Source organism: Arvicola amphibius, chromosome X (genome assembly GCF_903992535.2).
Source record: "Arvicola amphibius chromosome X, mArvAmp1.2, whole genome shotgun sequence".
In the NCBI taxonomy this organism is placed as follows: domain Eukaryota; kingdom Metazoa; phylum Chordata; class Mammalia; order Rodentia; family Cricetidae; genus Arvicola; species Arvicola amphibius.
In genome coordinates, this window is record NC_052065.1 from 81,282,067 (window position 1) to 81,426,245 (window position 144,179).

Genomic DNA, 144,179 nt, shown 5'->3' on the forward strand with positions numbered 1-144,179 from the left:
AATCCAAATTATATGTTGGTTTTAATCTTTAGCATATAGCACAGCATGTTAATAATGAAATGTTCAACACAGTTTTAATACATAAATGCCTTAACAGATCCAAAATAACTACTAAGGAAAGGAAAATTTTACTAAAGTGTGGGCTGTATATGTGTTTATTTATCATTGATTATTTGTCACTGAATCAGATGTATATTGATGAAGTAATTGATTGAATTGGTCAGGAAACCAATTACATCAGCACCCTAAAAACAGTCACAAAAGAATGGCTTCAAGTACACTGTTAACTTGATGCAGACAGTATGTAGCAGGATTAATGTGAAACTGAGGTGAATCACTTTCATTGTAGGTATAGTAGTTCACTACTATTGTGTCCTGGCACTGAAAGATATGGGAAAACTATTCATTAACTATCCTACTGCTAAGTATCAAAGATGCTTACTCAGAACAGGTAAAACCATGGGCTGAATGGAGTGACCTATATTCTTGCTGTACACTAATACTTCCTTTTTTGGTTTTTGTGTTTAGTAACTCAAAAAAGGCAGGAATTTTTAAGAAAAGTGGGACAAAGTGTATTCACTATGGGTGTGGATACCGCCAATAAAAAGGAACAATGATTTTTTTCTTAGAATTTATAATTTTTGTATTCTCAGCATTCAAAGCATTGCTTCACTAGCAAGACATAAAAACTGAATATATAATTCATGCTTTCAATTTTCAATTAAGTACTCATTAAATGTATATATGCTTGACAGTGAAGCTCAATATACATTTATCATAGGCCATCCTAAAAATTTTTTTTGGTTTCAGGAAAAGATCATTTAATGAGATCTCTTAGAATTCTATCAGAGAGCCAAAGATCATAGAAACCGAAAGGAACCTAAAAGTTACTTGCCTTTGGACAAGTAATATATTACTATGAATATTTTATAAGGCAAGGAAACTGAAGTACAAAGCATTTGATACTTATTCCATATATTATCATTTTTAGTGTCCCTCTGCCTAATACCTCATTAATGAGAAAATGTGTGAGGACAAGCTGAACCAATTCATGAGAAAATACTAACCCATCACAAAAATAGCTTCTTTCAGTTAAAGTAGCCTGGTTTATTTTATACCCATATATAGTAAAGTTTTAGATGATCAGAAGTTGAATTCTAACTCTCATTTCTAGCCATAAATAAATACCTTAATTGGTAAATAGTTAACAATCAGAGATAGCTTCTGGATTAAGGAAGGGGCATGTGTCTAGCTCTCCTTTCAACTCTAGTACCTCATCTGGCAGTTACCTCAGTCTCTCTGAGTTCATATGTCTACCAGCCCTTTTGTTTCTAGAAGGTCTTGATTTCTTGGTGGCCTCATTCCTGTTTTATACTTATACTCATTCCACCTCGGACTGATTCCACAGATTTCCCTGCGTTCTTAGGGGAGGAATTTTATGAACACGCTCCCTTTAGGATTGAGTGTTCCAAGGGCTCTCACTTTGCATATTGTTTGGCTGTGGGTCTCTATATTTATTCCCATTGAGAATAGGAGAAAGCTTCTCTTTTTTTAATTATACATTACATTTTTATTTTTTATTAAAAATTTCCAACTCCTCTCCTCCTCCCATGTCCCTCCCCCTTCACCCACTCCCCCTCGCTCTCCCCCTCCAGTCCAAAGAGCAGTCAGGGTTCCCTGCCCTGTGGAATGTCCAAGTTTCTCCCCCCTACATCCAGGTCTAGGAAGGTGAGCATCCAAACAGACTAGGCTCCCACAATAAAGGACATTGAGCCTACTATTACTGATCCTAGAGAAGCTAAATTAGAAGGTGAACCCAAAGAAAAACATATAGTTATCCTCCTGGATATTGGAAGTAGACAAGATTGCCAGGCAAAAATTGGGAGCTTTGGGGTGAGGGTGAGGTGGGAATAAGGGGAGATGGGGGAGAGAAGGAAGAAGGGGAGGATGGGGAGAACTTGGGGGAATCAGATGGTTAGGATGGAGGAAGGGTGGTTATGGGAGCAGGGCAGAAGATATCTTAATTAAGGGAGCCATTTTAGGGTTGGCAAGAGACTGGACTCCAGAGGGCTTCCCAGGTGTCCAAGGAGATGTCCTCAGCTTGTTCCTTGGGCTGCTGAGATGGCACCTGAGGAGAGGGCACCTGAACTGGCCCTATCCTATAGCCATACTGATGAATATCTTGCATATCACCATAGAACCTTCATCTGGCCATGGATGGAGATAGAGACAGAGACCCACATTGGAGCACTGGACTGAGCTCCCAAGGTCCAAATGAGGAGCAGAAGGAGGGAGAACATGAACAAGGAAGTCAGGACTGCGAGGGATGCACCCACCCACTGAGAAAGTTTCTCTTATGGTGGATGAGCGAGGCATGGGTATCTATAAGTATAGCAGAATGTCATTAGGAGTCATTTTATTGCTACATTTACTTAGTAGAACAATAGTAGTTTCCCCTATATCCCTTGGTCTATATAGTCTCAGGTTTTCACCCACTCACTCTGTTGCATATGAGTTCCATCCCATGGAGTGGGCCTTATCTCAAACCAGATATTGGTTGGTTAGTCCTATAAGCTTTGTGAGTCTATTACAGTATATTTTGTAGATAAGACAGTCTTGTAGGTAACAGTTTGTAGCTGTGTTGATGTTTACCTTTCTCCTTTGGTAGCCAGCAGAGCACCTTCCAGTACTATGAATACTAGTCCACGGGGCTGAAGGCTTTAAGTAGGCAAAAATTAAATTTCTTATGTTCAATAGTTTGTGTAGGTGCTATCTTTACTGATAGGGGTCTTGATGTCAGTTTATGGAAAGCAACCAATAGCCTTGGAAATAGCCTGGGTTATTTAGGTTCCTATGGAACTGTTTGACCAACAACTCCATTAGATGTAATGCATTTCTGTACTGGAAGAATCTTTTGGTAAAGGGAGATGTCAGGGTAGGGCTCTTTCTTCCCCAATATTTGCCAGTTTCACTTACGTCATCTTTATACATTTGTATTTATCAGGAAGATTCTACTGTATTAGGTTTCCATATGACCCCTCAAATGAATCTTAGTTCTAACTATCTCTCCCCATATTCCATACTTCGTTCCCCTCTTCCCTCTTCTTCCTTGTTTTATTGTCCAATCCCAGTTTCCCCTAGTCCATATATAACAATATACTTTATTTTCCCTTCTTATGGAGATCCATTCCATGCCTCTAGTCTCTTAATCTTTATCTCACCTCTGTAGTTATATGAATTGTAGCTTACTTAACAGTGACTTATGAGTTAACCTCCAAATATAAACAAATACATACCATATTGGATTTTTCTGGGTCTGAGTTACCTTGCTCAGGATTATTTCTCTCTAGCAATACTCACTCACCTGTGAATATTATAATTTCATTTTTAAGCATTCACGTAATAGTTCATTGTGTAATTGTACCACATTTCCTTTATCTGTTCATTCATTAACAAGGACATCTAGGTTGTTTCCAATTTCTTGAGGTTATGAAAAGCAAAGCAATAAACATAGTTAGGCAAGTGTCTCTGTAATAGGATAAAGCATTCTTTTGATATATATTCAAGAATAGTACAGCTGGATCTTGAGGTAGATCAATTCCTTCTTTCTGATGAGCTTCCACACTGATTTCCAAAGTGACTATAAACATTTCATTCCCACCAACAATTGGTGAGTGATCCCCTTACTCCAAGGCATCCTTGCTAGCAGGAGCTATCATTTGATCTATTGAGCTCAGCCATTAAGAAATCTCAGAACAGTTTTTATTTTTCATTTCCTCAATTGCTAAGAATGTTAAACATTTCTTTGTGTGTTTCTCAACCATTTGAGTTTGCTCTTTTGAGAATTCTTTGTTTAGATCTGTATCTCACTTTTAATTGGGTCATTTCCCTGATGTTAAGGTTATTTTAGTACTTTATATATTTTTAATATTAAACTTTTATTAGATGTGTAGTTGACAAAAAAAACTTTTTCTATTCTATTGCTTTGTCCAAATGATGATCTCCTTTGCTGTATAGAAGTTTCTTGATTTAATCAAGTACCATTTGTTAATTTTTTTGTCTTAGTGCCCATGCTATCTGTATTCTGTTCAGAAAGTCTTCTCCTCTGCCAATGAGTTCAAAACTATCACCCAACTTCTCTTATCAGATTCAAGATATATGCTTTCATGATGAAATATTCAATCCACTTGAAGTTTAGGTTGTACAGGAAGATAAGTGTGAATCTATTATGGTATAATTGACCAACACCATTTTGTTGTCTTTTTTTCAAGTGTGCTTTTCTAGTTTCTTTATAAAAAAATCAGACATAAATAGGTATGTGGACTTTTTTGAAGGTCTTTGATTCTATTGATAACCATATCTGTTTTTGTACCAATACCACGCTACTCATTACTAAGCTCTGTAGTACAATTTCACTTTAGCGATGGTGATACCTAGAGCAGTTCTTTTATCATTCAGGAGTGTTTTTTGGTATTCTGTTTTTGTGGTTGTTGTTGTTGTTGTGTATGTGTGTGTGTATCCATACGGTGCTAAAAATTGACTTTTCAATATCTGTGTTGAATTATGCAGAAATTTTGATGGGGATTGAATTCAATCTGGTAGAATGGACACTTTTACTATATTAATCATACTGATCCATGAAAATGGGAGATCTTTCCATCTTCTGATATCTTCTTCAGTTTCATTTTGAAATGTCCTAAAATTTATAACATACATGTCTTTCATTGGCTTGGATAGAGTTACTCCAAGATACTTTATATTTTTGAGGGTACTGTGAAAGGTATCATTTCCCTGATTTTATTCCTCAGTTCATTTTTCTTTTGTATATGAGAAGGCTACTGACTTTTATGGTTAATTTTGTATCCTGCCACATTGCTAAAAGTGTCAGCTATAGAAGTTTACTCATGGAATTTTTTTTCTTTTTTTTAATTTTTATTAAAAATTTCTGCCTCCTTCCTGCCTCCCATTTACCACCCCGGCCCCACTCCACTCCCCCTCCCTCTCCAGTCCAAAGAGCAGTAAGGGTTCCCTACCCTGTGGGAAGTCCAATGTCCTCCCCCCTCAATCCAGGTCTAAGAAGGTGAGCATCCAAACAGGCTAGGCCCCCCCAAAAGCCAGTATGTATAGTAGGATCCAAATCAAGTGCCATTGTCATTGGCTTCTCAGCAGCCCTCATTGTCCTCAATGTTCAGGGAGTCCAGTTTCACCCCGTGCTTTTTCAGTCCCAGTCCAGCTGGCCTTGGTGAGCTCCAATTAGATCAGCCCCACCATCTCGGTGGGTGGGGGCACCCCTCGCAGTCCTGACTTCCTTGCTCATGTTCTCCCTCCTTCTGCTCCTCATTTGGACCTTGGGAGCTCAGTCCAGTATACCAATATGTGGCTCTGTCTCTATCTCCATCCATCGCCAGATGAAGCTTCTATGGTGATATGCAAAATATTCATCGGTATGGCTATAGGATCTGGCCTTTTCCGGCTCCCTCTCCTCAGCTGCCCAAGGAACTAGCTGGGGGCATCTCCTTGGATACCTGAGAACCCCTTGAGGGTCAAGTCTCTTGCCAACCCTAAAATGGCTCCCTTAATTAAGATATATACTTCCCTGCTCCCATATCTACCCTTCCTTTATCCTAACCATCCCATTCCCCCAAGCTCTCCTCATCTTCCCCTTCACACTTTTCTCTTCCCATCTCCCCTTATCCACATCCCACCCTGCCCCCAAGTTCCCAATTTTGCCCAGCAATCTTGACTACTTCCAATATGCAGGAGGATAACTATCTGTTTTGCTTTGGGTTCACCTTCTTATTTATCTTCTCTAAGATCACTAATTATAGGCTTGATGTCCTTTATTTATGGCTAGAAACCAATTATGAGTGAGTACATCCCATGTTCATCTTTTTGGGTCTGGGTTACCTCACTCAGAATAGTGTTCTCTATTTTCATTCATTTGCATGCAAAATTCAAGATGTCATTGGTTTTTACTGCTTAGTAGTACTCTAATATGTATAAATTCCACAGTTTCTTCATCGACTCTTGCACTGAAAAGCATTTAGGTTGTTTCCAGGTTCTGGCTATTACAAATAATGCTGCTATGAACATAGTTGAACAAATGCTTTTGTAATATGATAGGGCATCTCTAGGGTATATTTTAAAAAGTGGAATTGCTGGGTCCTGGGGTAGGTTGATACCGAATTTCCTGAGTAACCGCCACACTGATTTCCAAATTGGTTGCACAAGTATGCATTCCCACCACCAATGGATCAGTGTACCCCTTAGTCCCCAACCTCTTCAGCAAAGGCTATCATTGGTGTTTTTGATTTTAGCCAATCTGACAGGTGTAAGATGGTATCTCAAAGTTGTTTTGATGTGCATTTCCCTGATCTCTAAGGAGGTTGAGCATGACCTTAAGTGTCTTTTGGCCATTCGAACTTCTGTTGAGAATTCTCTGTTCAGTTCAGAGCCACATTTTTCAATTGGGTAAATTAGCATTTTAAAGGCTAGTCTCTTAAGTTCCTTATATATTTTAGAGATCAGACCTTTGTCAGTTGTGGGGTTGGTGAAGATCTTTTCCTAGTCAGTAGGCTGCCTTTTTGTCTTATTGACAGTGTCCTTTGCTTTACAGAAGCTGCTCAGCTTCAGGAGGTCCCATTTATTCAATGTTGCCCTTAATGCCTGTGCTGATGGGGTTATATATATGAAGTGTTCTCCTGTAACCATATGTTGTAGAGTACTTCCCATTTTCTCCTCTGTCAGGCTCAGTGTGTTCAGATTAATATTGAGGTCTTTAATCCATTTGGACTTGAGTTTTGTGCATGGTCTTAGATACGGATCTATGTTCATTCTTCTACAGGTTAACATCAAGTTCTGCCAGCACCATTTGTTGATGATGCTTTCTTTCATCCATTGTGTACTTATAGCTCCTTTATCAAAAATCAGGTGTTCGTAGGTTTGTGGGTTAAGATCTGGGTATTCTATTGAATTCAATTGGTCGACTTCTCTGTTTTTATGCCAATACCAAACTGTTTTCAATACTGTAGCTCTGTAATAGAGTTTGAAGTCAGGGATGGTAATGCCTCCAGAAGTTCCTTTATTGTATAAGATTGTTTTGGCTCTCCTGGGTTTCTTGTTTTTCCATATAAAGTTGATCATTGTCCTCTCAAGATCTGTGAAGAATTTTGTTGGGACCTTGATGGGGATTGCATTGAATCTATAGATTGCCTTTGGTAGAATTGTCACTTTTACTATGTTGATCCTCCCAATCCAAGAGCAAAGGAGATCCTTCCATTTTATGATATCCTCATCAATTTCTTTCTTCAAAGACTTAAAGTTCTTGTCAAATAGATCTTTCACTTCCTTGGTTAGGATTACCCCAAGACAATTGATGCTATTTGTGGCTATCTTGAAAGGTGATACTTCTCTGATTGCCCTCTTTGCTTCCTTATCCTTTGTGTATAGGAGGGCAACTGATTTTTTTTGGAGTTGATCTTGTATCCTGCCATGTTACTGAAGGAGTTTATCAGCTGTAGGAGCTCTTTGGTGGAGTTTTTGGGGTCGCTTATGTACACTATCATATCATCTGCAAATAACGAAAGTTTAAATTCTTTCTTTCCAATTAAAATTCCTTTGATCCCCTTATGTTGTTTTATTGCTATTGCTAGAACTTCAAGCACTATATTGAAGAGATATGGGGAGAGTGGACAGCCTTGTCGTATTCCTGAATTTAGTGGGATGGCCTTGAGTTTCTTTCCATTTATTTTGATGTTAGCTGTCGGCTTGCTGTAAATAGCTTTTATTATATTTATGTATGACCCTTGTATCTCTTATGTCTCTAAAACCTTTATCATAAAAGGGGTGTTGAATTTTGTCAAATGCTTTTTCAGAATCTAACAAGATGATCATATGGTTTTTTTCCTTCAGTTTATTTATATGATGGATTACATTGATAGATTTTCGTATGTTGAACCAGCCCTGCATCTCTGGGATGAAGCCTACTTGATCGTAGTGAATAATTTTTCTAATGTTTTCTTGGATTTGGTTTGCCAGTATTTTATTGAGAATTTTTACATCAATGTTCATGAGTGAGATTGGCCTGTAATTCTCTTTCTTGGTTGAGTCTTTGTGTGGTTTAGGTATCGGGGTAAATGTAGATTCATAAAAGAATTTGGCAATGACACTTCTGTTTCTATATTATGAAATACCTTAAGGAGTACAGGTATTAGCTCTTCTTGGAAGTTCTGGTAGAATTCTGCATTGAATCCATCTGGTCCTGGGCTTTTTTTGGGAGGGAGGTTTTTTGATAACAATTTCTAATTCTTCGCGACTAAAAGGACTATTTAGATTGTTCACTTGGTCCTGGTTTAACTTTGGTATATGGTACTTATCTAAAAAAGTCCATTTCCTTTACATTTTCAAATTTTGTGGCATACAGGTTTTTGTAGTAAGATCTAATGATTCTCTGAATTTCCTCTGTGTCTGTGGTTATGTTCCCCTTTTCATTTCTGATCTTATTAATTTGATTGTTCTCTCTCTGCCGTTTGATTAGTTTGGATAGCGGTTTGTCAATCTTGTTGATTTTCTCCAAGAACCAGCTTTTTGTTTCATTGATTCTTTGGATTGTTTTCTGTGTTTCTATTTTGTTGATTTCCATCCTCAGTTTGATTATTTCCAGTTTTCTACTCCTCCTAGGTGAGTCTGCTTCTTTTTTTTCTAGAGCTTTCAGGTATGCTGTTAAGTCTCCAATGTGTGCTTTCTCCATTTTCTTTAAGTGGGCACTTAGTGCTATGAACTTTCCTCTTAGCACTGCTTTCATTGTGTCCCATAGGTTTGAGGATGTTGTGCCTTTATTTTCATTAAATTCAAGGAAGACTTTAATTTCTTTCTTTATTTCTTCCTTGACCCAGGTGTGGTTCAGTAGTTGACTGTTCAGTTTCCATGACTTTGTAGGCTTTCTGGGGGTAACATTGTTGTTGAATTCTAATTTTAATCAATGGTGATCTGAATAAGACACAGGTGGTTACTAATATTTTTTTGTAACTGTGGAAGTTTGCTTTGTTACCGAGTATGTGGTCTATTTTTGATAAGGTTCCATGAGCCACAGAGAAGAAGGTATATTCTTTCCTATTTGGGTGGAATGTTCTATAGATATCTATTAAGTCCTTTCGTTTCATTACCTCCATTAAGTCTTTTAATTTTCTGTTAGGTTTCTGTCTGATTGACCTGTCCATTGGTGAGAGAGGAGTGTTGAAGTTTCCTACTATTAGTGTGTGGTTTGATTGCTGCCTTGAATTTTAATAATGTTTCTTTTACATAAGTGGGTGCTTTTATATTAGGGGCAGAGATATTTAGGATTGAGACTTCATTCTGATGGATTTTTCCTGTAATGAGTATAAAGTGTCCCTTTCCATCTCTTCTGATTGATTTTAGTTTTAAGTCAACTTTGTTAGAAATTAGTATGGCCACACCCGCTTTTTTCTTAGGTCCATTTGCTTTATAAACCTTTTCCCCACCCTTTTCTCTGAGTAGATGTCTGTCTTTGTGGTTGAGGTGTATTTCTTATAAACATCAGAATGTTGGATCCTTTTTTCGTATCCAATCTCTTAGCCTGTGCCTTTTTATAGGTGAATTGAGTCCATTGATATTAAGTGATATTAATGATCAGTGGTTGTTAACTCCGGTCATCATTTTTTTTGGTAGTAGTGATTGTGTGTTTCCCTTCATTGAGATGTGCTATGGAAGGGTTGCTAGATGTCTGAGTTATTGTGGGCATTGTTGGACTCCTTGGTTTCTGATTTTCCTTCTATTACTTTCTGTAAGGCTGGATTTGTGGCTACATATTTTTTAAATTTGTTTTTATCCTGGAAAATTTTGTTTTCTCCATTTATAGTGAACAAAAGCTTGGCTGGGTATAGTAGTCTGGGCTTGCATCCATGCTCTCTTAGGTTCTGCAGTACATCTATCCAGGACCTTCTGGCTTTCCTGGTTTCCATAGAGAAGTCGGGTGTAAGTCTGATAGGTTTACCTTTATAAGTTATTTGATCTTTTTCCTTTGCAGCTCTTAATATCCTTTCTTTATTCTGTATGTTTTGTGTTTTGATTATTATATGATAAGGGGATTTTTTTGATCCAGTCTATTTGGTGTTCTGTATGCTTCTTGAACCTTCATAGGAATATCTTGCTTTAGATTGGGAAAGTTTTCTTCTATAAATTCATTAAATATATTTTCTGGACCATTGAGCTGTACTTCTTCTCCTTCTTCTATGCCTATTATTCTTAGGTTTGGTCTTTTTATTGTATCCCAGATTTCCTGAATGTTTTGTGATAAGAATTTGTTTGATTTGCTGTTTTCTTTAATCGGTGCATTTATTTTCTCTATGGTATCTTCAGAATCTGTGATTCTTTCTTCTCTCTCTCTTGTATTCTGTTGTTTATGCTTGTTACTATAGTCTTTATTCATTTACCTAGATTTTTTACATATCCAGCCAGCCCTCGGATTGTGTTTTCTTCCTTGCCTCCATATCAGTTTATAAGTTTTACACTGTTTCCATTATCTGTTTGATTGTTTTTCCTTGGTTTCCTAGGATATCATTTACGGATTACTCTATTCTTCAAACTTTTTGTTGTTCTTTTCATCCATTTCTTTAAGGGAGTTTTTCACCTCCTGTTTAAGGGCCTCTACCACTTTCATAAAGTCATTTTTTTCTACTTCTTTTTATTGAGGTGTTCAAATCCTCCTGTTGTAAGATTGCTGGGTTCTGGTGATTTCATGTTGTTTTTCAGATTGTTGGAGGATTTCTTGCATTGGTGCCTGCCCATCTCTTCTCCCAAATGCTCCTCTATGGATCTTTTTACAGGATCAGGTGTCCTTGCTTGCCAAGGAGCTCACAGTCAAAGGGCCTACCTTGCTTCAGGCAGGCTATTGAAACAGAGAAACTGCTGCCCACCTGGTTGCACTCCCTATCCAGTCCCAGCGCCCCAATCGGGCTGAGCTGGAGATGTTATGAACCCGAAGAGGGGAGGAAGAAAGGAGAGTTTTTCTGGATACAAGCTGGGTGGGGTAAGAAGAGAGAGGCAGTAGCCAGGGAGAATAGCCCCAGCAGGAAGACCAGGAAGTGTAGGGGGTTAGGGAGTGGCTGTGCTCCGTTTCCTGGCTGCTGCAGAGAGGTTAGGAACTCCCTCACCTCCTGGATGTATCTTCCAGTATTAAGATCAGGTGTCGTTGATGGCCAGGGAGTTTGCAAAGAGCCTACCTTGCTGCAGGCAGGCTGTTGAAACAAAGAAACTCCCACCCGCCTGGTTGCACTCCCTACCCAGTCCCAGACAACTCATGGAATTTTTAGGGTAATTTATGTATACTACCTTGTCATCTGCAAATAGATATAATTTGACTTCTTCATTTCCTATTTGTATCCCCCTACTATAATCCCCTTCAGTTATCTTATTGCTCTAAGACTTCAAGAACTGAATCAAATATATAAGGAGAGATGCAGGGAGCCGATTTGCCGGCCACCATCACAAGATGGCGCTGAGCCCCTGCAGGGCCGAGTAAACAACTCCATATTAGGCAAGGCTCTAGACAGAACCTCCCTCAGGCATGACCCGTGTCCACTCTCCCTATATAAGCAGCTGCCGTTTAGTGCTCGGGGCCCTTCGCTTCCTGCTCTCCCTTAACCAAGAGGCTCCAATAAAGCGTGATAGGAGAAGAATCCTTGACTCGGTGGTCGTTCTTCCCTGCTGGCCAGGGGGGTTCGCCGCAACTGGTGCCGAAACCCGGGACGCCGGGACATCTTTCGGTCACCGGGCGAGGGGCCAAAAAGGATCCAGAACTCCACACGCGGGGCGGCGACGTCGGTAAGCAAGTCTCCAAAAAAAAAAAATGATGATTGCTGGAGTTGATCCTGAAGTGTTCTGCCTAGCTTTTGTGGTAATTGTGATCTGTGTGTTCCTGTGTTGTTTTTGATTGAGCTGCCAAAAGCCTGGTCAAGAGAGTGCCTTTGTTATTGCGACAGCGCCTAGTCAAAATCGAAAGTAAGTCCGTTGTAGATAAAACGGCTTTTCTCTAAGAAGACTGCCATAAATTAAGCGGCTCCCCGGTAGGGCGCCCGTGCATAAGTGCACATTAAGGAAGATTGATAACGGTCGTAAAGGACATTGACCAGAACGCACCGTGGTTCGCGGTCTCTGGGGATTTCACCTTGCCTTCATGGGAAAAATTAGGACAGGACTTGGAAAGAGCTAAATATGAGGAAAGAATAGGCAACTGCTTACGGGAGGGTGATAATGCAGATCTTGTTAGAAAAGGTAGAGAGGCATTAATGACACACCAGGACAACTTATCAGAATCGGAATCAAAAGGGGGAGACTTGGATAGGCCTAAAAGAAAAAAAAGAAGAGGAAAAAGAAAAAGAAAAGGAAAAAGAAAAAGGATCCAAAAGTTAAGTCCAGGAAAATGGGCCAAAGAGAGCCCTTGGACAGAGAAAAATAAAATATAATAAAATATAATAAAATAAAATAAAATATATAATATAATATAATAAAATATAAAATATAATATAATATAAAATATAATAATATAATATAATAAAATATATAAAATGAATATAATATAATATATATAATATAAAAAATATAATCCCCAAGGCCAGGGGATTATTAAAAGGGCTAACAGAAGCCTCAAAGATATTCTAACAAAACAAAAAGGGGGAATAGCAGAAACAGCATCCCCCAGGGATAGAATTGCCTTGGCATTTTTTACATTTAATTTTTTAATTTTTGATGGTCAAGGCCGAACAGCGGCTGATAGACATGCTAACATGACCCCCGAAGATAAGGGAGTATCTGTTATATGGAAAGATGTGTTGGATAATAAATGGTATGGACCGGATCCAGTCATTGCGGGATCCGGGGGAGCTGTTTGTGTTTTCCCACAGAGTCAAGAAGTCCCTCATTGGGTACCGACACGGCTGACAAGGAGCCTGAGACCAACAGCTGAAGATGCGGGCTGCAACAACATGGATGCTGATCCTGGCAATGGAGACAGCCCTGCTGAACACGAGTCCAATGACATTATGGGTGGTAACGAAGGCCTGGCCCATGCCAATGCCTGTTCATGCTAATTCCTCCATATTGCCCACACTGTTTTCCACCTCCTGCGATCTGGAGGCATCCTGTCTGCCTAACTCAGACGCTAAACAGGAGTTGTTTAATGCTACAAAGATAGCCCTAAATGGGACTATGTGCTTCTCCCTTGAGGGGAAGGGATCCTGCATAAGGTTTTAACGCAAGAACTTGACCAATTAGATGGATCCCCTGATGCAGAGTAAAGTTAGGATAGGGTCCCTGGGCGCAGCATTAGCCCAGGTGACTCAGGGTGCCACCTCAGGGTGAGGAGGGCCCAGTAATGCTACATCTAGTAATGCTACCACCTTGGCCATGAGAGTAGAGTCCATGGTACCGTTGGGAGGTGCATCCACTCCTAAAAATGCCACTCGTTTTAGGGCGTCACCAATACCTTTATAATCAGTCTAATCAAAATTCTACTATTGGATCAGGATGGTCCTGGTATCAATGGTTGCTCTCTAATGAAGTAGGAGCCACGATGGACATCTCAGCCCTGGCGATGCTACAGTTAACTAAGACTTGGCTCCTTAATGTTTCTGGTAGCACATCAGAGTCACGGGGCTGGAGAGATGGCTCAGCCGTTAAAGGCTAGGCTCACAACCAAAAATATAAGAGTTCATAGCCATGGTTAATCAGGTGCAAACGGCGACCACAATTAACGATGTGGTTTCAAGAACAGCTGATGCATTAGAAACCCAGAATAAAATCAACAATCGTATCCTTTCTGGCATAATAGCTGCCAATCAGAGCATAGATTATGTGCAGACTCAGGTGGATAAATTGACCCGTCTGGTCCAGATCGAATGTGTCTCCTATCAGAAACATGTGTGCATTACTTCTCTTATCTTTAACAATTCCAGGAATGAGTCATGAAGAATTGGGGAACTGGTCGCGGGAAGCAGAGCTGTTTCTCCAGAATCAATTGTTCCAGATCACTATCCTAAATAATACTCGTGTCCAGACCATCACCCTTGAACAGTTTTCTGATTGGCTATATTCTGCTTTCTCCTTTTTTAAAGAATGGGTGGGAGTTGGGATATTTCTGGCATGCTGTCTGGGAGGATGCATGGTCTGCTTGTGGCTGATTTGCCGTCTTCGAGCCCAAACGAATAGAGATAAGGTTGCTGTCCTACAGGCCTTAGCCGCCTTGGAGTGTGGTGACTCTCCCCAAATATGGTTATCGGTTCTTAAGAACCAGTAGGCATTTGTCCTGCATAGCCTTTGCACCCCTGTAGGGCTTGTTCCCATTGCACCAGGGAAGGTATGCTGAGACAACGCTTGAGGTACTGCCTTTGCACCTCCTAGGGGTTTGTCCCATTGCACAGGAGAAGGAGTACCACGAGCCTGGGCCTCCCTTGATCGGCCCCCACATCATGAGGTGGGAGCCAGAACGGGAATAAGACCCCTTGTTGCCTACTTTGCTATAAAAACTAAAAGGGGGAACTGCAGGGAGCCGATTTGCCGGCCACCATCACAAGATGGCGCTGAGCCCCTGCAGGGCCGAGTAAACAACTCCATATTAGGCAAGGCTCTAGACAGAACCTCCCTCAGGCATGACCCGTGTCCACTCTCCCTATATAAGCAGCTGCCGTTTAGTGCTCGGGGCCCTTCGCTTCCTGCTCTCCCTTAACCAAGAGGCTCCAATAAAGCGTGATAGGAGAAGAATCCTTGACTCGGTGGTCGTTCTTCCCTGCTGGCCAGGGGGGTTCGCCGCAGAGAGAGAAGACAGCCTTCTCTTGCTCCTTGTCTTGTTCCTGATTTGAGAGAAATTACTTTGAGTTTCTCTCTATTTAAGTTGATATTGGCTATGGGCTTGCTCTAAACTACCTTTATTATGTAGAGGTATATCTCTTATATCTTTAATCTCTGTAGGATTTTTAATCATGAATAGCAGGTGGATTTTGCCAAAGGATTTTTCTGTATCTGATGAGATGATTGTGTGAGTTTGTCTTTCAGTCTATTTATGTAATGGTTTACATTTATCAATTTATTTATGTGGAACCACCCCTGAGTCTCTGGGATGAAACTTACTTGATTATAATAGGTTATCTTTTTATGTGATCTTGGATTCAGTTTGAAAGTATTTTATTGAGAAATTTTGCACTTATGTTCATAGGTGAAATTTTTCCTTAATTCTTAATTTATTGGGTCTTTGTGGGGTTTAGGTATCAGAATAACTTTAGCCTTGTAAAAGTAACTGGGCAAATTTCCTTCTCTTTGTGAAATAGTTTGAGGAGTATTCGGGTTATTGCTTCTTTGAAACTATGTTAGAATTCTGCATTAAAGCCGTCTGTCCAAGGGAGTCTTTCAAGCAAAAGAATCCACTCAAGTGTTATCCCCATGTCTAGCAGTAGATGACCAGTACAAAGTGAACTTAACATCACCTTTGAAGAGTCTTTGTCCCGGGACATATTTTTTTAATATCTTACAGAATCTTTGCATATATATTAAGAAATTTGGTTTATTGTTTTTTATGTGATTCCTATGTATGCAAACATGTGTGTCTTTATGTTTGATTGTTTTTTATTATGTTCTGATTTGTTTATTTTATTTTATTTTATTATTATTCCCCAGATGCCTGTTAGTTTTCTAATGAAAAAAAAAAAGAATGGGTACAGATCAGGGAATGTGGGGAGTCTTTGGGAGGGGCTGGGGGAGGGAAAACTGCAATGAGAATATATTGTATGAAATTAAACCTATTTTCAGTAAAAGTAAAAGAACTTGATGCAAACCATATTTTTCTTTGGAAATATGTAGAACTCTCTAATTCCTATCAATCATATGGACATAAGTCATACTTTATTTCTGATGGTTCTATCTCTATTATATCATATATTTCTAATACAGATTTCTTGAGTTATCTAATAGTTTTTATTTTTTCTTAACATCTTCAAAACTAAATATCAAAATGAAGTCATAGAATTATTCTAAATCTTTTAAATTTTATACTAAAAAGTCATTGTAGAAAAGCTAATTCTTGGCCTTAATAATTTTATATAATACAAATCTGATTAAGCTTTGAACTCTATAACAAAATAAACATTGGTTTTAATCAGGATTAGTAGACACAAGAGAATAGAGTTCTACAATGGATGTTGAATTCTCATTGTATCTGAGAATACTAGCAACTTCTGATATATATTTTGAAATATATAGATATGTATATTAAATAAGCAATCGCACAAAATCCATATTCCTTGCTTTCAGCCTTTCAGGTCATTATGATCCAACTTTTTTTTTTACTTAGTCTATATGACATAACTACATGCTGACACAAACTTTGTAATTCCATGATAACTTTAATCTGCATATAGAAACTGAAACTTGATTACTTTAACTAAAACGTAAGTGTGATTAGTCTTCTACAAAGTTTTCACAATTACTTGTAAGTATAATCAGGGATCCCATGTTGAGGCAGAGTATAGAGAGACTTTGGATTTATGATGCTGAGAAACCATATTCCTTCTGTGAAATATCTGTCTTTGTCAGCCTAGAAAAATAAATATAGTATTATAAGATATATGTAAATATACTCATTGTTTATTATAGCACACAGCCAATGAAAGAATTGCTATGTTTATGTAATATAAAAACTTCTTATTAAATACCTGAATATATATATATATATATATATATATATATTGACTTAAGAAATAGAAAATATTGCCAAGATTTATAATACTGTCTTGATATTGCAAAGGAGATTTAAAATAAATTATCAGACGAAAATTAAAACTAAAGGTCTTTATGACAGGATTTCCATTATCTGAAAAGAGTTTTAGGGTTGTGAGTTACAGTTTCTCTAGGTATTCTGGATGGAAGGTTTTCTAATGTAAAAGCTAAACTTTAAGTCTAAACCAATTAGCAATAATAATACTAAATAACACTTCACAATGGTTAATTGAGACTAAATCTTCCCCCATTAAACATTTTTCTTCAGTGGCCTCTAAAACTGTCTATAAATGTTTTATAATTCAAAAATATAATTTTGCCATTTACTACATATAGAAAAACATTTGTGGTAAAGCCTAGAGACTATATAGTCCTATTTTGAATATTTTGGTCATATATTGTGCTAGCATTCTGCTTTGTCCTTATCTTCCAAATTGTTATTTAAAACTTAAACTTTATTCCAATACTCAAATAATCATACATATCAGTAATGATATGACTTCTTTGAAGCATTCACCTTTAACTATAACTACACATACTTCTGAATATTTAAGTAAAATAGTAGGAAAACTTATCCAAAGTATATTGTTTTCTGATTTTTTTACATAATAAGATAGAATAGGTAACAGAGAGGAAAAGATAGCATTCTTATAGAGAACATTATGTATCTAAGTTTATTGCATATTCAAGTTAACATGTTAGAGGTTGTGTCAATAACCCCATTAGTGAAAAGTCAGTTCCTTTATGTCAGTATATACTTAAAAGCAGGGATCTTAAGATTAAAAATGTGTATTTCCACTTTTAAACTTCTCAGCTGCTCTAACATGTCATTTGAATCATCATTGCCTCCATTCTACTTCAGTATCCACTCCATAGTCCCACATCTTAGAATATGCTGTTTCCTAAATGTCCCTATCTTCCTATATTGATTTGAAACAACAGATTTCTGTGTCCATTCAGTCTTATTCCTCTAACTTGCCCTGTAATATACCATAGTTCTTCTTGGATGTGTGTGTAGGTCCATGTCTTTCAATTTGGGAAATCTGCAAACATTACTTCTTGAAATTAGCTTTGTGCCTATTCCTTAAAGCATATGTTAGTTCAGGGTATTCAGTAGGTCTCTTTTTCCATAATTTCTGTTCACTCCTCAGATTGGATATCTCAATAGCCCTTTTTGAAAGGATGTTAATTCAATTCTCTCCTCTGACTTCCCAAATCTTCTGTAGATCCCCTCCAGTTTGTTTTATTACAGTTATTTTATTTTTAGCTCCAAATTTTTATAGAATTCATTTTTATACTTTTTGTTACTTGTTTATGGACAGTTCTTTTTGTATTAAGGGTTCTTTTGATATATGATTCCCTCTGTATGCTGTCAATATGTTTTACTACCATTGACTAATAAAGAAAATGCTTCAGACTGTAGCAGGGCAGCATATAGCCAGGCTGGAATAGATACAGAGAGAGTAGGTAGAGTCAAAGAGATGCCATGTAGCTGCCAAAGGAGAAATACACCAGCCACCCATCAGACCCTTACCGGTAGGCCACAATCTCATGGTAATTCACAAATTAATAAAGATGGGTTAATTTTAGATGTAAGAGTTAACTAAAAATATGTATAAGCTATTGGCAAAACAGTGTTGTAATTAATATATAGTTTCTGTGTAATTATTTAGGGTCTGGACAGCTGGAAACAATTTCCTACTACAGAATGGCACACAAAGAATGTTTGTTTAGGGCTGATACCTGCCACCCACTTTGGGTCTGAATGCTTGTATGCCCACTCAGGGTTGGGAGGAAAGTAGCTGTAACCATGCCCTCAGCTCGGCACCCCCCCCCTCCACCTAGGCAGGCTGCAGGATTGGGTCTGCTAGGAGTTTACAGGCAGGACAGCATGGTGAATTTCTGTCACCATACACAGAGATATTCCCAGGCTGCAAAGTGCACTGCATGGCAGATTTAGGTTTTACTCAGAAAAAAACGGTTTATATGCAGCACAGTGCTACCCAGAGTTGAGGTAGTAAGGACAGCTCCCACTTGGCAGTCCTAGAGCTGACTGTCAACTAACTCTGCCATATTGAAAGGCTGAGAGAGGTGGAGCCATCATCCAGGGCCATGGCGACCAAGCTGCTTACCATTTTAAAAGGACTCCTGGCAAGAAAATAATTACAGATATGCAATAAAGAGAGACTCAGACATATATAAACTTCTAAAAGAATCACAGTGTGTTAAAAATGTATGTAGACTCGAGAGAAAAGAAACAGAATATAGAAAAAGTAAAGCAAAGTCTTTAAAGAGACAGAGTACACACAGTCATAGATTAAAGAAATAAAGAATAAGCCAGGAATTGAGTGCACCCAGGCCAGTGGGAGGTCCCGTTTCAATAGCCTGCCTGCAGCAAGATAGGCCCTTTGTCACCAAGCCACTTGGCCAGCAAGGAGACCTGATTGTCTACCAGAAGATCCATCATTCATTGGGGTGAGTGAGTGCCTGAACCTTGGCAGCCACCTGGAGAGGGACCACCGACATTCCCCAACACCCCCCACACACTTCCTACTCTTCCTGCAGGGGTTATTCTCCCTGGATACTGCCTCTCTCTTCCTGTCCCTTCCCAGCTTGCACCCAGAACCCCCCACCCCCGCTTCATCCTCCTGTCTTTGGGGCCACAAAATCCCACAGCTCAGCCTGTTTGGGCGCCAGGACCGGGAATTGAGTGCACCCAGGCCAGTGGGAGGTCCCCTGCTTCAATAGCCTGCCTGCAGCAAGGTAAGCCCTTTGTCAGCAAGCTGCTTGGCCAGCAAGGAGACCTGACTATCTACCAGAAGATCCATCATTCATAGGGGTGAGTGAATCGAATTCATTGGGGTGAATTGAACTTCTAAGAGAAGACCTAAAGGGGATTATTCAGAGGAAGAAATGGGCAGGCGCCAATGAAGGAATTCCTCCAACAATATGAAAAACAACATGAACACCAGAACCCAGCGAACTGACAACAGGAGGACTTGAACACACTAATCAAGAAGAAGAAGAAGAAATTGACTTTATGGAAGTAATAGAGTCCCTTAAACAGGAGGTGAAAAACTCCCTTAAAGAAATGGACGAGAAGAATAACAAAAAGTTTAAAGAATTCAGTAAATCCGTAAACGATATCCTAGGAAACCAAGAAAAAACAATCAAACAGATAATGGAAACAGTGCAAGACTTGAAAACTGAAATGGAGGCAAGGAAGAAAACGTGAACCGAGGGCCAGCTGGATATGGAAAATCTATGTAAACGAATAGAGACTACAGAAACAAGCATAACCAACAGAATACAAGAGATAGAAGAAAGAATTTCAGATTCTGAAGATATCATAGAGAAAATAAATGCAATGATCAAAGAAAACAGCAAATCCAACAAATTCTCATCACAAGACATTCAGGAAATCTGGAATACAATAAAAAGACCAAACCTAAGAATAATAGGCGTAGAAGAAGGAGAAGAAGTACAGCTCAATGGTCCAGAAAATACATTTAATAAAATGATAGAAGAAACTTCCCAAACATAAAGCAAGATATTCCTATTAAGGTTCAAGAAGCTTACAGAACACCAAATAGACTGGATCAAAAAAAAATTATCCCCTCGCCATATTATAATCAAAACACAAAACATACAGAATAAAAAAAGAATATTAAGAGCTGCAAAGGAAAAAGATCAAGTAACTTATAAAGGTAAACCTATCAGACTTACACCTGACTTCTCTATGGAAACCATGAAAGCCAGAAGTTCCTGGATAGATGTTTTGCAGAAACTAAGAGACCATGGATGCAAGCCCAGATTACTATACCCAGCCAAGCTTTCGTTCACTATAAATGGAGAAAACAAAATATTCCAAGATAAAAACAAATTTAAACAATACGTAGCCACAAATCCAGCCTTACAGAAAGTAATAGAAGGAAATTCACAAACAAAGAGTCCAGCATTGCCCAAAATAACTCAGACATCTAGCGACCCTTCACCAGCACATCTCAAAGAAAGGAAACACACAATTTCTACTACCAAATAAAAAATGACAACGGGAGTTAACAACCACTGGTCATTAATATCACTTAATATCAATGGACTCAATTCACCTATAAAAAGGCACAGGCTAAGAGATTGGATACGAAAACAGGATCCAACATTCTGCTGTTTACACGAGACACACCTCAACCACAAAGACAGACATCTACTCAGAGTAAAGGGTTGGGAAAAGGTTTATCAAGCAAATGGTCCTAAGAAACAAGCCAGTGTGGACATACTAATTTCTAACAAAGTTGTCTTAAAACTAAAATCAATCAGAAGAGATGGAAAGGGACATTTTATACTCATTACAGGAAAAATCCATCAGAATGAAGTCTCAATCCTGAATATCTCTGCCCCTAATATAAAAGCACCCACTTATGTAAAAGAAACATTATAAAAACTCAAGGCAGCAATGAAACCGAACACACTGATAGTGGGAGACTTCAACACTCCTCTCTCACCAATGGACAGGTCAATCTGACGGAAACCTAACATAGAATTAAGAGACTTAATGGAGGTAATGAAACAAAAGGACTTAACAGACATCTATAGAACATTCCACCCAAATAGGAAAGAATATACCTTCTTCTCTGAGGCTCATGGAACCTTTTCAAAAATTGACCACATACTCGATAACAAAGCAAACTTCCACAGTTACAAAAACATATTAATAAGCACCTGCATCCTATCGGATCACCATGGATTAAAATTAGAATTCAACAACAATGCTACCCCCAGAAAGCCTACAAACTCATGGAAACTGAACAGTCAACTACTGAACCACACCTGGGTCAAGGAAGAAATAATGAAAGAAATTAAAGTCTTCCTTGAATTTAATGAAAATAAAGACACAACATACTCCAACCTATGGGACACTATGAAAGCAGTGCTAAGAGGAAAATTCATAGCACTAAGTGCCCACCTAAAAAAAAAATGGAGAAAGCACACATTGGAGACTTAACAGCACATCTGAAAGCTCTAGAAAAGAAAGAAGCAGACTCACCTAGAAGTAGAAAACTGGAAATTATCAAAATAAGGGTGGAAATCAACAAAATAGAAATACAGAAAACAATCCAAAGAATCAATGAAACAAAAAGCTGGTTCTTGGAGAAAATCAACAAGATTGACAAACCCCTAGCCAAACTAATCAAACGGCAGAGAGAGAACAAACAAATTAATAAGATTAGAAATGAAAAGGGGGACATAACCACAGACACAGAGGAAATTCAGAGAATCATTAGATCTAACTACAAAAGCCTGTATGCCACAAAAATTGGAAAATGTAAAAGAAATGGACACTTTTTTAGATAAGTACCATATACCAAAGTTAAACCAGTACCAGGTGAACAATCTAAATAGTCCTGTTAGTCGCGAAGAATTAGAAACTGTTATCAGAAACCTCGCTCCCAAAAAAAGCCCAGGACCAGATGGACTCAATGCAGAATTATACCAGAACTTCCAAGAAGACCTAATACCTATAATCCTTAAGATATTTCATAATATAAAAACAGAAGAGTCATTGCCAAATTCCTTTTATGAAGCTACAATAACCCTGATACCTAAACCACACAAAGACGCAACCAAGAAAGAGAATTACAGGCCAATCTCACTCATGAACATTGATGTAAAAATTCTCAATAAAATACTGGCAAACAGAATCCAAGAACACATTAGAAAAATTATCCACTATGATCAATTAAGTTTCATCCCAGAGATGCAGTGCTGATTCAACATACGAAAATCTATCAATGTAATCCATCATATAAATTACCTGAAGGATAAATACCATATGATCGCTTCATTAGATGCTGAAAAATCATTTGACAAAATTCAACACCCCTCTTTGATGAAGGTCCTGGAAAGATTTAGGATACAAGGGTCATTCCTAAATATAATAAAGGCTATTTACAGCAAGCCGACAGCTAACATCAAATTAAATGGAGAGAAACTCAAGGCCATCCCACTAAATTCAGGAACACGACAAGGCTGTCCACTCTCTCCTTATCTCTTCAATATAGTGCTTTAAGTTCTAGCAATAGTAATAAGACAACACAAGGGCATCAAGGGGATTCGAATAGGAAAGGAAGAAATTAAACTTACATTATTTGCAGATGATATGATAGTGTACATAAGCGACCCCAAAAACTCCACCGAAGAACTCCTACAGCCTATAAACTCCTATAGTAATGTGGCCAGATACAATATCAACTCCAAAAATTCAGTTGCCCACCTATATAAAAAGGATAATGAAGCAGAGAAGGAAATCAGAGAAGTGTCACCTTTCACTATAGCCACAAATAGCATAAAATATCTTGGGGTAACTCTAACCAAGGAAGTGATAGATCTATTTGACAAGAACTTTAAGTCTTTGAGGAAAGAAATTGAAGGATACTAGAAAATGGAAGGATCTCCTTTGCTCTTGGATTGGGAGGATCAACATAGTAAAAATGGCAATTCTACCAAAGGCAATCTATAAATTCAATGCAATCCCTTTAAAGGTCCCATCAAAATTCTTCACAGATCTTGAGAGGACAATAATCAACTTTATATGGAAGAACAAGAAACTAGGGATAGCCAAAACAATCTTATACAATAAAGGAACTTCTGGAGGCATTACCATCCCTGACTTCAAACACTATTACAGAGCTACAGTATTGAAAACAGCTTGGTACTGGCATAAAAACAGAGAAGTCGACCAATGGAATTGAATAGAAGACCCGGAACTTAACCCACAAACCTATGAACACCTAATTTTTGATAAAGGATCTAAAAGTACACAATGGAAGAAAGAAAGCATCATCAACAAATTGTGCTGGCATAACTGGATGTCAACCTGTAGAAGAATGAAAGTAGATCCATATCTATCACCATGCACAAAACTCAAGTCCAAATGGATTAAAGATTTCAATATCAATCTGAACACACTGAACCTGTTAGAGGAGAAAGTGGGAAGTACTCTCCAACATTTGGGCACAGGAAACCACTTCCTACGTATAGCCCCAGCAGCACAGGCATTAAGGGCAACATTGAATAAATGGGACCTCCTGAAGCTGAATAGCTTCTGTAAAGCAAAGGACACTGTTACTAAGACAAAAAGGCAGCCTACTGACTGGGAAAAGATCTTCACCAACCCCGCAACAGACAAAGGTCTGATCTCCAAAATATATAAGGAACTCAAGAGACTAGCCTTTAAAATGCTAATTAACCCAATTAAAGAATGTGGCTCTGAACTGAACAGAGAATTCTCAACAGAAGTTCGAATGGCCAAAAGACACTTAAGGGCATGCTCAACCTCCTTAGCAATCAGGGAAATGCAAATCAAAACAACTTTGAGATACCATCTTACTCCTGTCAGATTGGCTAAAATCAAAAAGACCAATGATAGCCTTTGCTGGAGAGGTTGTGGAGTAAGGGGTATGCTCCTCCATTGTTGGTGGGAATGCAAACTTGTGCAACCACTTTGGAAAGCAGTGTGGTGGTTTCTCAGGAAATTCGGGATCAACCTACCCCAGGACCCAGCAATCCCACTCTTGGGAATTTACCCAAGAGATACCCAATCATATTACAAAAGCATTTGTTCAACTATGTTTATAGCAGCATTATTTGTAATAGCCAGAACCTGGAAACAACCTAGATGCCCTTCAGTGGAAGAATGAATGAAGAAAGTGTGGAATATATACATATTAGAGTACTACTCATCAGTACAAATCAATGACATCTTGAATTTTGCATGCAAATGGATGGAAATAGAAAACACCATCCTGAGTGAGGTAACCCAGGCCCAAAAAGATGAACATGGGATGTACTCACTCATAATTGGTTTCTAGCCATAAATAAAGGACATCGAGCCTATAATTCGTGATCCTAGAGAAACTAAATAAGAAGGTTAATCCAAAGAGAAACATATAGTTATCCTCCTGGATATTGGAAGTAGAAAAGATTGCAGGACAAAAAATGGGAACTTGGGGGTGGGGTGGGATTGGGGGATGGGGGGATGGGGAGAGAAAAGTGTGAAGTGGAGGATGGGGAGAGCTTTGGGGAATAGGATGGTTGGGATATAGGAAGGGTAGATATGGGAACAAGGAATTATATATCTTAATTAAAGGAGCCATTCTACGGTTGGCAGAGACTTGACTCTAGAGGGGTTCCCAGGTATCCAGGAAGATGCCCCCAGCTAGTTCCTTGGGCAGCTGAGGAGAGGGAGCCATAAATGTCCAGATCCTATTGCCATACTCATGAATATCTTATATATCACCATAGAACCTTCACCTGGCGTTGGATGGAGAAAATGACAGAACCCCACATTGGAGCACCGGACTAAGCTCCCAAGGACCTGATGAGGAGCAGAAGGAGGGAGATCATGAGCAAGGAAGTCAGGACCATAAAAGGTGCGTTCACCCATTGAGACAGTGGGACGGAACTAATGGGAGACCACCAAGTCCAGTTGGAATGGGACTGATGGAACAAGCGACCAAACCAGACTCTCTGAATGTGGCTGACGGTGGCGGAGGACTGAGAAACCAACGACAAAGGCAATGGGCTTGGACTCTTCAGCATGGACGGGCTCACTGTGAGCCTTGTCAGCTTGGTTGCTCATCTTCCTGGACTTAGGGGGAGTTGGGAGGACCTTGGACTTAACATAGTGAAGGGAACCCTGATGGCTCTTTGACCTGGAGAGGGAGGGAGTGGAGGTATGGGTGGAAGGGAGGGGAAGGAAGGGGTAGGATTATGGGAGGAGATGGAAATCTTTAATGAAAAAAATGAGAAAAAATATGTTAAAAAAAGAATAAGCCACATAAAGATGTAATATATATAGACAGTGTGAATTATGTATATTAATGTGTTTTCTTTGAATTTTTTGACTGTGAATGAACTAAATACTGAGATATTTGATTCTGGGGCTACTAAACTAAACCGACTTTTAACATATATATATATATATGTTATATATATATATATATATATATATCTTTATAAACAATACCATTCAAAATTTCCACTACCTCCTGTCCTCCCATTTCCCTCAGGCTCCCCCATTCACCCTTACCCTCCAGTCATAATTGAGGGCAAGGTACCCTGCCCTGTGGGAAGTCCAAGGCCCTCCCCCCTCTATCCAGACCTAGGAAGGTGTGCATCTAAACAGAGTAGGATCCCAAAAAGCCAGCACATGCAATAGAGACAAATCCCAGTGCCATTATCATTGGCTTCTTAGTCAGCCACCATTAGCAGCCACACTCAGAGAGTCCAGTTTGATCACATACTCATTCAGTCCCAGTCCAGCTGGCTTTGGTGATCTCCCATTAGATCAGAAACATTGTCTCAGTTGTGGACCAGCCCCTTGCAGTCCAGACTTCCTTGCTCATCGTCTCCCACATTATGCTCTTCAACAGGGCCTTGGGAGTTCAGTTCAGTGGTCCCATGTGGGTCTCTGTCTCTATCTCCATCCATTTCCAGATAAAGGTTTTATGGTGATATTCAAGATATTCATCAGTGTGACTATGGGGCAAGGCCAGTTCAGTCACCCTCTCCTCTAATGCCCATGATACCATCTTGCACCTGTCAGAATGGCTAAAATCAAAAACACCAATGATAACCTATGCTGGAGAGGATTTAGAGTAAGGGGAACACTCATCCATTGCTGGTGGGAATGCAAATTTGTGCAACCACTTTGGAAATCAGTGTGACAGTTTCTTAGAAAATTTGGGAGTTAGCCTACCTCAAGATCCAGCAATACCACTCTTGGGAAAATACCTAAGAGATGCCCAATCATACTACAAAAGCATTTGTTCAATTATGTTCATAGCAGCTTTATTTGTAATAGCCAGAACCTATAAACAACCTAGATGCCCCTCAGTGGAAGAATGGATAAAAAAGTGTGGCACATATACACATTAGAGTACTACTCAGTCATAAAAAACAATGACATCTTGAATTTTGCATGCAAATGGATAGAAATAAAAAAAACATTATCCTGAGTGAGATAACCCAGACCAAAAAATATTAATATGGTATGTACTCACACTTTAGTGGATTCTAGCCATAAACAAAGGACATTGAGCCTATAGTTTATGATCCTAGAGAAGCTAAATAATGTGAACCCAAAGAAAAACATATATAGATCCTCCTGGAAATTAGAAGCAGACAAGATCACCAGGCAAAAGTTGGGAGCATGGGGGTGGGGTGAGGTTGAAGAAGAGGAGAGAGGGAGAGAGAAGGCAGAAGGGGAAGATTGGGGAAAGCTTGGGGGAGTGGGATGGCTGAAATAGAGGAAGGGCAAATATGGGAACAGGTAAGAAGATCTCTTAATTAAGGGAGCCATTTTAAGGTTGGCAAGAGACTTGCCTCTAGAGTGGTTCCCAGGTGTCCATGGGGATGTCCACAACTACCTCATATATATATATATTTTAAAGATGTCTTTTTTTGGTTTTTCGAGACAGAGTTTCTCTGTGGCTTTGGAGCCTGTCCTGGAACTAGCTCTTGTAGACCAGGCTGGCCTCGAACTCACAGAGATCCATCTGCCTCTGCCTCCCGAGTGCTGGGATTAAAGGCGTGCACCATCACCGCCCGGCTTAAATGTGTCTTGACTTTAAAATTTGGGTCTAAGGATAAATTTGCTTTGGAAAAGAGGTTCTGTTTTTGTTTCCACAGGGAATGAGAACCTGTGGATTCCTCCTAGACTAATGTTGTTTGGTTAGAACAAGACCTCCAAAAGGTCTCCATGAACCCAAAAAGTTACCTTACCCAACAAAAAGCAACAAGCACTTAGAAGAGAACTATGCCAAAATTCCCAAGTATTATCTATAAAAGTTTATTTTTATTTAAAGGAGGATATGATATAGAGATTAGAGATGAATACTTTGTATTTATATGGATCTTGGATTATTGATAAAAGTTTAAAGTCAAATTTTATATGTATATTTCTGCTCTTGTTTAAGGTATTGTGTTTGTGCAGCGCATTTAAAAATGTAATATGTAATCAAAAATATAGGTTACTAGACAGTTGTCTATAATAGTCATTCTTATAGTCATGTTAGTTGGGTTTTCTAGATGTACAGAGATATATTTCAGATGAATAGGTATTCTTCAAACCTTTCAAAGACTTACAGAATATGGCATTTAAATGTGTTAAAAACTTAGCACTTTTTATGACAATGAGATACGTTTCCTGCTGCCAGCACCAATTTAGTTCAAGAGGATGATAAGCATCAAAGAGACTCCTTATAGAATTTGTTAGCAATTTGGGCAAGAAACTGCTCATGCCTGGACTTCTTGATGTTATGCTGTATTTCTGTATGGACTGGACATATAAGACCCACAGATAAATGACTGTTGAACTTGCTTAAAGATGAGACTGTCCTTCGGGGTTCCTGCTTCATGAAAGAGTCTGCCAGATATTCTGCAGGATATAGAAGAAATTGACTGACAAACTGCCAATATAGGTGGAACTGTCTTTGAAATTTCTTGCTTCATGGAAAAATCTGCCAGATACTATGGGCCTGTAGGCTGAAGATGGGTGCCCCAATGTTACAGAACTTTGGGTGACTATCCAGGCAGCGAGATATCTATCAATTCTAGAGTTTTGGAAGTTGCTTACAATGTACTTCCTGTTTACTTAGGTAATACTTCTGTATTCTTAGATCGAGTTGAAGAATAGACAGAGTTTTCCTTAGTTATGCCAAAAAGATATAGTAAATATAAATATTGTAATTGTAATCCTTGCTTGATACCTGTTTAGTTATATATAATTTTACTATATTAAAATTAATACTTTCCTTTTTATGTAGACAGAAAAGGAGAGATGATGTATTATTCCCAGAGGGGAATATGCTGTAAATAAGTTTTGCTACCATTGGTTAATAAAAAACTGCTTTGGCCTATAGCAGGGCAGAATACTGCCATGCTGGAAAAGATACAGAGAGAGTAGGTAGATTCAAAGAGCTGCCATGTAACTGCCAAAGGAGAAAGACAACAGCCACCAGCCAGAACCTTTCCAGCAGGCCACAGCCACACGGTGTTTCACAGATTACTAGAAAGGTTTTAATAAGATATAAGAGTCAACTAAAAATATGCATAAGATATTGACCAAACAGTGTTATAATTAATATGGTTTCTGTGTAATTATTTCAGGTCTGGTTGGCCAGCAACAAACAAGCAATCTCCTACTACATTCTTTTTTCTCATCACTTTCTTTAGCTTCCCAAGCATACTTAAGGAATTTAAACTGTCATCCATCAAATTCCATATATGATTATTTCAATGGAAAATTTTGGTTAATATATTTTTCCCAGCAAGAAAGCCCAATTTTCAGCTTATGTTCTAACAATTTTTGTTGATGTTATGAACAACTGTTTTAAAATTGTCATGTTAACAAATCTGAAAATTGATTTTCTCCCCTTAGCATTGTTGCTTTTTTTCTATTGGGGAATACACTTGTACAACTTTCATGAAAACTAAAAAACTTAATTTTTTTTCAAAAGACAGGGAGTAAGACAACAATGCCTGTTTTCACCACTCTTGTTTAACATTCTAGTAGTTGTGTCCAGAGTAACTAAATAAGAAATAAATGGCATCTACTTTGAAGATAAATAAAATTACTTCTATATAAAATGATATGAGTTTATATATAGGGTAGCTTAAATTATTTACTCATTTCACTCATAAAATTAATAGTGACCTCTGCAAGGGTGAGGAGTACAAGAGCTACATGATACTAAGATATGTAAATGGGTTTAGGAAATTTAATTTAAAAAGTATCTGATAGAATAAAAATCCTAGAAATCTAAAGACTTATCTCAGCACATTTTATATTGCTCTTACAGAGAAAATAACAAAACAAAAGGTATATTTTTCAGATTTCTGTAGGTTCCAAAGTCAAATATCAAGGTACCAACATATATTGAGGACCTTCTCATGACATTAAAGGTATGAAAGCATTGCTTGAATAAAGACAAAGAGGATAGGAGCAAGGGAAGAGGAAGGATAAAGAGAGAGAGAGAGGGACAGATTAAAATATAAATTTACTTTTATAAAAGAGTCACTTACATTATAATACATTATAAGTAATGTAACTAACTAGGCTCCATTCATAAGAATTGAGCCCTCATGACCTAACCAATTCTTAAATGCCCTACTTCTCAATACCATAGCAGTGATAACAAAAATGAGTTTAAGAAAGAATATCCAAACCACAGCATTTGTATGCTGAAAACTATGAAATACTGTTGGAAGATATTAAAGATGGTAACACTAGCTGGAAAAACAAACCATTGCTATGGAATGGAGGATTTTATGTTAGTATCATAGAAACATTACACAAACTGGTCTACTAAATGGATGCAAACCCTACCAAAATTCCAATAACCTTTCTAAATTACCAAAGAAGCCAATTTTTAACTTCATATGAAAATGAATCAAGCCACAAATAGCCTAATTTTTTACTTAAAGTGGAACAAGGGGCAATATATAAATAATGTCAAATATCTATAACCTATAATTTTGATTCTTTAATGAGAAAAACAAGATTTTTAATAATTAATCCTTGTGTAACCACTTCCAAACCAATGAAACTAGACTCCCACCTTACCCTTTTCATAAAGTTTATCTCAACATAAATCCACATCCTAATATTAGAACAAATTTGAAAAATTACCCTAAGGCAATTTTATAACCTTGTAGCATGAGAGCTTGGTTGTTGTCAGGGTTTCTGTCCTGCTCGTTTCCTGCAGTCATTATGTCCCAGAGAAAATCACACACAGGTCTAAATAAGTTATAAACTGATTGGCCCATTAGCTCAGGCTTCTTATTAACTCTTATAACTTATATTAGTCCATTATTCTAGTATATGTTAGCCACATGGCTTGCTACCTTTTTCAGTGAGGCAGGTCATATCTTCCTTCTTTGGTGTCTGGACAGGACAGTGGAGGAATGAGCTTCCCCCTTCCCAGAATTCTCCTGTTCTCATTGACCCACCTCTTGTCTGGTTGTCCCGGCCTATAGTTCCTACCTGGATACTGGCCAAACAGCATTTATTTAAAACATAATTGACAGAATACAGAATTTTCCTGCATCATTTCCCCTTCTTTTTTTGTTGTTTTAAAACAAGAGCACCCACAGTCCATTTTTTGGGAATGTGGGCATAGTTTTTCAGGCTACTTCCTGCTGTTTGGGGGCCCTGACAATCTTATGGGAACCTAAAGAAAATTTAAAATTATTATCAAGTCCTGACTAGAGTGTCCTGTGAGTCTTGATCATCTCAGGCAGCTGGTGTTGAATTTGTTCTGGATGTAGACCTCTGTCATCTGGGCCTTCTGTTCCTACCGGAGATTCTCACTTGGTCTTTCTTGATCAAACCTGATTTTTCTAAAGTCAGAATGAATTCACAGCCTCTCACTTCCTGTTGAAACAAAAGCAAAACCTCTTCTCCAAAGTAGCATACCTTTTGACTTCAACTTTGAAGTCAAGGTATTTTCAAAATACCTATTGTAGACTAATTCAGCAGCATTTATAAGCAAATATCTTTAAGCAGCTGTTGCTCCTTCCCCAGCATTCAAACAATTCAAAGAGAGCATAATAACGAACAGTATCCAGACTCTCTGCATATTTTTCATCTTTACATGGCTTTTTTTAAACCTCTGTTTCTTTTATTTTTACTTCCACTTTTTGAGACAGGTTCTCTATGTATATCTTTGGCCTGGAACTCACTCTATAGACCAGTCTGTCCTTGAACTCACAGAGATCTTCCTGTCTCTGCCTCCCAAGTGCTGGGACTAAAGGTGTACACTACTACACCTTGAGCTCACAGAGATCTGTCTGCCTCTGCTTCCCAGGCATTGAGAAAAAAGAACAGTTTTTTAATAATTAATCTTTATATAACCACCTCCAAACCAATGAAACTAAACTCCCTCCTTATGCTTTTCATAAAGTTTGTCTTAACATAAATTCACATCTTAAATATTCAAGTAAATTTTGAAATATTACCCTAAGACATAGATGTAATTTTATGACCTTTCATGTTCAATTCTATTTTGGACACTTAAAGCACAACCAAAAATAGAAAAAAAATAGAGACAAATTTACTTCTTAAAAATTTCAATATCTTCTTGCTCAAGACAGCAAATCAAGAAAGTGAAAAAATATTTTAAAATAAGAGAAAATATTTATAAAGTGTAAATTTCATAAAGATCTAATATCCAAAGTATACAAATAGCTTTTATATTTCAACAACAAAGAGACAAACAGCCCAATTTTAAAATGGGGCAATGACACTAGCTGCAAAAGTAGGGAGAGCATGCCCTTCACTTCTCTTGAGCACAATAGAACCAACCACATTGGCAGAGGCATGGATGAGCCAGCTCAAAAGTTGTGAGCATGGGAGAGCTGTCCCCGTTACTCCTCTGTCATGTGGTGGCATGGGCAGAAGACAGCTACACTCGCTCCTGTCCATCAATGCCTGAGGCTGGTGGGGGAGAGCTGGCCCTGAGGTCATAAAAGCAGGAGAGTTATCTCTGTCCCTCATCAGTTGCAGCACTTGGGAGGGTGGCTGCTACACCAGATCTGAGCAACGTAATAGAGCTGGTCCTGAAGGTGTAAATGTAGAAGAATTGCCTCTGAGGATGTGAAAGCAGGAGAACTGGCCTTGCTGCTAGCTCATTGCTGCAAGTGATGAACTAGCTGGGGCAATACTAGAGAGCACACACTGGTGGTGAGGACAAGGAAGAGTTGCCAAGACTGACCAACCCTGTAACTACTCAGGCCTAAAACCAAGAAAAAGTTGGCCTACCCCAACATCAGTCCCATATGTGATCTTCTAGAGCATGTAAATGTGTCAGTCCAGCAGACCCAAAGCTGCAGGATCTCCAAAACACAGGACAACAACAAGATCACCAAGAGGAGTCCCAGTGAGGGCTCAGCATTGATAGTTTAGCAAAAGCCAGAGACCTCTAACCAGACCAATGACTCCTTGTAATAAAAACTTGCAAGTAAAGATATGCATAAATGAGTTTGTGCATGACTTACTGTGCCACACAACAGCTTCCATAAGATTGATTTTTTCCTTATATTTCTGCTTTTATTTCTTCTCTTAATTTGCTTAAATTTGATTTTATTTCACTGGGCAGGACAGTTCCAAGGGCAAAGAGTATATACAAAGGGATGGGGAAGTGAATGAGACAGAGAAACATTAAAAAAAGAAATGACAAATGAAAAAATGGGACAATGGTCTTAAAGGCCTATTTCTCTAAAAGAGATGTATAAGCACTAAATAAAAGTAGTTGAACTGAGCTTAAATAAATTAAATAATAGCAGCTTCCCTCATCTATAAGGAACATATTAAAAGAACCTTGGTAAGCACAGGTGTGATTAGTAAAACATACATATTTTGTGCGTTTTTCATATATGTTGTAAAGGAAATTTGAATAGTAATTTCCACTGTTTTGAAAAACTTCATCTTGGAAAGAGGCGCATCAAGATTCAAGAAAGGAACAAACTTCCAAAATTCAGATAAACAACTCACAAGTCACAGGAAGCTCCTGAAACTAACAAGATTCACAATACCTTTCCCCAAAGTTATATAAAAAATAAGGATTTCCATGGGGAAATAATCTCAAAATTGTGCTGTTTTTATTCAAATTCACACAGAAAGCTGCAGTAATGCAGTTTTATGTGCTGTGTCTTCTGTTTACATGGGCTTTTGAACAAGGAAGCTGTCTTTAATTCACAAATTCTCTTATAAATAACTCCTCACCCATACTTCTGTAAGTAACTTTAGGTGAATTAGGTGGTTCACTAAGCTAGACTTGAGTGGCATCCTTTTTCTTTCTGCCATCAGAATACTACCTGGGATGAATAGAAGATTGTTCACACATTTCCCCATGAAGAAAAAAAACTACAGAACAGGGAGAAAAGGGGTTCTGTGGAATAATCCTTCTATATACTGTGTGACTATATGTTACTATAATTGGTTTAATAAACAAGCTGATTGGTAACTAGCTGACTTTAAGTCTGCCCACATTTCCCAAAAAAATGGGTTATGAATATTTATTATCATTTAAGTGTGGTTGGTTGCGTTTTGCTCTTCGTAACTGTGAGGAAAAAAGTTGAACAAAGGAGTTTAGATTCAGGGAACACATTCTGAAAAGAAAAGGATGGTTATATAAATGATAGGATAAAAGTTTTGATTGTTGAATCTACTTTAATCCAAAAAACACCTATTAATATTAAATATACACTGGTATGAATTTTGGTTTATTGATATAAATTTAAAGATAATTTTGTTATACTGTATGAATATTTCTACTCTTGTTTAAAGTATTTAATGCAGCTCATCTAAAAATGCAATGCATAATTAAGAAATACAGATTTATTAATAGTTGTCTTAATAGTCAAACTTATTGTCATGTTAGAAATGCTTTCAAGGTCATATGCAGATATATGTAGATAGATGGTTTTCAAACACTTCAAAGACCTACATAATATGGCATTTAATATATTTAATAACCTAAGGCTTTTTATGTCAGTGAGACACATCTATTCCTAGCAACACTAATCTACTTCAAAAAAGATGATGGGCATTGAAAAACCTTATTAAGTTTGTTTTATTTATCGGAAAAGCAGTCGTTTGTGCAAAGAAACTTCCCTTGCCTATATTGCTCACAACATAGTGTCTAAACTGGACCAGCAGTGTGCAAGAAAGCCAACTGCCAAACTTTGCCAAAACAAGGTAAGACAGTTATTCAAAATTCCCTCCTTCAAAGGAATGTCTGTCAGATATGCTTGACCTGTATTCCAGAGTTGGATGCCCCAATGTTACAGAGGAATTTTGGGAGACTGTCCAGGCAGCCTGATGTCCCTATCATTAAGTAACATTTTATCCCTTCTGGGATCTTTGATGGAGTTAAAGAACAGTTAAACTTACAGTTTTCCTTAGTTATGATAGAAAGCAAATTAGGTGTAAAACTTAAGACTCACTATGATAAGAAAGATAATAGAGTATTTTCTCTAATTTTGTAACTGTAGTTCTTTTGATATAACTGTTTCTGTAGCACATAATTTTACTATGTTAAAGTTAAAACCTTTCATTTTTTACTTATACAAAAAGAGGGAATGCTGTGGAATACTCCTTCTGTACATTGTCACTATGATTGTTTTAATAAGCAAGCTGACTGGCCAATAGCTGAACAGGATAAAGTTAGATAAGAAAGCCAAACTGAGAATGATGGAATGAGTAAAGATGGAGTAAAGAGTCACTAGTGAGATGGAGAATGAGTTGGACATACAAAATGAGATAAAGGTAAATTCTACAAACCTCAGGCCAGCATATGGTTTAATAGAAATAGATTAAGTTTTAAGAACCAGTGAGTAACAAGCCTGAGCCTTTGGCAGAGAATTTATAATTAACATTAAGACTCCATGTGGTTGTTATGAAGTAGCTGCTGGGACACAGAGAAACTCTGTCAACAAAGGAGGATCTATTTTCTGCCCATCACAAGCTGTTATGACCAACACCTTAAAGAGGGAGGTTAGCAGGGTAAAAGCAGAACAGATTTATCTAGTAAAATCTGATATGCATCCAGATCTTCATCATGATGACCGAGGTCAATGAACAATTTATTTCCTGATTTGAAATATTCAGCCATATACACCTGCATGCACCCCAGGATAGCTATGAATTCATCCCAACACAAAATCATAAACTTTGTTAAAACATGAGGATTATTTTGAGATTTTATTTTTGCAACTTGATTACATGGTTCTCAAACATAAACTTTGCAGATGACAATATCAAGTAGCAATGTAAAAATGTTAGGCAAGCAAGAGCCTTGGCAATAGCATGTAACAATTGGTAGGGTTTTGAATGATTCCACTGACCAATACCTCATAAAGAAGCAACCCATACCTTGCACTGAATATTTTTATTTGATAGTTTATGGTGTGTGGCAGAGACATTGCTCCTCCACCTTTTTAGGGTAATTCCATCTAAACCCCTTTTATGTATTTATTCGAGGAAGCTTCTATGATAGTGAACTTCCATATAGCATGTTCAAAGGACTTTACTGTTAATTATCTCTTCCCACATTCCCTCCTTGACACTGCCCTCTCATCTGACACCACATTTAATCCTTCCTATTCCATTATGTCCTTTTCCTACTTTCATATCATATGTGTTTTTTATCCCTTCCCTTTACATTTCCTGTCACCATATATATCAATCCTTGATGGTTTTCTGATTTCTCTTGATACTCCAATTTAAACACACATATCTAAAGAATCAAAATTAACATATAAGTATAAGAGAGACTGTGGTGGTTTGAATGAAAACAGCTCCCATAGGCTCAAAGGGAGAGGTATTATTATGAGGTATGGCCTTGTTGAAGGAAATGTGTAACTAGGATAGTGCTTAGAAATTTCAGAAACTCAAGCCAGACCCAGTGGCTTATTCTTTCTTCCTTCTGCCTGCTGATCCAGATATAAAACTCTAGCTCCTCCAGGAACATATCTGTCTGTGCACCTCCATGCATCGCAAGAGGAAGTTATTGAACTATACCTCTGAACCTGAAAGTCAGACCCAATTAAATGTTTTCCTTATAAGAGATCCTGTGGTCATGATGTCTTTTCACAACAATATAAACCCTAACGAAGACAAAGACATGTCTCACGTATTCTATGTCTGGGTAACCTTATTCAGAATGATTAAACACATTTTCACCCATTTTACTATGAATTTCATAATTATACTTAATAGCTGAATAATTTTCCATTGTGTAAATGAGCCACATTTACATTATCCATTTATAGTTTATGGACAATTAGGCTGCTTCCATTTCCAGACTACCGTGAATAGATTATTAACATTAGGCATATATAAGTACATTTCTCTGGGATAAGTTATAGAACCCATTGGTAATATGTCCAGGAACACAATAACTATATCTTGTGGTATATCTATTTCTATTTTTTGAAGAACATCCCCATGGATTTGCATAGTGGCTGTACAAGTTTTAAATAACATCAACAGCAAGTCAATGTTTCCCTTTCTTCACATCAACACCTACATTTTTTGCCATTTGTTATTGTGGATCATATATTATCCATAACAGGGAGAGGTGGAATATCAAAAGAGTTTTAATTTGGGCTCCCCTATGACTTAGAGGGATTGATTCTTTTTTCACTTTTTTATTAAATTATATAATTTTACAAATTTTCACCTCCTCCCCTTCTCCTATTTCCCCTCCCCTCTGCCATTCCCCCCTCCCTCTCCACACCAAGGAGCAGTCAGGGTTCCCTGCCCTGTGGGAAGTCCAAGTTCCTCCACCATCCATCCAGGTCTAGGAAGGTGAGGATCCAAACAGACTAGGTTCCTACAAAGCCAGTACATACAGTAGAATCAAAACCCAGTGCCATAGTCCTTGGCTTCTCAATCAGCATTCCTTGTCAGCCACGTTCAGAGAGTCTGGTTTGATCACATGCTCCATCAATCCCAGTCCAGTTGGACTTGGTGAGCTCCCATTAGATCAGTCCCATTGTCTCGGTGAATGGGTGCATCCCTCACAGTCCTGAATTTCTTGCTCATGTTCTCCCTCCTTCTGCTCCTCATTTGGACCTTGGGAGCTCAGTCCAGTGCTCCAATTTGGGTCTCTGTCTCTATCTCCATCCATCGCCAGATGAAGGTTCTATGGTGATATGCAAGACAATCATCAGTGTGGCTATAGTAAAGGGCCAGTTCAGGCCCCCTCTCCTCAGCTCCTCAAGGAGGAATCTGGGGACATCTCATTGGACACCTGGGAACCCCTCTAGAGTCCAATCTCTTAACTATCTTCAAATGGCTTCCTTAATTAAGATATATACTTCCTTGATTCCATATCCACTTGTCCTCCATCCTAACTATCCCATTCCCCCAAGCTCTCCCCATCCTCCCCTTCTCACTTTTCAATCTCCATATCCCCTACTGCCATCCTACCCCCACCCCCAAGCTCTCAATTTTTGCCTGGCAATCTTGTTTACTTCCAATATCCAGGAAGATAACTATATGTTTTCCTTTGGGTTCACCTTCCTATCTAGCTTCTCTAGGATCCTGAAATATAGGCTCAATTCTATGGCTAGGATCCACTTATGAGTGAGTACATACCATATTCATCGTTTTGCATCTGGGATACCTCACTCAGAATGGTGTTTTCTATTTCCATCCATTTGCATGCAAAATTCAAGATGTCATTGTTTTTTACCGCTGAGTAGTACTCTAATGCATATATATTCCACACTTTCTTTATCCATTCTTCCATTGAAGGGCATCTAGGTTATTTCCAGGATCTGGCTATTAGAAATAATGCTGCTATGAACATAGTTGAACAAACGCTTTTGTAGTATGATAGGGCATCTCTTGGGTATATTCCCAGGAGTGGTATTGCTGGATCCTGGGGTAGGTTGATCCCAAATTTCCTGAGAAACTGCCACACTGATTTCCAAAAGTGGTTGCACAAGTGTGCATTCCCACCAGCAATGGATGAGTGTTCCCCTTACTCCACATCCTCTCCAGCATAGGCTATCATTGGTGTTTTTGATTTTAGCCATTCGGACAGGTATAAGATGGTATCTCAAAGTTGTTTTGATTTGCATTTCCCAGATCGTGAAGGAGTTTGAGCATGACCTTAAGAGTCTTTTGGCCATTTGAAATTCTTCAGTTGAGAATTCTCTGTTCAGTTCAGAGCCACATTTTTTAACTGGGTTAATTAGCATTTTAAAGTCTAGTTTCTTGAGTTCTTTATTTATTTTGGAGATCAGACCTTTGTCTGTTGTGGGGTTGGAGAAGATCCTCTCCTAATCAGTAGGTTGCCTTTTTGTCTTATTGACAGTGTCCTTTGCTTTACAGAAGCTACTCAGTTCCAGGAGGTCCCATTTATTAAATGTTGCCCTTAATGCCTGTGCTGCTGGGGTTGTACATAGGAAATGGTCTCCTGTGCCTATATGTTGTAGACTGTTTCCCACTTTCTCTTCTATCAGGTTCAAAGTGTTCAGATTGATATTGAGATCTTTAATCCATCTGGACTTGAGTTTTGTGCATGGTGATAGATATGGATATATTTTCATTCTTCTACAGGTTGACATCCAGTTATGCCAGCACCATTTGTTGAAGATGCTTTCTTTCTTCGATTGTGTACTTTTAGCTCCTTTATCGAAAATCAGGTGTTCATAGGTTTGTGGGTTAATATCTGGGTCTTCCATTCAATTCCATTGGTCAACTTCTCTGTTTTTATGCCAGGCTGTTTTCATTACTGTAGATTTGTAATAGAGTTTGAGGTGAGGGATGGTAATGCCTCCAGAAGTTCCTTTATTGTATAGGATTGTTTTGGCTATCCTGGATTTTTGTTTTTCCATGTAAAGTTGATTATTGTTCTCTCAAGGTCTGTGAAGAATTTTGTTGGGATTTTAATGGGGATTGCATTGAATTTATAGATTGCCTTTGGTAGAATTGCCATTTTTACTATGTTGATCCTACCCATCCAAGAGCATGGGAGGTTTTTCCATTATCTGGTGTCCTCTTCAATTTCTTTCTTCAAAGACTTAAAGTTCTTGTCAAATAGATCGTCACTTCCTTGGTTAGAGTAACGCCAAGATATTTTATGCTGTTTGTATCATAAAAGGTGAAGTTACTCTGAATTCCCTCTCTGCTTCTCTGTCCTTTGTGAGTGATTAATTCTTTTTTTGAAAAAATTTAACATTTTATTTATTTGTTTATTTTATGTGTATAGTACGCGTACATGATGCCCTTGCATATGTGAGGAGGTCAGAAGATGACTCTCTGAAGCCAGCTCTCTTTTTCCGTTGGTATCATGGGGAGTGAACTCAGCGCTTCAGGTTTGGTACAAGCTCCTTCACTCATTGAGCTGTGTTTCTTGCCCTCACATCAGTATTTGAACCTTTCAGTCCATTCTAGAATATTCTTTTTATAAGAAAAACTAGAACCACATTGCTAGACAAATAAAAGTTTAAAAAAAATCCAACAACATTGACAGATAAGCTTTGGTTTTGAATTATTTGATTAAAAACTCTACCAAGTTGCTATAGAAGTTTAAGACAAACTGATTTCTGAAGTAACCTCTGTGTGGATTGGAAACAGTCCTCTACCCAGCAGGTTGGTTCCTGGACCCTACTGTGAGTCTCTACCCCAGGAAAAGGGTGCAGGCTGGAGAAAGAGTCATTAATTCTTTAACAAACATTTATGCCACTCATTTTATTTTTTAAGAACACTCTATTCCATTTCATAGCCCATTTCTTTTTTCACTTTTTGGTATGTTTTGTTAAAGAAAACAAACTATCTTATTTCATTTTACATACCAATCACAGTTTCAACTCCCTCTCCTCCTCCCATTCCTCTACCTACTCCCCCAACGCACCCCCTATCCACTCCTTAGAGAGGGCAGGGCACATTGCTTTGGGGAAGAAGGTCCAAGACCCTCCCTATTATATCTAGGCTGAGCAAAGTATCCATCAAAAGAAAACAGGCTCAAAAAAAGCCAGTACAAACAGTAAGAATAAATCCTGGTGCCACTGCCATTAGTCCTGCAGTCTGCCTCAGCCATACATCTGTCACCCTCATTCAGAGGGACTAGTTATGGACCTCTGCTGTTTTCTTCCCTGTCTGGCTGGAGCTGGTGAGCTCCCGTTAGCTCAGGTAAACTGTTTCAATGGGTGTACCCATCATGGCCTTGAACTCTTTGCTCATATTCTCACTCTTCCCACTCTTCAACTGGACTTGGGAGCTCAGTCCAGTGCTCCAATACAAGTCTCTGCCTCTGTTTTAATCAGTTGCTGAACAAAGGTTTTATGGTGACTACAGGGCAAAGCTAGTTCAGGTACCCACTCCACTATTTTTTAGCATCTTAGCTGGGGTCATCCTTGTGGATTCCTAGGAATTTCTCTAGTGCCAGGTTTCTTGTTAGCCTCATAATGGCTCCCTCAATTACAATATCTCTTTCCTTGCTCTCATCTCTGTTTTTCCTCCATTTCGACTATCCTATTCCCTCAAGTTTTCCACCCCTCTTCCCTTCTTTCCTCATTTCCCCTTCCACCCACCCTACTCCCCCCACAGTCCCAATTTTGCTATGCAATCTTGTCTATTTCCCCTTTTCAGGTAGATCCATGCATGTTTTTCTTGCTACTTAGCTTCTCTAGGATCGTGAACTATAGGCTCAATATCCTTTACTTTCCAGATACTATCCACTTATGAGTGAGTAAATACCATGTCTATCTTTCTGGGTCTGGGTTACCCCACTCAGGATAGTTATTTCTAGTTCCATCCATTTGCATGTAAATTTCAAGTTATCATTGGTTTTTACTGCTGAGTGGTACACTAATATGTAAATGTGCCACGTTTGCTTTATCCATTCTTTGGTTGAGGGGAATCTAGGTTGTTTCCAGGTCCTGACAATTATAAATAATTCTGTTATGAATATAGTTGAAAAAATGTCAATGTAGTATGATTGAGCATCTTTAGGATATATGCCCAAGAATGGTGTTGCTGGTTCCTGAGGTAGGTTGTTTCCAAATTTTCTGAGAAACCACCATACTTATTTCCAGAGTGGTTGTACAAGTTTGCATTCCCACCATCAATAGATGAGTGTTCCCCTTACTCCACATCCTCTCCAGCATAAGTTGTCTTCAGTGTTTTTGATCTTGTTCATTCTTACCAGTATAAGATGGAATCTCAGACTTGTTTTGATTTTTATTTCTCTGATGACTAAGGATGTTGAGCATTTCCTTAAATGTCTTTCAACCATTTTAGACTCATCTGTTGAGAGTTTTCTGTTAGGCCTGTAATTCACTTTTTATTGGATTATTTGTTCTTTTGATGGCTGATTTCTTGAGTTCTTTGTATATTTTGGAGATCAGTCCTCTGTCTAATGTGGGGTTGGTAAAGATCTTTTCCCATTTTGTAGACTGCCATTTTGTCTTGTTGACTGTGTCCTTTGCTTTACAGAAGCATTTCAGTTTTAGGAGGTACAATTTATTAATTGTTTCCCTCAGTGTCTGTGCTACTGGGGTTATATTTAGGAAATGGTCTCCTGTGCCAATATGTTCAAGTGTACTTCCTAGTTTCTCTTCAATGAGGTTCGATATGGTTGGCTATATGTTGAGGTCTTTGATGCATTTGTACTTGAGTTTTGTGCATGGTGACAGATATGGATCTATTTTCATTCTCCTACATTTTTATATCCAGTATATATTGTTAGTATTATAATGTCACATTTGTCATCTATTGGTTTTAAGCTCTGTGTCATCATGGTCATGTTCAGAAAGTCTTTTCTTTTATCTTTAAGGTGAAGTGTTTGCAGTAATTTCTCCTCTATCAGATTCAGAGTATCAGCTCTTAAGTTGAGTTTCTTGAATTTTGCTTCAGGTGAGAGATTGGTATATGTATTCATTGTTCCACCTGTAATTATCCTGTTTTACCAGCATGATTTTCTTGGTTATGCCCACCCCAAATTCAACAATAAGACCATATTGCTAAAGATTCCACTTACTTGGGTCATAGAACATGAAAAAAAGCAACCTTGGTGTGGGACAGTTGTATTCTGTAAATTATGTTTTAAATAAATGTGACTGGCCAGCAACCAGACAGGAAGTAGAGGCAGGGCAATGAGAAGAGGAGTATTCTGGGAAGAAGGAAGCTCTTTCCCCAGTCCTGCCCAGACACAGAAGAAGGAAGGTGTAACCTGCCTTGCTGAAAAAGGTATGGAGCCATGTGGCTGGTATATACTAGAATAATGGGCTAATATATGTTACAAGAGTTAATGAGAAGTCTGAGCTAATGGGCCAATCAGTTTATCATTAATGTAGACTTTCTGTGTGATTTTCTTTGGTACCTAAAGACTGTGGGAACTGGACAGGATAGAAACCCCAACTAGCAGACCCTCAGTTTACACAACCTCATTCTGATGTGGAAACTTCATCCTTAAAGCCAGTTTTCATAGTGATGAAAGGTGTTTGTATGCTAGATAATAAAGTAAAAATAAACAGTGAACACTGTGAACAATAATAAATACCAGTCTGCAAAAATAAGCCCAGGTACTAAAGTGACAAGAGTATCAGGAAGTAACCAAACTCTTCCTGAATTGGTTAAAGTTTACTCCACAAAACAGATTCCATGCCTGTTACTGTTAACTGAGTCAAAAATTATAACTTGTTAAGTCTTAAACCACAGGGGAAAACTTAATGCTATGATTATACTAAATGGATGTAGTAATAAATTGCCCCTAAGTTTCTTTTTTATCCATAAATTAGTGCATCTCTCAATTTGATCAGAGAAGTTTCATTTTTCAGTAAATGGTGTCTGATGCATAGAAATGAACATGTGGCAAAGAATTCAAGACTATGGCATGTTCAACATTAAATGGGGCATCTGTCTCACAATTTCTTTCCCCAAGGCTCAGAGATCATCACAGAAGGGTTAGAAGATTTAAGAAAGAGAATCAGTAAAAGTCTGCACCAAAACATTATTTTCTTGGCACGACAGGGTCATTGAACACATGCACTTCCAGTGACTAAGACTGCATGCACAAAACCTCAACAAGATCAAGCCAATCACATTCCCAGAAAGCAAAGGGGAGGATTCATAAAACACAAGCACTAGCTGAAGAGCTATTGGCAACTAGGGCTTCAGGGAGGGTAAAGTACTTACTTCTTCAAGGATATGGTCCATAAAAGGCTATCCATGCTACAACAGGCAACCCTACATCCAAGCAGAGACAGTCAGAACTAAGCATAGTTAATAAGGTTTATTAGAGGGGTGAGGAGAACACAGAAAACCAGTAGAGAAAAGTAGTAGAAAAATTGCGGAGGAATTAGAAGCAAGGGAATGGTGGAGGAGTTGATAAAAATACATATATATGTGAAATTCTCAAATAATAAAAATAGTAAAATAATTTTAAGATAAGGCACTCCCTGCAAGATTTGATTGGACAGCAAGAGTATAATATATTGCTTATATGACTGAGTGAGGAAAGCAGTGTATCTGGTCAGATCTTGGCTCCTCTGTTTAGCCTTGCTTCCACCTGCCTACAAAGCATAGTTATTATAAACCAACTTGAGAAAAAATTGTAGTTTGCATGACTTGCCTGCAACAGGAAGCACGAGACAATAAAAGACAGGATCAAAGAATAATGGAGGCATTGCTCCTGAGGATATTCTAAAGTTTCCTACTTATTTGTATTCCTTTTGTCCTCTCCAGGTACTTTAGGGTTTATTTAAAAATTTATATCCTCTCATTTTCTAGCTAATATTGCATTGTTTTGTTATCATGTAATTTATCATTGATGTTGTTTTTATGAGGTATTAACAAAAGGTAAATCCTTGTGCTGAGGAAGGTAACTCAACCAGTCATATTTAGGACAAATACCCTTCTAATCCAGGTTATGGTCTCATAACAATGGTTAATTTTGTAAGAATCACTTTTCTCTAGCTCTAAAAGTTCTTTTAACCCTTCATTCCTATTAATGCAATAAGTTGCATTTTTTAACTTCCCTGTAGTAAAGGTAAAGCGACCTTGCACTTTTCAGATAGAAATAACATTGTTGTGATAAACTCCTCCTTAGACCTGCAGCTGATTTTATTAATTAATATTTTTTTCTTACATTCTTTGTTCTGATTTCTCAGTTGAAAATGGTCAGTGATTTTTAACTTTTTCATATCATTCTTGTTAGTAGGACCCTTCCATCCAGAACCTTGCTTCTGAGTAATCCAATAGCTTGAATTCAGTTATCCATCCATATCCAGAGTAAAGAGTAAATGACAGTAAACAGTGACTTCAAGAAAAATGAATTTAGGTGCACCTTTCTCAAAACTGGGAAGGCACCTAATCTTACTTTCCTGGACCAACAGAATTGTTAGGGTCAAATGGGACAAGAACAAAATTAGAGAGTGCAAAGATATGCATGTATATCAGGCTGTGAGATTGCACATTTTTTGCCAGTGTCATTAGCAATTTTCTTGTACTGGAGGCCAGGAATTTCATTTGCCACCTCTACTTGGGATCTAGACATAACATGAAATGATTGTTTGTAGGAATCTGAATGTTCAAAACAGGGATATGTAAGGGTTAATATGGATGTCTAACATCAGACAGCTAAAATATAACTGATGCCATACATGGGGGATTTGAGTTAGCAGAAGTGACTGACAACTGAGTTCTGGAGACCCTAAAGTGAACAGTAGCATCATCTGTTATTGTAGCATGAGGGCCTGCTTGTTGGAGTTTCTGTCCTGCCTAGTTTCTGTCCTCCAACCAGGTCCCAAAGAAAATCACATAGAAGTCTATATTAATGACAAACTGATTGACCCATTAGCTCAGGCTTTGTATTATCTCCTATAACTTGTATTAACCCATTATTCTTATCTGTTAGCCACATGGCTCGGTACCTTTTAAGGTGGGGTAGGTAACATCTTCCTTCTTTGGTGTCTGGACAGGACTGGGGAGGAATGGGCTTCCTTCATAATGGCTGAATCTTCTTTAAATTTTCCAATTTGAAAGGGACAGCTGTCACATCTTCTGCCAAGTTTTTGAATTATGGTCATTCCAGCCTCATAAAATAAGTTTGTGAGTAATTCTCTTTTGATCTCTCCTACCACCTCCAAGAAAAAAAAAAGAGTTTCTTGTGAACTGAATCTTCTTGGTGAGAGAAAAATGTATATTAATTAGTTTTCTTCTCTCTCTCTCTCTCTCTCTCTCTCTCTCTCTCTCTCTCTCTCTCTCCCTCCCTCCCTCCCTCCCTCCCTCCCTCCCTCCCTTCCTTCCTTCCTTCCTTCCTTCCTTCCTTTCTTGGTGTGTGTGTGTGTGTGTGTGTGTGTGTGTGTGTGCGCGCGCGCGCACGCAAGTAACTGCAAAAAGTCATTGCTTTGTGATGTCTGTTGCATAGGGTGATTTTTATGACATTCCTTGTCTCCCATTGCTGAGATACATTTTTGCCACAAAACCCTTTCTGTTGCAGCTGAAAATAGTAGGTTATTTTACCACAGTTCTGTAGTGAGAAATGAGGTAGGCAGGACAAATTGTTGCTCTTTGATTTTCATAGATAGAAAGCCTTGTCAGCAAGGCTACTCCCTTCAGAAGCCTCTAGGGGAGAAGCCATTTTGAGGGTCATCAAGTCATAGACAGAAGTTGGTACCATGCAGATGCAGATGCAGAAAGAAGTTTCCTTTTTTTCTTGAATAAGCTAATTAGCAACATTAATTACAACTGCAAATTCTTTGACATTTGACATAGTAAATTCACAGTTATAACATCAAGGGCAAGATTCTACGCCTAAAATCCTACCAAACTAAAATCAATCAGTAAAATCATTTGTACCTACTGGATTCTCTGTGATAAGCAATGAACATTTCAGCTAAATTCAAAGAAATAGGAAATATATTGTTATAAGTATAAATTTTCCTATCAATTTATCTATTTCACTTACATTGTAAATTTTAGTAGAAATTTCAGTACTGCATGGTTCTATTTGTAGTAAATGCAGCCATGATATGATTTTTATTTCTATTGTAATTTTTTGTCCCAGTTTTTACTTTGTTAATAAATTTTGTTAGAGTAATTTTGTTATTTTTTCAAAGTAGCAAGTTTAGCATTATTAATAAATTGTATTTGTGATCAATTTCATTCATTTCTGTTCTTATTTACATTATTTGTCCCTTTGCAATAGGAAATACCAACATGACTTATTTTATAAGCTCATAATTGAGTTATGGGTATGAAAATGTTCTATTGCTTATCTTAGTTTCTGAAAAGATCTGAAGTTAATCAATAGTTTTGATTTTAATGACTATAGTAATATCTATTCAATTACAGATGCACTGAAGTAAAAAGATTTCTGTTATATATGGGACAAAAGATAATTGCATAATGTATAAAAGACAGTCACAGTGGCAGAAAAACAAACTTTGAAACCACACATATTTGTATTGTGGCTGTGCCACTATCTATGTGATTTTAGGCAAGATTTTGTTCTCTCTGAGCTTGAATTTCTTCAAGTGGAAGTCAGTAGTGGGTTTGTCCAGTGTCATATTTTCCTTTCTTTTTTATTCCAGATGCATAGTATGTATGCATTTCTTGAACTCTTCTGTTTGAATGATTCTGACCAATGAGGAAGTGTTCTTTTACTTTTCGGCTATCATGAATAATTGCTGGCTTTTCTTTACTTGGAGAAAGAAAGTGGGAACAAAAGTGGTTCATGCTTTTTTCATAGGCAGAAACCAGTGCAATTTCAAGGAAGAAATCTAAGAGATAATTGGTTATAAAATTACTAAGAAAACCAGGAAAGATTGGTGTTTGCCTAAACTAATTGAATTCATTGGCAATTATTCTATCCTCACCCTCACATGTACTTTGTATAAATACTGAGCTTGAAAGTAAATAGACAAAAGACATCTTGAATCTTCACAGGAGGTATGTCTTGACACATCTGTTGAAATATCAACGTTTTGCAGCATTATTAAAGTATAAATAACAAAACATATGTTTATGGTGTATAAAGTGGTTTTGGTATATGTATGCATATACATGAATATATATGGGGAAACATATATAAACATGAAATGATTAATAAAATTTAAACAGGAAGTCTATTGTTCAAGATACTTAGAATTTTATGGTAATATTCCTTAATATCTACTGTATTAGCAATTTTAGGTACAAAGCACACTACTATAATGCATTATTGTTAAATGTCTTTTCTGCATAACAGAGCTCCACTGCTTGCCTTGTCTCACTGAACATACTGATGGACACTTTGACCAAAATGTTCCCATTTCCAATCGCTCCCTCACCTCTACTTCCTGGCTACCACTACAAGTTCTACTGCTTAGATCACACACACAGGTGAGTTTTTGTACTGCTCTCTTTCTGTGGCTGGCTTACTTCACTTAATATGATGTCCTCTAGGTTTATACCTATTGTTTTTCATGAGAATAATTCCTTTCCCTATAAATGTGACTAGGATTCCATTGTTTATTTATGTGTGTATGTGTGTTGAACCCTTTATAAAATGTGTTCACTCACTGATGATCACATGGGTTACTGTGAATAATGCAATAATAAGGATAAGGTACATCTATATTTTAATATCTCCATTTAAATAATTTCATACACATATACATCTCCATAAGTTTAACTGCTCGGTGATATAACAGTGACACATCTAATTTTTTGAAAAATCACTATAGTGTTTTTTTTATAAAGTTTGAACTAATTTGCATTCCCACAAAAAATGTGCAAGAGTTAACTTTTCTCTTAATTGCTTGTTATCTTTTTTGTGTTTTTGATGAAAATTATTCTAACTTGTATGAGACAATAATTCCTTTATAATTAATTTTTTTTTCAGCCTGAACCTTTACTTTCCTTTTTTATGTGAGAGTACATATTTATAATGATGATTTGAAGAAGTAACTCAAAGCAATAGAAATAGAAGCTTCATGGAATCAAATACTTTCCTAAAATTAACCTTTGTAGTTGTCTGCACAAACTGGCAACCAGGGTGTCTCTGGAGTCCTTAATCACATCATAATCAGATTAATGTGGCAATCTTCTCATGATAACAGTCACTTTAGACATGATACAATGTATGTTTATATCAGAACACTACATTTTAGATCTTGAATATATAGAAATTAGTTAATTTAGTTGCAGTTTACTTTAAATTTCTTTTTGTTTAGCATACAGAGTAGTGGGTTTCGTCATTTCATTGCTCTACAGTTTCTGCTTCTGGTGTTTATTGGTCATGAGACTGAAAGGGGGATCACCAAAAGGAACACATGCATGCAAGTTCCCATGAAGGAGAGAAGATTGTTTCAGATCATCTGGAGCTAGAGTTACAGAAGATTGTGAGTTACCTGATATGGGTGCTGAGAACTGAACTCTGGACCTCTGGAAGAATGGTACTTCCTTTAAACTGGTGAGCCATCTCTTTCTCTGGTCAAATAACTCTACTTTCAGTCAACCTTCTTTCTATAAAGCCTTCTGAAATTTGACTTGAGACCTTGGCCTGAGACTGCTTAGTAACTAATTTTCTGAGAAAATATTGTAGTACTTACCAGTACCCCTCCCACCAGAATACCACTCAGTAAAATAGAAATCAAAAATTTTTGGAAAGATCAGGAAATGAACCAGAGCCTCATTAAAGTTACACATGGGTCAGGATTCTAAAACTCTTCTTCAAACATTATATATATTTGAAAGTTGTTTAAAGTAGTTTTTAAATATTCTTATCACAAAAACTTGCTACCTGTATAAGGCAATATTTATCTTAATTACTGAAATTTAGCTATTCCAAAGGGCTTGTATATATTAAAGCTTTACGTTGCACAACATAACTATGTACAATTTGGATTTTCAGTTAAAACCTCAACATGTCTGCAGAGGCCAAGGAAGAGTGATAAAGTTTATTAAAGAGAAAGTCTAATGAGTCTTTTCAGTTGGAAATCTACTTTTTATTTATTTTTATTTTTAAAACAATCTTCTTTTACATACCAATCCCAGTTCCCTCTCCCTCCCATCACCCTTCTTCCCACACCTCCCCATCCACTCCTCAGATAAGGTGAGGCCTCCCATGGGGAGTCACCAAAGTCTGTCAAATCACTTGTGGCAGGACCAAGGACCTCCCTCCTATATCTAGACTGAGCAAGGTAACCCTCCATAGGAAATAGACTCCACAGAGCCAGTTCATGCACTACGGATAAATAGTGGTTCCACTGCTAATGGCCCCAGAGATTGCCAAGCCACACAACTATCATCAAATTCAGAGGGCCTTGTTTGATGTATGTAGGTTCTCCAGCTGTCAATCCAGAGTCAGTGAGTCACTTGCTCAGGTCAGTTGTTACTGTGAGTATCCCTAACATGATATTAGCCCCTTTGCTCATAATATTTATCCTCCCTCTCTATGATTGCATGCCAGGAATTTGTCCCAGTGTTTAGCTGTGAAACACTGCATCTGCTTCCATCAGTTACTGGATCTATGATGACAATTAAGGTAATCATCAATCTTATTACAGCAGATGGGCAGTTAAAGTGCCCTCTCCACTATTTCTTAGCTTGTGTTATCCTTGTGGATTCCTGGAAATTTCTCTAGTACCTGTTTTTTGTTTTGTTTTGTTTTGTTTGTTTTGTTTTTTGCTAAACCCATAATGGCCCCCTCTTTTCAGGTATCTCTTTCCTTGTTCTCCCTCTCTGTCCTTCACCCAACTTGATACTCCTGATTCTTCATGTTCTCCTCTCCACTTCCCTTCTCCCCTCTCCACTACTCTATCACCTTCCTCCTCCTCCTACTGCCAATTTACTAAGGAGATCTTGTCTGCTTCTCCTTCACAAAGGGGATCCATGTATGTCTTTCTTAGAGTTCTTCTTGTTTTCCTGCCTGCTCTGGGGTCTTTATCCCATTTTATTGGATTATTTAATATTTTTATATCTAGTTTCTTGAGTTCTTTGTATAGTTTGGAGATCAGCCCTTTGTCAGATGTGGAGTTGTTGAAGATTTTTCCTGTTCTGTGGGTTGCTGTTTTGTCTTATATTTAGGAAGTTGTCTCCTGTGACCATGTGTTCAAGGCTACTTCCCAGTTTCTCTTCAATGAGGTTCAATGTGGCTAGATTTATGTTGGGGACTTTGATCAATTTGTTCTTGAGTTTTGTGCGTGGGGATAGATAAAAACTATTTGCATTCTTCTACATATTGACATCCAGGTATGCCAGCACCATTTGTTGAAGATGCATTCCTTTTTCTATTGTATAACTTCAGCTTCTTTGTCAAAGTCATGTGTTCATATATGTATGGATTTTCTTTAAACATTTAAATTTCTTGTTTTACAGGTCTTTCACTTGTTTGGTTAGAGTTACCCCCAAGATATTTCACATTGTTTGTGGCTATTGTTAAGGGTGATGTTTCTCTGATTTCTTTCTTAGCCCGGTTATCATCTGTATATAAGAGGGATATTGATTTTTTTTTAGTTAATCTTGTATCCTGCCACATTACTGAAGATGTTTATCAGCTGTAGAAGTTTCCTGATAGAAATTTTCAGGTCACTTATGTAAGTAATCTTATCATCTGCAAATAGTAAAAGTTGATATCTTCCTTAATGCGTCTTGAATATCTTTGATATGGGAATGTCAAGAAAACAAGTAAATTAAGAAGGTTCTTTTTTTTAAAAAAAAAAGCATTTTGCATCTCAAACCTATAGATGACTAAAAGAATTTAAAGACTCTTCAAGGCCTGTAGTTGACACATGACGATAGGAAGTGATAGTCATGTGTCAAATCCAGGCCTTGAAATAAGTTACACGACCACATATGACATGCACAGTTCAGGAGCAAATAATATTCACCTAATGGAAAGAGATGAACTTATTATGTCAACATGACAGCAGGGTCAACATGGTCTCTAGGATTTGGGAGTCTACAGTCTTCATATGACTGGAAGAAAAGAGCCTACCAAATGACAATAGCAGCCACATGATCAGAGGCTGAATGACCTTAATGTTGAAGTGTCCATGCTGTTGGACTTACCTAATAAAACTGGGCTCACCACATAACTTGGTAATAATAATCCATGTAATAACAAAATTTGTATGATCTAAAAACCCCAGAGTCAAAGCCCTCATTTTCTAGAATTTCTAGAGTCTGATAATGAGTACTAAGTCTTCTCCCACTTGAAACTGTGGTCTATGTATCCATGTTCAAATTTGTTATAGAAACTAAGGTCTTCACAGATGCAAAAATATACATGAACACATGTTCCCCTCTCTGGATTGGCTAGTCGGATTCATAGAAATAAAGTTAAATACAGTAAAATCTTCAGGATTTTTATGCTCAGAAGACCATACATAATTTCAAAATCTGTTCTGGTCCACATTGGACTCCATTTCCAGGCAGCATTCTCCAGTACATAAAAGAACTTTTGTTGGCTCTACTACCCTTAAAGATAAAATTGGGTTTTTATTAATGACATGAAATACATATTTGATATATGAATAAGAGATATATGCATAGCAATGAGGATAGCAATGAAATAGGTCTTCCCTAAACATTTTAATTGGTTATACAATAACAAATGGTCAGTCCTGAAAGCATACACACAAGTAACATTACACCAATTGATTAGGCTTTATTTAAGTATATATATATATATATATATATATACTTATATATATATATATATAAAGAATATATCATATATATATATCATGAAAGAATAATTAAAAGGCTATGAATTTAAAAGAGAAGAAGTGTTTGGAGAGAGGAAAGAGCAGAAAGAAATTTTGTAACTACATTATAATCTCAAAAAGAAAAAAAAGAAATAGGTTTTTCATAAACTACAGACATCACCATATTATAGGAAGTACTGAGAGAGCCTAAAATGCAAAAAAAAAAGTTAACTACTGTTTTCATTTCAAGGAATTTACAATAATTCAGGCAGCATGATTAAATCTAAAATTTCGGAAAGTATGAATACTTATTAGTTTGTGTCAGATATTTTTAAAAGATGGAAAGTTAACTTACTTATTGGGCCAGCTACTTTTGTTCTAATTTTGTAGACATGGAGGTTAAAGCATAGAGGTCTTAAGTCTCTTGTCCAAGAGATCCCAAAATTTTTATGTGGCAAAGTAAAAATTCTTTCCAAATACTTTGGTTTTAGACTTTGCTCTCCCATAGTTTTAACAAAGAGCATTCATCCTAATTCAGCTTCACTCATTCTGACAATCTGGAAAGCCAGTCTTGGTCACTGAAAAGCTGAGATCATCTCTAAAACATTATTTAAATTGCTTTCTAAGTGTCAGTAATTAAGACAAATCAAAACCAAGTCTAATTAAGGACCTCTGGAGATTTGATTTAATGTACAGATATAAATTTGTCATTACTGTATCAAATATTTGTTTATAAAATGAGATTTCATATATATATATATCCCTTTTATTTCCTTCTCTTGTTTGATTAAGCAAGCTAAGACTTCTAGTACTATATTAAACATGAGTGGAAAAGTACACCTACTTATATTATTTTTGATTCTACTGAGAATGCTGTGAGTTTTTTTTCTCCATTAGCATGATATGGAGGATATAGATCTGCTGTGTAGTGTTCATTATGTTAAAGTATATTCCTCTTTTCTGAGTTTCCCCATGACTTTTAGTAATAAAAGATGCTACATTCTTTTCAAATGCTTTATTTTATTTTAGTCTTTCTATGTTATTCCAAGCTCTCCCATGTTTCATTCATTCATTCATTCATTCACACACACACACACACAGTTTGCATTTATGTGTGTATGTATGTATGTATCATTATTCTTTGCTCAATTCCTCTATCTTATTTTAAAGTATCGATACTGTTTTCCACATGATTCATTCTACTGATGAGACTTTTCACAGAGCTTTTTATTTGGCTCATTGACTTTTTCATTTCCAGCATCATTTCAGCTCGGGTTTTCCTCAGTAATTCTCTATCTTTATTGAATTCTATTTCATATCTTAAATTGAATTCCTTATTTTATTTAGCTTTCTTTTTGTTCTCTTTGAGTGTATTCATGTTTTCTTTGAGTCACTGAACATAGATACAATCATTCTTTCAAATTCTTTGTCTGCAAGTTCTTTCAAGTCAATCTCATCTGGGTCATTATTGCAGGATTAGTAGTGTTTAGAGAAGATATGTTGTCTTGTTTTTGTTTCCACACTAGAACTCCTGCATCCAGAGTCAGTTAGGCTTTCCATTTTGTTTTGTTTTGACTGTTTTTATATTAAAGTTATTTTTTTTTCCTTTCAGTGCAGGCATTTACAATGCTTGGGAAAGGGAATAAGTTGTGGTACAGTCAGTCTAGGAGTCCTTTTCTTCTTTATCCTCAGGGTCAAAACCTCTATCCCTCATATTCTGAGATCCAGCTACTATCAGAAATAAGTTACTATTGAAGGATCAATATACTGCGGAGGGTGCCCACTTCTCCTGCTATCTGCTGTGGCTCTCCATACAGGTATACTCTACCGTGAGTGAGCTCTGGCCCAATGCTGACTTTTTCAGCATCTCATGCTAACTGAACTTTTCTCGGCACCTGCACACCTTATCGTACATCATCTCAGGCCTTCTTCCAGCTTCTGTAGCTTCTACCATAGGTTATGGGACCTGTATGTGTATGTACTTTACAGTTTTGGTCCCTTTCCTGGCTATACCTCTTCCATCATATCTTGTGGAATTCCTTTTCCTATTTGTCTCTCTCTAGATCAGCTCAAGTCACCCCACTCTGTCTACATCTTCTGTTGTGAATTGTGGATCTTGCAGGCCTCAATACTTAACTTATTTTAGCCTTGATATCCTGTCTGTTTCTTCAGTTTCTGTTGTGAGCTATGGAACTATGAGTTTCTGTGCACCTGGTCCTAGCTAAGCTCAGATCTGAGTCTACAGTTTCTTTTGTGACTTGCAAAACTACCAGTTTTACCTTGTTAAGCTGTGAGACCAAGTAAATCCTTCATTGATTTGCTTTTGTCACAACAGGAAAGATTGTTAATGAACTTCCCAAAGGCTGATCATGTTATGAGCAAGTCTTTTAAAATGTGAGCCTTTGGGAAAATATTTCTGATTTAAATCATAACAAATGATGGTGAAGAAAATAAATGACAGAATGGAAAAAAAAGATATGCAATAAAAGCAGAAAAATTTCCTAACCTTCTAAATAAAATGATAGAAATAAAAATACAGCATTTTTAGAAAACAGGACGGGCTCACTGTGAGCCTTGTCAGTTTGGTTGCTCACCTTCCTGGACTTAGGGGGAGCTGGGAGGACCTTGGAACCCTGATGTGAAGGGAACCCTGATGGCTCTTTGTCTTGAAGAGGGGTGGAGTGGGGGTATGGGTGGAAGGGAGGGGAGGGAAGGGGGAGGAGGAGGGAATGAGATGGAAATCTTTAATTAAAAAATGAGGGAAAAAAAGAGAAAAAAAGAAATAGGTAAGAAATCAATAGCAGAAAGATAGATAGAAAAGTTCAGAACGGCATGTGGATTAAGCAATCTAATTCCTAATAACACATGAATGAAAGAGGAGATCTTAAAAGAAATTTGCAAGTATTTTTAATGACAGGGTGAAAGGGAATATCAATTAAAATGCAATCTAAACAGAAAAGACTTGATCTAAAAATTAGGATAGAATTTGTTGAAACTGAAAAGAGGACATCAGCAGGAAAAAAATCAATGAAACCAAAAGCTGGTTCTTGGAAATCATAATAAAATCTCCATTTAGACTTTTTTAACCCAAGGGGAAAAGGACAAAAAAATACAAATTACTAAGTGTAAGAAGAGCCATCACAACTGATGCTATAAACATCAAAAAGATGATTATTGTTATCCTGAAAAAAGTTATTAAATTTAAGCTTCTGACCTTAAAAATGATAATAAAGGATATGAACAACTCTGTGCTCAGATAAATGAAACATACATGAAATCACCCTATTTCCTGAAAGAACCACATTACTTGAACTCACATTCTGAAAAGTAAATAGCCTAAGTATGTCTAGAATAATTATCGAATTAGAGCCAGGTGTGAGGGTCTATACCTCCTCTTCTACGTATTGAGGATATTGAAATAGGAAGATCTCAATTTGTAAGCCTTTGTGATGACAAAGTGAGACCTTGTTTCAAAGTAATTTAAATGGATAGTATTTTAAAACAGAAATTACCCGGAGCAGGTAGTTTTATTAGGGAGGAAATGACACGAATTCTCTGCAATCTTTCTCAGAAAAATAGAAGACAATCTATTCTAATATACATTATTGCCAGGTTCTCTGGCAGAAAGAGGGGGCAGGGCCACAGAGTCAGATGGTTGGACTTTCCCTGGTGCTGAGCAGGATGGCAGGCATCAAACAACCCAGCCCTTGACCCTGGCCACCGGGGAGAAACACACCCACTGAGTCAGAAGTCTGTTGAAGCATGATCTTGTTTAATTGCATCAGGTAGGAAATTATATATGCTGAGATGGGGGTAGAGCAAGGAATAAGGGCCAATAATATTAGCAGTGGCTGGGCAGAGGCGGGCCTAGTTTGGGTAGCCAGAGACAGGTCACCAAACTAGAGCTAGGCTCAGGAAAGTTACACTCGGCCTCATCAAACTCAAAGGTTTAGGAAGTTACACTGGGCCTCATGCCTGGGCCTCATGAGGCCTAACACATTATAAAGTAAAAACCTCATTAATCAAGTACAGACAAAGATTCTAAAGAGGGGAAAAAACTGTATGTCAATATCTCTTATGAAAATAGATGACAAATTCCTCAACAACAAACACATTAACAAACTGAACATGACAATATGTAAAAAGAATTATACATCACAACAAACTGTGATTCATTTCAGGTACATAAAGTTGCTTCAAATTTTGAAAATTACTTAATGCTACTGAACACAATAAAAAGCTCTATGATTAACTTTGGATGTAGCTTCATAGGTAGAATGTTTATCTAGAATGAATAAAGTCCTGAGTTCTATCCCCAGTAGCACATAAATGGTATGTGGTGTCAAGTGCCTATACTCCCATAATTTGGGAGGTGGTAGAAGGATAAGAAGTTCAGGGTCATTGCTCCATAGCAAGTTTTATGAAAGCCTGGGATACATGAGACCCTCTGTCAAAAATAATTAAAATTAAAAATGATATCAATGCAGAAAAATATCATTTGACAAAAATCAATAACTACCTCATATAGTCTCTTAGAGACCTTCAGTAAATTAAGAATGGTAGGCAATGTACTTAACTTAAAAAAATCTTAAAAAGTCTTAAGGTTAAACTGGGTATTAGAGTACATATCTGTAATCCCAGAACCTGGTAGGTTGAGGAAAGAGAATTACTGTGAGTTTGAAGTCAGCTAGCTTGGGCTATAAAATGTGACCCTATTTTAACCTACCATCTATCATATATATATATATATATATATCATATATATCATATATATATATCATATATATATCATATATATATCATATATATCATATATATATCATATGATTTAAGATGATGAGAAATTAGAAGCATCCTCTCTAAGGTCATGAGCAAGACCAATCCTAACCAAAATGAAAATAAATAAAGGAAATAAAATATATAGAGATGTGAAAGAGTGGTAACTATCTTTGTTCCCATGTGAAATGATTGTATGTAAAAAAATCAAAATATTATCAACAGAAATTTTTTCATAATATTGTAGCACACAACAATGATTTACAAATAGTGTATTCACATATTCACAGGTAGATATGGTGGATATAGTGTGATGTTTTCAGTGAAAAATGTTCCCCAAGTCTCTGGCATTTGAATATTTGGTCCTCAAATGATGGTGCTGTTTGGGAAGTTTAAGAAGTATAATCTTGTTTGGGCAAGTATGTCACATGAGGTAGGATTGAGTGTTTAAAAGTTTGTACCATTTTAACTATGCTCTCTGCTTCCTGTTTATGGTTTAAGATGTAAGATCTCAGCTTCCAGCACTAGCTGCCATGCCTGGTCCTTCCATGCCAGGATGGACTCTTATTTATCTGGAACCATAAGAAAAATAAACCCTTCTGTCTACTTGTTGCCATGGTCTTGGTGCTTTATCAGAGCAATAGAAAGTAATAAACAATAAGCAATGGAAATTGGAATTGGAAATTTATAATATAATACCATTTACATTATTACCAATGATATTAAATCAATATAAATCTAACAAAACATGTGCAACATCTCTGTGGAGAAAACTGCAAAACACTAATTAAAGAAATAAAGGAAAAACATATACCTAAACAAGTAGAGAAACAGTCCACATGCACAAAAAAGATACTTTTGACATATAAGTTCTTTCTAATTTTTTCTATGGAGTTCAGTAAGTTGTGCTTTGGATGTTAACAAGCTTATTTTAATACATAATTTAAAAGCCAAAATATCCATAAAATCTAACACAGTTTGAAGAAAAGTTGAAAGGCTAATATTATTACAGTGGTGACTACACTATCATAAGTCTGTGCGAGGGATTTGTGTATATAATAAACAGTGTGATATTAGGTAAATAATAGACAAATAGCTAATGGAAGTTAAATTAAAATCCTAAAATCCAAATACAGAAAGCAGTACAAACTGAGTACAATTAATAATTGGCAGAGGGGCAAAAGCAATTAAAGGAAGATACTCTTTTCAAAGAAGGATATTGAAACAACAGGTTGCACTAATTCCCACCCCTAAAAGAATCTTTCATTCTCCCCATACAATTCAATACAGTGCTTGATGTCATATCTAGATCAATAAGAGAAGAAAATAAAAGGTTTACAAACAGAAGAAAAGAAGAAAGTAGCATTATTTGCAGACAATGTTAAGTCTATACATAAAAGACTTCAAAGGCTCCATCAGGAAACAGGTACAACTGACACACATTTTTGCAAAGACTTAGGCATGAAAATCAATATATCCAAATCAAGTGTTTCTATATTCAAAGGATAAAATACTTAGAAATAAATCAGGGAAACAATTGCATTGATGATATAAAGTTATATATATATATATATATATATATATATATATATATATATATATTGAAATCTTTTAAATACCAAATAAAAAATTGAAGATAATACTAGAAGGTAGAAAGCTCTTCCATGCTCTTGGGGTGACACAATTAGTCAGTGAAAATGGCATCATAAAAATAATAATTTGCAGATGCAATGTTATTCCAATCAAAATTCTTACATAATTCTCCACAGAAATTGGAAAACAATCTTAAAATTCATATGAAAGTCTAAAAGATTCTGATAGCCAAAACAACAGTGAACAACAAAGTTCCTGCTGGAGGTATCACTATACATGTTTTCATACATGCTTGGAAAATTAAAAGGTTTCTCTATGTCAAACGAAATTGATAATGAAGAGAAGAGGCAGCATACAGAATGGGACAAAATCTTTGTCAGCCATCGATCTGACAGAGGATTAGTAGTGTCTAAACATATAAAGAATTCAAAGAGCTCAACATTAAGAAAACAAACTACGCATTTTAAAAATGGGCTATGGAGCTGGGCAGTGGTTGTACATGCCTTTAATCCCAGCACTCTGGAGACAGGGGCAAGCAGATCTCTGAGAGTTCAAGGCCAGCTTGGTGTACAGAGTGAGTGACAGTACAGCCAGAGAAAACTGTCTAGAAAAACAACAAAGTGGAGGTGGAAAACTATGGAACTGAATAGAGAGTATTTAAAGAAAAATTACAAATGCCTTAAAAATGTTTTTTAAGTGTTCCATGCCCTAAGTCATCAAAAAATGCAAATTAAAACTACTTTGAAATTCCATTTTTCCCAGTCATTTAGAATAGCTAATATCTAGCTGTGAAATTAAAAAAAAAATCATGATACAATCCATAGTCCCAGAGTACTAAATAACAAGAAGGGTTTACTAGGGCCCACCCAGATCTCTCTAGAAAGGTGAAAAAGAAGAAATTTCATAGGTGGACTGAGGGTGCGTAGAAATGGGAACATGAGCAATCAGGTAGGGGGATGGGAAGAGTATTGACAGGGACTCCTGGAAAGTGGGGGAGCATTTTGGGGTCTGGTAAAAACTTAGTGCAAGGAAATCTCCCAGAAATGTAGAAGGAAGACCCCAGCTTAATCTCATCGCAATAGCAGAAATGCAGCCTGAAGTGGCCATTTCCTGTAACCAGATTGGTGCCTAGTCCAATTGTCATCAGAGAGGCATGATCCAGCAATTAATGGAAACAGATATAGACCTACAACCAAACATTAGGCAGACTGCTAAAAATTGCATAGAAGAGGCAGAGAAAGGGTTGTAGTAGAGGACACCACAACAAAACTCACAGAATCAACTATCCTGGGCACATAGAGGGTCACAGAGACTGAACTGACAACCAGGGACCTTGTGTGGGACTGACCTAGGCCTTCTGTATATATGTTACAGTTGTGTACTCTATTCTTCATGTGGGATTCCTAACAGTGGGGAAAGGGTTGTCTCTGAATCTGTTCTTGGCTTTTAGGACCCTACTCCTCATACTGGGTTGCCTTGCCCAGATTTAATACATGGGGAGGGTACTTGGTCTTACTGCAACTTGATATTCCATGCTTTGTTGATACTCATGGGATACCTGCCATTTTTTAACAAAATGGAGGAGGGGTAGATTGGGGAGTGGGAACAGATGGGTGGGAGAGTCTCAGAGGAGAGAACAGAAGAAAAATGTGGTCAGGATGTAAAATAAATGAATAAATAAATTTAATTTAAAAATTTAATAGTTAATATCAAGAAAACAAATTATAACTAATGCTGCCAAAGATATAAAGGGAAAACACTTATTCACTGTTAGTGCAAACTAGTGTAGGCACTAGAAAAATCATAGTGGATGTTTATCAATAAGCTAGAAATACATATACCACATGAACCAGTTTTATCACCCCTGAGTATATACCCAAATTATTCTATAGCCTATTACAGAAGCACTTGGACATCAGTATTTACTGTTCTTCTTTTTTTTTTTTAAATAAAGTCTCTCAGTGTAGTCTTGGCTGTTCCGGAGTTTGCTGTGTAAACCATGCTGGTCTTGAACTCACAGAGCTCCAATTGCCCCTTATGCTGAGTGCTGGTATTATAGGCATGTGCCACTACACGAGGCTGGAATAGTATATTTATCATGGAGTGCATGAAAATAGAACAGGTCCATTTTGTGTTTGGAGGAAGCAAAGGTCTTGTGGCAGAGAGGATTGTCATTTGGCAATTGATGGAAACAGATGTAAACCCACAGCCAAACATTAGGCAGAGTTCTGGGAAGCCCATAGAAGAGGAGGAGAAAGGATTGTAGATGCAGAGATGATTCAACATACAAAAACCTATCAATGTAACCCACAATATAAACAAACTGAAAAAAACACAATCATCCCATTAAATGCTGAAAAAGCCTTTGACAAAATTCAGTACTCCTTCATGATAAAGGTTTTGAAGAGAGCAGGGATACAAAGAACATACCTCAAAAGAGTAAAGGAAATATACAGCAAGCAGACAGCCAACATCAAATTAAATGGAGAGAAACTCAAAGTTATCCCACTGAAATCAGGAACAAGACAAGGCTGTCCACTCTCTCCATATCTATTTAACATAGTACTTGAAGCTCTAGATAGAACAATAAGAAAACAAAAGGGAATCAAAAGGATATAAATTGGAAATGAAGAAGTCAAACATTGACTATTTGCCTATGATATGATAGTATGCATAAGTGACCCAAAAAATCTATCAGGGAATTCCTACAGCTGATAAATACCTATAACAATGTCTCAGGATACAAGATTAACTCCAAAAGAATCAGTAGCCCTCCTATATACAGATTATTAACTGGATGAGGAAGAAATGAGGAAACATCACACTTTACAACAGCCACAAACAACATAAAGTATCTTAGGGTAGCTCAAACAAGCAAGTGAAGTAACGTTAAATCTTTTAAGAAAGCAATCAAACAAAACATCATAAAATGAAAAGAGCTCCCATGCTCTTGGATAGGTAGGATCAACATAGTAATAATAGCAATCTTACCAAAAGCAATCTACAGATTTAATGCAATATCCATCAGATCAATACAACTCTGAGATATCATCTCACACCTGTCAAAATGACCAAGATCAAAACCATTGATGGCAGCTTATGCTGGAGAGGATATGAAATAAGGGGAACACTCCACCATTGCTGATGGGAGGGCAAACTTGTACAGCCACTTTAGAAATCAGTATTGTGTTTTCTCAGAAAATTAGAAATCAATCTACCTCAAGGCTCAGCAATACCACTCTTGGGCATATACCCAAAGGATGCTCAATCATACCACAAGGACACTTGCTCAACTATATTCGTAGCAGCATTATTCCTGATAACCAGAACCTTGGAAAAACCTAGATGCTCCTCAACTGAAGAATGGATAAGAAAAATGTGGTACATTTACACAATGGAGTACTACTCAGTGGTGGAGAAATAATGACATCTTGAAATATGCAAGCAAATGGACAGAACTAGAAAAAACCACACTAAGGTGGGGCAACCCAGACCCAATAAGACAAATATAGTATGTACTAACTCATAAACAAATTTTAGACATAAAGCAAAGGATAACCAGCTAACAGTCCACAACCCCAGAGAACCTTGACAACAATGATGACCATAGGAAGGATATATGCACTCACTTAGGAAGGAAAATAGGACAAGATCTCTTGAGTAAATTGGGATCATGGGGGGAGGGGCATCAGGAGGGTAGAAGGAGAAAAGTGAAGAAGGAAGGGAAATGTTTAAAAAATGCATAGCTCAATAAAAACAATTCAAAATTTAACAAAAAAGTAAGTAAAAAATATTCATTCTCAATAGAACAGGCCCAAAGACAGAGCTTCAGGAACATGATCAATTAAACCATGCTGCATTAATTGACCCCTTTATCTATTTTTGGCAATGTAGACATATTGAATAACTCTCTTTTCTCTGCTTTTCAAAACAAAACAAAAGTAAAGAAAAAATGAAATAAGAAGGTATGTTGCCCAAAGACATTTTCTTACATGGTCATCGCACTCATGAACTCACTGTACCTGTAGTTACTGTCCTATTTTGTTTTCATTTGTTGTAATAAACATCATAGCCAAAAGCAACCTGGGGAAGAAAGGGTATCTTTTACCTTACAGATTATAGTCTGTCATGACTATAGTCTTGTCATAGCAAGAACTAAAACAGGAACCTGGAATCAGGAACTTAACCAGAGACCAAGGAGGAATACTGCACACTGGCTTGCTCTGTTTGCTTTTTTATACAATCCAGGATTGGCGCCTGCCCAGGGATATACTCCCCACAACATGCAACTCTAGAAGGGAAAGGGATCCTGGAGGCAGTACTCCTCCCTGATAGACTACTGACAGTACAATGGTGACTGGGTTAAAGGAGGTCAGTTTTTTAGTGATATTGTCCAGTAAATAACTTCCTATCCATACTCATGCAAGTAATCGTAATTCAACTCAGTGGGGAGTATGCTCTCTCCCATAAACACATACCACACATACACATACACACGTGCACACACAAGTAGGACAGGGACTTGTAGGGAAGAAGAGCTTCAATGGAAAAAGGTAGGGGGTAAGAGGGTGACAGGACATAAAAATTACCAGAATTCATTATATATACTTTATAAAATTGATGAAAATAAAAAATAATTAAAAACAAAAAATTTAGATAGACATTCCAACTTACATAAAAATTTATTCAAAATGGATCGTAGATCAAAATTAAAACACCAAACTACAAAAGTTAGAGAAGGTAGCAGTTGGGAACACAGGTGAACTTGTGTTTTATGGTGGCTTTCAGATACAACACTAAATATAAAATTAAAAGTAAAGAAAAGGCTAATAAAATTGAAGCCAAGCTACTAAAGAAAGCAGCAGAAATATAAAATTACTAAAGAGGTTATATCATTAATAAAAATTAGAAACCACTAAAATTTTAAAAACCCTCTCTCAAAACCAGCATTAAGATATTGAAAAGGCAAGGCACAGACTAGGAGAAATTACTTGTGAAGCACATATCATAATGCATTGGTACCCTAATTAAACAAAGAACTATGAGAATTCAACCAGGAAAAGCTTCAGCGAGACTACACTAATCTTGTCAACCTCAAGACCTCGTGCCTCACTTTGATGCCAGGCTGCTGTTTTATTTTCCTATACGTTCTGAGATGAACTGCAAAAAAGAAGCAAATAAACAAGCAAAAAAAAGACATTCATTTCAAGGCTTTTGAATCCTCACCCTAGAAACTAGTTTTGCCCTCAAGCTGCTGGTATTGTGGGATACCTTTGCAGGCAACTGTTCATTCAGTTAAATTTCTGACCACTTTATGAAATGTAACATAGCCATACCTATGCTGATTTTTTTTTCTTTTTATTGATTTTATTGATCTATACATTTTTCTCTGCTCCCCTCCCCTCCTCTCACCTCCCCTTCAGCCGTCTCCCACGGTCCCCATACTCCCAATTTACTCAGGAGATCTTTTTCTACTTCCTATGTAGATTAAATCTATGTATGTCTCTCTTAGCATCCTCATTGTTTTCAAGGTTCTCTGTGATTATGATTTCTAGGCTGATTTTCTTTGCTTTATGTTTAAAAACTACTTTTGAGTGAGTACATATGAGAACTGTCTTTCTGGGTCAGAGTTACTTCACTCAATATGATGTTTTTAGCTCCGTCCATTTGCCTGCAAATTTCAAGATTTTATTATTATTATTATTATTATTATTATTATTATTATTATTACTTATTTGCTGTATAGTACTCCATTGTATAAATGTACCATGTTTTCTTTTTTTTTTTTTCCCCTCATGGTTTATTTTTTTTTATATTTAAAAATTTCCATCTCCTTCCCTCCTCCTCCCCCCTCCCTCCCCTCCTTCTCCCCTTTCTCTCCCCTCCTTCTCCCCCTTCCCTCCCCTCCCCTCCACCCATACCTCCCCTCCCTCCCTCTCAAGGCCAAGGAGCCATCAGGGTTCCCCACTCTATGCTAAGACCAAGGTCCTCCCAACTCCCCCCAGGTCCAGGAAGGTGATCGACCAAGCTGAGAAGGCTCCCACAGGGCCCGTCCATGAAGAACAATCAGAGCCCAGAGCCATTGTCCTTGGCTTCTCAGTCAGCCTCCACCGTCGGCCACATTCAGAGAGTCTGGTTTGGTCTCATGTTCCATCAGTCCCATTCCAACTGGAGTTGGTGATCTCCCGTTAGTTCTGTCCTACAGTCTCCATGGGTGAACGCACCCCTCACGGTCCTGACTTTCTTTCTCTTGTTCTCTCTCCTTCTGCTCCTCATCAGGACCTTGGGCGCTCAGTCCAGTGCTCCAATGTGGGCCTCAGTCATTTTCTTCATCTATCGTCAGGTGGAGGTTCTATGGTGATATGCAAGAAATTCATCAGTATGGCTATAGGAACTGGCCTTTTCAGGCTCCCTCTCCTCAGCTGCCCAAGGAACTAACTGGGGGCGTCTCCCTGGAAACCTGGGAACCCCTCTAGGGTCAAGTCTCTTGACAACCCTCAGGTGGCTCCTTAAATTAAGATATATGCTTCCCTGCTCTCATATCCACCCTTCCTATATCCCAAGCACCCCATTCCTCCGAGCTCCCCCCGCTCTCCCCTTCACACTTTTCTCTCCCCATCTTCCCTTGGCCCAGTCTTGCCCAACCCTCACGTTCCCAATTTTGCCTGGCTATCGTGTCTACTTCCAATATCCAGGAGGATTACTATATCTTTTTTTGGGAGTTCACCTTCTTATTATCTTCTCAAGGATCCCAAATTTATAGGCTCGATATCCTTTAATTATGGCTAGAAACCGAATATGAGTGAGTACATCCCATGTTCATCTTTATGGGTCTGGGTTACCTCACTCAGAATAGTGTTTTCTATTTCCATCCATTTGCCTGCAAAATTCAAGATGTCATTGTTTTTTACCGCTGAGTAGTATTCTAGCATGTATATATTCCACAGTTTCTTCATCCATTCTTCCACTGAAGGGCATCTAGGCTGTCTCCAGGATCTGGCTATTACAAATAATGCTGCTATGAACATAGATGAGCATATGCTTTTGTTGTATGATTGGGCATCTCTTGGGTAGATTCCCAATAGTGGAATTGCTGGGTCCTGGGGTAGGTTGATCCCGAATTTCCTGAGAAACCGCCACACTGCTTTCCAAAGTGGTTGCACAAGTGTGCATTCCCACCAGCAATGGATGAGTGTACCCCTTACCCCACAACCTCTCCAGCAAAGGTTATTATTGGTGTTTTGGATTTTAGCCAATCTGACAGGTGTAAGATGATATCTCAAAGTTGTTTTGTTCTTTAAGCTGTGATTTTATTTCCTCTATAGGTTCTTCAGAGTCCGAGATTCTTTCTTCCATCTCTTGTATTCGGTTGGAAATACTTGTCTCTGAAGTTTCTGTTTGTTTACTCAGAATTTCCATTTCCAGGCTTCCCTCAGATTGTGTTTTCTTCATGACCTCCATTTCATTTATCAGGTCTTGTACTGTTTCCCTTACCTGTTTGATTGCTTTTTCTTGTTTTTCTTGTTTTTCTTGGGTATCTTTGAGAGATTTATTTATTTCATCTACCTTTTTGTTTGTTATCTCCATTTCTTTATGGCAGTTTTTTACCTCCTGTTTAAGGTCCTCTATTATTTTCATAAAGTACTGTTTAAGGTCAGTTTCTTCTATATCTTCTGGAGTAGGGTGTTCAATTCTTGTTGTTTCGGGATGTCTGGATTCTGGTGATGTCATGTTGCCTTTCATGTTGCTGGAGGAGTTCTTGCATTGGCGCCTGACCATCTCTTCCTTCAAATGGAGCCGGGAGGTGCTTGGGGTCTTAGACCAATCTTTGCTGTGACTGAATCTGGTTGGATCTCCTCAGTGCCAGAGCAGGAGCTATTCCTTGAGGCACAATCTGAAGAAGCCCGCATTCCCTTGCAGGAATCCTCAGACCTGCCTGGAGGCCAGAGTCTGACCCCTTTGGGTGGATGGCCTTAGTACAGGAGCAGGACACCTGAATATACTAGGGAAGGCTTGGAAGATGCAGGGACGTGAGAAACAAAGATAAGCCTGCAGCTGGAGCTGGGTGATGGGGTCTGTCGAGCATGAGATTCTTAATCTCCAAGTCATAGTTTCAGGCCCCACATTGGGTGCCAATTTGTTGTAATGAGGGCTGCTTTCTTTTTGGTTCCCAACTACTCAGTCCCGAAATAATCACACAGACATTATATGATTTAAATCACTGCTTGGCCCATTAGCTTCAGCTTCTTACTGGCTAACTCTTACATCTTAATATAACCCATGACCATTAATCTGTGCATCACCATGAGTTCATTGACTACAAGCAAAGTTTCAGCACATCTGTCTTGGGAAGCAGCTCCATGGCTTCTCCCTGACTCCACCTTGTTCCTTCCAGCATTCAGTTTAGTTTTTCTTGCCTACCTCTATTCCCTGGCTGGTCCAAGACAGTTTCTTTATTAACCAATGGTATTCACAGCATGCAGAGGGGAATCCCACATCCCTCTCAATTAGCTGGTGATTAAAATAAATCTACTAAAAAGATTAACAGGATCTAATGCAAGCTGAATCTAAAAATAACCTGTTTCATGATATGTGATTACATCTATCTAATGCCATTTGGAAGACTCCCCTAAGATAAATAACATAATTCTTGTAATTAAGAAAAGCTTTATAACTGAAATACTATATCTGGTATTGGAAGATAAGATTGTATCTGCATGAATTGAAAATGTTCAAAAAATTATGTATTCAGTTGCTCAACCAGACATTTTGTGTTTGTGATGATAGTTTGATAATGTTTAAAAACTAAATTATCTGGTCCACTTGGAATAATGATACAATCCTGACAATATTTCTTTTCAGTAGCTAAAAAATGACTATAAGAAATATGAAATGTCTTCCCCTCTAGAGATTCACTGTTGTCCTACCAACATTACTATCTCTAGAATTTGAATTGTTAACTGCCAAATATATTCATGTATCACTAATATAGTTTTCTATTGCTATCATTTTCATGTTCTATATAAAATATTATATTAAAATTTGAAAAAGTTGATGTTTTTGCGTGCTTATTCTTTTTACTCAAAAGATTAATACAAGATTTCTGAAGCTCTGAATAGTTACTGATTCTTCCATTTCTATGATCTATGCATAGCACATATGCATAAAATTACTATAGTCATATTATGAGCCATTCATATTTGACAGTTCATGTACTTGGAGGATTCTCAAAATTGCATCAGTTTTATTTCGGGGAAAGACTAAGGAAACATATTGACAAGTAGAGTAGACTGGATGACTTTTTCACTAAAATTTCTATCAGAAAATAAACTAAAGTGTTTCCTCTAATTTTCAAAATGAGATTTCTATTCAATGTGTTTCAAATTTGAACATTCCTAAAACTCCCTGCTATTTGTACTTTAGCTATATCAGAGCATTTTTAAAAAGAGGAAAAGAAATTATTCAATAATTGGAGTTAGTATGAAATGCTAGATTTCTTCCAATAGCCTTTACTTTTCAAAATGTCAAGTCAAAACACATATATAACTATTCATCATAAATACTTATGTGAATATTTTTAGGCAATTAAGCATGTGAACTTATTTTAGTTTGCTATTTTAGCAAAAATGATATCTTTATTAATTCTCTCATTTTATAATTTCCATAAAATAACACAGTTTTAATATTTCATGAGCAAATATTATTTAACAGATAAAATGAAACTTTTTCTTATGTGTATGTTGTATACATGTATCTATGCTTGTTTGCACGTGTGTAGATATGTATGTGAATGTGTGTGGAAGTTTGAGATTAATGTTAAATGTGTTTCTCAGTTATTCTTCACCTTATTCATTGAGGCATGGTCTTTCAAGTGAACCCAGAACTCCCCAATCCAGTTGTCTTACTAGCTAGCTTGCAGGGCCCCATTATCTCCACATCTCAAGCATTTTGACTACAAATGCACTTTCAGTTTTCCAACTGGCTTTGAGGTGCGGAGGTCCCAGGGAACAATCAAGGTTCTAAGCTCTGTTCCACACACTAGTATGACAAAACTTTATCTACTGAACCTTCTTCCCAGCCTTTATCACAGTATTGTAGAGATCACTGTTGGCACCTGTAAATGAATAGACATTGTGCTACCGATAACTAAATTATTTCTACATTCAGTATAGGGAACAGACAATGGAGACACTTCAGTACATAGAAATATACATTTCCCAGCTCATTGCCAGTTTTAGTCTACCATTAAGTGTTTCCATACAAATGATATTTATTTTATAAACACAGTACCTTATGCATTATTATCTGGTATTTTGTTTCCTTTCAACAATGCCTTGAATCTTAATGGGGATCTGTTGAGGAAAAAGCTATGTCATATCCCTTTTAGAAATTTCCCAAAATAATGCAGCATGTCAGTCACACTGACTTTTTGGACTGAATTACATTTACAGTACCTTTCTTCTAGTTCACTATGCTATTTCTGGTACAATGACTCTGCCTACATGAGTAAAATTTTATTACACTCTTATCCTTCACTGTTGGCTCTACCTTGGCAGTCAAGTTTAATTGTGCCAGATGTTGTTTTTGCAAAGCTAAATCCTTCTGCACAGATAATAGCCAAGCTGACCAAGTCTTCCATTTAAATAGTCACCCTCCCTCAAAAAAGTGCTTTCTATATTCAGGGAAAAAATTCTGACAAGCAAGCAAAGCAACCTGTTTTCAGTCAATTTGTGCATAGTTATTCTACTAAAAAGATTTGATGCTCATACTCCAAATAAAAACAGCTTTATCTATACTAACCAAAAGTGTTTTTCATTAAGATATTTGTCTTACTATGTCTCTCTTCAATTGCATAATAATAATATTTCATATAAAATATAGTAACATGAGGGAATGAAACAGGCTTTTTTGACAATTATAAAATCAATATTTTCCTGTATCAGCTGCATCTATGCTGATGTTTATTTTTCCCTTTTCAGGCAAAGGAAAGAAACCATTGTTTATACACCCAATAATTCATCTTCCCTCTATGACGCATATACTGTGGTAGGAAACCTGCTTCCCCATATTCTTCTGCTATTCCTTCTATTTCTTTGCTTCTGCAAAAAAAAATGCATCTCTTTCTCAAAAAATGTGTGAAGAACTATGTCTTTGTTCAAAGAACAAATCTCTAGTAACTTAAACCATCAAGAAAAAAGTCATAAATCTTTGTAAAAAAGAACAAGTCTCCCAAGAGGCCAGTTGTCAGTAAAAGCACATAAAAAATAAAACCTGAAATAAGTGCATGATCTTCTGTCCTCCCTCTCAGTTTTCCTTGCTTATTATCTATACTGCTCTCACATTACATAAAAATTATTCTTATCACTCCAGTTATTTATGTATATCTGTTCCCTTCCCCACCAACCTAACGTGGAAGTTCTTTACTGAAAGATCTGTGTCCAATTTATCTTAATCTCCACCATGCCAGTTTCTTCATTTGTGTTCTGTAAAGCACTTTTCTTCCTATTTTGAAGCCCTTTGGAGGTTGAGGAAAGGTCAAGGTAATGAGGAAAAGGCTATTTGATTTGCGCAGGTTTCACTGGTGCCTAACATTTACCACATACTTTCATTGGAGGTATTTTTTTTTCTTATATTCCCAGCTGTACCAACTAAAAGGGAAGCTTTCTAAGTTCCTTTGGGGAAAGTTCTGTATGCTGCTCATCTTTGTACCTCTCAAAGCTTTGAAGTTTAATCCTGTACATAATAGGTAGAGATATATTACTGATTGAAAATAAATCATATTAGAAGGATAAATACAGTCCACCACAACATATGACAGCTGACAGTAAAGAAAGGAATTAGAATATAAAAAGACATTTTATTCATTAAATATTTGTTAAACACCTATTACATTTTCAAAAATATGCAATGTGCTGAAAATAATAGGATACATAATTTCCTTCAGGGAATAAAGCCTTTAATTATAATCCAAAGCTATAAATAGTTGTGTCCTGTGATATCTCCATTCCCTGATCCTAACTCGGTGTATGTATTGAAATGTGATTTTTAAAATAAAAGGCTACTTGAAGCAAATAAGCACCTAGGAGATAAAAAAAAGCTTAAGATTACATTAAGTTGAACATACCATTCAAGTCAGACGAGGCATTACCAAAATCATTTTTAAACACTATCTAAATGTATATGGCTTTCCTCATATTCTCTTTTAGCCATATCCCAAATGATAATAGATATGAATGCCATTGTACAAAAGTTATCATGTTTCTGATGTTTTAAATATGGTCATGTGCTATGTAAACTCTTACTTAATGACAACATACACTACTGAACCTAAAAATTATTCCTATCACATAGTGTGGTGGTTTAAAAGAGAATGGCCCCAAAGGGGGTGGCAATATTAGAGGTATGGCATTGTTGGAGGAAGTGTGTCACTGTGGGGGTGGACTTTGAAGTCTCTTTTGCTCAAGCTTTCCTCATTGTGATAGTCAGTTGACTTCTTGTCTCCTGCAAGATGTGGGACACTCAGCTATTTCTCCAGCATTATGATGGTCTGCATGCCACCATGCTCCCTGCCATGATGAAAATTGATTGAACTTCTGAACTGTAAGTAAGCCCCAATGAAATGCTTCCTTTATCAGAGTTGCCATGGTCATGGTGTTGCTTCACAGCAATAGTAAACCTATGACACATAGTGATGCGCTAACTATAGTAACACTGTAATTCAATGCATTTCTAACATATTTATTGTGATGAGGGTGAGAGAAACCTAATCCACTGAAATCACTTAAAACTCTAGCATATGCAAATCATATATGACACCTTATACTTAATAATGATAGTAAACTGTTAACATAAATATTTTTCCCTTTTTAACCTCAGTATCTGCTAGATATAACAAGAGTAGTAGCTGCTTATTCACACACAGCATTTTGGAATAATTTTACTCGGCATTTAAGTTCTGGCAATTTACTTCACTATTATCTTCTTTCCTTTAGAAACTACTGGGACACTAGCTGAATATCAAATACATTTAATTTCCTTTCCTGTGGATAATTAAAAGGTACAGTATCTGTAAAAGGGAGAAATTTATCACTATTTAGAATGTTAATGAGCTGGCAGTAGTATTTAAGTATTGTCTAATGAAAATGCACAATAAAAATTGGGCCTTATTCAGGTATCCTTTAGATGGTGTGAGATTATATAATAGTACAGACAGTTTTTTGTATTATAGTTAATAGATGAGAAAAAGGAAAATAGATGGTTGTGCATTATAGGATATGCTCTACACCCCACAATGGACTTGCTAGAAATGGATTATGATAGCATTCTAGGAGCAAGACTCTCTCTGTTGCGGGAGCTCCTTCTGCTCCTTCAGCCAATAGCCAGTGAGATACCAGCCCATTGGGGCATGGTCTCTCTCTTTAAAAATGCAGCCACTTCCCTCCACTCTTGCTCTGGCTTCCAGCTCTGCTTCAGGCGACTAGGCTCCCTTCCTGATTGCGCAGAGGGCTGTTGTCTGGGACGGTGATCTGTAAGTTTTTCCCTTTCAAATAAATAACCATTCTATTAATCATAATTCCAAACTGGTGTGGGATTGTTTGACTTATGCATTCATCTGGCTCCCAAACATTTGGTTTTAGGACCCCCCTCCTTTCCCCAATCGGCTGCCTTCCACTAGCTCAGCATGCATGGCGTGAGCCCTCCCTCCCTCAGTCGTGGCCTGTGCCTTGTGCATGGAGCCAGCAGTTTAACATAAATTATCACACAGTGGCTTGCTGAAATTCTTTATATTTTCCCTTTACATGCCTCAGATTGACTTCAAGTCCTGATGCACCATATCATTTGCCACCCCATGTGGATTTAAACTCCACAGGCCCACACAGTCTCTGCCCGCCTGGCCTACTCTTTTCTGAGACATTTTTAAATCTCCCTTGCAAGCACAGTGCTTAAGTGGCGCGAACCAGAGCGCAAGTGGTTACCAAAAGCTGCAACCCCTTGGGGCGACTCTGTCACATGGAGGCCATACGTGGCTTCCAGGTTGCTCTTCTCTACCCCTGAATTCTGGGTTTCTGGTTCCGTGTATGGAATTGATTTAATTAAATTTTCTTTGTTGAGCAACTCACATTTCCCAGTTTTTAACAAATACTAAGGTGGACACTGAAACAGGACCCCGTTTTAGTCACCTTTTCAGTGGTTCTAGTCGCGACTCTGCAACAGCGCGACATGCTGTATAATAGGTAATGTGGCAGTTTTCGTTTCTAATGCAAATTTTACTATTTTGTTTATTAATACAATGGATTATATCATGCAAGGTTTATATGACTATGGGGATACCTTAATTTACTGGTTACTAGGTTTCAGTATTCTTTTCAATATTCTATCATTAAGGAAGATTATGGCACTCCTAAGAACCATACAATCTTTACTAGAAACTCATGCAGGTCAGGAGATTCAGGATTCAAGAGAGACAATAATAAAAAGACTCGAAATGATTGAAGAAATTATTGGAGCTGGTGAACAGAGTAAGAAGACACAAGGACAGGATACAATGCCACCACCAGCTATTAGAACTGGCTTACCCAGGGTTTTAGCAACATGCCCTGTAATTTATTCTGACAAAGTGTCAACTTCTAAAGGCTCAAATGGAGTCAAAGAAGCTAGATGGAACCCGATAGAAATGAATGATCTAAAATAAATCAAGCAAGCTGTCGTTAATTATGGCTTGCACTTTGCATTTGTTAAGGAAATGATAAGGACTTGGGCTTCTAATGTCAGAGCTACCCCACCCCCCCATGATTTCTATCAGTTGGTGTCTGCAGTTTTAGATGATGGACCTTTGTTGATGTTTGGAATTTATTTCACAGAAGAATCCAAACATATGGAACAGCAAGGAAAAAAAAATGTGTAGAGGTTTCCCAAGATCAAATTCTTGGTGTAGGAGCATATGCTGATCCACAGGTCCAAGCTCTTTATGACGAAGAAGTATTGTCACTATGTCACAAGGCAGCCTTAAATGCTTGGAATAGAATACAAGATCCAAGGAAAAGGGTCGAATCATATACCAGGAATAGGCAGAGACAGAGAGAACCCTTTATTGACTTTTTGCAAAGATTAATTAAGGCTCTGGACATAGGGGTAACAAATCCAGAAGCTAGACGAATACTTCTTGAATCTCTAGCTTTTGAAAAATGCAAATATAGATTGCAAAAAGATAATTGGGCCTTTAAAGTCTAGATCAGCACCTATGGATGAATGGATTCAGCATATGATGAATGTTGAGACATTTAGCTATAATGATGAATCTTGGGTAGGAGAAGCAATTTCCAAAGCAATGAGGAGACATCAAACTGCCAGGTGTTTTAATTGTGATAATTAGTACATCTGCAAAGAGATTGCAGACAAAGAACTTCTAGGAATAATATCTCCTTTGGGAATGACAAAAATAGGAGACTTCAGCCTTCAGATATATATAGGAGATGCAATAAAGGCCGATATTGGTCCAAAGAATGCAGGTCAACAACAGACAGACAAGGAAACCCGATACCATTGGGAAACCTTTTGAGGGGCCTCTCGCAGGCCCCCCAAGCCAACAGTGGCCCAGTCATTCCCAGTCACAGTGGAGAACATGCCTCACCAAGAAAATTAAAAGCTCAAATTTCTGCTGGAAGAAGTAATACTGGTCTAAAGGATGAATTACATGTAGAGGATGAGTCAAAAAATACAGTAGGACAGAATAATCATATATTTTGGCAGATTTCTATTAACGATCAAAGACCAAAGCTAAGAGTCTGTATAAATGGCACTTTTATTTAAAGCTTATTAGACACAGGTGCGGATGTAAGTACCATTACTCCAGAATCTTGGCATCTGAATTGGCGTCTTCAAGAGGTAGATGTTAAATTCCTGGGAATTGGAACCCTATCTTGTGTAAAACAAAGCACAAGATGGGTTGAATGCATAGGGACTGAAGGACAAATAGGAAGACTAAGGCCATATATAGCCAATATTGCAATAAATTTATGGGGCTGTGACCTGCTACAACAAAGGAATACCCAGATTAACATTCTGGGAAGGATATGATGAGGTATTATGGAAAAAGGTCACCAGCCATTCAGGCTGTACAAGAACATACAGCAAATAGCAAACCTTTAGAGGTACCAACAGCCCTACCTTTAAAATGGCTAACTGAGAAGCCAATATGGATCAAACAGTGGCCACTAGCTGAAGATAAATTACAGGCTTTGGAACAGCTGGTACAAGAGGAACTAGATGCTCACCATATTGAAGAATCAACCAGCCCCTGGAATTCTCCTGTATTTGTTATGAAAAAGAAATTTGGTAAATGGAGAATGGTGACAGATCTAAGAGCTGTCAACAAGGTAATTCAACCTATGAGCCCACTACAATCTGTAATTTCTTTGCCTTCTCTATTATCAAAAGGATGGCCTCTTATAGTTATTGATTTGAAAGATTGTTTTTTCACTATATCATTACAAGAAAAGGATAGAGAAAAATTTGCCTTCACAGTGCCTATTTATAATAATTCTCAGACTACTAGGAGATATCAATGGACTATCCTCCCACAGGGTATGCTCAATAGTCCTACATTGTGCCAATATTTTGTAAGTAAGCCATTGGAAATAATTCGTAAGCAATTTCCCAAGTCCATAATTTATCATTACATGGATGACATTTTGTTATCTCATTCAAATAAGGATATTTTAGAAAGGATGTTTGAAGAAGTTAAGAAAGTCTTGCCTAAATGGGGATTACAAATTGCCCCTGAAAAGATTCAAAGAAGACATTCTATTAATTACCTAGGTTACAGAATAGGGTTAGAGAAAGTTAAAACACAAAAAGGCACAAATTAGGAGAGACTGGTTACAGACTCTTAATGACTTCCAAAGATGGTTAGGAGACATTTCCAGTCTATGACCAGCTGTTGAGACAACACCTGATCTAATAGTTCATTTAAACAAAACCTTAGATGGTGATAAAGATTTGAATAGTCCCAGAAAACTGACAGCTGAAGCAGAAAAGGAACTGACAATGATTGAGGTAAAATTTCAGGAGGCATATGTGGATAGGGTGAACCCAAATCTTAGCTGCATTCTGGTCATATTGCCTTCCACAATTTCTCCTACAGGGATTTTAATGCAGAAGGAAGATATTATTTTAGAGTGGATATGTATACCTAATAAACCAAGTAAAAAATTAAAAACTTATGTGGAAAAAGTCTCTGAATTAATTATAAAAGATAAGCTGAGAGTTCATCAAGTAGCAGGTATAAACCCAGCAGAAATTATAGTGCCTTTTACTACAGAGGAAATAAAAAAGTTATGGGAAGACAATGAACCATGGCAAAGAGCTTGTGCTAATTTTTGGGGAGAAATTAATAGCAACTATCCCAAAAGTGATAGAATTAACCTCATGAAGAGAACTTCTTGGATTCTTCCTAGAATTGTACGAGATGCTCTAATAACTGGAGCCTGTACGTTTTATATTTGTGCAAATAAATCAGGGGAAGCATGTTACAAGTCAGATGAATTGAGTAAGGTGGAACAAAGCCCTTATAATTCTGTCCAGAAGGCAGAATTATGTGCCATTCTTATGGTGCTAAGGGATTTTAAAGAACCTCTTAATATATTTACAAATTCACAACATGCAGAAAGAGTTCTCTTGCATATTGAAACTGCTGGATTTATACCAGATGACACAGAGTTGACTTCATTGTTTATCCAGGTAAGACATAATCAGGAATAGGCTTTGTCCAATGTAAATAACACACATCCAGTCCCATACTGGTCTGCCTGGTCCTCTAGCACAAGGTAATGCTGAGATTGATCAATTATTGATTGGAAGTGTGTTGCAGGCCTCAGAATTTCATAAAAAGCATCATGTCAATAGTAAAGATTTTCCATCATATGGCAACAAGCTAAGGAGATTATAAAGAGATGCCCTACTTGTTCTTTCTATAATCAAACATTGTTGCCTACAGGGAGTAACCCAAAGGGTACTCAAAGGAATGAAATCTGGCAGATAGATGTGTTTCACTTTATGGAATTTGGTAAATTAAAATATGTACACCACACCATAGACACGTATTCAGGTTTTCAATGGGCTACTGCCCTGAGCTCAGAAAAGGCTGATTCAGTAATCACACATTTATTGGAAGTTAAGGCCATCATGGGTATACCTGCACAAATAAAGACAGACAATGGTCCAGCATATGTATCTAAGAAAATGAAACGCTTTTTTGATTATTATAATATAAAGCATATTACAGGTATACCAAATAATCCTACAGGTCAGGCAGTTATCGAAAGATCAAATTGTACTATAAAGGATATGCTGAACAAACAGAAAGAGACAGAAAATACCCCCCAGAAATAGATTGCATAATGCTTTATTAACCTAGAATTTTTTTAACGCTAATGAGAAAGGAACAACAGCAGCAGAAAGACATTGGACAACGGAACAGTCTGTTGAACTAAATCAACCGATTTATTTCAAAGATATGCTGACCTCTCAATGGAAGCCAGGAGATGTGCTACATTGGGGAAGGGGTTTTGCTCTTGTTTCCACAGGAGAAGAAAAATTGTGGATACCATCAAAATTAATAAAGGTTCGATTTGAAGAGGAGAAACCTTTTGGAAAGGTGAAATGACAGCTCATCCACAATGATGATATTCATACAGGTGGTAAGAAAAACATATAGAATGGGGACAGGGATCTGTTCTTATCTCCACAGGTAAACATTCATCTTTGAAAAATTCAAGGGACCCTGGATGTTTGAATTCTGACAGATGGAAAAATAACTGCGCAATAGGGATTATCAAGAAAACTGAATAGGTTCCGTAAGTATACTAAATCATATTTCTAAATTTATAGAGTTGGTTTTGGAATTGGACTCTGGCTCAGTTTCTCTCTAATTCCAAGCCTGTTGTTAAGAGAAAAACGCAGAGTTTCTGGAGTTTCTGTCTCATGTCAAGAGCCATGATATGGGACAGAAAGAAATATGAGTTTAGAAAACATCTTTGCTTTTCTTCATATCTATCACACCTTTCGTTGAATATATCTATCATGCCTTTCATTGAATATATGTATATCTATATATGTCTAGATGATTAATGTTTCAGTTTTTCACAATGAACAATGAGTTTTTCCTGCAGTGACATTTGAAGTTTCCAGGAAGAAGATGGGGCCCCATAACAACAACTCCACCTGGTTGATATGATGTCATGACACTGATAGCGCTACTACAAGACCTATTTTGGGTACCAGCTACACAAGATGGTTCCAACTTGGTTAGCTGAAATGATGCACATCTTGTACAACATTCTGGCCAGACCTTCACAAAATACTCAGAGACTATTTGCAATTTTAAAAGACATTGATCTTGAAATTTAACCATCATTTTACTTTCACAGGATCCTTCAGAAAGAACGTCGCCCCCAGAGGATGATGTCCCCTCTCCCAGTAAAGTTTGTCCTTGGGTCTAGGGACATCCTTTAATGGTTGATTATAATTAGTATATGGTTGAGGGTTGGGGGGTTAGGGGAGGAATTTTATAAGCTCAGGGAACTTTTTGGAAAAAAAAGAGGGATAATTGGATGATGGGATAATAGATTTGTAAATGTGAGTTACTGATTTTAGACAAATATATTGGTATCGATTCTTGTATATTGATGCAAAGTTAAATTATATTGACTATTGTATGCATGCATGTTTCTACCTCTGTTTAAAACATTTTTATGTATTGATATATATTGTATTGATATATATATAGTATATATTTACCATATTACAGTGTACATTTCTACCTCTGATTAAGATATTTATATATTGTTTATGTATTGATATATATTTACCATATTGCATTGTATGTTTGTACATTGTTTATATTTGGAGGTCATATTGTCATCATTTATTGCACAGCTTGTTTTTTGTCTTAGTCTTTAAGTTAGATAGGTATTGAGAATTATATAGACCAATAGTCATCTAAGTTTGTCATTTGTAATTAGACTAATCAGGTTTGTTAGATACATAGAGATTATACTCAGAATAGTTAGATAATATTCAAACTCTTCAAAGAGCTGTAGAAAATAGCCTTTAATTTAACTCAGAGTTCCATGGTAGTGAGACACAATTACTCCTGGCAACACCAATCTATTCCCGAAAGAATGTTGAGCACCAAAGACACTCCACCTGGAGCCTTTCTTCTTGGCAGAACTGACCTATGGGCAATGAAATACCCATACCTCAACCACTGACAGAGATACAGAGTATCCATAAATGGATAAAACAGGACTGTCATATCCTGCCAAGACAGGGTAAGATAGTTTTGAAAAGTTTCTTGCCTTTGAAAATGGTATGTCAGTTATGTTAGTCCTTAGCCAAAGTTGGTTGCTTCAATGCTGCAAATGTGACCTTGGGTGATTGCCCATGTAACTAGTTGTCTCTGTGATTTGTTGCATGTTTTGGAAGTTGTTTAATTGCACTTCCTAATTACTCAGGTAACATTATTTCCCTTCTCATATCTTCGATGGGGTTGAAGACTATATAAATGTAGTTACTTTCCTCTCATGACTTGGCCAGGTTATTTATTATACAAGACTTAAGCTAGTTGGAATAGGATATTTGCACTTATTGTGTATAATTTCATAGTAGGTTTAGAACTCTCTTACTTAAACAAAAGAGGTAGGTGCTGCGGGAGCTCCTTCCACTCCTTCAGCTAATAGCCGCTGAGATACCAGCCCATTGGGGCGTGGTCTCTCTCTTTAAAAATGCAGCCACTTCCCTCCACTCTTGCTCTGGCTTCCAGCTCTGCTTCAGGCAACTAGGCTCCCTTCCTGATTGCGCAGAGGGCTGTTGTCTGGGACGGTGATCTGTAAGTTTTTCCCCTTCAAATAAATAACCATTCTATTAATCATAATTCCAAACTGGTATGTGATTGTTTGTGACTTATGCATTCATCTCTCTGCTTTAAAAAAAAGCACAGGTATTATAGAAAATGTGTAGAATCAGAAAAGAAAAATAACATTTATTAAAAGCACTTGTCATCCCCAAATGTAGAAATTACAAATGTCATTTTTTGCTTTTTTTTCCTGTGTGTGTCATGCACATTTGTGTACTTCATTTAGTACATACTTGGTCTTCATGTACGTATATATACCTATATACACATATACATGTTTATCTTATTTATTGTTAACTTGACAGGATCTGTAATCACTTAGGAGACAAACTCCAGGCATAGTTGTGAGGCCTTCTTTAGACATTGGGCATGCCTCTGAAAGATCACATTGTTTAGGTTAATTAAGGTGGAAAGGCCCACACTAAAACTGAGAAGTATCATTCCATGGACTTGGATCTATACATAATGGAGAAAGCTAAAAAAGCACATGTACTCACAACTTTCTACTTTTTAACTGGATGAAACTACAGCTGTGTAGTTGGATTTTTTTTTTTTTTACTCTTTACACTTTGAGGATCCACCAACCAGCTCCCAAATAAATACACAGTGACTTTTTCTTACTTATTAATGCCTGGCCTAAGCTTGACTTGTTTCTAGCCAGATTATCTTAAATTATCCTATCTTTTGCCTCTGGGCTTTTACTTCTCTCTATTTCTGTACATCTTTCTTTCCTTCTGACTCCGTGGCTGGTTGTGTGGCTGGGTGACTGGCCCCTTGTCTCCTCCTCTTCATTTTTTTCTCTCCTGCCTCCCACCTCCTATTTATTCTCTCTGCCTGTCAGCCCCACATATTTCTCTCTCCTGCCTAGCTATTGAACGTTCAGCTCTTTATTAGACCTATCAGTTGTTTTAGACAGGCAAAGTAACACAGCTTCACAAAGTTAAACAAATGCAGCATAAAACATCTTTGCATCATTAAACAAATATTCTGCACCATGAAATAATGTAACAAATAATAGATCATGACATGGCTATCTCAAGTTCCTGCTGTTGTGACTGCACTATCATTATGTGTTACAACTTTGAACTGTGAGTCAAAATAAACCCTTTCTTCTTTAAGATAAAGTAACAGCAAAAGAAACTAAGACGTACAGCATACATGTGCATACATGGAAATATGAAAACTGTAAAAATTCTCTTACTAGCAGATATGGTTGTCATTTTAAGATGTTATACAGAACTGCAATATATAAAAGACCAGAAAATATTCAACTAATGTGATACTCTAGACAACTTAAGCTATTTTCAAATTTTGTGTGACTATAATAAACAAACATTCTGTTAAATATTCTTCATTTTCATAAGGTAACCTACAAGAAGAGTAAGTAAGAAAATGATATGTACATTTAGAACTCTCAATAAATATCTTTCAAGAAAGATTTTATAGTTTCTGGAACAGTGTATGTGTCTCCCTAACTGAAACTGTATTAGAGTAATAAATAGATGCATACATGGGTTGGTGGATGAATGGCAGACAAACAGGAATATATATGAATGTGTGCATGCATACACAGATACGCATATGTATATAGATATATACATATATACAAACATAATTCAATGACTCATATTATGTATCATTTTTCCCTAATATATTACTCTAATTTCTATTTATTTGTAGCTGGTGAATCAAAATTTTATGTGATACTTTTATTTATTGTTAAATCTTGTCCAGTTTTATTTATGAAAGCATGTTTCACATAATTAACTTCAAATAATGCTTGATTCTAAAACTATTAAAATGTTCTAGGCATGGTGGCACCTGCTTCTAATCCTATCACCCTTGAGGATGAAGCAGAAGTATCATGAGTTTGAGTCTAGCCTGGTTACATAGTGAGCCTTCTATCAAAAAACAAAACATTAGTAGAATGTTTTCTGCCAATGAAGTCACAATTTTATTTGAAAATTTTTCTAAATGTATAGGAAATTATAAAGAACAATAAAACATAAATGCAATTATCTATCTTTCAAAACAGTTAAACAATACTGTCAGAATTTCTTGACAATTCTCCTGCTCTTGAAAATTAAATATTATAGATTGTTACCCCTCATTTCCTACTCAAAACCATTGATGATCAAGAGTTTGCTGTGTATCTTTCCCATTGTGTTTCTATGTATAACAAATATTTAATCGTGAAATATTTTATGATATTGTTTAGACTGATTTTTAAAAAGTTAAATTCCATCCACATCATTCTTCAACTTTTGTCTTTTTTTTACATTAAGCTAGTGATCTCTACAATATTGATATATAAATCTTCAGTTCATTAATTTATATCATCCTATTCATGTTCATTACATAAAGATCTATCTCATTCATTTAACTGTTACATAATATTCCAATTAATCAAAACTGCACCTTTCATTAATTAACTGTGATATTTAAATTGTTTTCTGTTGTGGGCTATTATAAGATTTGACATAGCAACCAACTGTGTACATGTGTACATATCATAGTCAGGGTTTCTATTGCTGTAACAAAATATCATACCCAGAGCCTCTTGGGGAGGAGAGGGCTTATTTCATATTTCAACTTTCACTCCATTATACTCAATCATCCAGGAAAGTCAGGACAGCAACTGAAGCAGGACAATTACCTGTTAGCAGGAACTGAAGCAGAAGTCATGGAGAAATGCTGCTTACTGGTATTCTGTGCCTCACGGCTCATTCAATGTGCTTTAATTCAGAATCCAGAACAATCTTTCCAGAGCAGGCACAGTGGGAGTGACTGGGCCTTCTCACATCAGCTGCCAATCAAAAACTGCCCAACAGACTTGTCCCAGGATGCAATTACTCAAATGAGGTTCCCTCTTCACAAATTACAGTAGCATATTTCAAGGTGACAAGAACTAGCCAGAACAGTATGCCTGGTAGAACTTATATATGCTTGGGCCTGATACCTTTAGAATGGGGTAGTAATGAAAAAATACTCTTTTGTTTACCTTAATACAACTTCTTCAATGATACCCAAAGTATTCAGATTTTCTACTTCCATACTGAGTATTGGGCTTTATGGGTTTCTACACTATGTAAAATATAATTAAATAACAATAACTGTTATGTCCAAATCAGTTTCTGATGTCAAAAAAGAAGGTGGTATATACACACGTTGAAATGAATAAACCATTTCTTATTAGTTTTCAGATCATCTAGTCTCTTTATGATATCCTCCATCAGTTTTATGTTTTCTATTTATTTATAACATATGTATTTTCTTCTTCCATGGAATGCTTCATACAGAAATTTCAAAGAATTAGCTTTCATTTCATGGACTGACTTTGTCCTTTTTTGTTCATTAATTCTTGCTTCTATGTTTTTATTATCTCTTCCTTCAAGTTCCTTTTATGTATGTGCATAAGAATAAGCTTTATAATTTTAGCACCAGTCTCAAAAAATGTATGGTCTCATCATATATTCATTCTTTTTTTCCATTACCTGCTTTTTGTTTTCCTCAGACCCTACATGCCATGTGATTTAAGTGAATCTAATCATTCTATAGCTTACATCATGTGTTTTAAGCATGACTAGCTTTCTCAAAAAAAGAGTACTCTAACTCTTTGCTTTCAAAAATAGTTCAAGAAAGGCTTTATGGCTGATGCAGAACCACTTTGTTCTCTAAGAAGTGAAATGGGGATGTTGTGAGTTACACAGACTCTCTATACTGAAGCGTGGCAGTCAGACGGCAGTGGGAAATAATCAAAACCAGCCTTAATTAATCAGTTTTAATAAAGGAAGGAAATGGGGTAAGCTTACAGAGCCAAGGTTCCAGTGAAGAGCAGGGAAACCAGAAGGAGGGGCTTTCCAAAACCCGGTTTTTTTTAAGGTATTTTTCGCCCTGGAGTGGCCACACCCCTCAGACAAGGGATTGGTCAGCCTCCCAAACATTCTCCCCTTTTGTCTAAATAAGACAGATTCAAAACCAAATACAACTATATACAATGGGAACAGATCATATAAAATTACAAGAAGCAAACAATATTAAGCAAGGAACATATAACAGAAGTTTTACTAAGCATTCTACTTCAAGGAGTCTAAATAATGTAGAGGGTAGCTACAATTATCTAATCTTCAACCCCATCAAAGATCTGAGAAGGGAAGTAATATTACTTAAGCAACCAGGAAGTGCAAACGAGAAACTTCCAAAATGTGCAACAGATGACAGAGACAACTGACTACCTGGGCAATCACACAAAGTCTCGTTAGCAATGTTGAGGCAACCAACTTTGGCTAAGGCCTAACACAACTTGACATACCATTTTCCAAAGGCAAGGAACCTTTAGTAGAACTATCCTATCCTGTCTTGGCAAGATAAGACAATTCTGTTTTATCCACTTATGGATAATCTGCATCTTTGTCAGTAGTTGAGGTATGGGCTTTTCTTTGACCAAAGGCCAGTTCTGTCAAGAAGAAGACAAACTCCCAGTGGAGTGCCTTGGTGCTCAAAGTTCTCTTGGGAGTAGATCATTGTTGCCATGAGTGATTGTGTCTCATAAGTACAAAACTCTAGGTTAGATTAAAGGCCGAGTTCTACAGCTCTTCGAAGAGGTCGAAGATTATACTATCTATACTAAATATAGTCTCTATGTATCTAAACAACTTGATTATCCTAAATATAAATATGACAAGCATATAATTCTCAATAGCTATCTAACCTGAAGACTAAGAGAATAAACAACTGTGCAATAAATGAAGACAATGATTTCCAAATATAAACAAGGTCATTACATAAATAATATCTGAGGTAGAAATGTACATTGCAATATGGTAAACAATGTCATTACATAAATAATATCAGAGGTAGAAATGTACATTGTAATATGGTATATATCTCAATATAACAATTGTTTCAAACAGAGGTAGGATCATAATCTCATACAATGTTCAATATATCAATATACAAGAATCAGCACCAATACAGTTTTCTAAAAACAGTAACTCACAAATATCAATCATCCCTTCAGACCAGTTAATCCCTCCTTTTCTTTTTTTCAATATATATATATATATATATATATATATATATATATATATATATATATCCCTGAGTCCATATAATACCTCCCTCATCCCCTCAACCGTATACCAACCACCAATTAGTGTCCCTAAACCTGAGGGCAAACTCTGTTGGGAGAGGGAGCGTCCTCATCTAAGATTGCTTCCAGCAGACATAGGGCGACGTTCTTCTCAGGGGTTTCTGTGAAAGCAAATGATGGTAAAATACCCAGGGTAACATTTGATCTAGGAAGAATGTATCTAGCCTCTGAATGTTTTGAGGAGATCCGGCCAGAATGTTGTCAAAAATGAGTACCATTCAAAAGTGTCCTGTGCAGTTGGTATCAAAAAACAGATCTAATTTTAGCACTATAAAAACATGACGTCATAATAACCAGTTGGAGTTGATGTTGTGGGGCCCCATCTTCATCCTGGAAACTTCAAAGATTACTGAGGAAAACTTTGTTGTTTGTTACAGGTAAACATTATCTACAGAGACATATACAGACATATATATATATATATATATATATATATATATATATATATATTCAATGAAAGGTGTATTAAAGACTGACACAGATATGAGGGAAGGCAAAGAAAGTTTAACAAATATATTAGTATCATTATTATGATTTTTATTATTATTATTAATTATTATTATCATTATTATGTCCCAAAACATGACTCCTGACCTGAGATAGAAACTCTGAGAAATCTCTTATCAACAGGCTTGGAATTGGAGAGGGACTGGGCCAGAGTCCAACCCCCAAAACCAGCTCTAAATATTTATAAAGTCTCCCCAACACTATACAAGTAGTTTTAACTGCATTGGTCAAACACTTAAATACTTAGAGGAGCACTCCTTTTCTTTGGTTGTATTCCTAAAGGCACCTTAATTAGTGCATTTCTCAACCCTTGTCACAATAGCTTCTATGTGCAATAGATGGCAATTAATACATACACTCATGATTGGTTCATATGTAGAGCATAAGAGACTACAGAGTGCTCAGTACTAAACTGAAACATATATATGACACCCCTCCAGTCCAAGGTTGAAAAATTATCAACCAGGAAGACTGTTAGAACTGGAAGTTTCAGAGGTCAACTGCAAATTGGTATCTTCTGGCTATGATCAAGGAGTTGTGCTTAAAAAGTCATAGTAACTGTAGCTGCATGTACAATATCTACACAAGATTAAGACAGTCAAATTCACATCATGAATGGGAAAGGGGTTTCTAAGTCACTCCCACAGCTTTGAAGCTATTGTCCTTTGCTGGGGAAGAAAGGGTCATTTATCTTAGAGATACAGTCTCTAGAGCCGGGTGGTGGTGGCGCATGTCTTTCATCCCAGCACTCAGGAGGCAGAGGCAGGCGGATCTCTGAGTTCGGGGCCAGCCTGGTCTACAAGAGCTAGTTCCAGGACAGGCTCTAGAAACTACAGGGAAACCCTGTCTCAAAAAACAAAAAAAAGAGAGAGAGAGTCTCTGATTACCTATATTCCAATGAATGGCTCCACATACATGCACATATTGGCAGCACTAAATGGACTTAGTAAGTTTAAAAAAAAACTGCACAGAAATGGGAGACAGAAGTTGCAGGGATATAAAAGAGGAACTAGAGGGATGGTAGTTAGAGGCTACATTTGAACAAAAATATATTGTACATATGTATGAATATCTCAACCAACAAATTTAAAATATATTTAAATAAATATCTGTGAAGTAAAAAATAATAAAAGTCCACTTCTGCAGCCATATACCTAATGTGATGGTAAAATCATGGCATCTGTTCTGGGATACTTGTGTCTCAATTAACACTGAAAGGTTTTGTGGAGAAATTTTAATAGATAATGGCTAAATTTGAGGTATTTTATATTTTTCACTGAATTTGGTAAGTCTAAGCTTGTTCATAAGGCACATTTTACCTGCTCTGGTGAACGAAGCATCCAACACTTATTTAACCTAAGAGAAATTAGAATCTACAAGGTTTACAGAAAATGTGTTGAAGATGGTTGTATTTTCTAAATTGCTCATGTATTTTCAGTCCGTTCAAGAAAGCACTGCCATCAAGAACTTACTATGCAATTTAGAAACAGGAAATTGGCATGAATTTCTAAAATAAACTGATTGGTTGTCATAAAACACATTTGTGCCAGTCTACCCAGGAATGATTTTAAGCAAAAGCAAAGGTTTTCCTTGCTTCTCTATAACCCAGAAATGCAAGACATCCAGTAGATAATGTGGAAATGCTCGTGTGGAAAACGCAAATATTCTGATATAATTTTGAATTAAGTATGAGTGCTGTCTTTGCATAGGAAGAAATTAATATTATTTTAAGGATCTACTGGGTGTAAAATATAGCACACATTAAATTATTCATAAAGATATAACTATTCAAAGTTTAAATGTAAGTTGCCTATACTCATCACAGTAAAAACTATCCAGAACATGATATCCTTGCCAAATTACAGCAACAAAAAAACTTAAGAATGTTTATAAGAGGAAATATGAACATTTGATGATATTCTAATATGATTAACTATCTGACACAAATAAAATCAATCTTCTAAAATGTTTGAAAAGTAACTATGACTGATTTACTTGAAGGATCACTGAGGAACCATGAGAAGCATAAGAATTCCAATATTTAACAACATATCTGGCTTCAAATTTCTATATTTAGCCCTTAATTATGAAGTATCCACTTTTCTTTGAGCTAGGGCTGTACATAGAAGAAAATGGCAGCAACCTAATTATAAAGAATTTTTCTTGTGGTGAGGACATTTAACATAAGTTTTTATATATTGTGGCAAAGACATTTATCATATATTCTGCTTTGTAAACATATAAGTTAATATTAGAGTATGTACTATAGGTACAATATTATATTGTGGATCCCAAAATCTTACTCATTTTTCATGCCTAAAATGTTATGTTCATTTAATAGCAACCTTATGTGGGATGTCTCTCTGTATGCTGTAAATGTTTTTATTACCATTGGTTATTAAAGAAACTGCTTTGGCCTATGGTAGGGCAATTCATAGCTAGGCAGGAAAGCCAAACTGAATACAGGAAAAAAGAAGGCAGAGTCTGGGAGATGCCAGCAGCCACTGGAGAAGCAAGATGTGAGGTAATAAGCCATGAGCCTCATGGTAAAATAAAAAGTCCAAGAAATGGGTAAATTTCAGTTGTAAGAGATAGTTAATAATAAGCCCAAGTTAAGGCCAAACAGTTTGTGATTAATATTAAGCCTCAGAGTGGTTATTTGGGAACTGATGGGTAGGAGAGAAACCTCTAGCTACAGCAACCCTGTATTTCCCACTCCCAATAGCCACTGAAGCACCACTATTCTACTCTCCAGTAGAATTCAATCAGTTAGAGTACTTTAAGTAACTCAGAGAAAAATAATCTTAAAATATTTTTTCCTCATTGGCTTGATCCTTGTAGCACAGTAGTCTTCTGGTTTTTAGGTAAGATAACATACAGTACAGTTTCTTTGTTCTTTTGTAAATTTGAAGAATATTGCATTTCATCTATATTCCACATTTTCCTCTTTAGTTTTTTCATGAATATGTAGGCTTTTATCACACCTTGGAAATTGCGAGTGATGTTACAAGGCATACAAGTATGCAATAACTCCTCAAAAACACTCTTGTTGGGCTCTGAATTATACATTAGTGGTTTTATTTTTAATGCTTGGAGGAACATCCCTACTATTCTGCATGGGTACAGAAACTTCTTACATTACCACAAGGGCTTCAATTTCTTCACAGCCTGTCAACAAGCAGTAACTTGTGATGGTCTGAATAGGAAATGTCCTCCATAGTACCAAGGGGTTGAATACTTGGCCTCCAGATGGTGGCACTGTTTTGTTGTTTTGGGGTATTTGTGCAGTGCATCACTAAGGGAAGAAGGATGTTACAGTGGGCAGGGTTCAAGACCTTAAGACCTTGCCCTACTACCAGTCCCTCTATCTGCTTCTTGCTTGCAGTTCAAGATATGATCTCACAGCTTTCCTTCCCTAACTGACATGCAATACAATGGGCTGTTATGTTGTCCCCAGGACTATAAACTAATATTCCTCAGATGTAAGCCAAAATAAACTCTTCCTTTAATAAGGTTTTTTAGCCATGGTATTTTTGTGTTGCAACAGAGAAGTAATTAATACACTCACATTTTTAGTTTTCTAATAACCATCCCTACAGGATTAAGTTGGTAGTTCATTGTGGTTTTGATTGGTATTTATTTGGTTTGTGTTAATGATACCAAGCATCTCTATGGTGACATCTGTGACAAAGATGCCAAAATCTACAATGAATAGTCTGTTCAGCATATGATGTTGGACAAAATGTGGATATCCACTTACAAAAGAACATAATTAGACCCTCTAAACTTATATCATACATAAAAATCAATTTCAAGTGGATTAATGGCTTAAAATAAGACCCAGAACTATAAAATCCCTAAGGTAAAACCATTAGGGTAAAGCTTTATTGCATTACTACTAGAAATTTCTTCACAATAACATTGACAAGATATTAAATATAAGCAAAAGCAGGCAAGTAGGATAACATCAAACAATAAATCTCTCCACAGCAAAAAAAAAAAAAAAAAAAAAAAAAAAAAAAAAAAAAAAAAAGCCAGGATGGGTAAAGAAAATGTAGTGAATAGGAGAATATATAACTCAATAACAAAAACAAACAACCTAATTCAAAATGGGCAAAGGACTCAAACAGATAATTCTTCAAAGAATTGGATGCCTTGATGTTTAGTCTTTGATTGATTTTTGCTTCCTTTCCTACAGGGGAACAACAGATACACATATTTTCCTCACAGGGATGTTATAAGAATGGCTGAATCAGGAAATGATTTTAAACTTTTGGCCAGAAAGTGCAAAATAAATTCAACTTAGAAGTAAACACAAATCTGCCCTTTCAGTATCAAATATCCACTAAAGAGAGAGTCAAGAAGATATGTGACAAATATCTGAGTGTCATTTGAATCACTTGGTCCTAAACTGATGTTGTGATTTATTAGAGAAATGAGGTGAAACAAAGCATACTGCTTTTGTAGTAACTCCCAAGCAGAACAGCCTGGGTTTGGATGTCTGCCTCAATACTTAAGGATGTTATACATTTTTATGCTTTTTGCGTTTTCAAACCTTTAGGAATGATCACAAAAAAGTGTTTTATTTGTAAAGTTCTTATGAAGATTGAATTTATTAACTGTATTAAGATGAAATGGCAAACTATAAAAACTTACAGATGACCAACTACAATGTGGTCTCATTGCTGTGACAAAATATCAGACAAAAGCAATTTGAAGAAGGAAGCATTCAATCGCACTTACAATTTGAGAGTATAGTCCATTGTGACAGGGAAGGCAGGGAAGTAGGAGCTTGAGGAAATTGGTCACACTTCATTTGTAATCAGAAAACCAAGAGAGATAAATGTTTGTGCTCAGCTCACTTTTGTTTTCCATTCAGACACCAGATCATAGAACGGTATCATCCATATCCACAGTAAGCCTTCCCACTTCAATTAACCTCATTTAAAAAATCCCTTATAGACATGCCCAGTGATTCACTCCCATCAATTTGCCAGTCAAGATTAGCTGTAGCAACTCCAAAGGTGTATTAGTCAGAAGTTTCTAGATAAGCAGCAACAGTAACATTGACATATCCAAAGAAAAATTTCCACAGAATGGACCCATACAAGTCTCAAAATCTGAAGAGTGAACCAGCAACATAGAAGCCCCCAGAGAGACAGAGCTTGGTTACAATCTAAGCCCAAGAGTCAATGTTTCAATCTAAACACCAATATTTGCAAGAGCCACAAAAATAAATATATTTAAGTTCAACTTAAAAGGCAGGGGAAAAGCCGGTGCCTCAGAATGATGGTTGTCAGGCAGGACAAATTCTTCCTACTCAAGAATGCATATTATCTTCCCTGTCTGGTTCTATTCCTACCTTCTCTTGACTATAAAATTCCCACCTACAACAGAGATAGCTATTTGCTTTGCTCACTCAACCAAATCAAATGTTAATCTCACTTAGAAACAAATACCTAGGCAAAAGTTTCACCCTATGTCTGCAGGACATCATGGCCCAGAAAAGTTTTTAAGAAGTTAGCTGTTACAAACAAATATTAGCAAAATATCATGTTACCTATATTAGATGTTACCATAGTTTGTTAAAACTAAAAAGTGCATTAAAATGTTTTATGTTTCTTTGTAACATCAAACAACTGATTTGATTGTGGAATTTGTCTGGGTAGTTAGTTTATGTTGTTGCATTGATGTAGGAGGGTCTTCTGTTTTGTGTTGATTTCATTGGTTAAATAAAGAAACTGCCTTGGCTTTTTGATAGGGCAGAAAATTCGGTAGGCAGAGTAGGCAGAACAGAATGCTGGGAGAAAGAAGCAGAGTCAAGCAGACACCATGAATCTCCTGCCCAAGATGGATGTAGGTTAGGATCTTTCCCAGTAAGCCACACACTCGTGGTGCTACACAGATTTACTAGAAATGGGTTAATCAAGATGTGAGAGTTAGCCAATAAGAGGCTATAGCTAATGGGCCAGGCAGTGTTTAAATGAATACAGTTTCCGTGTAATTATTTCAGGTGTAAAGCTAGCTGGGAGCCGGGCGGGATGAAAAGCAGGCCTGCTAGACTCATCACTACATTTGCATGATGTTTTTCTTTTTTTAACTAAGTGTGCAGTTGTTTGTGTGAGTGTGAGTGTTACAGCTCTGGAGTTGCAAAGTTATCCTGACTTATCAGGAAGCCAGACTATACTTAGAGCCACAATAGGACAGCTCTGAAGGGGTAAAGCTGCCGTAGGACACCTCTGGAAGCTGGAGTCACAATAGGGACAACTCAGACTTCTCAGAAACGTATCCTGATTTGTCAGGAAGCCAACCTGACTGAAGCTCAGGTGTGGTAGGGGATGGTCTCCCCACAAGATATAGCAATCCTGCTTCTTTCCTAGAAAACCTCTACAGGTGAGTTCTGTTCTTCTCCTAAGGGAGCTTCCTAGCAGAGTTATCCACTGCTTCTTCTGCAGCCCAAAATATTACCTCTGCTACACTCTGCTAAACAGTGGCTCCTGCAAAAAGTTGTTACTTTTTCTGCTCAGTCATGCTCAGTCCCACTAAGGGAATGTCCCAGGAAGGTTCTGTTCCTCTGTTCTGCTCAGCCTTGCTCAGTCCCCCTTAGGGAATGTCTCAGCAAAGTTTTTCTGCTCAGTCCTCTAAGGGACATGCCAGCAAGCTTCTTTCTATTCTGTGCCAGCGAATGAAGATTTACACACGAGACTCATTTAAGAAAGAGACTTATTTGGGAAGGAAGAGTCCAGGAAAGTAGCTGCCTCTCCCAGGGTGATGAAGGACAGCCTGCAGCTGAACAGGCAGAAAGCCTTATATAAAGTGTCTTGGGGGCGTTTTGCCACGGAGAAGCTTTTCAGCTAAGCTCAGAGATTGGGCAGTTTAGTTGGTCAGGGGCAAAGATGGCTCTGATTTCAGTGCCAAACTGTGTTCTTTCACTGGTTCATTTTAGATTTTTTGTTCTAATCTTATGGTCAGGGCATATTTTTTCACTATCTCAGATTCTAGGGACAAAGTGTGTTTCTTTAGCACTGGTTTCAGAGTCAGGGCCTGTTTCTTTGCTTCTTAGTTCAGGGATAATGTGTTTCTTTCCCTGGCTCATGTCTCAGATCCAGGGTGTGTTTCTTTCACTGGCTCTGGGTTCAGAGTCAGGGTTCTCAGGGATTACTTGGTTTCATATTTCAGTTGGTCAGGGACGTTTTTGGCTCTAGTTTCAGATCCTGGGTGTTTTTCCTTCACTCGCTCTGGGTTCAGGGCCAAAGTGGGTTTCTTTTGGCTGCCCCTTTTAACCTACAGTTTGACTAAATTGATTACTCTGTCTTTTCTAAGTATTTAGGTTTGATAACAGTTAAATAGGGTAAAATATTTATATCCTGCAATTTTTAGATAAAGTGGAAAAGATCACAAATAAAAAAAGGTCATCATGGCCGGGCAGCGGTGGCGCACGCCTTTAATCCCAGCACTCGGGAGGCAGAGGCAGGCAGATCTCTATGAGTTCAAGGCCAACCTGGGCTACAATAGCTAGTTCCGGGACAGTCTCCAAAAAAGCTACAGAAGAAACCCTGTCTCGAAAAACCAAAAAAAAGTCATCATGTATTACTGTTGAAAAGCATATGAGCAAAACTCCCCACCATTAATCCTATGATTAAACCTAAGAATGCTACAGAATGTATCCCAAAAAAGTTAAAAAAAAATGACAGCTAGAAAATTGTATTTTATTTTTCAACACCTTTAGTCAAAGATTTAGAGTAAGAATTAAATGCATTGAAGAAAAAAGTAATTCATGGAATATAAAGTATGTTGCTACTTTCAGAGGAGGTGAGAATAGTAAGGAATGCATAACGTAAAAATCACAATGAAATTCGCTAAGTTGTAATTGCAATTAAAATTGCACAGCCTAACAAAAATGAAGTAAAATTATTTTCTTTTAACTGAACAAACTGTGCTTTCTTACAAAATCTTCAAGAAGTAATTATGAGAACTGAAATTTTGTGCAGATGGTTGATTATTCTATAATGCCTAAAACATGGTATTAAAGGGACATTTTCAAGCAAAGTGCAATATTGAACCAAACCAAGAAAAATTATATACCTTTAAATCTAAAATGTTGTTCTAGACATGGCAGAACACAAGCTATTGCTTTTCCCTTGCTTTCAGTTCATTTGTATGATCTATGAACATTTAGTTAAAATAAAGGGTTAAGCAAATACCTAGAGAATGCCTGACTTCAGTTTCTGAGAAGTAAGAAATTGAATATGCTTGAACAGTGTTTTTATTTTTAGTTCTAGCCTTAAGGGAAAGAATTTCTGGGAAGATGCCAAAGGTATAAATAGTATTTTAAATAAATGGCAAAATCTAGAAGCCTAATAAAATTTATAATCTAAATAAATAAGCAAAAATGACTATCATTTATTGATTTCTCACTATGTGGTAGGTACTTCATCTCTATTCCCCTTGTGTCATGTTCACAACATTTCTTCCAACTCTCACCGCTATCCACACTCAGCTTCTCCCCTCGCCCCCACTAACCCCTCTACAAATAAGGAATTTGAAACCTCAATATTAAATAAGATATTAAGAGCCAAGGCCTAAGGCTATAAAGCAGACTCAATTTGAAAATGGTTTCACACAATGCCAAAGCTCATTATGCCATGCTACTTCTAAAGATGTACAGAACCAAAAGCATGCAATCTGTATTTTCCAAAGCACTTGTAGCAATTTTTGTTTGCTGCTAATTATAAATATTATATATGTTTTGGAAGATATTTGTAAATTATACAGGCAAAAATGAGAAAAAAGAAATAATCATTAATTATGTGAGCTATATTATGTCTTCTATCACTGTATAGCACTGCCCAACCTCATCAGAGGGTTATCCTCTAAGATCTTGGCAAGGTTGTGGCAGTCCACTTTCAGTCCCCAGCACTATGCAAGTTTTCTTAGCTAAAGAGAGACAGCTAACAAGAAGGCATAGCTTGTTCCTAGAGACAATCTTCAGGGATAAATTACTATGTAATAGTGAGGACTTCCCTTACAGCTGACCTTTGGATCACACCTCAATATTCCCAGCACTTTGGAATGGAGCTGTGAGAATCTTGAGTTCAAGGTCCTATTGGAACAAATTAAGAGAGAGGAAGAGTTGGAGAGGGGAAGGGGTAGAGGGAGAAAGATGGAAATGGAGGGGAGAAGGAGGAGAAAGTCTCTCTCCTTTCTCTATCCTCAACTACATTGTGCCCCATAAACATGTACAATGATCATTGAGAATTTTTTTTAAAAAAGAAAGAACATTCCTTAATAAACTTCCTTCATGCTTATAGTCCCTTGAGGGTGCTTTCTGTTTTCAGAGTGTACACAGTGTGCAATAGCATCCATTCATCTGGGTTTGGAGTACATGGAAATAGTGTGCCACTGCATCCAAACCAGCATTTTGTGTACACTGAAAATTAAAAAAAAAAAAAAACAGTACCTTTTCACAGTTTAAACAGTTCTTACAACATTACTTAGAATGGCTATATTGTATATCCCATTGCTTACAGGATAGTTCATCTATGTAACCTCCAATATTGGAGTTTTCCCAAGTATTTGGTTCTAAGTAGTATATACACAATGTACAAGTCTATCTTACCAACCTACTTGGTAATTACTTCATAGTGGAAAATTTTTGCAGACACTTTGGTAAAAAAATGTGGCAACTAAACAACAATACCACTAATAACACCATATGTCCTCTTAAGACAGTTCACTAAGAATTCAGAATTATTTCTGTAGTGGTCATCTGACCTCCACATGCACTATCCTTCATATGTAGCCATCCACATGTTCATGAGCACATACACATGAATAAATGTAACTAAATGTCTAAAATTTAGAAAAAGAACACAAGTGTGAAGTGTAAATAAATATTATACAATCAGAGGGTGAATCAGATCCCTTTGAGCTTTACAACAAAGACAGATACCATATAGGAAATCTGTAGGGTTCAAGTGAAGTCCTGACTTCATGTGTGCTGTTGACATGGGCATAGTCACATTAAAAACCAAAGCCTCAAGTTGTGGGAATCAATATCATCCACCTTGTGGGTCCAGGGATTGAATTCACATTCACATCATCAGGCTTGTTGGCAAGTACTTTGATGACTGAGCCACACCAGTCCTTTAAGAATTTTAATGTATATTTGATCTTGAATTTATGTTGTTGTTATTCAGAGACCACAATTTTTTAGTGGTATTAGCCAGTGATCTGGAAACCACATGTTGATTACTCTATATTATGGCCAGCGGTTTCAAATATTATATACTTTATATTTCAGTTTCTTATGTGGTTTTTTCTTAGGTTCACTGATCAATATAGAACTCTGTTCACACACCACTTTTGTATATATTTTACAAACTACCTATAAACATCTGTAAAGAAATACTGCCTTATCTTCATTTTAAATTATTTTTAATCTGCACAATAGGCACACACATTTATGTGGCATGTATAATATCTGAATCAAGATACACAATGTACAGTGAGGAAATCAGAATAATCAGCAATCTCTGTCTTTCAACAGATTTGTTGCTTCTTTGAGAAGAAACTGCTGTTAACTTTAAATCTCTTCAGATACCAAGCGATGTGTTATGATTCTCATTTATAATGTTGTAAATTTGAATTTTGCCTCTTCTCTTGATTAAAAATATATCTGAAATTTCACTGATCAAAGTAGATTTATTCCATGTATCTACAAGTCCTAGCTTATTTAATTTTGCCATCTGATTATATTAATTTTCTCCTTTTCACTTATTTAGGACTAGTTTTTGCTCTTATAGATTGATAACTTGCATAATTTATTTTCAAATTTTATTTGTGTGTATGTGTGAATGCTTGTGTATTTGTGTGTGTGTGTGTGTGTGTGTGTGTGTGTGTGTGTGTGCATGTATTCACTCCCAGGTATGGTATATGCATATGAGTACGCTCATGAAAAATCCAGATTCTGTCTTCCTCTATACAGATCTGTCTTGATGCTTTGGGATAAAGTCTCTTACTGAACTGGCCGCTCAATGCTAGGCCTAGGCTCACTAGGTTGGATCACCAGCAAGCTCAAGAAATCCTCTAGTTTCCACTCACCAAATGTGGTAGTTTAAACCACATGGATCCATTGCTGACTTTTTATGAGGGAGCTATGGATTCAAACTCAGGACTTCATACATTTACAACAAACACTCTTTCTCAATTAATCATCTCCCAACGCCCTTATTTCTGTCTTGTAATAAAGACATATGTTCTACCATAAATCTTTCTAAGCTTATTCTTGAAAACTTTTCACAGGTTTTAAAAAGTGATATAGTCTTCAGTGTTTCTTTCTAAACAGTTCAACACTGTGACTTTCATTTGTCTTCTGATTCCATAACTATTAGTTTTATCAAAATAATTGTAATTTCTAGGTAATTTTATATTTATCATTTATTTTTCTGTGTGTCTTGTTTCACCTTTTCCTGAATGGAGAAAACAATACGTATATTTTATGACTTCTACTCGTTGTAATTTACTAAAGTTTTTATGATCACCTAACATACAATCAAATTTTTTAAATAAAACTTATAGCACAACTAAAATAATTTGCGATCTCTTTTAAGCTATATACTAGTAAATCCATCAGTGTTATTTTCACTATAATTGGTCTAACAAACACTGAGTTTCAGGGCTGGAGAGATGTCTTACTGGTTAAGAGCACTTGTTCTTCTAGAGTTCTCATGTTCAATTCTCAACGTGTACATGATACCTCACAGTTGTCTATAGCTCCAGCTCCAGGGAATCTGATACCTTATCCTGGCTCTTCTAGATTCCTTATACAGACTTGGTAAAGAGAAATACATGCAAGCAAAATACTCATACATAGAAAATAAAATTTAAAAATTAAAAACTGTTTCTCTAAGTATGATTTTAATTTTGTAAAATACCTTTGTAGATTGAACATTCTTTGCCTTACATAGTTTAATAAAATATGTAGTATAAAAAAGTTCAGAGAGTTAAGATAGTGTTTCAGAAATGTTACTTTGTTAGCACTTTAATCATTAATGGGTAGTACAAGATAATCCTTAGCTACAGTGGAGAATCTTTAGCTAAAATGACAAACAACAGTTTGGAGTATAAAGCCAACAGGCATTTTAAGAAGGATATGGGGAAAGTATGATTATAATAACAGGAGGAAGGCAAGAAAATGAGAGGAAATGCTAGCACTCTTTAGGTGCTGAATATCTGCAATACACTCTTACAAGTGCTTTACATATAGTGTTGTAGCACCACGAGGTGGTAGTTTACCCAGAAGATTCTAACCTGCATCTGTCTCAGAGAGGAGAGTCATGGCAACTGCCTGAGGCATCTTCCTGACTCTGCTTTCTTTTTCCCACAATTCTGTTCTGTCTACTCCACCTACCTAATTTTCTGTCCTATCAAAGGGCCAAGGCAGTTTCTTTATTAACCAATGAAAGTAACTCATAGACAGATGACCCTCCTCCATCATAGTGTCCCCTTTTTTCCTGTGGTCTCAAAAGTTTGACAGCATTATAATCTACATTTTTCTATTGATGATGCTCAAAAGCAAAGAAGTTATTTAAACTATGTTCCTCAAATTTCTTAAAAAGGTACTTTCATAAATTACTAAAAGAAACATTGATGAATCTTTACACAGCATGTTCACAGTAAAACCATATACAATAAGAGAAATAAGTAGAAACATGGTATATCCATCTTAGTTCATTCATATCACTTATTAGTCTAAGGTGTATTTATTTTAAGAGATTTGATCATATTAAAAACTGAAGTTTAAATTCAATACAATATTAGCAGTTTTTTTTGCATATGGGGCCACTTAAACTCATACCAAAATGTCAGCAAATACATTCATATACTATATAACTTAAGTCTTTATTTATACTTAATTTTCTTATTTCCACATATATACACAAACATACATGTACAAAAATCAGGTTTATTTGATTTAGACAATTTTTAAAATATTCATTTATTTATTATATATACAATAATCTCTCTGTGTATATGCCTGCAGGCCAGAAGAGGGCATCAGACCCCATTACAGATGGTTGTGAGCCACCATGTGTTTGCTGGGAATTGAACTCAGGACCTTTGGAAGAGCAGGCAATGCTCTTAACCTCCGAGTCATCTCTCCAGCCCTGATTTAGACAAATTTAATCATGTAATCTTATTTAATTTGTGTTGTTTCATGGCCTTATCACAATCTTCCTACATCAATATAAATTTTAAAAATTATTGCATATCTTTATGGTTTAGACTGTCCCTATTTAATCAACTTTATATTTAAAGGTTCTGTTACATTCAAGTAACAAAACCCAATAAAGAAAATGCTTGGATCTCAGTAGCTTGTGGTGCTTCTTTATCAATGAGGGCATCCACTTAGAGACAGATAGCAGCCTAACACAGAGAAGCATTCATAAACACAAACAATATCTTTGTTTTCTTTCCCTTATCACTTCTCACGTATGAACATTTAATAGATTTGTTCATGGTAAAGGAAAAGTATGGGTTTAAAGTCATGTGAAAATCCAAAATTGCTAAAATCCAAAATGTTCTAGGCACTGGTATAATACCACAAGTTCAATGCTCTGTCTTAGATAAGTTATCTCCATTAAGGAACATTCACATAGCACACAGTTTTCTCAATATCTCCAAGATGGAAAAACCCTCTAATCTTCTTTACTCTGGAATGTGCCTTTTTCATACAAGTTCATATTCTTCCATCCATAGAAGGTGACAAAATTACACATTTGCCTGAAAAGACAGCACATCAAATAAAGGAATTTTCTGCCAAGTCTGATTACTTAAATTCAATTCCTGGGAAATATACATATAGTAGAATTCCCACAAATTGTCCTCTGATCTCGAATTTCAAGTAATGGCATGAGTACACAAACACACACAGACACACAGACACACACACACACACACACACACACACACACACTAAAATGGCACATTCATAGGTCAGACGTTACAATGGCAACTTCTCATTGATCCTTTACATAAGGCCAAGATCCATGTGTACTCTCCATATTTGTTTTTTGCTTGTTCTCTGTTCTGTAATACAAAGATGTTCTTGAAAATATCAAAAAGTCCTTCATATATCCTGTGGGAAGCAGTCATTTGTAGTAAGAGAGGGCCTACTTTTCATCCCGGCCACCCAGCTAGCTTACACCCAAAATAATCACACAAAAATTGCATTCATTAAACACTGCCTGGCACATTAGTTCTAGCCTCTTGTTGGCTAATTCTTACATCTTGATTCAACCCATTTCTAATAATCTGTGTAGAACTACAAGGTCATTGCTTATGGAGAAAGATTCAGCATGTCTGACTCTGGTGACTCCATGGTAACTCTCTCTGCCTGCCTTCTTCCCAGCATCCTGTTCTGTCTACTCCTCCCACCAATGGGCTGCCTTATCAAAAGGCAAAGGCAGTCTATTTATTAATCAATGAAAGCAACCCAAATACAGAAGGACTTCCTACACCAATTCCCCTTTTCTGTTTAAACAGAAAAGAAAGGCTATTACTTTAACATAGTAAAATTACATATAACAAAACAGTTATCAAGCAAGAAATAGTTATAATATTTATATCTGTGTTATCTTTTATCATAACAAAGGAAAACTATTATAATAACTATCCAATCTTTGACTCCATCAATGACTCCAGAAGGATATAAGATTACCTAAGTAAGCAACTTCCAAAACTCTAGAAATGACAGAGACATCTCGCTGCCTGGACAGTCACCCAAAGTTTTTCTGTACTGTTGGGGCATTCATCTTCAGCCTTTAGTCCCATAGTATCCAGCAGACTATTCCATGAAGCAGGAAATTTCAAAGACAGTTCAGTCACTTTCTTCTGTATCTTGCAGAATGTCTCGCAGACTCTTCCATGAATCAGGAACCTCGAAGGATCATCTCACCTTTAGGCAAGTTCAGCAGTCAGTTCTCTGCAGGTTCTTTGTGTCTAGTTTATGCAACAGTCCAGGCAAGAGCAGTTTCTTGCCCAAATGGCTAACCAACTCCATAAGGAGCCCCTTCAATGCCCATCTTCTTTTTGAAGTAGATTGGTGCTGCCAGGAGCAGATTGTCACATTGTCATGAAAAGCCCTAAGTTATTAAAACATTAAATGCCATATTCTATAGTCCTTGAAAGATATGAAGAATACCTATCTAACTGAAATATATCTCTATATATCCAGAAAATCTAGCTAACATGACTACGACTATTATAGATGATTATCCACTAAAAACCTATATTTCCTAATTATACATTACATTTTTTAAATGAACTGCACAATCACAATACCTTAATCAAGATCAGAAATACATAACAAAAATTGACCTTAAATTTATATCAACAAAGCAAAATTTATGCCAATGTAAATTATTCATATCTACATCATATCCCCTTTAATATTAAAAGAACATTTATAAACAATATTTGGAAATATGGGTGCAGTTTTTCTCTCCAAACTGCTTCCTGCTGTATGGGGGTGCTGTTTATCAGGTCTTTCATGGTGTATCCTATATGCTAGGTTTATCTCAGTCAGCAGTTGGGTGAAGTAATTTTTTTGTGAAGAAGGGCGTTCACAGCTACCTTTCAGGAGGGCATGGTCTATCATACCATATTGGTCTAGAAGCAATCCACAGGGTCTCATCTTCTGTGAAAACAAAAGAAGAACTTCTTTTCCAAAGCACTATATCCTTAGACCCAAATTTGGAAGTCATGATACCTTTAAAACATATATTTGGTTTAGTTTGGCAGCCTATACAATGAAATGTTTTTCTGTACTTAGCTCCTTCACAGTCAAAAAATTTAAAGAAAACACAATAATAAAAAGAATCCAGGCTCTCTGTGAATTTTCCACTTTTTATGTGGCTTATTTATCTTTATGACTTTACTCTGTCTCTTTAAAGACTTTACCCTTTTATTTAGGCCTTAACTTTATTTTATGACTTCTTAATACTCTTTTTTCTCTCTCTCCCAAGCCTACATATGTCTATCTAACACTATGAACCATTTAGAGGTATTTTATGTCTGAATCTGTCCTATTGCATTGTCTTTTATCCTCTACTATCTTGAAGAGCTTTTAAAATGCTAAACAGCTTCGTGGCAGCTGCTCTGAATGTTGGCTCCACCTCTCTCCAATTTCAAAATGGTGGACATACCATTTCTGCTAGCCCTGGGGCCACCAGGTAGGAGCCACACTTAGCAGTTTAGCTCTGATACTGGGTGTGCAGCTCATAAAGTCTTTTTATCTGAGTTACAGCCAAATCTGCCATGCAGAACAGTGCGCAGCCTGTCTGAGTTACAGCCTGTAGTGTGAAGCGGTGGGGCTGCGTCCCGCCACCCGCCGCTGGCTTTACCCAAAATAATTACACGGAAACTGTATTCTTTTAAAACACTGCCTGGCCCATAGTTTCAGCCTCTTATTGGCTAATTCTCATATCTTGCTTTAACCCATATTTAGTAATCTGGGTAGCACCACGAGGTGTGGCTTACCAGGAGAGATCTTAACCTGCGTCCATCTCGGAGAGGAGCAGCATGGAGAGTCCCTATGGAGACTGCCTGAAGCGTCTCCCCAACTCTACTTCCTTGTTCCCACAATTCTGTTCTGTCTACTCCGCCTACCTAATTTTCTGTTCTCTTAAAGGGCCAAGGCAGTTTTCTTTATTAGTAATGAAAGTAACACATAGACACTCCTCCATCAACAGCCAAATCAACCACACAGAGCACTACACAGCCTGGAAACATCTCTCTGTATGGAGGCAGAAATCTGCCATGCTCTCCTGCTTGTGCACACCTAGTAAACCTGATCCCTGCCACCTGCCCAGTCAGGGAGCGCTGAGTCACAGGCATGGTCTCAGCCAGTTTCCTCCCAACCCTAGTGGGCACAGAAACACCCAAGGCCCACAAATATCATTGAAATGCTCTATAGCTGGCATTTGTAGTGGCGTCAGAGCCCGGGAAGCCTTGTTTTAAAACCATGCAGCTTTTTTTCCTTTTTTGGTATGGCTGCTGAGTCAGGAAATTCTCTCTGCACCAGCAAATGGCAAAAAGCTGTGTTAAACTCTCTAACTCTCTCCTTTTTAAGCCCTCTCAAGTTTTTAAGTGGATTTAGTCTATCACGTTGAGGCACCAATCTGTAGTAAGAGAGGGCCTGCTTTTAATCCCAGCCACCCAGCTAGCTTACACCCAAAATAATCACACAAAAATTGCACTGATTAAACACTGCCTGGCACATTAGTTCTACCTCTTCTTGGCTAATTCTTACATCTTGATTCAACCCATTTCTAATAATCTGTGTAGAACCATGAAGTTGTGGCTTACTGAGAAAGATTCAGCATGTCTGACTGTGGTGACTCCATGGCAGCTCTCTCTGCCTGCATTCTTCCCAGCATCCTGTTCTGTCTACTCTACTCACCTAAGGGCTGGCCTATCAAAAGGCCAAGGCAGTCTCTTTATTAACCAATGAAAGTAACCCAAATACAGAAGGACCTCCTACACCAGTCATTTTATTAAAAAGATGTATTTATTTTTATCCACTGCACAGAAAATCAGCTTGTTAGAGAAATTGGATTACGATATAAGTGAAACATTTTGCAAAAAAACAATATGGAGACGGATTGATCCCTGTACATGTGACATGAGGAAACAAAAATCATAACTATAACTCTGTTATGGGTTAAAAATAGTTAATGAAACAGAGAAGAACATTGCATAATGCTAAAAGTGAGGAAGTGATCATGTATTAAAAGAGCACATTTGTCGATCACAGTGAACACTTAATGATATGCTAATCATGCAACAAGCAAAGATATATCAGGATGAACTGAAAATTGAAGGGAAAAAGCTGGTTGCAGAAATTAAAGAGAAGATATGACATTAATTTTTTAAGGACTATTGGTGATAAAACATTTGCTGATCACGAAGAAGCAAAGAAATCCATTCATAGGTTTGCCAAGGTCATCAGTAATGAAAACTTAACACCATAGCAAATCTATAATGTTGGTGAAACATCACTATTCCATCATTATTGTCCCTAGAAAGACACCACTGAGCTGATGAAACAGTCCTTACAGGGATGAAGGATGACAAAGACCTTGCTGGGATATGCCAATGTAGCAGTCATTCTTAAGGGTAAAGTGATTGTAATTGATAAAAGCTTGCATCCTTGTTGTTTAAAGGGGTGACACTCTTACCCGCTTATCACCACACTACCAAAATGTCATGGTCAACCAGATGCATGCTTTCTAATTGGTTTCACAGAGCTAGACTGGATAATGACTTTAATTTTGGGCTGGTGAGATCAGCAAATCAATAATCTTGCTGCATAATGCTGATGACCAGAGTTCAATCCTTAGAACCCACAATGAAGGAAAGTGCCTTCTCCTGAAAGTTGTCCTCTGACGTCCAAACCCACAACATGCTATGTGCACACACACACATACACACACACACACACACACACATACACACACATACACACACAAAATTAAATTTAAAAGAATTTTTATTCCTAGATAACTGTTCTCATTCTGCAGCTAAAACCTTGTGGAAAGCATTTCTGTACTAAACTTTCTTTCAAAAATAGCAGCATTTATTAATTCATTTGAGTCAGGTGTGCAAAGATCAATAAAGAATAAGCTTGCTACCAGCAATGAACAGAGGTATAAATATGGAAGGTTCCACAAACAGGCTAACTTGAAGAAGCCTGCAGATGCAGCTACCAGTACTTGAAACTCAGTGACTATAACACAACCATTCATACCCATACTGTCTGTGACTACATTTAGTGACTATGAATAAGAGGTGATGACCTTGAAGGGTGGTATATGTCAATTAAGAAAAAAAAAATCCTGGCCTTCTTACATATGCAAAAATGTATACCATCAGAGCTCATCAGTAAAGTGGAAGATGTAGATATTGAAGTTTTAACATGAATAATGAGGATGCAGTTGTTCTTAGATCAATGGTAGAAGTATTAAAACAGTACTGAGGCAAGGTATTCATGATGTTAGTGATAACTGAGATGGTATTGTTAACACTATGAAGAAAAATGCCTAATGATAATGTGGCAAAGAAGTGTCATGTGTTTATTGAAAAAATGTACATTCATAACTCCATCAGTATGTAAAATCAAAGGGAGACATCCAACACATACATACACAGCCACATTTGTTAATGAGGCAGATAAACTTGGAGAAAACACTTTTAAAACTCATAGAACAAAATACTTCCTCAGTCCTAGAAAATACACTTTCCAGTCCCTGAATAGTTTCTGATATTTATTCCTACCAGAAACAAAAATGCAGTACATAGTAGCTTTTCATTTCAATATAGCATCACAGATGGAGATTAAAAATGTTGTTGTTTGCTGTTGGTTACAGCTGATGCAGGTATTCTCTTGAATCCAATGTGCTGCTTAGTTACCTTCAAGACATTAAGAAAATCAATGCTTATCAGTAGTATATAAATTTAGAATCAGGATGAATGTTGGTCCCAAACACCCACATATTGTTCATGTGGGTGGCTAAGATAATGACACATTTATGTTGATGGTTCAGTGTACACAAACTTCATTGCATGTTATAAATTATTAAAACTATTGTATAAAATTACCTTCAAGCAATGTGTCCAAAATATACAAGTAAATTTCATCTTTATACTAAGCTCCCATTTCCAAGATATCTCAATATACAAATCAAATATTTAAATTTAAAAAGACAAGATGTTTCTAGCCCCAGATATTTCAGATAACAGACTTCAGATGCTATGTATACCATCAACTATTATTCAGTCCTTAAGATAAAGTATACCCTAATATATAGTATGCCTAGATGAAACTTGATAATATTATGATAAATAAAATGAAATAATCCAAGCACCAAAAGGCACTTAGAGCAGTAAAATTCATAAAGACAAAAAGTAGAAATGAGTGGAAAAGTTGATCATTTGGGAACGTATTGGTTAATGATATTATGGTTTAAGAATGGCAGGTCCTCCATGAGTGAAGAATTTGATACCTGATGTAACAGTGTTAAGAGGTGTGACCTTGAGGGGGTGATTGGACCAAGAGGGTTCACTAATCTACTGATGAGCATATAACTGAATGAGATATCAAAATACAGGGTCTAGTTGGAGGAAATAGGTCATGGTGGCCCATGAATTTACAGTCTATTTTAGGGCCTTGGCGCCTTTCTCTGTAGTCCTCTTTCCTGGTTGCCATGAGGTGAGCAGCATCCTGCTGTTCATGTGTCATCATCTTCTGTCTCACCTCAGGCTCCATTTGATGAATACAGCTGACCATGGACTAAACTCTCTGAAACTAGGAGCTGGAAGGAATCTTATGTTGATTTTCTCAGGCATTTCATCACAGCCAGAGAAATTTGAAGACTAGAAATAGCCAAATGGGTCTTAGCATCTCAGTTTGGAATGATGAAAAGGACTGGAGATGCATTGTGGTGATGGTTGCACTAGAATATTAAGGTATTTAACACCATAGATTTGTACACTTGACTTGTACATTTATATATATATATATATATATACACACACACACATACACGTGTGTGTGTGTGTGTGTGTGTGTGTGTGTACTCATAGTTAAATATTTCCTAGGGTAACTTTTAGATTGACAATATAGTGCCTTTCTCTGAGTTATTGCAAGATATGAAATTATTAACAGGTTAGAGAAGTGTGTATTTTGTTGGCTTCCTATTGTAAGTCATACATTCATAGCATGATTCCATGTGCACAAGTGCCTATAAATATATAAAGTTTCCTCCATTATAGCATGCACACCCACCAATAATGCTCAAATGGTTGATTTTGCTCAAGTAAAAAAGAAAAGAAAAGAAAAGAAAAACGAAACCCCTACAGGTTAAGAGAATAGACAATCTGTCTTGGGTAGAGACCTAACATTTTGATTGGCCTCATTCAATCATCTTGGTTAAGGAACCACTGTAGGAAGACAGGCTCACCTTACAGAACATTAAAGAGATAGGTAGACTAATTAGTTCATTAATGAGAGACTACTGTTCTTTACCAGAATCCCCATGCCTAGTGCAGAAGCTTACAGACTATATGTAGTAAGTCTGCCCACTTTTCTGAATTAAAAGCAAAAACATTTTCTTAACTTCAGTCTGTATTCTAAGCATGCTTTCCTTAACACTGGGCATATCCCTCAATATTTTCCTCAATTCTTAATCTATATCTAAAGCTTCCCTCTCTGCTAGGTGCCTGCTTGAGGTTATGATTCTGACCTCTACACCAGCTTCAATGGCATAGCTTTTTCTCTTCCTCCTCCATTCTCCTCCTCTGTGTAGCAGCTGCTGTTTTACAGCCTGGGTGCCTCCTTATGATTTTTCTTTTGAACTCTAATAAAACTGTCCTTAAGCTTTAATTTGAATCCATTCTTAAATTTTATTATTAATGAAACTAAGAACTATGAGGATCGTTCCTGTATTTCTCAATCATAAAGCTAGGCTCTGAGTCTTAATGTTCACACACACACACACACACACACACACACACACACACACACATACACACATGTAGAATGGAGTGGTGGGGCTGCGTCCCGCCACCCGGCTAGCTTTACCCAAAATAATTACATGGAAACTGTATTTATTTAAATACTGCCTGGCCCCTGGCCCATTATCTGTAGCTTCTTATTGGTTGATTCTCATATCTTGCTTTAACCCATATTTAGCAATTTATATAGCACCACGAGGGGTGGCTTACCAGGAGAGATCTTAACCTGAGTCCATCTCGGAGAGGAGAAGCATGGCGACTCACTATGGCGACTGCCTGAAGCGTCTCCCAACTCCTTCTTCCCACAATTCTGTTCTGTCTACTCCGCCTACCTAATTTTCTATCCTATTAAAGGGCCGAGGCAGTATCTTTATTAATAATGAAAGTAACACATAGACACTCCTCCATCACACATACACACAATTTTTTCATACTTTGGATTAAAACTGAGGAGAATCTTCTGTCTCTACCCTGCCCATAATGTGGCACTGTTACAATTTATAAGAAACAGAATGTACAAAAGCCATAAGGTAGGCATACAGAGATTATTTTCCTATAATAGCTAGAAAGAAAAGTCTTTGTTAGGCTTCTTTGGATGAACCACTAACATTCTCAGCATGAGATTTCACTGAGTAACACTAGTTCTCGGTGTCCATCAGAAATGATAGTATTGCCGGGCAGTGGAGGCACACTCCTTTAATCCCAGCACTTGGGAGGCAGAGGCAGGCAGATCTCTGTGAGTTCCAGGACAGGATACCAAAGCTACTGAGAAACCTTGTCCAAAAAACAAACAAACAAAAAAACCCAAAACCAAAAAAACCCAAAAAACAAAAAAAAGAAGAAGATGGTGGTATTATCACCAAAATAATAGGCTTTAAAACATAGATCAACTAAGTTGCCTGAGGTCATGTGCTTGGACAGGTATCCTAACCTCCTTTATCATACTGTTTCCAAAAAGAGATCATTGTCCCAGCTCATGTATATACATGAAAATGTAGACTTTGAAAGTAGTGTTAGCTATTTGTTTAGTTGTACTCTGAACAAAGAAAGCCAGGAAGTATTGTGGTAGAACTATTTTTTTGCCAAAATTTCAATGATTATTTATTGGAATTTTTTGTCTATAGCTCCTCCTGAAACTCTAATTACACGTTAGACTATAACATGGATGCATAGATCACTGATCCCTGTTAATATTTCTGAAACAATAATGTTACTGGTATGCAATTCACATGCCACAAGTTTGCCCATTGAAAGTGTATCATTTCATGGTTTTCAGCATATTCACAGGTCTGTGCAAACCTTGCTTGATATAGATATGAATAATTTGCATTGATATGGATTTTGCTTTAGTGATTTAAACTTGTTATATGTATATGTATTTCTGATACTGATTAAGGTATTGTGATTATATAGTTCATTTAAAAATATAACGTATATAGGTTGTTAATGGATAGTCATCAATAATAGTCAAACTTGTAGTCATGTTAGATTTTCTAGATATATAGAGATATATTTCAGTTAGATAGACATTCTTCATATCTTTCAAAGACTCCAGAAGGATATAATATTACCTAGGTGAACAAGAAGTAAGCTACTTCCAAAACTCTAGAAATCACAGGACATCTCGCTGCCTGGACAGTCACCCAAGTTCCTCTGTACCATTGGGGCATCCATCTTCAGCCTTCAGGCCCATAGTATCCAGCAGACTTTTCTGTGAAGCAGGAAATTTCAAAGGCAGTTCAGTCATTTTCTGCTGTGTCCTGCAGAATGTCTTGTAGACTCTTTCATAAATCAGGAACCCCGAAAGATCATCTCACCTTTAGGCAAGTTCAACAGTCCTCTCTTTGAGGGTTCTCTGTGTCCAGTTTATGCAATAGTCCAGGCAAGAGCAGTTTCTTGCCCAAATGGCTATCAAACTCCATAAGGAGCCTCTTCGATGCCCATCTTCCTCTTGAAGTAGACTGGTGCTACCAGGAGCAGACATGTTTCATTGTCATGAAAAGTCCTAAGTTATTAAAAACATCTTAAATGCATGTTCTGTAGTCTTTGAAAGATATGAAGAATATCTATGGCTGGGAGCTGGGCAGGATGAAAAGCAGACCTGCCCGCAGCTCCTCTCTACACATGCTACAGTCAGTTTTAGGACATGTTCACCAGCCTTTAAGAAACACTGAGTACCTTGTTTCACTTCATTATCATTTTAAAAAAAGATTTATTTTTATTTATATGTATGTGCACATATCCCTCTGTGTATAAGGTGTGTGTGTGTGTGTGTGTGTGTGTGTGTGTGTGTGTGTGTGTGTGTGTGTGTGTGTGTGTCTGTGTGTGTTGCGCACAGCATCCAGAAAGGGGCATGACATCCTCTCGAGCTGGCGTTACAGGTGGTTGTGAGCCATCAGAACTGAATATTGGGAATAGAACAGGGGGCCTCTGGAAGAGGAGTATGTGTTTTAACCACTGATCCATCTCTCCAGCCCCATACTTCAATTTGTATTTTTTTTTATTAAAAATTTCCGCCTCCGCCCGTCTCCACTCCCCCTCCCTCTCCTGTCCAAAGAGCAGTAAGGGTTCCCTGCCCTGTGGGAAGTCCAAGCTCCTCCCCCCTCCATCCAGGTCCAGGAAGGTGAGCATCCAAACAGGTTACCCCCCCCAATGCCAGTATGCATAGTAGGATCCAAATCCAGTGTCATTGTCCTTGGCTTCTCAGCAGCCATCATTGTCCGCCATGTTCAGGGAGTCTGGCTTTATTCCATGCTTATTCAGTCCCAGGCAAGCTGGCCTTGGTAAGCTCCGAATAAATCAGCCCCACCATCTCAGTGGATGGGAGCACCTCTCGTAGTCCAGACTTCCTTGCTCATGTTCTCCCTCCTTCTGCTCCTCGTTTGGGCCTTGGGAGCTCAGTCCGATACACCAATGTGTGGCTCTGTCTCTATCTCCATCCATTGCCAGATGAAGGTTCCCTCACAGTCCTGACTTTGTTTCTCATGTTCTCCCTCGTTCTGCTCCTCATCAGGACCTTAGGAGCTCAGTCCGGTGCTCCAATGTGGGGCTCTGTCTCTATCTCCATCCATTGCCAGGTGAAGGTTCTATGGTGATATGCAAGATAATCATCAGTATGACTATAGGATCTGGCCTTTTCCGACTGTCTCTCCTCAGCTGCCCACAGAACTAGCTGGGGGCATCTCCCTGGATACCTGGGAACCCCTATAGAGTCAAGTCTTTTAACAACGCTAAGATTGCTCCCTTAATTAGAATATATGCTTCCCTGCTCCCATATCCACCCATCCTAAATCCCAAACATCCCATTCCCCCAAGCTCTCCCCATCCTCCCCTTCACGCTTTTCTCTCCCCATCTTCCCTTGCCCTCATCCCACCCCACCCCCAAGTTCCCAATTTTTGCCTGGCAATTTTGTCTACTTCCAATTTCCACTAGGATAACTATGTTTTTCTTTGGGTTCATCTTCTTATTATCTTCTCAAGGATCACGAATTATAGGATCGATGTCCTTTATTTATGGCTAGAAACCGATTATGAGTGAGTACATACCATATTCATCTTTTTGCGTCTGGGTTACCTCACTCATAATAGTGTTTTCTATTTCCATCCATTTGCAAGCAAAATTCAAGATGTCATTGTTTTTTATCGCTGAGTAGTATTCTAATATGTATATATTCCACAGTTTCCTCATCCATTCTTCCACTGAAGGGCATCTAGGTTGTGTCCAGGATCTGGCTGTTACAAATAATGCTGCTATGAACAGAGGAGAACAAATGCTTTTGTAGTATATTGGGCATCTCTTGGGAAAATTCCCAAGAGTGGAATTGCTGGGTCCTGGGGTAGGTTTATCCCGAATTTCCTGAGAAACTTCCACACTGCTTTCCAAAGTGGTTGCACAAGTTTGCATTCCCACCAGCAGTGGATGAGTGTACCCGTTACTCCCCAACCTCTCCAGCAAAGGCTATCATTGGTGTTTTGGGTTTTAGCCAATCTGATAGGTGTAATATGGTATCTCAAAATTGTTTCGATTTGCATTTCCCTGATAGCTAAGGAGGTCGAGCATGACCTTAAGTGTATTTTGGCCTTTTGAACTCCTTCTGTTGAGAATTCTCTGTTCAGCTCAGAGCCCCTTTTTTAAATGGGTTAATTAGCATTTTGAAGTCCAGTCTCTTGAGTTCCTTATATATTTTAGAGATCAGACCTTTGTCAGTTGCGGGGTTGGTGAAGATCTTTTCCCAGTCAGTAGGCTGCCTTTGTGTCTTAGTGACAGTGTCCTTTGCTTTACAGAAGCTGCTCAACTTCAGGAGGTCCCATTTATTCAATGCTGCCCTTAATGTCTGTGCTGCTGGTGTTATATGTAGGAAATGGTCTCCTGTGCCCATATGTTGTAGAGTACTTCCCACTTTCTCCTCTATCAGGCTAAGTGTGTTCAGATTAATACTGTGGTCTTTAATCCATTTGGACTTGAGTTTTGTGTATGGTGATAGATATGGATCTACTTTCATTCTTCTACATGTTGACATCCAGTCATGCCAGCACCATTTGTTGAAGATGTTTCCTTTCTTCCATTGTGTACTTTTGGCTCCTTTATCAAAAATCAGGTGTTCGTAGGTTTGTGGGTTAAGATCCTGATTTTATTCAATTCCATTGGTCAACTTCTCTGTTTTTATGCCAATACCAAGCTGTTTTCAATACTGTAGCTCTGTAATAGAGTTTGAAGTCAGGGATGGTAATGCCTCCAGAAGTTCCTTTATTGTATAAGATTGTTTTGGCTATCCTGGGTTTCTTGTTTTTCCATATAAAGTTGATTATTGTCCTCTCAAGATCTGTGAAGAATTTTATTGGGACCTTGATGGGAATTGCATTGAATCTATAGATTGCCTTTGGTAGAATTGCCATTTTTACTATGTTGATCCTCCCAATCCACGAGCAAGGGAGATCCTTCCATTTTCTGGTATCCTCTTCAATTTCTTTCTTCAAAGACTTAAAGTTCTTGTCAAATAAATCCTTCACTTCCTTGGTTAGAGTTACCCCAAGATATTTTATGCTATTTGTAGCTATCCTGAAAGGTAATACTTCTCTGATTTCCCTCTCTGCTTCCTTATCCTTTGCGTATAGGAGGGCAACTGATTTTTTGGAGTTGATCTTGTATATCCTGCCACATTACTGAAGGAGTTTATCAGCTGTAGGAGTTCTTTGGTGGAGTTTTTGGGGTCGCTTATGTACACTATCATATCATCTGCTGTAGAAGGGAGCGGCGGGGCTGCGTCCCGCCACCCGGCCGGCCGCCAGCTAGCTTTACACCCGAAATAATTACACGGAAACTGTATTCTTTTAAATACTGCCTGGCCCGTTATCTGTAGCTTCTTATTGGTTGATTCTCATATCTTTCTTTAACCCATATTAGTGATCTGCATAGCACCACGAGGGGTGGCTTACCAGGAGAGGTCTTAACCTGCGTCCATCTCAGAGAGGAGAAGCATGGAGACTCACTATGGCAACTGCCTGAAGCGTCTCCCCCACTCTCCCAGAATTCTGTTCTGTCTATTCTGCCTACCTAATTTTCTGTTCTCTTAAGGGGCCAAGGCAGTTTTCTTAATTAATTAACCAATGAAAGTAACATAGACAGATAACTCTCCTCCATCAATCTGCAAATAATGAAAGTTTAACTTCTTCCTTTCCAATTCGAATCTCCTTGATCCCCTTATGTTGTCTTATTGCTATTGCTAGAACTTCAAGCACTATATTGAAGAGATAAGGAGAGAGTGGACAGCCTTGTAGTGTTCCTGAATTTAGTGGGATGGCCTTGAGTTTCTCCCTGTTTAATTTGATGTTAGCTGTCGGCTTGCTGTAAATAGCCTTTATTATATTTAGGAATGACCCTTGTATCCCTAATCTCTCCAAGACCTTTATCATAAAGGGGTGTTGAATTTTGTCAAATGCTTTTTCCGCTTCTAATGAGATGATCACATGTTTTTTTTCCTTCAGTTTATTTATTTATATGATGGATTACATTGATAGATTTTCATATGTTGAACCAGCCCTGCATCTCTGGGATGAAGCCTACTTGATCGTAGTGGGTAATTTTTCTAATGTGTTCTTGGATTCGGTTTCCCAGTATTTTATTGAGAATTTTTGAGTCAATATTCATGAGTGAGATTGGCCTGTAATTCTCTTTCTTGGTTGAGTCTTTGTGTGGTTTAGGTATCAGGGTAACTGTAGCTTCATAAAAGGAATTTGGCAATGATGTTTCTGTTTCTATATTATGAAATACCTTAAGGAGTATAGGTATTAGGTCTTCTTGGAAGTTCTGGCAGAACTAATTTTACACAATAAATACATTTTGGTGTTTCAGTTTCCTTGCCTATCAAAAAGTATTGATTGATCTGTAATTGTGATTAGGACTGATTCGGAAAAAAATTCTTATAAGGAATGGTCACTTATTAAGAATATACCCATGGAAACATAAATACAAATAAAGAGCAAGTTATTCTGAATTCTAGAGCTTGGACTTTGTAAAGGAATATACAAGAAAAAGCCTGATGTTGAGGATGGCTCAGTTATAACCAGTTGCTGAAGCCATTCTGACAATCAGGTGCAATGCAGAAGGCCAGACACATTCTCAAGAAAGGTTAGGTTTTCCTTGGCAACTATCAAATTCATTGTTAATATCCCTAAGGAAGTTTTTGGTCAATAATGACTTAACTACTATAAACTATTTTTAAACTATCTTTTGAGTTAATTCTATTCTCCTTTCAAAATTCTTTTTCCATTAAATTTATTTTAATTACTTAATTAATGGTTACTTAGTGAAGGTTACTGAATCGTCTGTTGAAAGAAAGGTTTTGACTCTTTCTGTCAAACAGAATTAAAGAAGTCAATGAACATATAACTGTTTTAAAAAGATCTGAGAAAATTCTAATGTAAAGGAGGAATCAATCCAGAAAATAATCAAAATGAATTTGCAATTACAAGTGTCTGAATAATCTGATTATTAAAATCAGTTATAGAATTTTCATATTTGCAAACCTCATAACAATTCATTTGTCTTAGTTACCCCACAAATCAATCAAATTAAAACTTTCAATAACTCTTTTTACTCTATGGATGAAAACTTTAGATAACCAGGCATGGTCACACATGCTTTTAATCTCAGGACTTAGGAGGCAGAGGTGAGTGGATATTTATTTGCTCAGTCAGTCTGCTCCTCATAAAGAGTGTCAAGCCAGCCAAGCAACCTAGTAATAGCCCTTCCTCAAAAGCAAATGAATAAAACAAAAATACTGAAGACTAGTAACAGAAAACCAGAATTTTTGCCCATTTATTAGTAGATAATCATTAACAAGTGTGAGTGAAAATGAGAAGAGATGAAAGTTATTATATCATTACATTTAGTATACCATATTACAGATGTTTCTCCACTTACTAAGGGCTTGTTGCTAAAATTCTTTCCCAAAGGGAAACCTAGGGAACATCTACCTCTTCTACAGAGATTCCAATGCCAAATTGAGGCATGATTCTTCCAAAGTTCACTCCGAGAGAAGCAATGAAGCTTCCTTGCAGAGCATGAGTGAGGAGTTACTCACAGGGATGTGGTTGCTCCTCCATCTACCACAAACAGGTCATCTGTGGAAAGCCTTTAAGCTGCGAGTACAAGGGCGTTACCACAGCTGTATAGATGAAGCTACCCTTTCCTTGTCTCCCTTAGACTACATACTCTAGCCTGTCTCCAAGGCTGGGTGCAATTAAGGCAAAATTGTATACAAGTGTATATAACAGGGAGCAGCTGGATACTCATGTGAGAGTCCACTGACCTGCCCCATCCCTCCATGAAGGTGTATAAATAGACAGTAAGTCCAGATTGGATAATCTTTCTGCAAAAGGGTGCAGCTGAATCCAAGATGATGATTTCTTGGATGATTGGACAGTCACTCACAAGGCTATCATGATAAATTCTTCTGAAATTGAAAAAAAATCAATAAGTTGAAAATGCATTAAATAATCCTCATGCATTATAGCTTAGTCAAGTTTATCCTGAACATGCTCAGAATATCTACATCAGCCTATACTTAGGAAAGGCTCATGCAAATTATATTCTGTAGCTCAGTGGTGAATATCTTACACACATTCACTGGTGGGTGCTTTATAGATACTATGGCACCCAAAAAACAAATAGTTCCCCAATTCTGGCACCACAGCACACTGTAGAACTTTGTACTGTTTACCCTGTGATCATACAGCTAATTGGGAGCTACAGGTCATTGCTACCGCCTAGTATTGCAGGAGTCTCATACTACATGTCACTAACCTGGGGAAAGGGCAAATTTTAAAGCTCAGTGATTGGTTACTACTGAATCTGTACCACGTTCACATAACTTTGAATTTAAAAAATTACCAGGTAAAACATTACAAGTCAAGCCACTTGAAATCAAGCCATGATGCCCGGCACCATCTCTATTTGGAATCTACTAAGTCCTGCTTGATAGCATTCTTGGTGCCATAAGATTCTCGTGGCAGACAAGATAAAGCAGTCAAGCCTTTTCCAAGCTAAAGATGAACCCTCTGATACTAAGTTAATCAATAACAACTTGATTGATACTTTCAGTTGAAAACACTGAAAGTGTTTGCAGAATTGGTTCTCAACTCTACCAAAATTCAGCAGTTCTTTTAAATGATAAAAATAAGCCAAGAAATGCACTTTATTCAAGATGATTTTCTTATCAGACATTAAAAATATGGTTACTTTTACCAAGGACATAACAGCTAACATGACTTGTATTATTAATTAGCTTTTACCGAATATTGCCAAAAGCACACTATTGATTGTTTAGAACTCACTCATACAAAAGTAATTATCTTAGGTAAATGAAAAAGTAACTTCAATAATGCAATTTGAAACTTATATCTGTCTCAGTGGTAGACATCAGAATACAACTGAAAGAAAAAATAGGAATAAGTTTGTAAATGACTGTATATTTATTTAGGAACAGCCTTGAGATTCAGATTGCTTTATTGTGAATGATCTTGGCTTCATCCTTTTCTTTGTCTTACAAATCATCATGAGTATGCATATATGCTTCATGAGTTTAAAGCTTTTTTTTGCTTAAACATAAAATTTCTTCAACCAATTTATATGACTGGGAATAAGCCCTTTAGCACTATAAACAATTTTTTTAATTACAAGATTGGATGCTTTAACACAAAATACATACTCCTCTAGAAAGAATGTGTTCATTTTAGCACCTGGTATGTTCAGGATGCTAACAGAAACAGAGACACTAGCAAGGAAAGAGTAAGCTAGGCTACTTCCTTTGATTTCTTTTGTTCCCTTTCTTGCTTTTTAACAGAAAAGGGAAACTCAGTGTTCTAAGAAAGGGGTTAAACAATATACTGTTACCACTATTGATTTGAATATATTTTGACTGTTATTAAACAAAATAAATTTCATCTGTGTTTTAGCACTATATACACAAATTTCAAGAAGAAATATTCTTCATCATCATTATCACCATGAATAATATCTAAATGATCATACCGTGTTTTTTTTTACAGCAAACAAGTTAGAAAATATATCTATCTTTAATGGAATCATTCTCCTGCCACATAAAGTACCTGGTACATGATGTAGAACACAACAGTTACTCAGTGTCAGACCTTTCGTGTACTAATGCACCTACCTATAAGTTCTTCCCATGGTTAGCCATAATTCTCCCTTTGCCACTTTTTGAAGGAAGTGGAGTTGGTTATGATCAAGACAGAAAAACAGAGAAAATTATGCTGTGGTAGCTATTTGTGGTATCCAGATAGCAAAGAGTGTCTGTGTAAGTAGTAGTAAATTAGCCAAACCAAAAAAAATGGAAAATAAGAATAAGAAGTTGTAGTGGAAGAAGATATAATGATACAATATTGAGGACCACTTTGACATCAAGAGAGATCAAGGTCTAGGAAAAGAGTCACACTTCTGATTTCTAAGTAAGCCATGGCACTCTGAAGCTTTGACTCATGTAGTCTGCTTCTGGACAAAACACCCCAAAGGTGTTTCCTGTGACCAGCTTTTCATGTATTTTGTTTTGTGACACTACATTATAACTTCCAAGACTGACGAAATTAATGGCCCAGTGAAAAAGCAGATAGGCTTGGGTGGAGGTTGTAAGCAGCCTTAGAATAATGAGGCAACAGAGTCTGACCTACCAGGAAAGTGCTGTTTTGGATGATAGCACCATGTTAAATGTGTCTGTGAATCATGGGTGAGGTGAAGCTATTACTTTGCCTGGAAACTTGAACCCCTAAGCACCAAGGGGAAAGGTTGAAAGATAATATATCAAAGACAAAAGTTGACAGATCCATGAAGAAAAAGTAGAATCCACAAGGCAATGGGAAACTGTGAAGTCAAAAGCTAAGAGCACTCAATAGCAATAGGAATAGGCAGAACTGCTATAAAAGGTAAGTGGAAACAAAAGAATGATTTACTTCTAGAGCTGGGTGTGGAGCACTCAAAGCCAATAGTATCCCAAATATGATATTTTTGGCCAAGACTGATACAATTTCTTGTGCTTCCATGTTTTCTGATTTATCATCCCAACAGCCACCTTGCCTGGGGAAAATGAGATTGCTACTGCCCCTTGGAATACAAAAGTACCAACAAACACAAAGGACAGTAGACATCTAGTCACTGTTCCCTTTCCTTATTGCTATTGTTAGTATTATACTTCAGAGAAAGAACAGGGAGCACTGCAGTTCAAATCAAAAACCCCAGGAAATCTATCAGCTACATGGTTTATGGCCATAAGTAAGAGAAAATCCTGCATTTTAAGATCTTAAAAATAGGATGCTCCAAATGTGTATACCAAGATGTCCATAGAAACGGCAATTACTGGTATGTCTGTCAAAGTACTGCCTGCTTCTCTGCAGTTCCATGGTCTCTGCCTCTGCCCTTCTTGGGGAATGACCTTCCTTATCAAGCTTGTGGAAGGGTTGTGGAAATAAGTCCCAGAGGCAAATGAAAAACATTCCCCAGAAGCCTTTCCAGAATCAGATCATGCACTAGTGCTAAAGCAACCAAGCTTGGAGAGAAGAGTGAGATGGTCAGTAATATCTGAGGTGAATTAGGTCTGCTTCCTGTGGATTTTAATGGGTTCATTTTTACCAGAAGTGAAGGATATGGGTATAAAATCTGGATTCCATTAATAAAGAAAAGATAATTAAGGAAGCATATGTTGGCTGAGCCAGCATTAACATGTGTTTTAGGAGATATGTCCCATACCTAGAGGCAAAAAATAAGGGGATCTCTCAGGACCTTTTCTGACACTCTGAAAGAAGGACACAGGGCTACCTCCTACTTTATTTCTGTAAGTAAAGAAAATTCTCACAACAAAATTACCTCTTTTTGGTTGTTCTCAAATTATGATAATGAACAACCCACTGTTCCCAAATAAGTTTATGCCACTTAAACTAAGAGGACACTAACTGGTGGGTTAATCAAATAATGGCTGTCTACTCTATGCTGGTCACTGTGTTAGATACTGGTGATAACGTGTGAACACTACATGCTTTTCTGTGGAAATCTAGTAGTGCTTGTCTCAACCTCTCTCCAGAAGTGCCCCAATTTTCTCTTTCCCTTTTAGGCAATATAAGACAGGGTTAACCACTATGGTATCACTGTCATCTAATGTTAGATTGATGTTTCTTAACTTTAAAAGAAAGAGGTATACAATGAATATGTTATATGGAGGAAATAAAAGATGAACAGTCTTACCTTGTTACTACTACTAAGTGATGGGACTGACTTTATTGTTTTGTTTTACTGGTTAATTGTTTTTGATAGCAATTTAATAAAGATTTAGAAATGGTTGAAAGGCTGAGGTGATGGCTTAGTGAGTTAAGAGTTCTTATGTAAAGAAAAAGTAAAGAGCTAAGTTCAAATCCCCAGCATACATTTCATTTAACAATTTGGGCAGAGACACACATACTTTTACCCTATTATTGTGGTTTACAGAAAGACAGATTCAAAGGACTCAGTGATCAGCCAGCCCTGCAAAAATGGTAAGCTTCTGGTTCAGTGAGACACCCTTGTTTCAAGGCAGTAAGGTAGAAATAGATAGAGGAAGACACCCAAAACCTTCTTCTGGCTTCCACATGTACACTCACAAGCACACATACCCATGCACTTAAATCCATACAATGCACACACACGCATGTGTGCGCACGCACACACACACACAGACAGACACATACACACAGAAATAAATAAATAAATAAATAAATAAATAAATAAATGTTTAAACTAAAATGATATGTATCATTTTAAATATTTATCACAGTCCAATGCAATTACTGTAAAGGAAAATTCTCACCTGAATTTTAAAATGATAACATGCTCATCATCAAAAATGAAATATTAGGTTATTATATGCAAACTATAGGAGTGTTTCTAAGAGAAAAAAAATAAAACTTTTCCAATGGTTGTAACTTACCACTAAATGTCATCATGTGAACTTATGCATAAAACAGAAAACTTTTTTCTTTTTCTTCTCTTTTCTTTGAAAATCAGCTCATCCATGTACATCTTTTAATTATGCCTAAGGACAACTTTGAGACTTTTTAATAAGAACAAGCAAGAAAATCAAAGGATGCAAATTTCAGTTCCTACAAAGGTCTGTAAGTGTCTCCAGCAAAAAATTAGTTCAAGAATGAGTTGGCTGTTGTTGGTAAGGGGGAAGCTCAACATAGCTTTCCTATTTGAAAGTATTACAATAGGCAAGCAATTATTTGTTATATGGCAATTTATATTAGAAGTATTCAAAATATCTCCACAGTCATTTCACAAGAAACCATAAGGCCCCAAAACACTCCATTAAAATTCCAACAAAAATCTCTTACAGGATGAAAATCTGAATGAACCTATTTTCATGAAAATATTACCTTTAATTCTAACAAATTTTATAATAAAATTGAACTGCAAATTATGGAGAGTAAAAATTGTAATTTTATTACTAAATGTTCTAGCTTGATTGTAGTTGCCGGAATAGAACATTTCATCAGAAGCAGCCTGGTGAGAAAAGGCTTACATGATATAGTCTGTGATCTGCGGAAGCAAAGGAAGGAGCTCAGTCAAGAGCTTGGATGCAAGAATTGAAGCAGAGACCATGGAGGAATGCTGCTCACTGGCTTCCTTCCTCTGGTCTGCTCAGCTACTTTTCTCATGCAGCCCAGGTCCACCTGCCCAGGTATAGCATTGCTCACAGTGGCTGTACCCCCTTCATTAACTAGAAATCAATCAAGAATATGCCCACCAACATTTACATAGGTCATCTAATGAAAGTAGTTCCTCTATTACAGTTCCCTCTTCCCAAGTGTGCCAAGTTGACAACCGAAGCTATAACACTAAACATAATTTTCTTTATCATCCCGAACAATCAACTTACGTATAGTTTTTTAATTGCACTCAGTTTTTAAAAGTTTATAGTATGCAGGCTTATCATTTTAGTTTATGTAATAGGGTATCTGGCTGATGATTCAAAGAGTAGCAACCAATGTTGGGCACCAAATATGTTAAGAAGGAATTAGAGATCCCTTTTGTGGGGTTCTTAGTCTTACTAATAAAATAACTTAAAAGAATCTGAAGGAAGCTTGAGGGCTATTTTCTTACATTTTGAGAAAAAAATAACAATAGAGCAAGCTATCAATCATAGCAGGATGGAGACAGATAAGAAGGGAGATAGCTATGTGTTTTTGAGTTCGGGACCAAAAAGACAGTCTCCAATGGAGATCAGCAAAATAGTTGCTTGGGGAGAAATGTATCTCCAGAGAAAGAGTGACAACACCCAATGAGCCCAAGAAAGCATGTTTAGGATTCTGGATGATATCTGAAGGAAGAGAAGAGGACAGAAAAGCTTTTCCTTTTTAATTAAAACTGAGAGAAGTGAGCGGGCTAAGCAGTCACGATCTGTAAGCAACTACATCAGGAGTAATTCTCCTGGGATATATGAGCACATTATCTAATTAAGGAGAAAATTATTCCTCCCATCGCTTTGTCATGTGAATCAGTCTTCTGGAGGGGTGCTTCCCTAGCCAGATGATTGGCAGACCGGTTAGGATTAACTCAATGCAAGGCACAATAGTATTTTGGGCAGTTCAGGGATGGAAATCAAAGTCTTTCTTTCAACCAGGAGGAAGTTGTTTTCCCTCAATGAGACTCAAAAAAACCTTATCCCTTTACCTTTTCATATAAAACTATAAGTCTTAAGGGGGCGAGGAGCAGAGCTGATTCTGAGAGAGCATTCCATCCTCAACGGACTCTAAGAATGTTAATGTCTGTCTAACTCCCTACCATCAAGAAAGACCTTATTATTTGATTAGGGAAATTAGACCCAATTTAACTTGTTCTCATTTAAACCTCCAGTTAGAGAATAAAATTAATCAAACACCCAAGAGTTCCTTTGTTTTGTTCTATTGTTATTGTTATCATTTTACTTTTAATTGAAGCACATTAATTATACACATTTACAAAATATCCTGTGATTTTTTTAATGTATGTACACAGTGCATAATATTCAAATAAGGGTAATTAGCATATGCATTACCACAAATACTTATCATTATTTTGTGTTGAGAGGGTTCAAATCCCTCCTTCAGGCTATTTTGAAATGCACAAAAGGAAATGATGGCCAAGGATGGTCATCCTACTTTGCTTGAAGGAAACTTGAGTGTTGGAAAGGTGGCTCAACAATTGAGAGCTCTTATTACCCTTGCAGAGAGAAACAATAGTTCAGGTCCTAGAATTCTTATTAAGCACCTCACAAACAACTCCATTTCCAGGTACAAGAGATGAGACATTGACCTCTGGTGTCCTCCTTGGGCACACACACACACACACACACACACGTGTATGTATACGCACACTGCTACACACACTCACACATAAACAAAAACAAAATAAACAAGTCTTTAAAAATAAAAGGTAAACTCTAACTGCACAATTGAGCATCTTATCAAGTTGCATTTGAGAAAGAACTGAGTTCTCTTACTATGGAAAATCTTGCCAGCTCAATTTATAATTAGGACTTGTAAGGTGATCCAACAATTTTGGGCCAAACACTTACTTCATCTTTGATCAAATGACAAATGAGTCTTTCCTTGACTGGCAGTTGTGTATTCATTCCCATAGGTTCACAGATGAAATTGTAGGCTGAAATGCTAGGAAAGCAATAATTATTTTGGAATGGCAGTTAAGGGGTCTTCCTGTTTGTCTGGACATCTTTTGAGCAGTCCTGGGAGTGGGGGTGGATGTCAAGGATGACTCCCTTTGATGAAAACAGTAAAAGGTTACCATTACTCTAGGAGGAGTTTGAACAGACCTGGGTAAGGAGTAAGGAATTATCCTGGGAGGTGTAGAAACATAGTATCATCAGTTGATCTTTTTCTTTGTGAAAAGCTTGTTCCAAAACAGTTTCTTGACTTTGTCCTTAGGTTTCTAAGGTGTTTGCGTATGTGTCACCTTCACACCAAATCTGTATGCAAATCATATTGAAAGTTTGAAATCGCCCTCTCCGCAGTCTATACTTTTTCTTGTTTGCCGCTTTATTTTCTCTATTTAGCTCTTAATACTAGAAGTTAATATGAATATATGTGTCTATGTGCATGTGTTAGGTTGTATTGTCTATTCCACATGAGACTGTAAATTCCATATGAGCAGGGATTTTTGTCCTCAACATTCATTCTTGTGGTTCTAGTTCTTCGAATATGAACTGGCACATTAAAAAAAAATGAAGGAAGGAAAGAAGGAATGTATAAGAAAAGAAAGAACAAAAAAAAGAAAGCCATACCAGGGAACATGGATGATTCCAGATACTAAAATCCGTTCTTTTTCTAAATTTGACTAAAAATGTCAGTTCTTTTTCATTAAAATTGAAGTGATTTAGAGAATACTCTACCTCCTTTAATTATTGAAAAGAACTCAATTAAATAGAGCTGCCTGCTAGTAGATGAAGGGAGCTTCAGTCAGTTAGCAAGAAGGAGAAAGGTTATACTAAATCAGCAGGGATGCCAAACAGCATGGTGGCAAGGTGTTTTTAAATTATTTTATTACACACTGTTAACTGATGCAGAATCAAGGGTGTAGAAAAAATAGCATGGCCATGGTGGGAGGAAACAGGAGGGTTATTACATATACTTGAATCGTTTTTGTTGTAAAAGAAAAAGTGTTTTCAAAAAGCTGATTTTCTTGATTTTAATCACTTGCATAGGCTGTACATGTTACAAGATTTATTTTAATCTCAAAACACAATACCTTTGATTAACAGATACAAAAGTGTAGTTCTATTGGGAGAGCGTGTTCGATCATCATCACTGTGTGTGTGCCTGTGTGTGTGTGTGATGAATGTGTGAGTGTGGGCATATGCCTGTCACCACACATGTGTGCAAGTCAGAGAGCAACTTTTGGGAGTCAGTTCTCTCCTTCCAGGGATCAAACTTAGATCATGGGGCTTGCCTTGCAAGCACTTTTATCTCCTGGGTCATGCCACCTACTTAACTTTAATACTAACTAATGATAGCATGCATGTAGATGCATACACACATGGACACACACACAGTGTTTGCCAAAATAATTATTAACATGTCTGGAACATACATATGCTTTCTAAGTATCCTTCATTCCTCCACTATTTACAAAAAAATCATTTTTTAAAAAGAAGTTTAGCCAAAATGCTTTTGTTGTTTGCCCTGAAAAATAAATCCTCTCTAGTTTATATCACTTGTGTGTGTGTGTGTTTATGTGTGTGTGTATAGTAATCGATGAGAAGAATTTTAAACTGTTGATTTTGATCCCCACCAACCACAGAACTTTTGTCTCTAATTATCTCATGGTAATCAAATGTAAATCACTAAATTAAATGTAGAAGAGAATATGTGTTTGACTCCAAGATAAATTTAGCAATGTAAAATCAAATCCCACATAATTCATCTAGTAGAAAATGAAATCATGTATCTTACCCAAGATGATAGAATAGATGCTGATAAAGGCAACATATGTCTGGAAAAGGGAAAAAAGAAGGTGCCAGGAGCTAGGCCACCTGAACATGAGTCGTTTTTATCTGTACTATAGGATGATTTGTTGTTGTTGTTGTTGTTGCTGTTGTTTTTCCTAGAGAGGAAAATGATCAGTCCTAACCTGCAAGTGCTTCTCTAATGAGCAGCACTACACAGGTATAAACTACATTGCCACAAATGCATGTTGTATCTCAAAAAGGTGCCACACTGTCTACTCAAAGGCCCTGAAATGAAATGAAAACACAAATATATTCCAAGTCACGTCGTTGCAAAGGGATGAGATGAAAGCACTGCTGCACTAGTATATGGATTAATGTTGCCTTTTGCTGTCAATTCCAGCAAACACTACATCAAATTTGTAGCTAGGGCTGATTCATGTTAGAGAGTTCACTCTCAGATTTTTTGTCTCCAGAAAGCCTATTGCACAGTTCATGAAGCTGGATACACAAGAGTTATGCATAACCTTGGAAAGACTAAGGGGCATCACGTTCACTGGTATGGATCGGTGTTTAAACAGTTAATTATTTTCCCCACAGGAAAGAAGGAAGATTTTTTTCTATTTGAAGATTTTTATTCTATGTACAATAGATTTGCAGAATGTGTGGCACGGTCCATCAGCTGATTTTTTAAAAATGAATTGCAATGTACCTTTGAAAAACGGACAGGACACAGGTTTATTATTATTGCCTTTAAAAAATTTCATAATTCTGTGAGTGAACAAATGCAGTTAAGAATAAATTCAAAAGCCCAGGAGCACAAATCATTAAACATGCATACATAATACCCAGGTATTCCCTCAAAACATTACTATTAAAAAGAAGAGGCCATGATTTCTACAGAGAAAGGTAAAAATCAAAACATTGTCTTTTTGTCAGAAGTACAAGCTACTCAAAGCATAAGCTTAAGGGATTCTGAGGCAGCATAAATCAGTCCAGCTTGCTGAAACTGGCTGCCCTATGTGTCAGGACCAAAGCAGGAGGTATGGCTAAGGTCTCTGGGGGACACATAGAGTGAGGAGATACCCAAGCCAGCATCATGCCACACAATTGCATTGTCACACTGCTGGACTGAAACTGCAGGATGGAACTCGGAGAAATGAGGAAAGGTGTCCATTGCTCACACAGGTAAGTGCTGAGAAGCAGCCAATTTTTTCTCTTCTGTCTTATCTGTCTCCATGTTCCCAAGGAACACCTCAGATTAAATCCACTCTGAAAATAATCCAAGCTTCAGTCTGAAGAGAGAGGTTAGAAACATGATGAACAGCTGCAAAGCCGAACAAGGTAAAATCATAAAGAGACAGAAAGAGAAAGAGAAAGAGAGAGAGAGAGAGAGAGAGAGAGAGAGATGCAGACATGGTGACATCATCTGTAGTCCCAGCATTTGAGAGTTAGAAGTGGGAGTATTGTTAATTCCAAGCTAACCTGAGCTACATGGGCAAACCCTGTTTGAAAATATTACTAAATTAAGAAGAGCTGGTATTCACTTTGGCAGGGTTCCTGTTGCAGTCAAGGAGTGCAGATCATCCTGTAGCCAAGACGTTTTGCTATGTTTCCACAAGGGGGCGCTGTAGGAACACGAGGATCAAAATTTAAACTGAGGGAACCAGACTTGCCAGGCAAAGGCTTGTGAGCAGTTTATCTTCTGATTTGCTTCAGAGAAGTCTGTGCAGCATCGCTTCAGAGCTTCACGAAATTTGGTTAATTTCAACCAATACCTTTGGAACACCTACTATGAGCGAGGCTCATTGCCAGATGCAGTGAGAGGCAAAGAGATAAGTGACATGACCTCTGCTCTTAAGTGACTCATAAATTAATGGTAAAGAGTAGCAGCGGCAGGCTAATAAAACATCTTTGAAATACCTATATGAGAGCATGAATTATAATAAAGTATACAGCAGCAAATGTGAGCATAAAGTGATATTATATTGATAGGAAGGATAAATCATACCTAGATGGGAGAAGAAGCAGGACTAGGGAAAGAGTCTTGCAGTAGCCTTAGCACTTTGTCTGACAGGAAACACCCTAGACTTTTTGGGCAGATCTCAGAGAGTACAGGGTTTCCTTTGGCTGGGTAGTTTCAAAAAGCCAGAACAGGATCTGATGCTTGCAATCCACAGGAAGCTTTCATATGCTGGGTACTGAGAGGCAGTGGTTATGACAGGAGGCCCAGTGCCCACAGAAAGCTAAGATTTATATATTTAATTCTAAGTATCACTTGAAAGGTATTTATCAGAGTTTGTTTCCAGAGGCTAGTAGGGGAACACAGCTTCTTGCATACACTTGACCATACCTCCAGAAAGTCATCCTGCTCTGGAGAGAGCCTGGCCTCAGAAAGGACACAAAGAGCAAAGAGGTTCAAATGGAGCAGTTGCCTAGTCAGCCAGATCAGCTAAATTATCCCGGGTGATCAATGGGATGATAGATACCACAGTGAGATCACCCTCATCCTGCAGGGCATTTCTGAATCAGGTTAACAAGTGAGTGCTTCAGGCTGCCATTAATAATGTGGGTGAGCCTAGTGGAAGGCTGTCTAGAACAAAAGATTAGCCTATTTTTGACTCAATATCTTGCTCTGACTCCCCAAACGTATGGCCTGTCAATTAGAACTGAAATTTTGGTCTTCTCTTTTCTTGTTTTCTTCAATGCCTTCTGTATTGACTCTTTGGGAGTTTCACATCATACACCCAATTCTATTCACCTCCTGGTTCTCCACGTCCTTACCTCATCCCTGCCATGCCCCCATCCACATAAGGAAAGAAATCAAAGTAAGTGATCAAGCAAACAAAAGCAAACCCCCAAAACAAAACAAAACAACAAAAATCCCCCACAATAACAAAACAAATTCCACAACAACTGTCAAGTTGGGAGCGTAGGCCCCAGCCCCTCGCATCTATCCCAGCCCACAGGCCTGGTCTGGACTCCAAATCCCAGCCACACCCAATCCCTGCAGCCTCTCTCCCTCCCTTGCCATGTTCTCTCTCTCTCTCTCTCTCTCTCTCTCTCTCTCTCTCTCTCTCTCTCTCTCTCTCTCTCTCTGTTCCCTTCTCCTCCCCCTCTCTCTGTCTCTCTCTCTCCTTTCTCTCCCTCTTTCTCTCTCACCCCCTTCTCCCCTTTTTTTCCTTCCCCTCCATAACCCACCTAATAAATATTTAATTCTGTTTTGTATGATGTGCTTGTCTGTGTGCCTCCCACCCGCTGCCTGCTCGCACAGCTTGCTGGGGCTCACTGGGGACCAGCTGGTGGGCACATGGCTGGACACCAGCCACCTTGGTTTGTGGACCTGCTGCCACTGGGACCCCGCAACAAGCTGCCAGGACCCACAGCAAATCCATAACAACAACAGAAAAATCTCTTTGTTTCTCCTTTGCTGCTTCTCCAACACCTCTTCTTTTGTCCTGGTGACAATGGAGGCTTCAGTGTGCTATATAGTTTACCTCTTTGTCCCATCAGTTTTTCTGTCAAATGTTCATTGCAGTAAGTCACTGGTCTCATTCAAGGCCTCTGGTTTTTGGTACACCATGATCACTAGATACTAACAGGAGCTCCTCTAGGATATCCTGGGGCCACCACTAGTCTTAGAGATCTTGCAGGTATCATTCCACAGGACCAGTCTCCTCATCAGATTTAGCCAGTCCTAGACAGAGTAAAGGCTTAGGTGGATCAACCCAAGACCAGATCAGCCACTAAAGTCCAAGTTAGTGTCCAAGGGCCAGGAAGCATCCAAATCTGAGTGGCCTGTACTGCTACAAAAGGTCATGGTATGATGTCATGGCCACAGCTGCAGCTGAGGGCCATGTCAGGGTCCACGACCCTACTGCAGCCAGGATCTGTGCTGATTTCCAATGCACCTGTTATCATCAAAGACCATACAGACACCAGAGATCGAGGGCCCTGTTGGTGTCTCAAGGCCATACTGCTATTGGAGCAGTGGTGACATACAGGCAGGATCCATGGATGGGATCTGTGCTTAAGTCAGGGTCCTGCATTGCCCCTAAAAGTCACATAGAGGATCAAGGGCCACAACCGTTCCCACCTGAGAGACCAGTCTCTCCACCTAGAGCCATGTATGGATCCGTGGCCCAGCTACAGCTGGGGTCTGTATGGATTTCTGTGACTTGTGTCACCTCAGAAGGCCCTAGGAACCATGCAGGATGAAATAAGAGGGTCATGCTGAGATGACCACACTCTTTGCTGCCTTTGGGTTTGTAAGTTCTCAATCCAGTCACAGTCCAAATTTTGAACTCACAATCATATAATTCACCTTTTTATAACACATTTTTTTTCTGGATACATTTACATTTTATTGTTTCTGATGCTCTGAGGGGTCTTGGCTACTACTATGACTTTGGCATAAAGCACACAGCTCAAATTTGTGCACAGAAGCACTTATGATAATTCAGTCCATAAAATACTCTATATTTGTTATCATATGTGTCTCTTACTTAGATATAAGCTAAACAAAAATATTTTTAATGAAGTACAATTGTGTTTTCAACTACATTAGGCATAGTCCCCAGGGGGATATAAGGGTCTATGAGGTACTACCACTTTTTACATACAGTGAGTTTGGCAAACCAGAGAAACTGACATTCACATTGTTATTCAACTGTTCATTAGCTGTGTGCATTTAGGCAGGTTTCACCAAGGTGTGATTTCTACATCTGTACTGGAGACTATTAACTTCAGTGTTGCATAAATAGTCTCTGTCATATGTTTGGCACTTTAAATACATTCTCTACTATAAATTGACCATGCCTTTACATTGTATAAAGATCTTTCTGTGGAGCCATGGCTGGTCTCAAAATCGTGATTCTCCTGCCTCGATATTCTAAGCACTGGAGCTACAAGTATGCACCACCACAGCCTGTCATTTATATCTTATATTTTTCTTGCTAGTTTCAAATGCCAGGAAAAGATTCCTGGTCATCCCATTGATATTAGTTCTCTAAGAGTGGGAAATGTTACATGAGCCATGAGTCAACTGTATTTCCCTTTTATCCACTTTTTTTTTGCTCATTTATTTGTGCTTTATATTCAGACAAACCACTACCCTTGTAGGCATTCTGTCAGAAATCTCACTTATCCTTCCCACAGTTCCCTAAAATAAGTAAATAATAGTATACATCACCATAAGGATCCTTCTTAAAATAATAAAAATTCTTCTTAAAAGATTTTTAAAAATGTGTGCATATGTATGTAAATGTGGCATGTGTACACTGAAGCCCTCAGAGGTGAGAAGAAGGTGTCAGGTCCCCTGTAAAAGAAGCCACCTTGTGGGTGCTAGAAACTGAACCCAGATTCTCTGCAAGAATTATAAGTGCTCTTCATCACCAGTCCATCTCTCCAGGCCCTGAAAATGCTTCTTTTTGAAAACTGTTGCTTTGTTCTGTGTACACGAACTAAATAGATACAATTGGTAAATTCAGTAAGGTAGTAATTTTGCTTATCACATTCATTTTGTTGACATATGTACAGAAGACATAGGGGAACCAGAGATAGTAATAGAGATTCTGGATGTGACTCTACAGTCACAAGCTGTGAGGACCATTGCCTTATTTGTAGTATATATTTTTTCATTTCATTTTGTTTTATTTATTTATTAGGTGTGTATGTTTGTGCACAGATGTATGCCATGGCACACATGTGGAGGTTCAAAGACATCTTTTCTTGCCTTCTATCATGTGGGTCCCAGGAATTGAACTCAGGTCATAAGGGTTGACAAGAGTTTTCTTCATGGACTGAATCACCTCATGGCTTCCATTGTCTTATTTAAAAGTTATCCTTTGAAAATTAGTTAGTTGCCTCTTGGTAGCAATAGTAGGTACATCTTGCCTGACAGGTCAGTACTGGAGCATGCAGTGCTGAGTAAGAGCAAGCAAGCACAGAGGAAGTGTGATCTCCTTAGGAAAGTGGAAGCTATGTCTAGCAGTATAATTTAACTGAATGAAAGGGTGGGTGATCCATGCTCCAAGCAGATGTCTTGGCTTGCTATGCCACATTGACACTAATTCAGACAACTGAAACATACTTCCTGACAAGTTAAACTCTTAATTAAGAGAATTTTGTCCTTAAAAGGTGAATAAGGGGCATAAAAGACTGTGACTCTTGTGAATTCTCATAGGAAAAGGGCTCTCCAGGCCTTGGTATGAATGATGTAAATGGGACTTTAAATAGTATGTTTTAATGTAAACATGGGATTTTCATTGTGTTGGAAAATGCTATCACTGATTGAGAACAAAGAGCAGAAAAAAATTCTAGAATGAAAAATAATGAGCTGTGCTACTCTAAGGAAAGGAATTTGTTTGAATTTAAGAGTGCACTGAATGGAAACTTACTGTTATTACTTACATGTTACTTGAAATTAGGTTTGGATTCCTGTTCATACTGGTAGTATATGGTAGCCAAGGTACAAAGGATGCCCTGTACATTCTGACCATTCTTCCATACCCAAAATGATACAAATCTACAAATCTCAATTTTAACACATCTTATCGCTATGTTTTCACAGCTCTTAAGCTGGTTTATACTCTGCTAATACTAAAACATATTTACTTTTCCATAGGCAAAAATAACATGAATGCACACCTAACTAGACTTAGATTTTAAATTCTACATTTTTGAAGCCAGCAGTCCTTAAACTGCATCATGTTCATATCATGTGTGAAGATATTTTCACTAGAAAGGCACCCTGCTACACATAAAATCATTCCACAAAGTCAAGAAACTATGGTTTGGATATGGTTTAATTATGTCTTCCAAATTTTACCTCTGTGAGGTAGCATACTTGATCTATGATATATAGATTCAGAGCCTTCAAATGGTGATTAGGAGTAATTAATGTCATTGAAGCCCATGTAATTGAATAATAATGGCTTCACAGTTTGAGATAGAGAGCAATTAAAGCAGATGCACACATATACGCTCCCTTTATCTTACTATGTGATGCCATTTTACCTATGGACCCTTGACATCAAAATGCCTATCACCAATCATGAGTTCTTGAACATCTAGAACTCAGAGCTCAATAAACTTTTGTTGTTGTTGTTTATAAAGTTACCAGATTTTTCATTTTGTTATAAAAATGGAAGAACAGACTAATACAATTGTTAAATTTTAGAATAAAATATATTTTATCAAAATTAGAACAATCACTTTTCAAATTAAGGAGAAATACTACAATAACTAAAGAAGTAAAACAATCTAACTTGACTCAACACAGGCCTGACTCTAAAATCTCATTTCACTTCTCTGAGTTTACTCCTTGGAATTTGTGTGCTTTTGTATTCAGCTCTGGGCACAGTGTGCAACTATTACAATAGAGACATGCTCTTAAGTCTTCCTGGAGCCCACCTGAGTCTTTCTCAGCTTCTATACCAAGAAAGAAGTATCATGGGAGTTATCACTCATTTACGTAGAATCTGCCTAAGCACTGCTTCACTTAGCCACATAACAGCTGGATACAGTTGCTTGAACAGCCTGTAGACAGAAAACAGATTGTTTCTCTGTGGGAAGGAAAACTCATAGGGAAGACTTTAAGAAAAGGTAAACTGTTTAATTTGTGTTAGAAAAAGTAAATCAAAATTTAGGCTTGATAATTAGGGATGATTAGGAGATGGATTTTATAGTCCAGACACCCATTATCCTGCTTCATATGATATATCCACATCAATGTAGTGGCTCTGAGTTATAAAAAGGGAGCAGGGGGTGAAAAATTAACTTCCCAGTTTCAAAACAGAGCTGTGAAGTATATTTTGGAAGACCAAATGGAAAACTTTGTGCGGTAAGTCCTTCAACATTTAGTATAAACAGTCAAGTCTAGTTCAAGCCCAAAAGCATATGAAAGAAAGCAGTATGGTACTTCTATTGCTACTGAGCAATTTTCCAAAGTCAACGCCTGAACATTTGGCTCAACAATTCAGACACTGAATCTCCCTTTGAATTCCATATAGGTTGTAGCTCTCTTATCTGTAATGGTTGGTACTGGAAATACTTCAGAGCTCAGTTTTTGTTTTGTTTTCCACATTCAGAGTATTTACATTTGTATGTGGGCCATTGTGAGGATGGTACTCAAGTCCACTAACAATTAATGCATGCTTCATTTTGCAATTTAGACACACCCAAAAGATAATTTTGTGTAATATTCTTAAGAGTTTTGGGTGCAAAAACAATTCAATGATGTGGTTTTCTCTTGCATCATCTTTGTGCCCAAAGAGTTACAGAAATTAAAGCATATTTGAATTCTATTTATCGGATTAGAGATGCTCAGCCTGTATTTGTGTGTGCTTTTCTAAATATCTTTAAGTCAATTTATCATCTGTACAATTTACTAGGTTATCCAATCATACTCTTTTTAAATGCTTTTCTCCTGGGCATTAAATGTCCTATTTCATTTCAAAAGACACAGTGTATAACCATTTCTATGTCTCCCTTCATCTGTGGCATATAGACCAGTTCTCCCATCTGTCTATCTCCCTTAACAAACTTCAAAGGAGAACCAAAATGACAGTAGCCCATTTTGGTAATAGACCACAGAAAACCATAGACTCGAGTATAGACAGGGAGGACTAAGAACCACTTTTGGAATTAAATCAGTAAAACAGCACTCAAGTCATCTTCTAGTATCATCAGAGTCTATGGAGTTCCTAACTTGAGTATCATGAACGTCTAAGAAACTCGCTCTTCAGAAAGATTACCCATCTGCCTACAACTGGCTAACTAAATAACTTGTGCTGCTAAGTTTCCTTGTGTTTATTTTCTTCATATCTGTGCAAATTTTCCTGGTTTGATGATACCTTTCTAAAAATCCTATGTTATTATTAGTGCACACTCATTTTATAAAATAATGGATTACATTACACCCTTTTAATTCATGTTCATCGTGTATTTTGATAAAAATTCACTCCATCATTTCCATCGATTGTCCTTCTAGCCACCCTTACTTTTCAGTATCTTATTACTATGTAGAATCCCAACTTCCTTTATCCTTCATGTGTTGTTTAATTTTTTTATTATAGACATTTTATTTTAGTTTTTTGTGGTGCTGTCTTAGTTAGAATTTCTATTGCTGTGATGAAACACTGTGACCAAAAGCAGCTTGGGAAGGAAAGGGTTTATTTCAGATTATAGCTTGAAGCCAATCACAAAGAAAAGTCAGAGCAGGAACTCAAGCAGACACCTGGAAGTCAGGAACTGAAGCAGACACCACGGAGGAGACCACGGAGGAGTGCTGCTTCTAGCTTGATCCCCATGACTTCATCAGACTGCTTTTTCATAACATACAGGACCACCTGTTGGGGGATGTGGGGGAGGGGGAAGCACTGCCACTGATGAGCTGAGTCCTCCCACATTAATCATCAATTTTTAAAAAATGTACCACAGGCTTACTCACAGGCCAATCATAGGCATTTTCTCAGTTGAAGTTACCTATCCTAAAGTGACTCTAGCTTGTGGCAAGTTGACATAAAACTAGCCAGCACAGGTGCCTAAGGATGGAACCCAGATCCACATTTATATGAAGGGAGTGCCATGCCATTGAGCCTTTCCTTAATAGCTGCTAATGGAATGTGTATCCACAATAGGGGATTAATTGAAGCTACATGGCAGTTACTAAAGAAACTGAAAAGAATAGCTCTGTTCTTGCTGACAGGGATGGAAAGAGGGCAATTCCAAGAAGTATTTTGACATTCACAAGAAATCTCCACTCTTGAAAATCTAGATCAGTTACTTTAATTCATTGGCTCAGTGGTTAGGGTCAACTATTTAACCGTTTAACAAATGCATTATCTGATATATCTGTAGATATTATACTATTAAAGAATGCAATACAATGTACTTCAGTATTTATATATTGTAAAAGTTAATAAGTGAAACAACTTGTTTTCAAGAAACAGAGGACATAAAACCTGTATGCTACATATGGTAAAAATTTGCTGAGAGATTCTACAGTTGTATAACTTAAAATTTCTTCAAGAAACAAATTTATTCAAGTTACTATGACAACTCAAATGCTAACGTGGAAAATCAGGCAATCAAACTCAATACATTTTCTAATTAATACCTTCCAAATATTATGTATCCTTATAAATAGCATTCATATAGAATTACTCAATTTCTGTTAGCTGTTAAGAAATCTACTATCTTCTCCTTGGTTCCAAAAACATTAATCTAGTCTCATTATGATTTTTGTTTTGTTTTATTTTATGTTGTTTTCAAAACAAGGTTTTTTTATATATCCCTGGAAGGCCTGGAACTCAGTCTGTAGACCAGGCTGGCCTCAAACTCAGAGATTCAATTCCTCTTCCTTCTGAGTGTTGTTATTAAAGGCATGTGCCACCACCACCTGGATTATTAATTTTTGTATGCTTCTCTTCCTTGGCATGAAACCACAGATCTTCTTATAAGAAAATCTGTATATATCTGTTGGTAGAGTCTGTTTGAAACTGTTTTCTTTTCTTTTTTTTTTCTCATGGTTTATTTTTTTTATATTTAAAAATTTCCATCTCCTTCCCTCCTCCTACCCCCTCCCTCCGCTCCTCCTCCCCCTTCCCTCCCCTCCTTCTCCCCCTTCCCTCCCCTTCCCTCCACCCATACCTCCCCACCCTCCCTCTCAAGGCCAAGGAGCCATCAGGGTTCCCCACTCTATGCTAAGTCCAAGGTCCTCCCAACTCGCCCCAGGTCCAGGAAGGTGATCGACCAAGCTGAGAAGGTTCCCACAAAGCCCGTCCATGCAGAAGAATCAGAGCCCAGCACCAATGTCCTTTGCTTCTCAGTCAGCCCCCGCTGTTGGCCACATTCAGAGAGACGGATTTGGTCGCGTGATCCATCAGTCCCATTCCAACTGGAGTTGGTGATCTCCCTTTAGTTCTGTCCCACCGTCTCCATGAGTGAACGCACCCCTCACGTTCCTGACTTTCTCCCTCATGACCCAAAAAGATGATCATGGGATGTACTCACTCATAATCGGTTTCTAGCCATAATTAAAGGACATCGAGCCTATAAATTTGGGATCCTTGAGAAGATAATAAGAAGGTGAACTCCCCAAAAAAGATATAGTAATCCTCCTGGATATTGGAAGTAGACACGATCGCCAGGCAAAATTGGGAGCTTGAGGGTTGGGCGAGACTGGGCCAAGGGAAGATGGGGAGAGAAAAATGTGAAGGGGAGAACGGGGGGAGCTCGGAGGAATGGGGTGCTTGGGATATAGAAAGGGTGGATATGGGAGCAGGGAAGCATATATCTTAATTTAAGGAGCTACCTGAGGGTTGTCAAGAGACTTGACCCTAGAGGGGTTCCCAGGTTTCCAGGGAGACGCCCCCAGTTAGTTCCTTGTTTTCTTTTCTATTTGCCTGCTTTGTTTTAATGAAAAGTAGAAGAAAATTGTCTTAATCTAAAAGTAAGAGATATTACTTTTTAAAAGAAAAATCAGGGCGGCAGAGATGCCTTATTAGGTAAGAGCAGTTTCTCCTATTGCAGGGTCATGGGTTCAGTTCTCAGAATCCACATGGTGGCTTGTAACTACCCCCAACATTAGTTCCAGTGAATCACACAACTTCTTCTGACTTCCATAAACACAAAGCAGGCAAACTCTCTCTCTCTCTCTCTCTCTCTCTATATATATATATATATATATATATATATATATATATCCTAAAAATATTACAGTAAACATTTTTTCTATTTTTAGTAGTGTGTGTGTGTATGTGTGTGTGTGTGTGTGTGTGTATGTAAGACTGACTGCTTGATATTAGCTAGCCAATCAGAGTAGGGTTGTCAACATTGACAGAAATTAATTTTCCCCCTCTAAGCAGTTATTAATTGCCTGTAGCTCTTCATCTATGACTGGTACCCCATTTGATTTCCTCCAAATACCTTGCAGGTCAACTGGTATTGTCATTGAGCAGGTCTTGTTTAGGCAGCCATATTGTTGAGATTTCATGGATGTAGCCTCCCTGTCATATATAGAGCTACAATCTGGCAGCAGATGTTCTGGTGCTATGGCTCTAACAATCTTTCCATCCCTTTCTTTCTTGATGTTCCTAAGCCTTAGCCTTAAGAGTTGTGTTGTAGATTTATCAATTGTGGCTCTGTGTGCCAGTTAGCTGTGCTCTGCAATTTGACCAGTTGTGGCTTTCTGTCACAGTGTTTGTCTGCTTTCTGTGGTTCTTGGAATACCTGCCCTAAGCAACTTAAAGAAAGGGTGTTTTACTTACCAGTTCATAGGATAAAATCAATCGTGAGAGGTAAGGTCTGGCAATGACTCCAGCTCCTGTCTGTGGTGTCAAGAGGTTGCTTGATCACACCTTAGCACATCAGAAAGCAAAGAGAAAGAAAATGTCAATGATCATCATCATCTGGCTTTCTTTTTTTATTTTCTTTTCATTCATGCTAGTGTTGGTCTATGAGATGGCACCACCCATATGCCACTTTGGAAAAGCCCTCACAGACACACCCATATATGTGCTTCATTAATGACCTAGGTATTTTCTAATTGAATTAAGCTTATAATCAAAGGAAGTCATCACAGTGAATGAATAAGAATTCTTTTAAAGAAGTAAAATTAAGAGAATACAAAGGAATAGAGAAAACCTCCTAAGAGCAAACTTCAGAAAATGAAAAATCTTTTAACTGTACAACCACAGTTCAACATGAAAAGGCAATGGAGACCAAAATCTGAAAGGATCTTGCACATAAGTAAGGATTTTTAACACATGAATATGAAGTATGCATTCATTTTAATCCATACTGTGCATTAAGGTTAAACATTAGAGGACATTTTTGTGTAACTCGTCCTTTCATTTGAAAACAAATCTTTTAATACACTTCATCATTACACATTTTATATTTATATGAAAAAGTTACTTTCATATGAAAGCTATCTATACCAAGAATTCTGCTAGACAACAGTCAAGTTTTTTTTTCCTATCTGTATGTTTTTCCTGCCTGCTGAACCTTTATTGTTATGGAGAATTCAGGCCAAAATAATAGTTTATGAAGAAAGAAAGCCAACTGGTTTTGTAAGCTGTAAAGGTTAAAATGATTCTATGAAACATTCCCCCTGGAAGCTTTGTAAGCAACACTTTTCTCCCAAATTTTATGACAGCTGGTACAACATGAAACCATATGCCTTTTTATATCTTCTAAATAAAAATGACTAATTTGACTTATTAGCACTGATCCTCTAGAGATGGAGCTAAGAGAGTTTTTGCAGATTTATCTGCTTCTTATTATATTTTAACAGTGTCTGCTTTTACACCAGAAACAATTAAGTTAGCCATCTGTTTGCAAATATTTCTGAAGAAAATTACAAACTTTACCTTTATGTACTTTGGGTATCTTTTAAAAGTTAAGTATTTGATATTATTCACATCACAAACTCCTCAGAAATACATGGTTATACATATGAGAAAGAGCAGATGATATCCCCAGTTTGACCCTCAAGGATTAGAACTACCATATTGGAGTTTGAAAAAACCAGAGAGTCATCTATTATCCAATTCTCTCATTTTACAGCTAAAACTTTAAGGCCTACAGAGGTCAAACAAATTGACTGTGGCTACAATTTGCCCACAAGAGATTAAACTGAAAGTCAAATTTTCTGACAATGTGTTATCTGCATTAATCCCACCCTCTGAGAGTCCTCTCTATCTATAGAGACTCAAGTGTGGAAATCTAGCTAATGATACCCAGAAATTTAAATTAGAACTGAAAGTCCATTAAGAAGCCAAAGATTCTGTCTCATACAGCACCCACCCAAAGAAAGGGACCTCTCTGCACTGACTGTTTATCAGATAGTCTTAGGAACAGGGAAGTTGCAAAATAGATCTTACAATGAATAAAACTGGAATCAGTTCAATTCAGCAAGTATGTACTTGTGGCCAATCAAGTTGGGCCTGTTATTTGTTATATTGTAAGGCAAAATATATCCAGGGAGTCATGATGCCTCTCAGAGAAAGAATATTTGAAAGAACCTATTTAAGGATTTAGGATTGAGTGAGGATTTGAGGAAGGATCTAAGGAAACAAGTTCTCTTAAGACAGGATATTATGAGAATGTGGAGGCAAATCTTTGGTTGAGTTTTTATTACAATGTGTCTATAAGGAAAGAAAATAACTCTAAAGTTATAACTGACAAGCAATTCAATTTAGTTGACAGAGGGGGTCATAGATGGAGGAGCTTGGGTTATAAAGTAACCTTTGTCTTTTCTCACTCCCTGGTTGTCTCATTGTCTAGTGGTGTTGTTCTTAATATTCACTAGCAGAAGAACAAGTCTTAATTGTACATGATAGTCCAGAATGCAGTAACATGGATAAGAACAAATGATAAGTGTCAGACCATGTCTCAGCTCCTAGTGCTGTGATAAAACACCATGAACAAAAGCAACATGGGAAAGAAATAATTTATTTCACTTATACCTTCATATCACAATTCATCAGTAAGAGAAGTTAGGAAAGAAAATCAAGGCAGTAACCTAGAGGCAGGAACTAAAGCAGAGGCTTTGGAGGGCTGCTACTTAATGAATGACTTGTTCTTCATAACTTATTCAGCCTGCTTGTGTCTACAACCCAGGACCACCTGTGCAAGGGTGGCACTGCCCCCAGCAGACTGAGCTCTCCCACATCAACTATTATTCAAGACTTTGCTCTACAGGCTTGCCTACAGACAACCTGATGGAAGCATTTTTTTTCAGTTGAAGTTTCTCTTTCAAAAAAACTCTAGCTGTATCAAGTTTACAAAAAACTAACCCAGGCACACCTGTTCTTGGTTATCAAAGATTACATTTCAATATTTCTCAATGTGGCTTCATTGGTAGGATAGATGAACATATCAATGACTCCTAGATGCAAATATTGTTTGCTTAGTTCTCAAATGAAACAGTTAATCATGTTAAATTAAAATTATAAATCATATATTATGGAACAAAACCACAAATCAAAGAAGACTAAACAGTATTTTCTATCTGTTCAGGCAATACTAACAGTACATTGGAAAAAAGATGAACTTGACTATTAAAAGAATCAGATTTGAATACTGGTACAAATTCTTTATAACTATGTGATTTAATAAATGTGTGACATTGGCATTCTCAGAGTACTCAAGGATTGAATAAAATAATGCAACTTGTCTTGAGAAATGTATGATTGAACCATTTCCAAATGTTGTCTGTCCTAGGGTTTCTGATGCTGTGAAGAGACACCATAACTATGGCAACTCTTACAAAGGAAATACTTTGATTGGGACTGGTTGAAAGTTCAGAGGTTTAGTCCATTATCATCACTGTGTGAAGCACAGTGGCAGGCAGGCAGGCAGGTGCATTGCTGGAGAAGTAGCCAAAATGTCTACATCTGGATTCACAGGCAGCAGGAAGAGTCAATGAGTCACTTGGTCTGGCTTGAGCTTTTGAAACTTCAAAATCCACCCTCAGTGATACATTTCCTCTAACAAGGCCACACCTACTCCAAGAAGCCACACCTCTTAATAGTGCCACTCCCAATGGGCCTGTTGGGCCATTTTCCTTCAGATTCCACATTGTCAGTTTTCTTTTTCTCTTTTTCTCATTCTTAAGAAATTTCCCTTTGCAAACCTTCCTGACCACAATCCAGAAGCATTTACCGTGACAAGTTCTTCCCTGACCACTTATCTCCCATCTTGGTAAAGTAGTTAGATTAACCTGTTAAACCATAGTAAAACTTTACCTTTGTTTCATGTTCACACTGAAAGAATCTTGCCTAAAGTTTAAAAGACAAGAGATGGTGGGCTAGCTCATACTTAATAGTTTCTGCCTTATAATCAAGGATGAGGACCTGAGTTCAATCTGCAGAACTCACAGAAAATTGCTAGATGTGATGGCATGCATTTGTAATCCCAACCCTGGGAAAGGGGGACCGGAGAATCCTTGCGGCTTGTTGGCCAGCCAGTCTGGCTGAATAGGTGAGTTTCAGGACTGTGAGAGATGCTGTCTCAGAAGAGGTGAACTGTGTTCCTGAGGAAGACTTCTGAGGTTGTCTTCCATCTTCCACATGTGTGCATGTGTGCACACGTTCGTGCATGTGCACACAAATACAAAATTATAATGACTAATAGGAGAAAGTTTACCTGGTGAAAAGAATGGCAAAAGCAAAGATGTGTCTAGCTTCAGCAGTTACATGTGGGAAAATCAAATGATAAAATGGTCAGTCTTGCTGAGCTTATTTCAAGATATTGATTTGATCTCATGAATGAAGTGAATTTAAAAATAACACTGAAAGATACAAACAGTGAAGACTCATTATTAAAATCAACATTTCTACATATTGATGACCTTCAAAGTTCTGCTTCACTAGATTCAAACTACTTCCCTAATATAATAGAATTAAGTGTGAGAGAGAGAAAGAGGGTGTCTGTATGTACTCTGTGTGTGTGAGTGAGTGAGAAAGAGAGAGACAGAGAGAGAGAGACAGAGAGACAGACAGAGAGAGAGAGAGAGAGAGAGAGAGAGAGAGAGAGAGAGAGAGAGAGAAGGAAAGGAATGGTAGGAGGTAGAAGAAGAGGCTAGTAGAAACCAAAAAGTGTTGTTCTAAACTTTCTGAAATTTTGAAATCATCTTTTACAGAAGTTAAGCGTGAAGCCATTTTCCAGAAATCAGGAAGGAAATGCTGTTTCCAGCAACAAATACTTAAACCAAAGGTATAGTCACTTACCTCGTGGATTGCTTTGGTTACATTTTCAAGCTTCACAAATAACACCTCACATTTTCATGTGCAAAGTCTTATTTACCTTCCTAATGATATTACAGCCTCTAGTAACTAATACACTAGGAGATTCTTCTCTGGTATTTGTCTATTAGTATCTTTACATTTAAATAGTTCAGATAAAGATTTGAAAGGGAATCCAGGCATAGGGTAAAAGGCTATCTGTAGCAGGAATTCTGCTAACACTACATTTCCCTGAGATGCACACATCAATATAACAAGGGAATTAAGGACCTAGAAGACAGTATGAGAAAGAAAATCTATTGAGTTTGTTACTCAATGAGGACATTTCTGGTTTTCACACTATTTGACTTAATAACTACTTCTTCAACGGTACATAACATAAGAGAAGAAACAAATGTCAAGAAAAATATAATGTCAAAAGCCTCATTAGCACTGTTGGCAAGAAACAAATGCTAACAACCAAGAGCATAGGGTCAAAAATGTGACTGTTTCCTGGGTTACAGGATGCTATGCACCTTCTCCACCTGGCACTCTTGTAAAGCCATCCTGTTGGTTATGATGGAAATAGTATGGAGAAATCATTATAGTAAATGTTCACTGTAAGGAAGACTGCAGAAATCTGTAGGATCCAATATCTTGTGTGGTATCTTACATGAGACCTAACTATCCTGTAGGTAAAATGAATGGGATGCAAAGCACAATACTCACCCAAGTGAACTGCAGTTGATAGGAGGTTAAGTACATAACCAGAATAAATGTCATGGACATCTTACTAATTTTAAACCCAGTTTTTATTATTCACAAGCCTATATTTAGGTACCACATTATTAATAATTAACCGACACAAACTCAAATACATTATACTGGAATAAAACTTATTAAATAATCGAAGACTTACCAATTCTTATTTTGTCATTTTATAATTATTCATGTTTTCCTGGTTATTTAAATATATTCTATGTCTAGGAATGAAGACATATACCTTTAGTCCCAGTACTTAGAACAAAGAGGGAGTCCGATTTCTGTGAGTTCTATACCAGTGTGGTCAATACAGTTAGCCCTAGGCTAGCCATGGCTATATAGTGAGAACATATTTGAAATTAAATTAATTAATTCTACATGTACAATTGAAATATTGTAAAATGCAGAGTTTACTAATTTTTTTCACCACTGAGGCAAAATATCCTAGAAAAACAATCTGCAAAAGGAAAGTTGTATTTGGGCTCAGGGTTTGGTCCAAATTCAGCTGAGTCCATTGCTTTATAGCCATGCTGAGATAGGATGCCTTAAAGGTAGAGGAGGATCAAAGGAGTCTGTCTTCATAAAGTCTGCCAGGAAATGGAAAGGAAGACATAAAGGGGACAGGGATAAGATATACCCTTCCAAGGGACACACTTGAGGATCTAATTCCTCCAATTAAACTCCATGCCCTATCAGCAGTTTATTGATAAACTTAGCCTCCACACAATCCAATCACCTATCGATAGTTTTATCATTCTGGACCACAGGTTCAACTCATGAACTTTTTAAAATATAGTTTATATAGTAAACTTATGAGGATAAGTTTACTAGAGAAACAAAACCATCAGAAACACTATGTACCATAAAAGGGCAGGCTTTAGTTTGGCTTATGTGATTATAGCAGAATAATTCAACAGTGACACTTTGGTGAAGCTGAAAATCTCAGCATTCACATTCTGTTACTGAAAACCTGGACGACCTCTGAAAAGTCACTGGTCTTCAGTCTATGTCAAAAGGTCACGAAACTAAGTTCTGCTATCAATGAAGGGTGACAGCAGCAGCAGCAACAGCAGCAGCAGCAGAAGCAGTAGGATAGACACACTCACTAGCAATAAGGGAACTTTGCCAAGCTCTTTTCTCAGACCTCAGTGTATCTGACCTCTCTATATCTGGGTCACTCCTACTTAAAAGTTCTGCCCACCATAGGGGAAGATCTTCCCTCTTCAGTTTATCTTTCCTGACAATGCCCTCCCAGACAAACCCAGAGAACGATCTCTGAGGTAACTCCAGATCCAATCAAGCTGACAATCAAAATTATCCACCAGGGCCCATATGGGTGAGAGGATTCCGTGGGAATCATGGAAAGCAATTGTGTTTACACTATTCCACCAATGCTGCACCAACCACCACCAGGGGGATCATGAAATAAAATAATCAAGTGTATTTTTTCCAGATAGTTGATTTGTAAGCACATATCAGCATAGCACTAAATAGAAGCAAAACTGAACAAGGGTTATCACACTGAAAGAAAATCTTTAACCCTCAATCAGAATGCTGGCCAATGAATACATGTATTCATGAGTTTTAAATAAAAATAAGACTCTCTCTCTCTCTCTCTCTCTCTCTCTCTCTCTCTCTCTCTCTCTGTGTGTGTGTGTGTGTGTATGTGTGTGTGTGTGTGTGTATATGTGTGTGTGTGTGTGTGTGTGTGTGTGTGTGTGTGTAAAATCCCCACTAAATTTTTTTGATTAATATACAACTATTGGTCCTGATTCAAATGCAGCCTCATATAAAAACTGTAATAAGTTTTACAACATTCTGAAAGGTAGTCTGGACATATTTATTTCAAAATTTAAAATTCATACCACTTCATCTAGAAGTGTCAATTTGTACTAAAACATTAATTATATTGTTAAAATTGCAATAAATAAATAGCCTAAATTTGTAATAGTAAGAAAATTATTAAATAAATGATAAGGTAACTGTAAAGGTAAAAATAACATGCTGCAGATCCCTGAGTAGCTGCAGTGGCAGAAATGTTGCAGGTCCCCCAGTGGCAGCAGGCAGTGGGCCATGTGGTGAAAGGCAGGGGGCAGTGGGTCTCAAGAGCAGCCAGTCCCAGGCAGGGACAGTGCATGAGACCACGCTGCAGGTCTCTGAAGGTGGTTGGTCACAGGCAGTAAGCCACAAGGCAGCAGCAGGTGATAGACAGATGGATAGGCACACCATGCAGAGTGAGGTTGGATATTTATTTGATGGGTTATGGAGGAGGAAGGAAGAAGGGAAGAAGAGCAGAGAGGCAATGAGAAAGGAGAGGAAAGAGAGAGAGAGAAGGGAGAGACAGAAGCTGCCTTTTCGAAAGGGAGGCAGATAAAGAGAGACTCAGACTCAGGCTGCAGGCGGGAAAACAGATCTTCCTGGCTCAGCAGAGGAAGAGGTGGGGGAGTGGGCATGGCTTGTCTCTGAAAGAGACAGAACAGATCATTATAATTACATAATCCAATCTGATATAGTAAGTAAAATTATGGTTTTAAAGTTTATGCCTAGGAATAAGTCTACCAAATATTAATAGTAGTTATTATTGGACTATAGAACTTGAACTGACTCAATATTTTTTAAATGCATGTCATATATATATATAAACATATATATTTTATATATATATAATATGTGAAGTGTTAGAAAAAACAGAGCAATAAAACATCAGGAAATAATCAATAGTGATTACATAACATAAAGGTAACTATTTTATTTTGCTGTTTATTTTTGCAAATTTTTGAGATGTGTACTCATACACAAATTTTGCAAGAAAATTGTACAATGAAATATATCTTAATATTATTTTTACTATATTTCCATAATAAGCCATAAAACCTTAATGGATTTTTGCCTTATTTTCTTATTTAAAATATCCTGTATTTTCTCTCTTTTAAATGAGTACAAAGTAGTTTATGTCCCAAAACAATCATCAGTACACAATCTATGTGACTGAAAACTGATCCATTGACTCCTTTTAACCAAAGTGACATTGTGAGGCCCGATGCCTAAGATGTAAAAGGGTGTAGAACCTTCTACTTTTGTGCATTTTGAAGCCCTCAACCATCTGGTGAGGAAGACCAGCTAATCTCAAGGAAAAGCTAAGTGGAGAAGTCATTTGGAAAGGCAAGCCCTAGTATAACAGTGAGAAGAAG